We start from the raw sequence: 116,512 nt of genomic DNA, 5'->3' as shown, positions 1-116,512 counted from the left end.
AACCCCCCCCCCCCCCCCCCAAAAGCATTCTTTTGCTCGGAACGCGGCGTTGTGAATGTTATCTCGCTCGCCGCTTCCTCCTTGAAGGCCTTCTGCTGCGTTGGCATCCGAAAGGAATGAACGCCTTTAAACCTCAGCCACTTTGTTTCTTGGTGGAGCGTAATCAGGGCTTTGACTGTACGCTCTTCTGCTGCACTTGATGGGCCTGATGCGATGTAGTATCGACTGACTTCCTTTGCTGTTTTTGATTAGTTTAGTAGTACGGTGACCCCTCGCCAGTTCGCACTTTGCTACTCGCAAATTCACCTATTCTTGGATTTCTTTACTTTGGACCCTATGCTCTGTTATTCGCTTAAAAATTTGGACTTGGTCTCTAACCACTACAAATGTCTTCGCGAAATTCATTCTACAGTGCACCCTCACTTTTCAAGGGGGGCACGGACTGAGGAAAAAATTCATGGACCCCACCTTAAAATGGTCTCAAATTGCTCCTAAACCACTTCAAAATCATTTTAAGCTCATGCTACTTACTGTTAAAAATAGCTTGCGTATTATTTCCATCCATCTTCTTCCACTAATCCAGGGTCAGGTCACGTGGGCATCAGCTTTAACATGGAAGCTCAAACCTGCCATTCCCCAGCCACTTCATCCAGCTCTTTCAGGGGGATCACAGACCAGCTGGGAGACAGAGTCTCTCCATTGTGTCCTGGGTGGTCCTCTGGCCATCTTCCGGGCCTACTCGCCGGGGAGGCATTCAGAATGCAACCGAACTAGATGCCCGGGCCACCTCATCTTACACCCTACAGAGGAAACTTATTTTAACCGCTTGTATCCGCGATCTTGTTTTCCGGACGCAACCCACATCTTGTGCCCTCAAGTGAGGTTGACAACATAGATCGTCCGATGAATTAACTCACCATTTGAACTTTGTTGTTAACCAAAACAGCCGCACCTGGCAAAGCACAATTAGTCAGTCTCTCTGATGACAGAAATGTTTCCTTAATGTCAATTAGTGTCCCAGTAATTCTGCTATCGTGCTACAACTCAGGTGTCGAACTCAAGGCCCGGGGGCCAGGTCTGGACCACCACATCATTTTTTGTGGCCCGCCAAAGCAAATCATATTAATTTCCAGATCTGTATGAAAATGGCTTCAAAACTACAGGTAATCCATCAATTTGTTGTGTGTATGTAATAATATGATGAGGTGATTAAACATTTACTTGGTTTCACCGTCTTAACAGCCCTCTGAGGTAAGACGTAACTAAATACTGACCCATGACAAAAATTAGTTTGACACCCTTGGTCTATGATATTGTCAATGTTTACATCGCTACAACAATTTTACTGCGAAAATTGTTTCATTGAGTCATATCGCCACTGTACTAATTTTCGGAAAATATTTAGAAAGTAACAAAATTAAACTGTATATAGAGGTGTATCTCATTGATATGAAATATGGTGGACAACTTATTTCAGTAGTTCAATTGAAAAAGTGCTAAAAGTTCCTTATATGTAGATATAATATACTGTACACATAAATACAGTATAGGCCTACTGTAATTACATCTGAATAAAAGGTATAGAAATATGCATAAAACATAAAGGAATTAGTTGACTTCATTTCCAAGTGAGCTTTAGAAAATGAAAGCGATGTCATATTCAGCATACAGTGTCATCTAATGGACATTCTACGCTACATTTCATTGATATGTCATCATGCTCTCCATATAGTGATCCCAGCTAGAAGATCCTCCCGTAGCACCATCACAACTACTGTTACTAAAAAACAATTCACGCAAGCAATATCAAGTGGTGAATTTGGCTCGCATGAAAGCAATACTGACATCGGACAGCTGTACTGTGTGTGTGTGTGGGTGTGTGTGTGTGTGTGTGTGTGTGGGCGTATGTGTATTTGTATTCTGTTGATGTGTTTGGGTTCAATCCAGCAACATTTTGTCAAGGGAGCAGCAGCTGGAGAAACATTTCAGAATCCAGTGAGGTAGAGATTCAGTGTATTTGCAGTGAAGCGATGACACCAAATACGTAAATAAGAGTAGTGATGATTGCTGAGGTGGACGCAGTGGTGTTTTTATAGTAGGAAAGAAAAATCTACCGATAGGCAGTGGTTGGCATGTTTTTTGTTTTTGTTTGTCTCTTATTAGGGAAACATTTTTTTTTCACTGATTTTTTTTTTTCTTTTTTTTTTTTTTTACCAATACCTTTAATACGTTCCACCTGTGCTGCACAGAGGCTGACACACAAAAAAAACCCAGAAAGCTTTTAACAATCCAATAAAACCAAAAGTGATGGGAGAAAAATATTGTATTCATAGTAATTGAAACCTTAAAACATGACACTTAAGAAACAATGATGGAATTTTCATTTTTTTGTAAAATTACGTCCTGTAAATGTCTTCCTGTATGAATGCATTCAAAAATTCCTGTTTTTGTTTTTTTTTAATAATTTGGGATATAGTTGTGTTTAGAATGAACCAATCACATTTATGGGGAATGATATTTGTATGTATTTGGGGAATAACCCCAAATAAAGTTCAGCTGTTCTAATAGGCTTAACATGAGTTTGAATGTAATAGGCTATTGGCTACTGTTACGGTGAGGGAGACGTGAGTTTTTGGGTGTGTTTCCAGTCCTCTGCCCTTCAACGTGCAGCTGTGCCTGCGCCACGTCGTACTCTTGAAAGAGGCGACAAGCGCTCGGTGAGATGCTGGCGTGTTGCTGTAAACACGAGGAAGGCTTTCACTTTCAAAACATCCTGAGGAGGGAAATGGATACAGTTCTTGTCTATAGTCGTGCCCTCACCCTCATATGTCAAGTGTGCAACTGTAATAAGTTAAAAGTTCACGGCTCCCTCATCAACACGTTGGCAGAAAGATGACGGATGACTTTGAGCGTTTGAAAGATGAATGGACACAAAGCAAGAATCCCATTCATTTTGAATTCCACATAGCATTAGATAACCAGGGTAGCTCCGTCCAAGGTTAAAAGGGACATAGAGTGGTTATCAAAAATCTTCACACCCCTGATCAAATGGCACGTTTTTTGTGATAAAACAAGATATATAATTTCAAAACGTTTCCTTCATTAATGTGACCTATAAGCTATACAACGAAGTGAAAACTAAAAAAAAAAACTATAAAAGCTATATTTTCGAGACGTGTGCGGACTCACTAATTCTGAACAAAGCCATACCCAAGTTATCAGAGGGTGTGCACACTTGTGCAACCACACGTTCTCAGTTTTACTTCCCCTCTCCCTCTTTTTTCCAGTTGCACTATACAGGTTAAAGGTCATCTCAATAGAGGAATAAATTATTTAGCTTGCTTTAGTCTAATTTATTTTTGTTTGTATTGCAAAATTCTGACATTTGAAAAAGGGTGTGCAGACTTTTTATATACATTATACTGCATGTGCATATTTCCCGCGGTGTCTTAATAAATCATATACTTTACATTCCCAGTAAAAAAAAAAAACAATTTGAGGAAAAAATCTCTAAGTCAATGCCACAAACATTTCATTATTCTTGATCATGTAAATGCCCGGTGGTCTGTATTAAAGAATTCTTTAGATGCTCACTGAGCTAACATATTGCATGGGATTTTGAGCTCCTTTTAAGGCGGATTTTCTCTGTGTTCCACTTCAAGGCCGTTTGACTTGAGCTGTTCCACCGTTTGGTAACTGACTTTCGCAAATCATTCAGTTGTCCACCATCAATGCTGCTCAGTGTGGATATTGACCTTGCTCCCTTAGTTGAATCTTTTCCCGAATACCTCCGTCTGCAGTGTGTGCATTTTTCAGAATATACGCGAGTGTGTCGTGTTTCATGTCACACAGTATAAGCCCGCGCATGTTTCTTTCCCACTCTCTGTTTCGCCCTCTTTCTCCTTCACTTCTGACATCTGGACGGCTGCGAAACAGCTGCGTGTGCTGCCGTGCCCCTTGGAATTTACACACACATGGACACACTCCCTCACCTAACCCCTCATCCCTTATCTTGCCACAAAATCCCAAGCTGTCCACCACCCTGCAGCTTGTTCATAGAAAATGTAATGATGCTGTATTATATGGTGTGGATAAAGCGCTCTATATGTGTATTTACCATTTACACACTTAACATGTTCCATAACGTATATCAGGGATGGGCAACTGTTGGCCCAAGGGCCGCATGTGATTACGATGAATTTTTTAAACTAAAAATGTCTATTATTGCGAAGCAATCTTAAGTCGTAATAACAATGTTCACCACTAGATGGCAGACATTGCTCACCAGCTCCACCAACCCTACGACTGTAGTTAGGTATCACAGAAGATGAGAGAGCGTGTCCTGGCGTCTCGCCATGACTCACATTAGGTCAAGAAAACGGTGTCTTTCATTTAGGAGGCAGATTGTGTTGACCAAATTCAAACGGTTAAAACAGTTTAAACAATATGTCTAGTTTGCTTCGAGATGCCATAAGAAACTTCAGCGTAAGTTACCACTGTAACAGCGATCTCAAAAGTACACAAACACCAGCAAGAACCGTTGACAGTTCGTTTGAAGTGCATCAGGAATTGCGAAATTTGTGTCCTCCAAAAACATGGATATTCAACACTTAACTCATTCAATCCCAAAGACATATTTATACGTCTTTTCATAGTCCTGCCATTCAATCCCAGGAACTTATTTATAATTTTTTTTCAAATGATTTCACACGTTAGGCTAAAAGAGGGTCTGAAAATGCCTGATACTGAATTAATAGTGCGTATGATGGCCTGAAGAAGGACACCATGTAGAGGAGACACGTTGAGGATGAACTTAACTCCCCTATCGTGCACTATGCTATGTTATACAGTTGCGTGATTACGCCTTTTAATTTGGGAATTTAGAATGACATGCTCGACAGACAAAGTACAATAATAAATAAGATCTTTAATTGATTTTTTGGGGGAGTGAAAATGCACATATTTGGTCCTTATTTACATGGGCATTTTTTGCCATCTGGCTAGAAAGTGTGCGTTTGTATGTGGCCCTCCACTAATGCTGACGAAAAAAAATGTCAAATGCATTTCCATGCGTACGCAGTTACAGTATGCGAGTTTGGAACATTCCTCAGGCTCTGATCTTCCTCTGTCCTCCTCCTCCTCCCGCCATCTTCCTCAGGGCAGCCATTCATAATCAAGATCATTTTCGGAAGAAAAGAGGTCTGTTCGGGGTGGAGTGGACAGGGTGGTGCGGGTTAGAGGGGGAAAAGACTCATATCCTTTCATCTTGGTGTCCTTCTTCCTTACAGCTGCATTGCGGGATGATGCAATGCGACGGCCACCTGCGTAACCCCTCCTCTAGAAAGTTCCGCAGAAATCCTCTTAGAGAATTCCCGGGATCCTTAAATCACAAGACCTTTCAGTGTCTGCACTGACGTAGCTCACTGCACTGTACAAGGTGACATTCAAAGCAGTTTCCCTTGCATCTTTCTTATCAAGACATTTTTCAGGTTGGCGTGGTGGAGTTGGTGACTAGAGGTGGAGGACCCAAGTGCAGGGAAGCAGGAAGGATTTATTCCAAAATAGGTCAAACAAAATTGTAAAAATGCATGAATTTGATAAAGAAAAAAATCCCTAAATATGGTCGAACACGAGAAGCGAAATACTCAAATACGTAAAAGGGAAGTCAACCCAAACATATTTTTTTCAAGAATATGTTCTATGCAAGCCCACTAGTTGAAACAAGGCATTCCGATAAATATTGCGTTTGTAAAATAAGAGTTAATCCACCCGTTTTTAGCCATCTCCGGGGGCAGCCATTTTGTCACTTCAGTTGACTGAAAATGACATCACAACTGCTTAGGGCTCAGGTAACAACCAATCACAGCTCACCTGTTTTCTGAAGCTGAGCCGTGATCGGTCGTTATCTGAGCCCTAAGCAGTTGTGATGTCATTTTCAGTCAACCGAAGTGACAAAATGGCCGCCCCCTGAGATGGCTAAAAAGGAGGGATTTTGATGCTTAACTCATATTCCACAAACGCAATATTAATCAGAATGCCGTCTTTCAACTAGTGGGCCTGCTGGGAACATATCCTTGGAAGAAAAAAAATGTTTGTGTTGACTTCAGCTTTAAGCGACAAAATCCACCCATTTTTAGCCACCTCAGTGGGCGGCCATTTTGACACTTGCTGTCGACTGAAAACAACATCCCAGTAGCTCGGGGCTCAGGTAACAACCAATCATGACTCATCTTCAGAAAATAGGTGAGCTGTTGGGGGAAACTAATCTTACAGTAAAGTGTGTGGAGTAACAAAAGTTGACATTCCGTCTATATTTTTACCCGCACAATTCTTTTGCCACATTAAAGTGTAATAAGCAATGTGTAATTCCTTGGTGCAAAAAGTCTGCTTAATGGACTGCAGTGTCTGTTCTAACAGCCAGCAGGGCAGCGGTGATTAGACCTGTCTGCGAGCTGATTAATATTCTCCAGAGACTGGCGGCGGGGTGAGGTGAGGGAAAAAGATTATGGGATGGACAGATAATGGGGAGATAATACCCGCATGGATCACACTGTCAGAATAAGAAGAGTGCAGAGCCGGAGAGAGGAAGGAGAGCATGAGGATGAGGGCGAGGGAGGGACGCAGGTGCGAGGGAGGGCCCCCGAGGAGACACCTTTTTCATAGACTGTGGCGTTAACTTCACATTAATGATGCTCTTTTCACACAGGGGACACTTTAACGTGCTCATAAGCGCTTTTATAATTGATTTAGCTGCGAGGATGCGGAAGTTGTAAGGACAGGATGGAGAAGTTAGCAAGTGGAAAGGGTAAATGCAGCTTTGGTCTGCATTTACCTCGTCGCTAAACTGACACATTGTCAGGTTGAGAGAGAAAGAGTGATGAAAGATTGTGGAAAGTGGAGGATCGACGGTGAAGGATGAGAAAGATGGATGAAAGGGGACTGATGGAAGCGGAGGAGGGATGGATGAGGATAGGGAGAGGAAGAGGAGGAAGATAGATGATGCAGGAAGATCGTAGAACCAGGGAATGGAAGATAGATTGAGGAGCCTGGCAGACGGAGGGGAACGTTAGGACAAAAAGTACTAATGGATAATGGAAGGAGGATTAGATTCAGGAAAAGAAATGCAGTTGGATTTTATGTATGTATGTATGTATGTATGTATGTATGTATATGTATGGATATATATATATATATATATATATATATATATATATATGTGTGTGTGTGTGTGTGTGTGTGTGTGTGTGTGTGTATATATATGTATATGTGTGTGTGTATATATATGTATATATGTATATGTATATATATATGTGTATGTATGTATATATACACAGTATGTATATACCATATGTGTGTTTGTATACCATATGTATAGATATAATGTTTATAGATAGATACATTTTTAAAGATACAGAGTGTTGCATAGATAAAGTAGATAGACCAACCGATTGACTGATCCACCGATCAGAGATATATTTATTGTATAGTGTTTATTCTTTTTTGAGTACAACTGTAAATATGTGTAGATATAGTTTAGATAAATATAGATACATATTAAAAGATAGATGGATAGAGACTATACATTGACAGGAGATACTATACATAGACAGCAAACAAAATTCATTCTCACGCTTTCAACCCATGCAACCTATGTTTCTGTCAGCTTGTGTGTGTGTGTGTGTGCGCGCGTTTGTGTGTGTTTGCGTGCCCCCATTGTTCCCACTCTGGGGCTCTCCCTCCGTCACTCGTGTAAAAGTTGGAATTTGAGGCACTTCCTGTGTTTTGGTCACATTACTTAGGTAGCACTTCCTGTCAGAGAGGCTGGAAAATACTCACACAAACACACACGCAAGATTACAAATCGCACGTGCAACCAAACACACACATTTGACAAAAAACGTGTGTTTAATATAATTTCTGGATTCTTTTGTGCCAAACACATGGTACAGGAGATGGTGTTAATGTCGTGCACACTGATACAAGGACATATAGATCAGTGTTTTTCAAACTGTGTGCCACGATATATTGTCAGGTGTGCCGTGGGAAATTATCTAATTTGTGTGCCTGTGCGGTCTAGCGCCTGGCAGCGTAATCATGTCTTTACCACATTGTAGTACTCTTCCATACCAGCAGGTGGCAGCAGCAGCAGCAGGTAGCTAATTGTGTCTGTTTAGAGACAAGCGAATTAGTGATGCATGTTTATCCAAACAGGCCCATGTTTCACACTATCAGTATGGAACATTATGAAATACTTTTTTCTTTGTGTTTATTTAATTCCTATTCAAGACGTTATAATATAACGTCATTCTTCAATGTTAAAAAATGCTTCTACAAACAATATTTACTTATTTTTGTCACAATTTCACATGGTGGTATGTGATTTTTTTTTTTCAATGAAATAAATGTGCCTTGACTCAAAAAAGTTTGAAAAACACTGATATAGATGAAGTACATAGAGCGGGGAGGTAGTATAAGTGTAGGGCCGATACCGTAGAGATGAGTTAATATAGATGTAGTACCCACAGTAGGAGGTAGTTTCCATTAATGATACATAGAGAGGATGTAGTACATACATAATACACAAACGTAGATAGGTGGTAGTGTAGATGTAGTACACAAAGATATGAGGGAGTATAATACTTGTAGAAGCACGTACACATACAGTTGATAGGGGGTATAGTGTCAATGAAGTACTCCTTGATAGGTCATATATGTACAGTACAAATAGATCTAAGGTAGTATAGATGTACAGTAAATGAGGCAACATAAAAATTCCTCATGGTTTTAGATGAGACTTTAATGGGCCACTACTTGTTGCCATGGTGACACATCAGCATGACAGCACTGACGATGATGATGATGATGATGATAATAATGTAAAACAACACAGGATGTATTCATGAAGCTTTGCTGTCACTTTTAGTTAAAGAGAACAAATTGTGTTCTCTTTAAGAGGGAAGTAGATGACAATTTGCTTTCTGGTAGTGGGCTCAAGCATCAGTCCTGATTTCGGATTTTATGCACGTCTTGCTCCCTGTCAACCCGCCGTGCTCTCATCTCCTTATTTTTTCCCTGCCAAGGTCGAGACATCCATGTGGCCCACAAAGGGCCGAGTGAAATACAGTGGAGCTGACATCTGAGTGGCCCGGCGGCTTGTGACAGTGCGGAGGGTCACGCACAAATACACACACGCGGACTGACATTCTCGGAGCGTTATTCACTTGGTCACAGCAGACGCCTTTGTCAATTTGGGGGGTGCTGAGTGTTGGGGAGTGAAAGAACATTTTGACTTTCTATCTATCTCTATTTCGCTCTCTATCTCTTCAATTTGAATTAGATTAATTGTTTGGCACCCGTGAATTCGCTTATTTGCAGATTATTTTTTTCCAATTAAAAAAAATACTTTTTGAATATATTTAGATTTTTTTTTCCCCCCATTTTTTTCTCTCCATTTTCCTCCCCTCCCGTTTATCATGGAAATGTATATAGACATTTTATCAGTATTTTATCATTTTTTTCCCCTCAACGCATTTCAATGGGCGCCAATTAAACGCAGATTTTCACTATAGTCGTGAGCCAGCCCAGTCCCTATCCCCCAACAATATTGGGTGTGGACTACATATGTAGTACACATAGATAGCAGGTAGTACAGGCGAAATATACATCACTATTGGGGAGGTACTATACAGTACATTTAGTACAGGCAATATACTGCGAGCCAGTTTGGGTACTGCAATTAGACACATGGTCGTGTCCATACTATCAATATGAGGGGAAGTAGGATGGATGGAGTACAATATACATACCTGTCAACTTATACGTTTTCCCCGTATTATATACGTTTTTTTGATCATTTCACATTGTGTACGCCGTATAACAATTTTTGTACGGGGGGGAATAAAAAATGTCAAAACTCGTTTTTTGTTAGACCGATCTCCGATTTCGGCTCTAATCCGGAGCATCCGTTAGCGATCGCAACAGTAAACTTCGGTCGACTTTCACGAGCATAGCGCACTTGCCGCCAACCCCCACGTTGAGCGATTAAAAACTGTGTGAGAATCGACATAAAAATGTCCGGTCCGTTTGCCCCAACTCGAAAATGACTGTGTAAGATTATAATACGGATACTTTGTAAGATTATATACAGAAAAGTACGGGCAATTTAGAACTTTTGTAAGATTCTGCACAGGTTGACAGGTATGCATATAGTTAAGTTGCATTGATAAAGTAGATCGTAGTAGTGCACTACCATAAATGAAATGCAGATAGATACGAGGTAGTAGGATTACTACCTCCTAGGTTGGTAGTACTTGTACTGTACATTACCTCGTAGGAAGTAGTGTAGAAGCAAACATCTGTTTCTCGGAGGTGAATAAGGAAAATCTTACAAAATCTAATCTCGATGCTTTTGGCAGGCTGCAGCATCGTCATTATCTGACCGTGTGTGTGTGGGAATAAACAAGTACACCTGGCTCCTTACATAAGCTCACACCTCCGAGGCTGCGACACACCTCCACTGTCAGACTTTCCACTGCGGTGACCTCACACTCTTAATATGCTAGCTCATAAACACAAACACACAAACACACACACCCACACACACAGATGCCTGACATTCCGTGCAGCGTGTGAATTATGCACCGATCACAATAATTTTGCTGATATTACGCTATGTAGTGTATAAGTATCTGCTTTAAAATATATATATATGAATATAGAGTTACTATATTTGGTCACTACTTTGCAGATTTCTCAAATTGTCTCTCAGGGGAATTAAATTTTGGAGACTTACCACAACCTATTTAAAAAAAAAAAAATGACCACAATGTTTTGTGCGTCCACAAATATGTAAATTATTCATTACCACCCAGTCTGCCTTATTTCATGATTTCTCCATTATGGACCTTTGTATTTAGTTTGAAACTACATTTTCACTTGACATAAAATACAATGTATTGACAATATTATTACAAAATGGCCTCCGCTCTGCAGTTGAGTCAATTAGCTGTTTGAGTAAGATCAATTCTATCTAGAATTTCGGAACATCTCAACGGTCTTTAGTGCATTTTTAATGTGTTGCTTTAGTCCTTCTTCTAATCAAGTGACTGTGTGTGCACTTTAATCCGAGAGAACACTCACACACGTACAACATGGGTAAAATGGGACACGGTAAGAAGTGCGCGACTTGAGTGCAGTGCAATAAGGATTAGAGAGTGACAGATCAGGGTCATTGCAGTGCAATGAGCTCATGGCAAACACTAAAACATGACGTCGGCGTTATTCTGATTATTATGTCCCCATTAACAAAACACAACATTAGCAACGGCACCGTCAAGCAAGCGCAACACTTTCAGACCCGCCGGACATCGGGAAAAGTGTGTTTTGAGGATGTGAGCACAGGCGAGGCATGTTGCGACACCCCCAACGCATTACGCCACTTTGACATAGACAAGTATAGCCATTGGGGAAACAAACAAAACAGCGAAGCTAGTTCCCTTTTCCGCGGAGCAGCGTGATGAGAAGAGCGTGACTGGAGAGGGAATACGGGAAGGCGGCAAGAAACGTATCTGCAGCTTTTCATGAATAACAGGACGACAGAAGAGGGAATAGAAAAGGATGCTTCTTGTTTCGCTTCTGTAAATGACAATGTGGAAATGAGCTCATGCTTGGTTGCCACAGTTGATGCAAACAAACCACATCTTATAATTTTGTGGTTCCTTGCCAGTTGTTCGTTATAACTTGCCACCTTGCATAAAAAGAATGACTCGAAATAATACACCAAGTAAAAAAAAAAAAATGTCCTTTGCATGCTCAGTGCGAGCAATGTACAGTTAAAACTAGAGCCCCACCAATTAATCGGGCAACGATTGAATCGGACGTTGTAAACACTTTTTAAATCGGGCAAATTTTTCACTGAAAATGTTTGCTGATTTTTGTTTTGACACATTAACATACGGCAACATTAGACAAAGAGAATGAAATTCAAATATCACCCTCCTAAAAAAAATCTACAAAAAAATTGGTTGATTTTACTTTCTGTTGTAAAGATAAACCAATACTAAAGGACAAAGTACCGGTAATGTAAAACGGTCAAATATTGACATTCAAACATTTCCCCCCCAAATCAGATTTTTGCGGATTTTTTTTTAACACTGTACAACATAAGATATAACATAAAAACATTCAAATTCAAACATTACCCCGAAATATTGACAAAAGAATCATTTAAAAAGGTTTTGCACTTTAATGCACAACTTACACAAAACAACATAAAACAAAGATAATGCCATTCAAATATTCCCTCTCCAAAAAATTGGCAAGCATTTGTATTTTTAACGATTGTTTTTTTTTTTACACATTGCACCATAAGACAAACATAATGACATTCCCCCTCCCCCCAAACAAACATCCAAAAGTTTTTTTTGTTTTGTTTTAATTCATTTAGTAATTTGTTTTTAGAGCACGTTTGTTAGTTTGTCCATCCATTTTCTGAACGGCTAATCCACACGCGGGTCGCGGGCGGTGCTGGAGCCTATTCTAGCTGTCTTCGGGTAGTAGGTGGGGTGCACCGCGAACTGGTCACGGGCCAATTACAGGGCTTGTTAGTTTTGTATTTGTTTTTTTTGTTGTTGTAAATGATTTCTTTAACATTTGTTTTACTATTAGTTTTAGTTTTTTTTTTTTTTTTTACTTGTGGAATATTTGTAGAGTGCACGATTAAAACCAAGGTTAGTAAGCACTAAAGTAAAGTAAACTACATCTGCCAAACGACTGTTTGACTTTCCTTCTTTTATACAGACATACAGCAAAAACTAAAAAAAAAGACAAATTTAAGTAAACGCTGAAGAGCTCATGTAGTTGACAAAAATTACTTTTTGTTTGTTTTATAAACATAAGATGTAGTTTCAGTTAGCTATCATATAATAAAATCGCAGTTTTTTTAATTTTGATTTCATTTACAAAAATGTTTTAGTTTTAGTTATTTCATTAGCTTTCACATTATACAAACGCTCAACGCAACTACTTGTTCCGACAACAGCACAAGCTTCAGGTTTGAGCCAACTCAGTTTTGACCACATCTAAGGATTTGCCATCATAATTTTTAGCATTTACAGGTTTAGCATTTGCAATTGTCGGTGTCGAAAGAGGGGGAGAAAAAAATCACTCAACACCCCACAGCAAATGATAATTGATCAAGATAATCTTTTCAAGTTCGTGCCTTTGAGTTCAAGCTCAGAATTGGCCTGGTTTAGCTTCTCCTGCGAGCCAGTTTGGGATTTTGGGGCTGCCAATTTTCTATATTATTCTTCCTAACATCTTTAGTTGTTTAGTAATCTTGACTGAAAGTACATAATTGCGAGGACCAGGGGACTATTTACAAGAGCAGAAAAGTGGACAGGGCGTAAGAGGGACCCAAGTGTGACAGTTTATGATGAAAAGATTATTTGTCCATTGACATAAGCTTACACACATCGACGTCAGTAATTATGACTTCAGCCCTCTTCTAAGATAATAACAGGAAATTATGTAGCACCATTTGCAGGAAGACTGAGGACCAAACTATTGTGACAAATTTGGAACATGAGCTATTAAAAAAAAAAAAAAAAAGTGCATTGTTTTTGTTGTGTCTTTGTGTGAACTTTGGGCGGTTGTCATTGTAACGACATTTGGGTAGGTGGGACTTATCATCAAGCTACAAGCGATTTGTAGGCTGTCCAGAATCATAGGCTTGACATTTTTTTTAATTTTTTTGCGTTGGTGATCGACTTTGAAGACTCCACTCGCCTACGGGTCGGGACAGCATCGAAGCCGGTTTGCATGTGTGTGTCTGGAGACAGAGGGTTGGCCCAAGACAAAGCGTCAAGTCAGGGGTTAGATGAGGCAGAGGATGGAGACGCAACTCCCCCTCTGCAAACAACACACAGACCAAACTACCAAGACAGGCCCATACAAACACACCCTCGCCGCTTGACAACACCATTGTGGCACTGCGTGTGCGTGCGTGCGTGCGCGCGCGTGTGTGTGTGCGGTCAGCTTTCTTCAAGTGAGTGAAATGCAAAAGAGGCAAAATCCACTTCCTTATTGGGATAGATAGATAATATTAACACAGTCTGTCATCATCACAATATGAAAACTAAAATGTCCGACCGAGCGGGACCAATGGGTGGGGTGTACTGAAACTCTTGTTTCTCCTTTCACATTTCCCGTAAAAGCTAAATATTTTCTGCCTCGGAAATGCATTTTCTCCAGCCTTGGCGTGTTGTAAAAAATTAACACTGTCAAATGAGTACTGCACACTACCCAAGGCTCAAATTTATTTATTCATTTTTTTGCTTTGCGGAGCAGTTTTGCGGATCAATGACCTCATTTGTTGAGCAACTTTCTAATTTTGTGGAGCAATTATTTACAGGTTAATCCTAGGGACCTGGGCTGGTTTAGTGAAAACTCAGTCTGCTAACCCTGAAATGAGGAAAACTCTGAGAAAACCTTTGAGAGCAGACCGCACAGTGATGTTTTAGCATTTCAAGATAATTATCTTTTTGAGAGGTATCGTTTCACGTGGCAGTCCATCATCTGCATACACTGAAAAAAGTTTGTTGAATTTACTCAATTTTATTTCTTCAACGTTATTGCACGAAACATAATCATACAGATACATTTTTTTAAGTAGACGATACATTAACTTAAAAAATGAAACTGGCTCCAGATTATTTTATTTTCTGAAACCACCTTACGAAATATAATTGAGTAAATGCATATAAATGCCGATATTCATTTTTTCTTTGTTTAATCGAGTTTGACTATGTGTGTTGACCAATTTTTCAGATTTGCATAACGTTGATTTAAAAAAAAAAATTTTTTTAAATCATTATTATACATTTTTGCCAGTGTGGCCATCTTTGTTGTAGAATTCTAAAAAAAAACCGAGATATTGTATTGTATTGACTTCAAATAAAAACAAGGTGCATAGTGTTGCCAGGGTCAGTAGAATCCCTTAGAAAGTTCACTGAATATTTAAATCGATACTTACTTGAAGTCAACACTGTTTTAAATTGATTTATTATCGACCATCAGATTTTTTAAAAAAGGCCCATGCCGATATTCGTCAAAATACTGAATATCGACGCCGATAATCGGCCCGGCCGATAATCGGTCCGTCCCTAGTTTGGACTATACTGTTTTTATTTTCAAATATTATCATTTATGATACTATGATACCATTTTTAGTCACCATTTAGTGAGATAAAAGCTCAGTGGGCCGGTTGAAAAATGTTCTTTAATATTCATAATTTTCCCACCCCTGTGCTAGAGATCACCGGGATGAAAGTTCATACGGGTTCATGGGAGTTTGGTTCTTGGAAGCGACGTGTATCATACTTTCGAGTTTTTTGCGGCTAAGACAATTTATCCTTCGGGTGTGCGTCTGAGTGCGTCTTGTCAGCTGCGTGTCACACGTAGGTGGGCCGACCGCGGCGTTTACACTCGACGCCACGGTTGCGGCGCTCGCTCGGTGCTCGCCGGTGACTTGAAGCGGCGGCCGTGCCAGCAGACACACCTTCCCATTTGTTTCACAACACACCGACAGTCACACACTCTTGTCAATGGCAGCCGGCCGCTCACACACACGCACACACGCATACGCGCGCACACACCGACTGGTAGTCCAAGCCTGTCTGGCCTCTTGGCCCGCATGAACTTTGGCTCACCCTCAGCTCTTCATCACACCACACAACCTCACACCTGGATGCCGCTTGGTTGCAACAGCATGTGGCGAGGTTGTGACCTTGAGCAGAAGGGGATGCAGAGGACGACTGAAAGTGAACTTGAGTGGTGAAGAAGAAGTAGAAGAAGAAGTAAATGTATGCTAGGTTGCGTTTTTTTTTTTTTTTGATGACGGTGCTTTTGCTGTGACGGTGCAGAGGTGGTGGGGGCTGCAAAATTGTTTGGTGGGGCGGACAACATTAGGGACATTTTTCCTCGAGTTGATCTTGATGTATTGAAATCATAAAGTGTTGAAAGGGTTTTTTCATTAAAAAAAAAAGTAAAATTTTCTTTTTTGTTTTCCCTGTGTCTTTTTTTTTTTCATGTTTGTCTTTCTTGTTAGGTTTTTGTTCACACCTGTTCTCGTTAGCCCGGTTCCTTGTGTCAACCAATCAGCTCTCTCCAGGCACTCGTGTCTTGTCCAAGTGGATTTGGTTGTATCGTCAGTTTGCCAGTATTTAGTTTGTTGCTTTCTATCTGTCTTTCTCGGCTTATGGTTTCCGTTCCCTGTTTTGGTTTGGTACTTTTCAATCTTGTTTTCTGGACTTGTGTGAATTTAGTATTTGGGATTTTTCCCGAGCGTCTTGTTTTGTGTTGCATTTTATGAAACTAAAACTTTTTTTTTTTTTTTTTTTTTTAGATTATTCTCGCTACCCAGTCTTGCCTCGCTGCTTAGCTGCACTTGGGTCCTCCATATTCCACCGAATAAACCGCAAGCGCTGACAGTTTTTCTAACCCCAAGCCCTTGTGGAATTAGGCTGTACCACACTTCTCACCTAAAGTGATCTGAATTAGACACTCGGATTTTAAAGTCTTCCACCTTAAGTTCAAAGGAGGGCAAAGTTCAGGAAAACTGCTTCCCAGTTTGGCTTGAAATGATGTTCCAAAACAACCAGCTAACAAAAATGTATCTTCCTTATCATTCTTCTTGTTTGTGGTCAAGGAACAAATTGTACGAGCGGGATATTTACTTAAAAAGAAAATCCAGGGTCACATTTTAATCATCTTCCTCTTTCTCTCTTATTGTTGTTCTTCAGTGCTGGTACATCATACTGAAATTATTCATGTGCTAGGCCACATTGTAATTCTGGTTTCCTTCAGTGGTCTGTCATTCTTGTGAAACCATTTAAATTATTTAAATTAGGCCTGCAACAATTGAATACCTCAAATTATTCGATTGCAAAAAAAACCAACAAAAAAAACAAATGTCGAAGCAAAATCAACTGCAAACTCTCATTCACTGACACCCATGTCACTCACAGGCTCCACCTATTAAAGCTATTACGCACTCAAAGTTACTACATTTAAGCATGAGGATGGAAAACATGAATAGGCAAATATAATACCTGTACCTGACATTCTAATAATGGGTTTAATGTTTTTTTTCTCCGATAACTGGATTAATTCATTTAATACTCAATTCTAAAAATATTCAATAGCTGCAGCCTTAGTGCACTGTCAATGTATAATCGCCTCATCCTTTTATTGCACATACACTTGAAATTGATGAAAAACTCATTTTGAAATCAGAAGTCAAGAAAAATAATTTTCTCAGCTATTGTTCAATTTAAGTACAATGTACTTAAAAAGTGAAAAAGAAATGCATGAAATGCATTATGGATATTCAAAGTGAAGATGATTTTGCAATTCTGTTGGACTCATAAAGAAGCCGCACGTGATTTGTGTTAGCTGACCACATGTGGCTAGCCCTCGGGCCGTGAGTTGGATACACATCATTTAGTGGTTCACATAGCTGACTTGCAGCTGGCACGGAATGGATTCCTGTTCACAATCTAGAATGTTATTTTGCTGCAAAGTGCATTGTTTGCTTTATAACAGTGCAATAACACAGTAATTACAGAGTTGATTGCCACTTACGCGCCACAATTAAGGTTAAAGTGAGCTGCATTATGTTGACCTTAAGTGTGTGTTTGCGTGCGTGTGTACGTCTGGGAAAGTACGTGCTGAGTCGCGATTCCTGCGAGAGAATCTGCTGACCGTGCAGGCTGAGTGACTTTTCCTCTAATTGCTTCAAGTGAACACTGCGTATTTTGAGGCCATTTATCTCATATTTGATGCTTCATCACATACCTTCATCCGCCTCTTCCTCATTCATCAAGCGTCACACACACACGCACACACGCACATACAGAAATACTCCCCCACCTCCTCCCTCATCATCTCTCTTTCACCATATGATATTCCTCTGTTGATATGTCCGCTGCCCTGTTACCGCGACAACCAGGCATTTCTGCCGACCAGCCCCCATCCACGCGGGATTGCGCGACAGCCGGGTGCAACAGAGCCACACACCAGTGGTGGGAATTAACAAAGTAAAACTTAGTTGCTGCGCTTACCGTAAGTTGCTTTTTTCGGGTATCACTACTTTACTTGAGTATTTATGCTGACAACTTTTTACTTTTACTCCCGACATTTAAAAAGCATATATGACAAAACATCATTTTTTTGCCCCCCTTTTAACATTAACCATTAACAAAAGCGGGAAACTATTGTGGATTCGTTTTTTTTGTTGTTTTGGGTTGTTTTCTCAAAATCGATGTTAAGTATAATAGACAGTAAAATGTAATGTTTACTTTTTACTTTTGTACTTTAGTATTTTCTTATACTTAAAGCGGAAGTCAACACAAACGTTTGTTTTTTTTCAAGAATATGTTCTATACAAGCCCACTAGTTGAAACAGGGTATTCTGATAAATATTGCGTTTGTGGAATAAGTGTTAAGCCACTCGTTTTCTGGGGGCGGCCATTTTGTTACTTCTGTCGACTGAAATTGACATCACAACTGCTCACAACGACCAAACACTGCTCAGATTCATAAAACAGGTCAGCCGTGATTGGTCGTTGTGAGCAGTTGTGATGTCATTTTCAGTCGACAGAAGACAAAATGGCCGCCCCCGGAGATGGCTAAAAACAAGTGCATTTTTCTGCTTAATTCATATTCCACAAATGAAAAATTAATCAGAATGCCCCGTTTCAACTAGTGGGCCTGCTGGGAACATATTCTTTAAAAAAAAATGTTTAGGTTGACCTCTGCTTTAAGTAGAGTAGAATTTTGACATCTGTCTCGCACATAAACACACACACACATGATCTCTCACGTGGAAACACGCTAAGCTACTTGCTTACCTGCTCACAAAGACACAAATAGCATAACATCTGATGAGCTTTTTTTTTATTTTCTATGAAAAATAACATTCATTACAGTTACAGTGTGTACAACCAACAGTTCCTCTGACTTGAAACGGCAACAATAATAGTAATAACAATAATAATAATAATAATAATTACACTTGAGAACCAAAGGACTTTATTGTCCTCCTTTTTGTTTTTTTTTTAAATAAGTTAAGAAATAAAAAGTTGCTCTAAGCGTTTATACATATACTGGCTATTAACTGTCTCACAGCGTCTCTCTCTCTACAAAGCCACGTCTTTAAGAGTGCTTTTAATCTGATCATGTATGTTCGTCCATGTAGTATTTGGAGGTCCATGTTAGGTGGCAGTAGTACAATGTGAGCGGGTTAGACATCACCAAAAAGAAGCAGAAAGCTCCCTTCCCAGTGAAGCACTCGTGAGGTGCAGAACACCCATGTCCGTCCAGTGTTTAGTGTGACACAGTTTCTCTGCCATCAAGGAGTTAAGATTGCACTTTTTTTTTTTTTTTTTAAACATTTCGGCCATTGATGTCCAACCACATCTGTCCTCAATGTCCAGTGTGTATCCGGTCCCTCACTGGTAGTGTCCAGTATGTCCATGCACTGCACCCTTTGGAGCTGGTTTTCCGGTCCCCACAGCCTTTGGTTTGCTTCAACAAATCCCTTTTTGGAAAACAGAACAGTCTGTTATTATCCACTCCAAAGCAAGGTATGGTTGACCAAAAGAAAATAAATAAACTAAAATGGAAAAAAAAACAAAACGTTTGTTAATTAAATAAAATTAAAAACAAAAATGCTTTAAAAAAATGAAAACGAAACTATGTCTTATGTTTGTAAAACAAACACAAATGAAATATTCTTGCAAAAAAGTCCTGCGATTTCATTTTTGACAATATCATACAAGAACTCCCAAGTTCATTTTAAAAATATTCATTTTGGTATTGCTGCACATCACGTACAGAAGAAGGAAGGTCAAACAGTTGCTCAAGAATTGTAGCAAATACTCTAAAAATTAAAGGAGGAAGTCAACTCAAAAAATATCTTTTCAATGTGTTCTACGCAGCCCCACGAGTGTAAACGCGCTATTCTGATTAATATTGTTTTTGTGGAATATGAATTAAGCAGCAAAATTCATCCGTTTTTTTATCCATCTCAGTGGGTGACCATTTTGCCACTTGCTGTCGACTGAAAATGACATCACAGTTGCTCAGGGCTCAGGTTAGGACCAATCACGGCTCAGCTTGCCAATATCACGTGACCAAACTCAGAAAACAGGTGAGCTGTGAGCAGTTCTATGAAGTGAGTCACAGCCGCCCATCATGTTGTTGGGGTCTTGCCAGAAGCTGATATCTGACCGGCTAATAAGACCAGCACTGAAACACAACAAAGCCATGCTAGTTGATGCTTTTTTTTTGTTTGTTTGTTTTATTTCTAGCAGGGCTTTCCGAAGCATTTCTAAGAATTTGAACCACCTTCCCTCTAAGTACTTCCGGCTCACCTTGCTCAGATAAGGAAAGGAAAGCGAAACAGAGAATCTCAAGAGTCTCATAGACGTACTGCTTTGCTCACCTGCACCTCGGCTCTACATGATCATGTCTCTCATGGCCGCCTTGCTGATGCGCTTGCGGTGTTTCCTCCTGCGACGGGGGGACGCCGGCCTGAAAGGAGTCTGGCGGCTGGAGGGCGGGGCCGCCGTAGCGAGCGCTGCGGAGGACAAGGGCCACACGTTTTAGGCAGGCGGAAATGCGGTGTGTCAGAAAATCCATCGGCTAATTTTTCTTGGTCATTGAGTGGGAATCGATCCCAGGTCAGCTTTGCAAGAGTCAGCTGTATGAGCCACTGCAATACAGACAACTACAACTTAAACTTACAAGGAAAATATAACATCTGTAAGTCGAACAAGCCAGTGCTTACTTTTAAATCGCTAAATTTGATCCAAGCTGAGTAACTTGTGAATAACTACCAATAGCTTCAACTCAAAATTCAACAAAACGTTTAAGGAGGAGAAGAATCAGAAAGTCAAACAAGCTTGGACATTTTGTCAATCGACTGCAGGGAAATTGTAATCAGGTCCCTAAATGAGAATTGTTCTCACACCAGCTGCATAATTTAGCTACAGTATGTGAGCCGCTAAACAACTACAGGGCAGAACATTTGTGGTAAATTTCCTTTCCTTGGGCACGTAACTAGGGAAGTTTGGGAAATATTTTAAAATTGCTACTTCCCAAAAATCTGCTTCATAAAATCCATTCAGTATCCAGTATGGATTCAATGGTCCTGCTCCAGCAAGTGTGGTACTAGAAATGATTTGTGAATATGGAAGGTCGAAATGTAACTCAATGCATTTTCGCATAACATGTGGTTGTTTGAAGCAAGCTAACATAATGCTAACATACAATGGGGAAAGTCCATAGGCACACGGGCTAACAATTAACATCTATGATATTACTGCCGTACTGATAAGTATAGTGTGGAGTTGAATCTCAATTACAGTATTTCCAGTACACCCCCCGGTCCAGGATGAGTAGTGAAATGTGCATTGCAGGAGAAAATGTGTCAAAAACGTTTTCGTTCTTTGTAATTTGATTTAATTATAGCATTACTGCATGTGTTTATGAAGTAGGGTGCTATTTTTTTTTTCTCCATTATTCATTTTCTCCATTACTTGACTGTTTTTGTAAAACACATCCAGCACAATCTTATGTGAACTTAATTGTAACACAACCAACGTTTATGCCAATGCGTTTGAACTTCTGCCTGGCAAAAAATAAAAGCTACTTACAATCGAACTAGTGAGAACATGTGTCAGTGCATGATGATGTTCATTATATTCAACTTCATTTTAAGTACTAATGTATTCCTTAAGGAAAACCTTTTAAAGTTAAATCATCGTCATTAGTTCCATTTAAAGGGTCTCACTTTGGTTTTGGTAGTACCGCAAATCTTCTGCCCCTTTGCTGCCTTTCGCCACAATACAACGATACAATGTTACACAAATGTACTAGTGAGGTACCGGATGCACATTTGTAGCCTCAACATTTTCATCACAGCGTTTGTGTTCAAGCTCCCATCAAGGACAAACATCGCAACTTTCACAAAGGTTTTAACTACTCCCAAGGGTAACTGATGACCTTGGAGCTTGCATTAGAAAAAAAAAAAATACCAAAAAGGTGCCTGCAGCTTTGAGTTATTGAGTTCTCTTGGGGTGCGGGAAGAATAGCAGGACACATGCGGCCTTGTTCATCGCTGTGACACTTCCTGTTACTTGTTACCCATCATGCATTGTGTGCAGCAGCCAATATGGACCCACATGGAAATGCTAAACACCTTTTGTCCTGTAATTTCAATTGAACCCATTGATAATCCACTACCGGTAGTTTGGACAACAGGTAAATTTAATTTGACCTTCTCTAAACTTCTGAATGTACAACCGATCGTTTAAGTACTTCTTACACAACTTGCCGTTCTCTAAGGAAGTGAATTGCAAAAAAATCATGTCCTGGTCCAACTGGAATTGGTACTCTCAACAGTCCTCGCCATTATGCTAGTCACATTTTCACATCATTAGACCAAAACGACACCTAACAGTTGAGCAACAGTACCTTGCCATTGCTGGGGACGGAGGTGGATTCCTGATCAAGACATGCTCTATATCACAAGTCACAAACTCAAGGCCCGTGGGCCAGATCTGGCCCGCAACATCATTTTATGTGGCCCGCGAAGGCAAATCATGTGTCTTGACTTGACATGTTTCTTTCAAAGCCTCTTCACTTTCTACACTACGTACCAATATGAGATATGGGAAGCATTTGTTACTAATCCCTCCTTTAAAATAAATTGAAAAATAGTTGAACAAACTATTTACTGGTTTTTGATTTCAAAACCAGTTAGCGATCAATTTTTTGTGTGTATGTGTTGATTTAAAGCGGAAGTCAACGCAAACATTTTTTTGTCAAGAACATGTTCATGCAAGCCCACTAGTTGAAACAAGGTATTCTGATATGTATTGCGTTTGTGGAATAAGTGTTAATCCACTCGTTTTTAGCCATCTCTGGGGGCGGGCATTTTGTCTTCTGTCGACTGAAAATGACATCACAACTGCTCACAGTGACCAATCACGGCTCGGACTCAGAAAACAGATCAGCCATGATTGGTCATTGTGAGCAGTTGTGATGTCATTTTCAGTCGACAGAAGACAAAATGGCCACCCCCAGAGATGGCGAAAAACGAGTGCATTTTTCTGCTTAACTTATATTACACGAACGTAAAATTAATCAGAATGTTGTTCAGTGTTTCAACTAGTGGGCCTGCTGGGAACATATTGTTGAAAAAAATATGCTTGGGTTGACTTCCGCTTTGAGGTAATCATACATTTATACGGGCTCGCAGTCCTAACGGCCCTCCGAGGGACACCAAAACTATGATGTGGCTCACCACAAAAATGAGTTTGACACCCCTGCTCTATATGATCTGCCACCAAAAAAATATAGATATATCTTTATCTTAGATGTATCTTTATCTTATCTTTATTGGCCCAGTACCAAATTGCCCATGAAGAGGTACCAGGCCACAGACTTGTTGTTAAAGGAACCTGTGCTAAAGCTAACAATGGCTAGCTGTGTCCCTTTTCCACTGCATAATACCTATATGGCTCCTCGCGGCTCAACAAAAAATCTTGATGTAATCTTTACCTGGTTTTGGTCTTTGCTGAGGGTGATGAGGATGAAGATGAGTGGGCCGGTCTAACTCCCCCAGAACCACCTCCAGAACCTTCTGCCTCCTCTCCTCTTCTGTGAGCTGACCTCCACCATTGGCCAGTGTCAAGTTCTTAGCCTCGCCCCGATTGGCCAACTCAAAGTCCTGCCTCCCATTCCCTGTTGGTCGTTCCGCCTGCGTCCTCGCGTGTGTCGGCGTCGCCTCCATGTTGGGCTTGCCGGTCACCGAGTCTTTACGGTTGGTGGAAATGCGCAAAACAGGGGTGGGGCTTTGTTCCGATTGGGGCGACGGAGTGGTGTCTGGGTGGGAAACACCGTCCGACTGGGGGGCGTTGAGTCGATATTGCGTCCTAAGATTCCGATTGTCGGAATCTCCGTAGGTGTAGCTTTGGGATGGGAACTGCTGACGATGCAATTCACCGCCTTCCTCGCGACTGCCTTCGTGTCCGCTCCCTTGGCCAACTTGCGGTGGGTTTCCCATTCTGCCCTGTCCGGCCCATGCGTCCGACGGCCAGCCGTTGAGCGGCTGCTGCACCCTGTGCTGCGTCCAGTGCACCAGTTGCGTGTATCCCCCTTGCGGCCACTGCCTTGCCGCCGGCTCCTGCTCCTCGCTGTTGTAGAGCCGCTGGTTTCGCTTCAGGTCATCGTTGCGGTGGAGGTCGGCCTTGGAACCCAGGGGCTTGGGTGGAGCGAGGTGGGCCGCCCGCGGGAGAGGCGGTTGAGGATGGCTTGGCGTGGTAAGCGATGGCGGGTTGGGCGAGGAAGGCTGACACCTGCACACCAGGTGGTCCTCCACCGAGATGATGGCTTTGTCATAGTGGGCCTTCCTGTTGATATACTGGATCTTTATCACCTTCACAAACACAAAAACACTCTCGTGAGAACGTGTTGTGCAAGTCACATTGGCATGAAGACATTTCCAGACAAGCTAATAATGCTTGGGAAATGCGGTGGCTTCCTGCCAGTGCTCACTTATCAAGTGTCATTTTCCAACATATTTTAAAATTGACATCATGCATGCGGACGTGTTTTGTATGTTGGCAGCTGCGGACCTCTTTATTGGTGTACCACTTGCGACTGGACAGATTGTTACAAGCGTATGTCTACCCGATACTTCTTGTCTACGGTCATGCTTAATATGAAGTTTAGCGTCAGAAAAACTGTCAGCCTGGAGGTAATAAAATGTTCCCGCAGCATCTGTTCACATGCCCTATCTTGTTTGTATAATCTGAACAGAAATGAGAGTGTAAAAAATGTCAAGGGGGGCCTTTGGTGAGTTGATTCCACCTGTTTGCATTCACAATGAGCCAACGTCCACAGTATTTTTAAACAAAATATTCCCCGTTCTGAGGTCTGTCAACACCAACAGTCCATTTGACAGCGGCAGTTCTCGCCAATAAGAAGTCTGAAGAAAGTCAAAAAGTCATAAGAACATGCCAAAAGGTGAATCTTATGTATTTCGGGGCAGCAGCGCCGCCACAGACTTGAGACCCGGTGAAAAAAAAAAAAAAATCACTTTGGGCCTCACTACTTCTTTCTTCTTACCAGTAAAGAGTCTTTATAATCCTCGTCAGTGCCCTTGAGTAGCTGTTAATGTTAAATTCAATAATTTCACTCTTGAATCCAGGCCAAAAAATACCTGGTGTCCTGTCTACGTAAACAAAGTCACGGAATGTCCTCATCCGATGAGAGGCGGCACAAGTTTTACAAATAAGTGTTTATACAGAGACTGCAGCAAAGCCTAAGAATTACGTAACGTTATTTGTGTACTTCACACGTAGGACAGTGAGCATGGAAAAAGTCAGTGTGAAAGGGGCCAATGATATTACACACCAAGCCTTAGTGACTATAAGTCACAGTCATCCAGTGGTGATTGAGGGGATTTACCTGCAGGTATCTGTTGGAGGTGACGGTGGGTACGCACTGCAGCAGCCTCGTGTTGCAGCAGCCCGAACATCGCTGCACCTCCACACAGGGCGGCCACAGCATGAAGTTAGCGTTGCGGCGGTCCAACATGGACCTAGTCACCTCCATCACTTCGGTTCGAACTCTGCACGCTGCCTGCTGGGCAATCTCAGCCTCCACTAAAGTTGGCGGAGAGGAGGGGGAAATGGACACATGCGAGTGGTCAAGATGAGAAATTAGAAATGCAGCCAAGGTGAATTAGACAAAGCGGAGCCTACCGATGCTTCTGATGTGCCGGCTGTGTGTTTGGTTTGTGACAATGCTGCGATCATCTTCGTCTTCTAGGGAAGAGAAAACAAACATTTGAAACCCTTGTGTGAATAATAGCCCATATTAGACTGGCTGTAAAAGTCAGTGTGTCTCTGAAAGATGGGAGGGATGTGAAATTTAAAACCATACAGACATTTCCTGTGCTGTTATGTTAAAAACAACTGTCTGACAAGTATTTCAGAAGTCAAACCAGACTGATTATCTAAAAATTCCAGGGTTGTCCAGTTTTTATGTAAAAGGCAGGTAAATGCCAGTCCATCTGTTTGTGGTTCTGATGCGGCAATTTTTTCAAAAATGTGTGTGAGAAAGTCACAAGTCGACCCGACATTTTTAAATAGTATCAGAACATAATGGAGGCAGGAAACTGGGTACTGTGTCATTGTATAGAAAGTCCCGCCTGCGCTGGGTCCTGAGTATGAAGGCCTCTGACACAGCTATTTTGCAGGTTCTCTATGTAAAAGCAGCTCACATTTGTAACTTTTACAAGCTTGTTTTTAGCAGAAGTCATTGTTCACTACAAAAGAAATCCAATTATTTTTCTCCTCCCGTTTTAACAATTAGGCTATTTTCTACCGCAATTCGTTTCAGAGCTGTCAAGAAACTGTTGAGGGGAGATATGAGTCGTTAAATTTAGTGCGCGTGTGTGTGTGTGTGGACGCACGCTCACACATATGGCGCCATTTCATACTTTGCCCCTCGGCTTTAATTATAACCCTGGGTGTGCATAAGAGCGAGGTTATCTCGGGATATTTTTTTAGTTTTTGTTCTGTTCTTAATGAACCACTAGATGCGCTTCCAATTATTCTCAGAAGTTGTTTTCATCGTCTGCGCCATTATCTGTGTTTTGCGTGACTGAGTCCTTTATTCTTCTTTTCATTTCATTTGCCTAATTGCGTTAAAGTTGGAGCTTGTCGGCATCTTCACACGCCGGCACAGGTCAGACTTCTTTGTAGCTCACCAGACGCGACCAAGTGGCATGACAAAACTTTTTATGCACGAATTCACATGTTCCTTTCTTTATGATGCATGGAGTAAAGTAGACTTTTTTTTTTAGGGCGCCTTGATGCTGATGGGGAAACTTGGTGATGTCATATTCTTGAATGAAGCGCCTTTATACTTGTGTGTAAAGGTTATTGATACTATAGAAGCCACTGACTCGAGAGAGAAATGAGACTAAAGTTACATTTTGCCTAATAAAACCATTTGTCCTCATTTTTATGATTTGTTTTTGTGTTGATCGAGTGTAACTTCATCAATGTAACATTTGTAATGAACCATGTATGCTACGCATGAAATTGAAACATACAGAAGCAATACAGGCGTGACAAATTTGCTACCTAAACGGGCTGCACAAACGAGAAACTGCTAGTAAAAACAGTTGAACTAGTTGAAACTACTTGCCCTTGAAACAGACTACTTGACTACTTGAAACAACGCACATTACTAAATAAAGGGCAAACTACATTTCAAGGATGACAAAAACCCGATGTAATTCTGGGCCGGCAAAATTGGCTGCCTAAACAGGCTCCAGAAGGGATTTAAAAATCAAGAAAAGAAGAATAGAAATTTACAAATGTGTATTTCATGTGTATAGTCATTATATATATGTTTTTATGCATGGCCATTTGGCTGACTAAACGGGTTGCAGAAGAAATTCAACACCAAAGTGGAAACAATGCACAAGCCTAAATAAAGATTTTTGCTACGTTTGAGGGGAAAACAAACACACTGTTGTTCAGGCCTTTAAACTAGCTGCCTAAACAGGCAGCAGAAGTACTGAGACAGTTCCTGACTCTTCTTTGAACTCAAGTCACTTCTACTACTGAAATTGATGCATTTCAGCGTTTAACAGTAACCAGCACAGGGCCCAAGTGACCCAGGCCCGACTATTTGGTTGCCAAAATGGACAGCCAAACAGATGGAAAAAATACTGTATATAGCTAAATAAAGACAGAGCCCCATTTGAGGGGGAACAAACATGTTAAATCTCGATAACACCAGCAATAGTAATTCGGGCCTGACTATTTGGGTTGCCTAAACAGCAGTTAAGTTATCTTTGAACTTCATCAATTTATAGCATTTCTATATATAAGTGTATGTTTAATATGTATAGTTAAACCAAAAACAGAGTCATCGCTTGGCAGGTGGCCCAACTATTTGGCTGCCTAGGCGGGCTGCAGAAGAGATTTCAAAACATACTGTTTATGGCTAAACACAGAGTGAGCCACGTTGGAGGAGATGAAAAGGGGATGAAAGAAGTTAAACTTCATAAGTTCAGTGCTAGTAATTCAGGCCTAACTATTGATTGGCTGAACAGGCTGCGGAAGATAAAAGTTGAAACGATGCATAAGAGTGAGCCAAGTTTTGAACTGGAAAATATATTATTTCCCATAAAAGCATGATTAAACATTAATAATAAATTATTCATTATCCATGTTCCATTTCCAGACTCATTTAGGCGGCAGATAGGAACTTCGCACGACAAGTGACTCATCTTGTCCCGTTTCTATACGTACGTTCGTCTCCGTGCTCGCTGATGTGTCAGCACTTTATTTATGCATCACGCCTCCATCAAAGGATCAGCTTTTTAATAAATGCATGTGTGACTCCATTTCACTTCAGGAGGATAACGCCAATGCATTTTTCATATTGCCTGCACGCATATTTTCTTAGACTGTGGCAGTTTTGTTTTTGGCTAAACATTCATCAAGGTCACATATACTCTCGTGACGGCTGCATTCTTGCCTCTACGGGCAGCTGGGGGGGGTTACAGCTTAACGCTTGCAGTCAGTCTACTAAAAGTGTTGTTTTTTTTTTCTCCATATTACCTATTGCGTCGGCCTCGCGCTGCAGCAGTAGCTTCAGGTCGTCCACGGAGGAGACGGGAGAGTTCCTCACCAGGTCGACCAGCGACGCAGGGAGCGGATCGCCCTGCAGAGACACAAAAGATTGCACCGTTATCTAGTGTGTTTTACCAGTTTGTTTGATAATTATGTGGAGTGGCATGGGTCTATTCTTACAAAGAACATATTAGTTCAAGTTGTCTGTACACTACAAAATCTTTCAAATCTGTCAAAGTGAGGTTAATTGGCTGCCCTCAAGCGCCACCATTTGAGCATCTTAGTTCACAATGGAGTGCAGCACATTATAATTAGCTTGCAAAACTGCCTGGCCTTGTCTAGTGCGACTTTTTTATCTATTGTAGTACTGTAAAGAAAAAGCTTTTTTTTCTCTTTAGCGCCTTTACCTAAAATTATGTGAGCATATTTTATTCTATTAATATATTTTTGTTATTATTTGCTGTTTATTTGAGTCAATGTATATATAATATTTTTATTGAGATATTTATTCTTCCCATTTATTTATTCTAAATAAAGTCCACCTGTTATTTAATTAAGCTAATTCATTACATTACTATACATATGAATATATATTATATATATTTTATATGATATTATAGTATTATATTTTATATTTTATATCTTATCTCCTGAGACACCTCTCTTCTTCTCATTCTCTGGTCCAGGTTTTGTGTGTTGCACACCGTGCCACCAAACAGCCAAGGGACTAGTTGTGACTAAAGTGACTACTGCTTTATGTATTGTTTTATTTCAAATTTGTGTGTGTGTGTATGTGTGTGTCTCTCTCAGAAATAAGGGAGCAAATATGCCCTGTTGCCCCCCCCCCCCCCCCCTCGCTTCCCCCACACACACTACATGCCTTTAAATGAACCGGCACAAACTCACCCCCAATACTTGCATGAAGCAATGTACCCCACACAAACTTACATGTATAATTACTGTATGTGCCATAAAGTGAATAATGAGGATCCGATAAAGAAAAAAAAAAATGTAAGGAGATGGTTTGGTTCTCCACTGTTTGTTCAACTCTGACAATAAGGCAAGAATAAAGAGAAAGTGGTAGCAAGTCATTATGCATATGTGTTTATGTTCTTCGTGTCACCATGTCAACACATGCTCTAGTTTCACTTCCTCCTGAACAGGAAACAGTGGTGATGATTGATGTGTGCAGATTATAACTCTCTCCTCATCTGTTTGGCCGTAAACGGAGCGCTCCACTTCTAACCTTTCAACACACCTATACTGTATATTCATTTGATCTCCACTGTAGGAGCTCTATCACAAAGTTTGCCATACGATATTTCCAAATGTATTTCGGCTTTATTTTTACGCCTTTTTGCAACAATATTGAGTAACTGTTTTCAGTGTTTTTGGCCATGGCGTTCTTTGGCGCAGAGTATCGCCGCTTGTTGTGTGCGACTTAACGGCAGCCTGTTCACAACAGCTCCGGTACTTTCTTCCTTTTTTTGTTTTATACTTTTCATCCTTTTTGGCCTATGTGCAGACCTCTGGTCCTGGTATTTTATTAAGCAAGGAAATATTGGCGCTATTGGACTTTTACCATTAGTCTACCATGCTGTTTGAACACTTTGAACATTAAAACTGCACTCAAGCATCGCAACACAAAAAAAATGTACTTCAGTTAAAATGTATTGCTCATTGAGTTAAATAATTATTAAAATATTACATCTAGACGTACATATCCTCGCTGTCCTGTGAAAAACACAAACAATGTCAAATTTTTTTAAGTTTTCTTATTTTTATGCGAATGGTGTTTCTGTGTTACAGACATCGCATTAACTTGAAAAATGGGGAAAAAATTGACAAATGTTTTTCACAGGACACCGACGATATTGTACACGACACTTGAACTGTACTTAAAGTGGAAGTCAACCCAGAGATATTTTTTTCAAGAATATGTTCTATGCTATGTTCTAGTTGAAACGAGGCATTCTGATAAATACTGCCTTTATGGAATAAGAGTTAATCCACCCGTTTTTAGCCATCTCCGGGGGCGGCCATTTTGTCACTTCTGTTGACTGAAAATGACATCACAACTGCTCAGGCCTCAGGTAACAACCAATCACGGCTGACCTGTTTTCTGAAGCTGAGCCGTGATTGGTCGTTATCTGAGCCCTAAGCAGTTGTGATGTCATTTTCGGTCGACAGATGTGACAAAATGGCCGCCCCGTGAGATGCCTAAAAACGGGTGGATTTTGCTGCTTAACTCATATTCCACAAATGCAATATTAATCAGAGTGTCGTGTTTCAACTAATGGGCCTGCTGGGAACATATTCTTGAGAAATATATGTTTGGGTCGATTCCCCTTTTAAGCAGTAGTTCTTTGACATACCGCTAGAGGGAACCCACATACCACTAGTCCTAGAAAACTCCATCCATCCTTTATCCAAACCGCTTATCCTCACTGCACTTTGAAAATCATTCCGACACAATATGCGGTGAGGCGTAGTGTTACTGTTCAAACTGTGCATAATGTTACAGTGGCTTAATTAAATATATTCTCTATAGGAATAAAATCTCTTATTCGTTCTTGAGGGCTTCTGCGCTGCTGTATTTTAATGTTGATCCTTATGGTGGTGCTTGGATAGCGACCAATCACAACTCACCTGTTTTCTGAAGCTGATTGGTCGTTATCTGAGCCCTGAGTAACTGTGATGTCATTTTCAGTCGACATAAGTGACAAAATGGCCAACTCCTGAGATGGCTAAAAACGGGTGGATTTTGCTACTTAACTCATATTCCACAAACGCAATATTAATAAGAATGTTTTATTGCAACTAGTGGGCATTTATAAAAAATATTCTTTAAAAAATGTTTGCGTTGACCTTTATAATGCCTCCTGTCATGACGTAACCGGTCTACTGCACACACATGAGTAAAAAAAAAAAAATTGTTTACACAGCTGCCAGGTGGAATTCTTCAATTCAGAATTGATAAGTCACTTGTTTGTCGTGCTTTTGTGGAAATACGATAAGAGCGGTATTCAGCATGTCTTACTGGGGTTTTAGGAAGCTCATTCTCGGATGTAGAGCGTGCTGATTGTATTGTGACTCAACATGGGCTGAAGTGACATTTTTACGACATAATCGGAGCTGCAAATGAGGTTGCCGAATGTTTCACTTCACATGTCAAATGCTTGAACTCGTCGTCTCTTGTGTGAAGAATGCAGCCTATAAAGCAAAGTTGGGCAAAGTATGTCTCTGTAAAATAGTCGTTAAAATGTATGTTGTTCTTGATTTATTATCCATTAGCGCCTTAAATAATTGGTTTATTGATTTATTGTTACTAATAAAATGAGAATAAGAGGAAAATAAACAATTGTATGTATATACATTTAACATTGTTTCCATGTTTTTTTTAAATAATCGGTTAATTAATTATAATTGAATTAATAAATAATCAAATGTCAATATTTGTAAATTAAACACCTTTACACACACATTTAACATTTTTATTTACTTAATAAAATCTTGGTTAGTTCATTATATTCAAATTAATTGTAATAAAATTACAAAATTATAATGGCCCGTTACAGTATTGTTACAATTATTTTCATTATTTTTAATCTCATCTACCAATAATCTGGCCCATCAAATTTTGTTAATTCAAATGTACACATTTATCCATCCATCCATTATCTGTACCACTTCTCCTCACAAGGGTCGCAGGGCGTGCTGGAGCCTATCCCAGCTGTCTTTGGGCAGTAGGCGGGGGACACCCTGAACTGGTTGCCAGCCAATCGCAGGGCACACAGAGACAAACATCCGCACTCACAATCACACCTAGGGGCAATTTAGAGTATCCAATCAACTTACCATGCATGTTTTTGGAATGTGGGAGGAAACCGGAGTGCCCGGAGAAAACCCACGCAGGCACGGGGAGAACATGCAAACTCCACACAGGGAGGCCGGAGCCGGGATCGAACCCACGACCTCTGAACTGTGAGGCGGACGTGCTAACCAGTCGACCACCGTGCCGCCTTACATATTTATTTATCATCCAATTTTCTCATTAAATAATTGGTTAATTGATTATTTTAAATAATACAAAAGTCTAATAAACAGTTGTACATATTAGTGCAAAAAAATATTTAATCAAGTGTCTTTAATAAAGTATAATTAAGACAATTTACATTTTCCAATGTAAATGAAATTTTTTATATTTTAAATTAAAGTATTGGCTCATTAATTGTATTTAAATTATAGATAAATTATAAATATAGAATTGCTACATGAGAATGCTAAGAAAAAATACTAAGAATGTTAAATTATTTCATATATGCATTTCAAATCATTTTATTTTTATTGATTGCTCATTGCAAGCACAAAAGTCTGTGTACCCTTGCTCTAGGTGCTGTGCAATGCAGGTAAAATTAATGAAGACTATTCTTCAGTCTTCCTCTGTGATGATCAGATCAGATCTGTAAACCAATCAGAACAAAGCATTCCCAGTGGTCTGATCCTGCAGCTTCTTCACATGTTTAAGATGCGACGCCACAAAACAAAAGTCCACATTGTGTCTCTCAAAGCCCTTTTCGTACCGCCACACTGTGGAAGGAAGTTGTTGTCAGTCCGGCTGGCCGCCCCGTCTCCAACTCTTTCACATTAGCGGACACAAGCCATCATTGTTACATTTTGACACTGTCCCGTACATCCTTCCATCCGTTTTCTATATGGCTCTTCCTGCTCAGGGCCGAGGGGAAGCTGGAGTCTGGCCCTTCTGATTGACAGTACACTGGCTATATACATTCAAATGCTTTCCCTTGCTTTAAAGTGCACTTCAGACCTCTGCCAACCCAAAATCAATCAAATTCAATCACTGTCGTTTTAGTTAGGAGCAGGATTATGCAATAAAAATACAGTTAAACCGATTCCCATCAATGGAACCTATAATACTGAACCCTGAGGGGAACCAAACCTCGTGTGTACCCCTACTAGTCTAAACATGGTATTCTGATTGTGACACTTGTGTGGTGAGTGTCACATGACCAAGCCCAGAAACAGCAAATTGCCTGTGTAAGCTGTGATAACTATCATAACTATGGATTGATGATAACCCGTATTTATGATAGTTATCACAGCATACGTAATTATCATCAACCCGTATTTATGCTAGTTATCACAGCATATGCAATTATCATCAACCCGTAGTGATGCTAGTTGCTACAGCATACACGGCTATCATCAACTCGTAGTTATGCTAGTTATCAGAGCTGGGCAGTCAGACGCCCATTTTGTGGACGGTCAGATGGAGGAGGAGAACTCTTATAGAAAGGACGGTCTAAGCAAGGACGGAGGTAGGTTTTCGTCCGTCCCTCTATTCGTCCCTAACGGGGTCAAGTCTCGGTTGACGTGTTATGTTGTGTTCTTTTAAAAAGCAAGACTGTCTTGCAACACTGGAGTGCTCTTTTTCATGTGCGTTCCCTCCCTGCAGTATTGTTGTCAAAAGCATAGTCTGCTCTCTAGTGGACGCCTATTTCACTTACGAGGGAAAACAAACACTGAAAGCTATGATCCGGAAGTGGAAGACGTTTGTTCTCCTCCTAAAATAACATTGCCTTATTTTGCAATAATTATTTTCATTGCGAAATAACGCAATAAAAAGTGAAAATGTGCAACAAAACCCAATAGTATTGTGTCAGTACGCAATCTTAAATATTCTCGTGATGTCCCCTGGCTTCATCTTCTTCTCCTTTTTTGGGGGCTTGGGGGGGCGGCGGCGGGGGCTTGACCGACGGAACGTAAGGAGGGAATCGCTTTATAATGACAAGGACGGACGGGGTCGGAGGACGATAATTTTTATGAATAAGGACGGAGGGACAAGGACGGAAGGGCACCCAGGTCGCGGACGGAGGACGGACCGGCACAAAAGGGCTCAGCTGTAGTTATCACAGCATACACAGCTATCATCAACCCAGTTAACACAGCATCAACCCGTAGTTATGCTAGCTATCAGAGCATACACAGCAGCTATCATCAACCCGTAGTTATGCTAGTTTTCACACTGTGCTGCCATGTTAACAATTCACCGGAGTTCCGAATCAAAGTCAATGTCAGTCAATCAAGACACACCACTGTCTAGAAACCCATCTGCAGAAAAAAAAAATCCACCAACGGTAACAACATCTTTTCCAGGCAGTCCACTTTCTTGGAGTAGTACCACTGAAATTATGTTTCATTTGCATCCTCTCATTGATGTTTCTGCTCCAGCTAGTTTTGACCTTCTCACCTTGTCTCTGTCTGCTGCAGGGAAGGCAGCAGCCTAGGACACCTGGATGACTTTCACAAGCCACAGGCTGACCTAGTTAAGCAAACGCACGCATGCACACGCACACGCGCACGCACGCACGCACACACTCCCACGCAGCCACTTTGCTTTCCGCCCAATTTGTCCAGAAATCCTCTCACAAGCATAACATTAAAGTAGCACAGCAACACCATGCTTAAGCAGGCATGAATAAAATAGCCACTCCTGAATGAAGGGAGGCAGCAATTAAGCGGACACGGAGCTAATAATACACCTCCGGCCCTGCTAAATGAGACAGTTTGGATGCCGGGCGAAGTTACACCTCAAATATTGTCTTTATCCTTTCTGGGGGGCCTTTCCTCTGTGTTGTTTTGACTATTTCAGCGTTTATACAGTGTTGTCTACTCAAGCACACACACACTGTGCAGTGGGCCTCGCGGTACAGGAAGCCTGGAAGGCACAGAGATCTTATGGAATGTTTGTGGAGAAAGGTGAGGTGTAATGGAATGTAATTATGGGGCCAGTTGGCGGCGCTTACACACATACACACACAACACGCACACGTTTCCATCATGGAGACATCATGAATAAATATCATTGATTTAACAGTGTCGCAAAATAAATATACAGTATTAATTTTAGTTGAATAGGAGAATCTCTCACTTCAAATGTGCGGAACCTCTATTTCCACAACAGTGTCATTTTGAGCAGTTCAGTGAGCCAGAAGAGGCACAACGCCTAATGAGAATTTATTTAATTATTACGTCCATCTCTAGTATGAGTCAAAACCGCACTTGGTGAGATACAGTGGAACCATTAGGCTTATTTTGGGGAGTCTGAAAACTTTGAAAGAATTTGTTTCTGAATACATTATATAAGTTTGAAGTTGAATACTGATGTAAATGTAGAAAGTATTTAATTGAAAGAGCAAGAGTGGTTTTTTTTTTTTTTTTTTTTTGCTGTGGCTGAAACGGCAACCATAACGCGCTTGAGCCTTCGGCATGACTCGCCCCTCCCCCACTGCCTGCTGACGTAGCTGAGAGACCGGCAGTCACCTCTCCTCCATTCTATAATTTCAATCGTATGTGCAGTTAGTTAGTTAGCTAGCTAGCTAAGCCAACACACTGAAAAGTGTCTTTCCTCAATATCAATATTTGAAAAATGTCTCGGTATGGCAAGGTGTTGTTGACGCCACAGACAAGTCCACCACCTGTTCTCCGGCAGACAGCGGCCCTGTAAGTCTGTTAGCTTACAAGCTAGCTGGTGGATAACATCTCTGTCCTGATGGGATACATTCCAGCCACCATAGGCAATATGCGTATATAATACTGTATTTTCGTGACTCAAACATGTAGGGATGTGTCTGTATAAGAGACTTTTTCTGCATAAGGATTTTTTTTTGTAATCATTCACATTTGGCAGGTTTGTTAAAAGCACTCTTCATTGTGGTGTGTCACACACAAACATACATAAGACATATATGTATATATAATACAGTATTGTATCATTGTTAATGTTGTCCAAAATCAAAATAAAAGGAATTTCTCTTTGTTGGCTATTTGTGAAATTTTGTACTAGCGTGCTACATTTGCTCACATCCTATGCATCTCCTGGTGGCTGAGGCCCCCCATTCATCAAACCTAGTGACACCCCTGCTCCGATATTTTTCCTGGTATACGTTTTGTTTCCTTTTGCATCTGCAAGAAAGAAAAACTTGAAGTAGCCTAAAAAAAAACAGGAAAACTGCAGCGCTTCCTTGCTCTTGTTTTTTTTTTTTTTTTTAAGTTCGAATACCTCTCCCGTCAGTAATGACATACCACATGAATCATTCATGATTCATTATGAAACATCACATCAATTTAAAAATAACAATAAAAAAACATAATTATCAATCTGATACAGAATTGAGTTGTTGCTTTGCAGAATCTAAATGGCGTCCAGAGGCCAATGAGAAAATTAGCATATGGCAGCCATGTCCATTGTACTTTTTGACTGACCAACTGATAGAAATGACCCCAGAAAAAAAACACAACTATCAGGACTTTGAGACTTTTTTAAGTGTACATCTTTTAAAATTGATTCGCTGCTCTGTTATTTAATACAAAATGCATATTTTAAGTTTGGTGACATTATATGGTTGCCACGCAACAGCTGCAACTCGCCACTTTTTTGTTCCCCAATGTCCTTGCACCAAAGTGGGCTTAAAAATCAAATACTCTTACAAGCCTTTGCGCTTTTTCTGACACGCAACACATCCACGAGCACATATGTCCAGCAACACACGCGCAGCTGGATATGCGCGCAGATGCGAACACACACACAAAGTCGTTGAAATCCCTAGCAGATTAGTAGTTGTTCTTATGTAAAATGGATCAGCGGCCGCCAATCACCCGAACTCAACCTCAGGGGACAATAGTCAGAGGGCAACCTGTTCAAAAGTGTATGTGTGTGTATGCGTGTGTGTAAGGGGGTGTTTATGTATGTGTGATGTAAGTATTACATGTATGTAGTGCATGCTATTAGCTCAAATTGATGGATAGATGGATGGATAGATAGATAGATAGATAGATAAATCAGTCCATTTAAGGAGGCGGCCATTTTGCCACTTGTTGTCGACTGAAAATGACATCATAGGTGCTCTGGGCTCAGGCAACGATCAATCACAGCTCACCTGTTTTCTGATTTTGGTCATGTGATATCCGCAGGCTGAGTTGCTACGCGAGCCCTGAGCAACAATGATGTCATTTTCAGTTGACAGCAATTGGCAAAATGGCCGCCCCATGGATAAAAACGGGTGGATTTTTCTGCTTAATTCATATTCCACAAACACAATATTAGTCAGAGTGCTGTGTTTAGACTTGTTGGGGCACATAGAGTACTTTATTGTCAAGAACATTTTTGACTTGACATACACTTTAAGTAGATTTTTCATATATCTATCCTTTATTTTTCTATTGACTTTTTACTTTTATTTCCTATATTTGAACCTAGACAACTTTCTCCTTCCTTTTTCAAAGTAGGCTTGTTACTTTTTTTTTAACCGCCTCGGATGACAAAACAGTGTAAAAAAAAGTTAATTAAATTGGTTGAACGCTCGATTGATTGATTGATTGATTTAAAGCTCAGGTATTCAGAAATGAACTAACAGGGCATTAACAACACCGGTGCAAAAGAGTCAGGGAAACAATATAGTCCAGATTCATTACTTTATTTAACAGATTTCTTTTATGTTTTGGCCAAGAATAATAGTGAAACTATTATATGTGTAGAGATTTTTTTGTTTAGCTGTGCCAAGTTATCAAAACACGTTCTATATAATTGATAGTAAAAATCAAATTTTTACTTTTGCACTCAAGCACAATCTGTCTTACTTTTACTTACGTAGTTGCATCAGCACTACTTTTTTTTTTTTTTAAACCACACGAGTATCTGTACTTCTACTTAAGTACAGAGCACTTTTGCCCTGTGTGCTCTTACCTCAGCGCTGCCGAGCCTCAGGCGCGCCGCCGAGAGCGCGGCAAGGAGCAGCAGCGGGAGCCACGACCTCATGTTGCCGCCCAGCCAGAGGAGCCGCCAGCGACCGGCTGGGCATTGAGCAACTCGGCGTCCACTCTTACCGCCGAGCCTCGGGTTTCCCCCTTCTGCTTGGTGTGAAGGATCCCGAATACGTTGCAACCTGTCAGAGCCTCACAGTAATAATAATGATTCACACTCAGGCTAGACGTGTGAGTCTGGCCATGGTCGGGCAGGTGCGTGGAGGCTTGTGGTCCGCGGATGAGGATGATGACCCGCGAGAAGACGCCAAAATCCAAACGTGTCCAAGTGCGTCAATACGCACACATTCCACGCTAAACAACGCAAAAATCAGCGCCTCCTATTTGAAGCTGCGGTCAAAATGCTCTAGAGTCCTCTTTGAATAAAGTCCAGCATGGCCAAATATCCGTGCGTAAAAGTTGTGCGCGTCGTGCGTAAATCTCTGGAAAGTCAGCGCGGTGTCACTCCTGTTCTCGCGGCAGCTCATCCACGAGCGCGTGTGTGTATGTGTGAGGGTGTGTGCAATAACGGCGCAGACGGGTTTTTTTTTTCTCTGTATCAACGTCACGGTCACGTCCTTCTCGCTCCTGTGCGCGACTCCTCGCTGACTGCGTCTTAAAAAGCTCGGAGCGTCTTTTTAACCCGACTGCTTTCCTTGCTCAAGTTCACTGTGTCAATTCGTCAACCACGTGCAGGAAATGTAACGATGTCTTTTTCATAATAAAACCGAATGACAAGGTTTATCCAGTGTTCATGAGTGTATCCAGTGATTGCATTTATTTTGAAAGATATTATTCGGAAGTGCGTTTTTCCTCAATTTTAGCTTTACATCACTTACATTTTCCTTAAAGGTCTTTGTAAGGGCAGGGCTTATCGCTTCTTGTAGGAGTGCTCATATTTATATTTAACATTAAAACACACACACCTTTAAAAATAAGCTGCCAATGCAAGTTTGAATATAAATAGTATAAATGAGTTAATAGGGCCCACTGAAAAGGAAGGAATAAAGGCATACAAGAATAAAGTTGTGGAGGAAAAATGTGATAAATTAATGAGGATATAGATTATTTAATTATTATTTTTTGCACAGCCACACTATTACAAAATGTGAAAAAAAATCATAATCATCACTTAACTTTAGCCCTTTTTCCTCATAATCGATACCTTTTTTCCCATTCCACAACATTATGCCTTATTTCTTCTCATTTGTGGTTTGCAATGTGCAGCTCTCCATGAGAAAACAACAAGCCAAAGTGTTGCTGTGCCAAGTGAGGCGACACTAAGAGGACAAATTCTTAGTTTACCAAAGTGGCCTGAGACTATTTTCCAGGAAGTTCACTGTCTCGTTTCAGGGTCACGGCAGTGCGGGTCAGCCCAGAGGTCAAGGTTCATGGTGGATTCTTCCGCCCTGCTATTGCAGAACGGAGGAAGCAGGCCTCCCTGTGCGGCTATTCCTGGATGACACAAACATACACGAGCCGTGTGAATCAGCTGGAGTAAATGCTAAGCTTTTACCTCACTGCGCCTTTAAAACATATCAGGTTTACCCACACGCTCAGTATGGGAAAAATTCAAGCCATCTCTCTAGCATATGAGGTTCAAAGTCAGTAGCAAGTGAAAAAAATCTCTGGTAGTTTTACCTTAAAGATGTCAACCCAAACATATGTTTTTGAAGAATATGTTCTATGCAAGCCCACTAGTTGAAACAAGGCATTCTGATAAATATTGCGTTTGTGGGATAAGAGTTAATCCACTCGTTTTTAGCCATCTCTGGAGGCGGCCATTTTGTCACTTCCGTCGACTAAAAATGACATCACAACTACTCTGCGCTTAGGTAACGACCAATCACGGCTGACCTGTTTTCTGAAGCTGATCCGTGATTGGTCATTACCTGAGCCCTGAGTAGTTGTGACATAATTTTCAGTCGACGGAAGTGACAAAATGGCCGCCCCCAGAGATGGCTAAAAATGGGTGGATTTTGCTTCTTCACTGATACTACACAAAGACAATATTAATCAGAATGTCATGTTTCAACTAGTGGACCTGCTGGGAACATATTCTTGAAAAAAATTGTTCGGGTAGATTTCCTTCTTTAAAGGGCCCCCTGGAAATGGCAAAATTACCCCAAAACGGTTGCTTTGAACCAAAATGGCAGACTGCCTGTGTCCTTTTTTTGGTAAGGATATTTGATACTCTTTTTGTGGGTATAATCATGGTAGATCAACAAATTCACTGTACTTATACAATGAGTGTTTCCACTTCATACTGTTTGACGCCAAACCAATTGGTCTCAAACGCTAACAGGCTGAAACTCGTTTTCACGAGACCGGAGGCAAAGTGTGTGTGACTGAGTGAGCTAACTTCATTCAAGTAGGACCAGACAGTCAGTTGTGACATCATGAATGGTCTCAGACAAGTCCCATTTAGTTTAAAGAGGCTCATATTGGGTTTGCTTATCAGCCCTTTGAAGGCCACGTCAGGCATGCCACTCATTTTTTTTCTTATTTGATTAACTGCTTTCACCTGTGTTCCCGCTCTCTCTCACTATCTCTCTTCCTTTTCATATCATCTCATCTCCCATCACAATCTTTCTATTCTTTTTCAACCAGTGAGTGTTAATTAACTTCCCGTCCGATAGCCTGATCTAATTAGCAATTACAGCGCATGTCTTTGCTCCTCGCCTTGTCGTCGTCTCGTCTGCACAGAGGCGCTGCGAGTCCCAGTGGAGTTCAAACTCAGGTCATAGACTTAACACACCTCTGCCGCTCTTTCCGCACTATATCGGGAAACTTTGCACAGCACTTTAACACGAAAGCAGCACAGGTACATATTTGAAGGTGGTAGTTCCCAGCAAATGTTTGATTTTGATTTGGACAAATGGAAGATGGTTGTTTCTGTCACTGACAGTCAAGAGTCTCAAGACAACAAATTGAATTTCAATTCAATTCTTGCCAATACCATCTGGTTCCACAAGATTGAATAAAGTTTGTTCAACTCAAAAATAGCAAGTTGACCGTACGTTAAGTTTACACAAAGTAAGTTACACATTAAGTAAATCAGTGCATTTTTTTAAGTATTCACATATTTATACTCTTTACGACAACATAAAAAAGAAAAAAATGAATTGCCGTATGGTTTAACATTGAAAAACGACAAAAATGAGCAATCTCTAAAGAGAGTTTGTAAGTTTGTAATTTACCTATCAATTATATTTTTTATTTTAGTTGTATTTCATTTCAGAAATATCGTCTCCAATACTTTGTTGTTTTTGTAATTTTTGAAAAACACTGACACATTCCACTACACCATCAATTAGACCACAGGTGTCAAACTCAAGGTCCGGGGGGCCAGATCCGGCCCGCGACATCATTTTATGTGGCCCCGTAAAGTCAAATCATGTGTGTTGACATGACATGGTTTTTTTCAAATGATCTCAAAATATGATATTTTGCAAACATTTGTTACCAATCCCTCCTTTGAAATAAATTGAAAAATAGTTGCACAAACTATTTACTGGCTTCTGATTTCAAAACTAGTTATCCGTGAATGTATTTTGATAATATAAGGGGATCCTACATTTATATGGGTTCACAGTCGTAACGGCCCTCCGAGGGACACCGTAACTGTGAACGGCAAAAATTAGTTTGACACCCCTGAATTAGACATAGAATCACGTTGTATGTGAACTAGTGTCAATGACAGCAGAGTGAATGAAGGAGTATTGGGTCAATCTGAGGCGTATTGGAAAAAAAAGGGAAGCAGCCAGACGATGCAGTGGGCAGAGGGAAAAGAGAGGAAGGTCTGAATCACAACGTATTGTTGTGGTTTTTCCCAGCATCAATAGCAGAGGAAGTGGAACGTTGTAGCTAAATATACAAGGGGCACAATGAGGTAGCAAATGTGGAAAAGGTGTGGAACATGGATGTCAGCGCAAGTGTGACCTGTTTATAGATTGTGAGATGCATACCTGAGTGAAGTGGTAGTGTTTTGGTGGTGGAGATGATGCATGTGACCACAATTTGGGCAATAGTCCCTATGAGCTAAAAGGTCACAACATCTTACTGGTGTGTTGGGGTGTTCGAGCAAATTATTCTGGACTACAGATATGTGGCAAGCAAGTACCCAGAATTGAATTGGGGACCGCTAGATTTTACCACTGATATGACCCTTCACTGGAATGTAATTTTTCATGACAAAAGTATCAATAAAGGAAGTAGTCAGTCCAAAAAGTCAAATTGTTTGTTGGTGGATTAAGGCATTCTGGCAAAAGACTATAACTGAGAAGGGGGCACCCAGATTTGAACTGGGGACCTCTTGATCTGCAGTCAAATGCTCTACCGCTGAGCTATACCCCCTGTGCAGAGAGTGACATGATGAATGAAAATGAGTTTGAACTAGAGAACCAGGAGGTGCAGATTTGAATTGGGGATCACTAAGTTTGACATTTTTCATGACAAAAGTATCACTAAAGGAAAAAATACCTACTCCAAAAGTGAAATCTGTTTGGAATGTATTTGGGCATTGTGGCCAAAGACTTCACACTGGGAACAGAGATGGAAAATCCAGGTGCTGAAAGTAAAAACCCTGCCACAGTTTGACTTTAGCCAAAAGTGCTTCTACTCAAGCGGCAGGTAAACGAGCTCAGTTGATTAGAAGCACCTGTGGCTCAAGACACACTGTGGAAGGGTTTTTACTTTCTGGAACTGAATTTCCCATCCCTGCCATGCACACTCCGGTGAGACTAAACTAAATCAAATTCTCTATGGACAGAAGAGCACCAAAAAAAAAAAGACCGCCGTTATTCAATATCACCGTCAAAGGCTACGCCGATCAAGTGAGGCAAGGCAAACTATGGGAAGCTATTGAGCCACAGCTCATTATACCAGGTAGGATTTATTTTTATACTTGAGTTTATTTCCATACAGAAACCGGTCGTAATTGGCCCTGTCGGTTGTTCTCGCAAAAGACGTTGGGATTCCGAAAACTGTAAAGGAGCAAGTATTTAAAACGGGGCATGGGTACCTCTTGATTATCTCCATACATTAGTTGAATTTATTAATATAGGAATGTCATACTGTCAGGAGCTCATTTCTTATGGGATTCACAGGTTACCTCTAAAGATGGAGGATTACAGACAACTGAGAAGAGGCGTACAGGTTAAGAGCGTGGTGTGAGGTTCTGCCCCAGATTTTTCCAGACAAGCTTGTTTTCCTCCAACATACCCAAATGGCAAACAGGCTATAAAAGAAAAAGCCACATTGGTTCACATTGGTGTGAATGATGAACACACTTGTACACACACAGACAGACACGCACGTCAAGCCAATGCAAATAGAGATCACACACTCGCTAAGAGGAAATACACTTCCCCGATCCGGCCATCTGGGGAACTTTTTGCTGTTTTTGTGTATATAGACACAGTTGCGGTTTCGGAAAAGGCTATACAAAGATATTGAAATACGTCAGGAGGAGGGGAATGACAAACACCGGTGGCCATCTCATTCATGAATTTACAAAGCCGGGGTGTGCTTGCGTGTGTTTTTGATGTCGAATTGACTTCCATCTCTCCCGTAGCTGTCATATCCACCGTCCTCGCAGCTTCCTGTTTACACGAAACCACTTCCTCTCAAAATCGCAGAAACAAACCCGATCTCCCCGCACTCCGTCCAGATGAGTCTATAAATAATAACATGCATACGGCAGATGAATAACGGAATGCCGCTTGAGTGCCTCTGAAGCATATGTGATCAATGGCAAAGAGAAGTCGGAAGCTTCGTGATGCCCGGCTCGGGCATCCGCCTTTCTTTCATCTCTCTTCGATGCTTTTTCAAGTACACAAACCAGGTGCTAAAAGCCCTTTAATATCCCGACACACAGGTGTGTTTTAATCCCCTAAATCCGATAATAATAGCAATCCTAATCGTCAACAGAGCAGCTGGGCATACAGTGTGTGTCTACGGAAGTGATGCAAGTTTTCTTTTACCTTTTAGGTAATGTCGAGGTCCGCGCCGCAGTCGATGACTAAAATTTTAAAAATTAGGTTTGAACTGAAAGTCGAAGTCAACCCAAACATTTTTTTCAAGAATGTTTTATGCAGGCTCACTCTTTGAAACAAGGCATTCAGATAAATAATTGCATTTGTGAAATAAGAGTTAATCCACCCATTTTTAGCCATCTCCGGGGGTGGCCATTTTGTTACTTCTGTCGACTAAAAATGACATCACACATGCTCAGGGCTGACCTGTTTTCTGAAGCTGAGCCGTGATTGGTCGTTACCTGAGCCCTGAGCATTTGTGATGTCATTTTCGGTCGACAGAAATGACAAAATGGCCGCCCCCTGAGATGGCCAAAAACAGGTGGATTTTGCTGCTTGACTTACATTCCACAAAAGCAATGTTAATCAGAATACCTTGTTTCAACTTCTGGGCCAGCATAGAACATATTCCTGAAAAAAATATGTTTGGGTTGGTTTCCCTTTAACAACATAAATACAGCCAGTAAACAGATGAGATACACCCAACATGGTATGGGTTGAGCATGTTGTTTTTTTCACCAACCTACTGTAGAGTGCACTTGGCAATTAGCTGGTGCTCTGTAGCAGCTGGCTAGATTGTCCAAATATAGTAACCGCCCCGATATTTAAGCGTTCACCTGTCGCAGTCCCGCTACGTCGTAGGTTTTTCTGTTAAGCATATCACGTTTTAATATTGAGATAGGTTTACCGTGTTTTTAAAAGTGATGGGAAGACTCGACGTTTAGGCTTTAAACTGTACTGCATTAAAAAATAAACATTTTCTTATAGTCTCTCTAGATTTTTCTATATCGCGGTTTGAGTCTGGAATGAAACACCTAAGAACAAGGGAAGAGTGTAACTTGTAGGAAACGAAATCCATGCATCCATTTTCTATAGAGTTTACGCTGTATATCCCAGTTGACTTTGGGTGAAACTTTTTATTGGGGGGGGGTTGTTTTTTTATGATGGCAGCAATTTGAACCTAAAACTGCTCATTTCTTTTTCCAATTGTATTTTCCATGAGTGAAATTGCTTCCTCTGGATTTAGAACTCAACCAGTGAACTGTAATATCTGTGACTTTGATTGTGTTGCCTCCGGGGGCGTGGCCTGGTGAATAGCATATGATTTCAGCGACGTAAAGAGCCAGGTTGGGGATGTCGGCTCCGGTTCGTTAGTCACCGTGCGAGTGATTGGCCATGTGTTGTAGCCAATAGCAGCCCTTGTACGAATGTGTTATGCGTTATCTCGTTTGATAAAACAACTGCATATGTGTCCATCCATAACCACATATGAGGGTTTTACAATACATTAGCGTGAGTGCATGTGCGTGTCTGCGTGTGCACGCATGTGTGCGACACGTCTTATGTGACGTGTCAGCTCTCAGCTCAGAGACATCAGAGAGGGTGACTAATTGTGCCGTCTGTTCACCATAACACTCACTCACACTGAGATTACGCAATCCCTATCAGGATATATTCTCCATGGCCGTGTACAATTTTTATTTTTATTTTTTTGCCTGAATATCGACACGTTTCGATTACTTTGCCGTCTGATAACCCTTCATTTACCTAATCTCTGACCTCTGCTTACTCCGTCTCTACATTTTGCCATGCTCACTCAGAGTAAAAATCATAATCTGACACTTCTTGGAAAATTCCCATTTGGCTCATCATCCCTTAGCATCGATAAAATTCCATTTTCCATGACCCAACTATTTATGGCATCGATCCCTTATGAGACATTTAAATATGTTCACCTTTTATATCAGGCAAACCCCCTTTGTGCCCATTACTTCAGAATATCCCCAGACAATTCCGATCAGTAAGATTTTAAAGGTTTAACTCCACAATCTTGTTTTGCTTTTGCTTTTTTGTGACGCCGCCAAAGAAACACAGCCGTGATGGCATCTGTGAAGACACAGTACAACATTGCTTTAGCCAAAGCATTGTCCATCCGTCTAACTTGTGGGCGGAATTTCCGGAACATCCCTTGCGGTCGCAGTCAATCCCTCGTTGGCGACAGCCAAGCGGTGTCGAGAACATAATTTTCACGTCACAAGCAGACACACCGCCAAATAAAGAAAAATGTCAAATGAAAACAACACATGCACAGCGGGATGATCGGTGATGAAATAAACACAAAATGGGGCACATGAAGTGAAGGTGGAGGAAATTGTGAACATTTACAAATGTCAGTGTTAGCTTTAAAATGTAAGCGCTTATTAGAACAGCTGGACTTTATTTGTGGACAATTTAAATGGTGGTAGGCGTGTGCTGAGTCTCCTTTAACATGAATTTTAATGTAATTGGTTAATTCTGAAACACAGTCACATCCCAAGTGATTAGAGGTTTCCAATTTGGTCATGTTAATGGTGGGAAAAAAATGTGAAATGGTTTATCTTGGTCTCATTATTCATATACAAATACCTGGTATTTGAAAAATAGGATGTTGATCTTTTTATATTTAATGTATGTCAAAACAATAGGCTGATATTATCCAACTATTTTTACATAGCACATTTCACAACACCTGCAGCTGTATGGAACAAAGCATTTTACATATAATATAAAATAGCAATAATACAACAACAAAGGCAGTGAAAACAGTCAATTAAAACACAAATGAATGATACCAACATATATAATAGACACTAAAAAACAGCAGAACAGAACATTATCAAAAATATGGTAATGTATCAGGTTCAAATGTGATTAAAAGCATTGCCTGTGCAATTGATTAACATTTTATGATTACAGTCCGCTTTATTATTTCGACATTATTTCATATGGGAGGGTTATTAATGCATCATACTATCCCTTATTAATGAATTGCAGCTGATTATTTTGAATTTGAAGTGAGCGTCGGATGTTTCCCAACACATCAGTCAACAGTTTAATTCACTTGCGATGATTATTTTTTAATGAGTCATTGTGTGTGCGTGCGTGTGTGTGTGTCATGATTGTAGGATAGGGTTTTGTTCGCCTCAGTTCAGGGAGCAGCCAAACAGTGAAAATCATAACACAGGCAGCTGGACATGATGGACGAATAGGCACAGACAATATGAAGTGAAACACATGAGGCTGGTATGTGAATGGCGGTGCACCGTTTGCTTCCTATTCCGCCTCCTCTGTGAAACGCCTTCCGCCACCACCACTTCTTTGTCAAGAATGATCAAATGCTCGTTACAACAACAGATTATTTTTCTCTCTGTGTGAAGCAAAAAAAAAAAAAAAAAAAAAAAAAACAATTACCTGAATGTTATTTATTATAAAGCAGTCTTTCAGGTATTCCTAGCACAACTACCATGTCACCATCAAATCCACCAAAATTGCATCACCCAACCTATGCCACAACCTGCTTTCAACTGGTCAAAAGTTCCAAATTCCCAAACATGGTAAACTAGATGACTAGACTAGACACGAAAATGAAGATGCGACGGTTTTTACACCAAGCGCACATGCACCTGTCTAAGAAAATAGGGCCCAAGATATCGTTTCATTTGGTTATCATTTTTTAACAGCACTCTAGTTTTTGTTTCATAAACAACCTGTTTTTTGTTTTTCCATTTTGGTTTGAGTTACTTTGTTTTTGTTAACTAATAACCTTGGTCTCCACTTATATCCACTTGTATCTGCACCTGTGTGTGTTGTATGCAGTAAGTTAAAGTTTAATTGATACGAACAGCTCATTGTGTTTACGCTCTTGATGTGGGCGTGTCCATCACTACGTAGACAGCTGCCCTACTCTGCAACGGGAAAGTCTCATTAGGAATCTTTGTGACTCACATGGCGGCAGACGGAGACAAAACAACTGCATACGAACAGTAAAATGGAAAATAACCTGAGGACAGTGATCCCTCATACAGTGTGAATTCACCTATCCGAATTTTTTAAGGGGAACCTATCCTCCTATCCTACCTATCCTGATATTCGCTGAAAAACATAACTAACTTCTAAAAGACTCTAAAACAAAGAAGCCGCAAGATGTCAGCAAAACCCTGTCTTCATAGGAAAGTAGTACAGTTGGTCCAACGATGCAAGGGTGTATGTTAACGTGATTCATTACAACTGGGAGACAAGCGTTTCATAATGGGGAGGAGCTAAATTTAGCCTGGATTGTTAATGGAGAGTCTTCACCCATGTGTATGTACACTCAAAAGTGTTCGGTAATCCTTGATTCTTGGGGATATTTGGGGTGCATTTGTGTCGATATTCTTAACATAGCAACAGTCACACTAGCGGCCGAATCATTGCGACGCAATATCAGGAAGCCGACGTGTAGGAAAAGGGCGTTCTCCTTGTAAGGACACTTTCGAGCCGACTGTCTGAAATTCTGAATGCTTCTCGCGCCTGTGATGTCACTAACAAAGAATTCCCCCCTCGGTGAGACTGTGAGAGGCTTTGGTTAATTATTGACAACGTGCAATGGAGAATTTGTAACACACGTTCCAAGTCCTCATGCAGAAACTGTGTCATTTACAATGTCTGGATTTACTTTCAGTGAATCCTAGTCACACGGAGGGAACAATGCGTTGATTAGGGAATGATTACCTTTTAGTCAGTGAGTAAGTGAGCTAGACGTTTCCTGGATTAGGCAATCAAATTATTGATCTTACTTTGTTAGTTTCTGTGTTCAATTTGATAGTCATTTGATTGTTTATTCATTAGTTGTTTTGTTAAATAACTTTGTTGCCGGTTAGTCTGTTGGTCAGTCTGTTTGTGAGTTGGTTACTTAATGAGTCAGTTACTTTGGATGTTTGAACATTAGTTTGTTAGTTGGTTGGTTATTAGTTTGATTTTTTTTTTTTTTTTTTTTTTTTTTAGTCAGTTAGTGGCTTGTTTTTTTTTTGTTCAATCATTAATTAGTTGGTTTGTTAGTTATTTTGTTTGTGCATTTGTTAGCTGGTCTGTTATTTGGTTGGTTTAATTTGTTTGCATGCTCATTTAGTTAGTGAGCGACTCAGTTAGATTTAGTTTGTTCAATTGTTCATCTGTAAATTAATGTGTTAGTTACTTAATACGTTTGTTTGTTCGTTTGTACACAATTCTGAAAAATACAGTCAATGCTAATGCTAGCTCTATCACATAAGAGGTGTCCTGGGTGTCGCACTAATGTAACACACCACTACCGTAAGAGATTCGGGGTCACCATGACAACAAAAAGGTGCTCCCTATAAGAAGCCAAAGGCACCAGCAGCATTTCGAAGCTGTTATTGTAAAAGCCAATTATTGAGTGTTGTTTTTATGGTGCAACAGTGCTTCATGCAGTCAGTGTGATAACACTAAGGCAAGCCCTTTGCGACCATTGTGATCGCGCGCACGTCTCTTACCATAACACTCCCTCCCTTGCCTCCAGCGCCTCGAGTGACTCACTGCCATGACATCACCGTGGTGAGCTCACAGTCTCGCTGGATGGGGACGGGATTAAATCTGATGCTGCTGCTGCTGCTGTCACATGGGTCACCAGAGAGTTTAGGATTGACCACGAGGGGCTCAACAGATTAAGACGCGGGTCATGCTGTTGCTGCCAGTCAATTGAACTCTGCTCGTGACCCAGATTGTGTGCGTCAGTCAGTCAGTCGACAAAACAATAAATTAATATGATTTAGCAGTCTTTTATGAATTGATTTAAATATGAATTAACAGTTTATCAGGGATACGGTAATAGCGTTCCTCACTACTGGCAGTTGAACCACATGATCAATGAACCAAATAAAAAAAATTAATCAAATTGGGTGACACGTAAGCAAGTCTAATAGTTTCCCTCATGCATTTGGTAGTGCATATACCAAGTGAAAGTTACTTTCCTTGAAGATTAAAAAAAAAAGGGGATAATTTTATAACTAATGATAATTATATACTTAATAATGTATGTGTAAATTTATTAATTCATGGAAAAAATATAAGGAAAATAAATCACATTTACTTTATCAAATCAATAATAATTAGGTTATTTTATTACAAATGTATGTAATTTAATGTATTTTAATTTAAAAGTAGAATGACTTCATTTTATTTTATAAAATATATGGCATATATATTATTACAAATAGATTGTAAATGAATACAATGTTACATTACAATATATAACTCTAACTAAAAATATTATTTGTAAATGAATTAATTCATTTAAAAAGTGGTTGATTTTGATTTTATTCCTAAAATACATACTGTGCATTTATTATTAAAAGAAAATCAATAAACATGTTTAAATTACAATTAATGAACAGTCCACATTTCAGCAGTAAATCTTGGCAAATATACATGTTTTTACTTTTGTTTTACAATTGAGTAAATGATGCATGTTACATTTCCCTTTCCCATTTGCGTTTTTTTTACGTCATTTAAGATTTTTGGCAGCCATCGTGATGGGATCCTGTTTATGCACATTCCACAACTTAACAGCGGTCATACTTAGTCATCTTCCACAGAGAAAAAAACAGATTCAAGGCTGGAAAAGCCCCCCTCAGGCATTTTTCTCAGTCACTGCACTTTCTTTGTGTCGGGGGGAGTGCATCTGCTACCAAGGCAACCCTGTCAACAATTGACGAGGAGTATCCTTTATGGGAAAGCCCTAAGAATTGCATTGGGTTATCAGCAACAGTAATGTGGAATATTTGGTCTCTCATAAACATTTACCGTTTCCAAACTGAAATTCTTATTCAAATATATTACAAATGGGAGCAGTTTCACACTTCTGCATGGTCGCACTGTAAAATCGGAGGTGATAATTGTCCATGCGTGGATGCCATCACAGGTCTCGGCATCTAAATTTAAGATTCTCACCGGACATACGCCATGAAATATTCAGTCAATGTGACCTAGAAGAACAAGTGGGACAAAGCAAGCATGTTAGATCACTGAAGCTTGAGTACTGTGCTGCAACATAGCGTAAATAACAAACTAGTCCCATTTGGTTTGTTTTTTTGGAATCTTAAAGTGGAAGTCAACCCAAACATATTTTTTTACAGAATCTATTCTATGCAGGCCCACTAGTCTAAACACGGCATTCCGATTAATATTGCGTTTGTGGAATATGATAAAGCCACCTGTTTTTAGCTAGCCCAGGGGGGTGGCCATTTTGTCACTTCTCTCGACTGAAGATGAGGATTGAATTTGCTCAGGGCTCAGATAACGACCAATCATGGCTCAGTTTAAGAAAACAGGGGAAGTGACAAAATGGCCGCCCCCTGAGATGTCTAAAAGTTGGAGCATTTTGCTGCTTAACCTATATTCCACAAACACAATATTAATAAGAATGCCATATTTCAACTAGTCGGCCTGAATAGAACATATACTTGAAAAAAATATGTTTTTGGCTGACTTCGCTTTAAGATAAAGTTCAAATTGCATCAGATCATATTAAAACTGCCTCACATTATTTATCAACTCCAACATAAATAGCATTATTTTCTTTGAAATCCTCCTAAAAAGGCGTTTGAAAAATTGAATTCATCATGAAGTCATGAACAATACAATTTTGGGCACCAGTGTTGGAATACCAACCTGGGAAAGTACCTAAAAGGCGGTCTGCTTATTGGTCAAGAGAGAATGACCACGCAGTTAGCATAGCATGCATTGTTTTTCCCAAGAATTCTGATAAGAGATAGCTGGGTGCATGCGTGTACAGTATGCATGCGTGTGCGTGTGTGAGATTTTGAGTGGTGTGTATGAGAGAGAGGGAGAGATTGTGGTGTGAGAGAGAGTCTGCTTTTGTATTCATGAGAGAGAGCGTGTGTGTTGAAAGAAGAATGTGAGAGTGTTGGACAGAATGTGAGCATTAGCGTGTGTCAGGGTGTTTGTGCGTGTGTGTGTGAATGTGTGTGTTAAGAGTAGAGTTAGTGTGTGTGATGTGTGTGAGAGTGTGACACAGTCATGGAGAGATTGCGAGAGTGTGTATGAGCGTTTGTGAGAACTTATGTGCGATTCACGAGACACCTTTTTTCAAATGACGGACTGATGAGTGACCGAAGTGTGTTTCCATACGTCGTTATAATCGTCACTAACCGCATCCATCAGTCCGTCATTGAGGGACCGTCAGTCCGTCACTGGCGAATGTCCGTTCTTCTGACATTTTGGGGGTGGACGGACCAACGGACATAATTGACGGACTGACTGAATTCAGTTCATCACGAAAAATGGACTGATGAATGACGGACAGATACCCTGTCCGCTGACGGACGTCGAATGACAGACCACTAAACTGTAGTAAAATGCCCATCTTTGATAGCATGTGTGAGAGTGTGAGAAAGTGGAGGTGAAAACATAGTCCCCGCTTTCCGGCAGACATTTTGTTTCCCATTCCGTTCTCATTGTCTGTCTGTCTGTCTGTCTTTTAAACTTGATCGCCTTTGCTACTTCTGTCATTTTCCCTCTCCCTCACCTTCACACATAGGCACATACACACACACACACACACTGTTTTGATCACATTCCAACTGACTGACTTCAAGTCAGAAATGGGACCGTCTGCATGAGTGTGTACGTTTGCGCACGTTGTGTCTGGGCCAACCGCCTGGCAGATAAGCAGAGTGGGAGAGGTTGCATGTGCGCTTGGGTGTTGTCGGCGTGTGAGCAAAAAGAGAGAAGGAAATGGCACACATGAAAGAGAGCGTTAAATGCCTCCCCCCCAGGAGTGATGAGCCTGTCGGGCCTTCTCATTGTTGAGAAGCCGATGACGGAGTGCAGTCCTGTCTCTGCGTCGCCTTCTGGCTTGGGCCAGCCAGAGGAAACTGCTGCACAACGATAACAAGACGCAAGACAATGGCTTCGACAGGCATAAACACACACACAGTGTGTATAGGCTTGCACGCTTGAGCTAAAAGGGTCGGGGCTTTAAGCCGAGCTGCCAATAGTCTCCTGACCTTTTGCAATTATTTATCAAATATGCAACAATCCGGACATACCAGCCACATTTCAGAGCTTTTTCCTCCCTTTTTGGAAAGGGGAAATTGTCACACCGTCCCCTGTCTGCTGTTGTCTGCCTGTTGATTAAACTATGTTTGGGTTTATTTTGGGCTACTCAAAAGATTATTTGGTTGTAGATTTTATTGCCTGGTGGTTTGGAATTATTACTACAATTAGTAGAGCTTACAGAGGAAGTCAAATAAAAAAATGTTACAATAATGTGTTTTATGCGCCCCCACTAGCCTAAAAATTGTATTCTGTTTAATATTGTATTTGTGGAATAAGCGATCAGAATAATCCACCCATTTTAATTCCTCTCAGGGGAGGCCATTTTGCCTTGTACCGCTACTTACTGTCAACTGAAAATTGACAGTCAAGGCTCACCTGGGTTTGGTCATGTGATGTTTTCAAATTTTTATATATATATATATATATATATATATATATATATATATATATATATATATATATATAAAATTGATCTTTTTTTTTTTATCCTAACCATGCCTAATTTATTTTCTATTTTGTTGTTTTTGTTAATGGTGTAAATAAGTACTGGCATGATTGTAAATGTTCGAATAAAAATGTAGATTTATTTTATTACTCTTGTATTTTAAACAAATAAATGCATGAAACGATATACTGTACTAGTGATAGCTTGTACTAAACTGTTGATGGTAATGCATACTTATTTTTATGATACATTTTATAATTTAATAATAAATACGTTAATAATATACCGGTTATATTTTTTCCAAACACTGTTTTGTCATGTACTACTTTCTTGTATTTGCAAATAAAATAAATAAATTATTCAACCAATACATTTTATGAGTATGTAATATTGATATATTATTAAAAATATACTTATTTCTGTATTTATTTGGGAGGATTTAATTTTATTCCCTCAGGATGCCTGACAACTACTATGAGATTGACGGGCCGATGGCGCCTTCGCGTGTCCGTTAATTGAACTGCAGCTGAGCGACAGCATTCGGTTTTGTTATGATCGCAGACAAAGTGCGTCAAGTTACATTGTGACTGTCACATACCGGAAACTGTGTCATACTTTATGACATCGAGCACGTCGAATGGCCTTATCCGATTATATTAAACGATGACGTTGTGTAAACCTCACTCAACAAGATTATTGCTCGTGGATAATGTTTTTTAACGCTGCTTCGTCTGCGGGAAATAGCTACTTGATGTTTACTAGTTTTATTTTGGAGCCTTTTACCGGAAGCCACTGTCTATCTGTTTGCCTTATCTGTGCTCGAGTGCTGTCAAAATTTGTAATCTTATTCGCAACTTGGACAAGACCGCAACGCCAGTTGAAGTAAGTTAAAACACACGCTTACTTCTCATTAATTTATCACTTGAATACTAAAAATGCTCTGTTTGACTTATGTTTTTGGTTTGTTTCTTTTTGTCTCGTGTAGCTAGCTGGTAACGGAGATAGGTTTATCTAAAGAAGTCGTTAGGTCAGGTTTAAATGTTTTATTATTACACTGCTTTTAAGAGGAATGCGTCATTTTAATGGCGAACATTTTATTTATGTATACATCCTATTTATGTATCTTGTTGTCCTTAGTAATAAGGCGAATGATGTCACTGCGTCAACAGGCTAGACTTAGACTTAGATAAGTCTAGACTTGACTTTATTGATCTCTTTGGGATGACTCCCTCTGGGAAATTTGCATTTCCAGCAGCAATAAGAACAAATAGGCAAAACAAATAGGAAGAAAAAATAGTCATGTAGACAAGAAGAGCAGAAAAGAAGTAAAGAACACTTTAAAAGTTTAAAGGAGAATAAAAGATCAAAAATAAAAATAAAAATGATCAATAAATAGATTTTACACATTGAATAAAGATTGAAAGTAGTACAGAGTAGTACTACAGGAGCAAAGTTATATATTTTAGCCAAAAAGTTGTACATTTTCAAGATTATTAATGTTACTTTTAAAAAAATGTATATTTTTTCAGATCAAAAAGATAATACGAGAATACATTTTTATGTTATCAAGACAATTTTTCCTGTGATTAAAGTTAATTTGGTAATATTAAACGAATAATGTAGGATATTATGGGGAAAATGTACATTTATAAGGTTTAATTTGTAATATGAGAATATACTTCCAAAACAATTTTAAAATGTTTTAAAAAATAATTTTAGATTAAAGTCATAATATTCAAACAAGTCATATTTTGGGGATTCCAAAAAAAAGTCCATACATTTTCGAGAATAAAATCGTACATCAGTGATGTAGTATATTTTCTCAAATAACGTATATAAAGATTTTTTAGATTTAAGACATACTATTTCAAGAGTCACGTTGAACATTTTTAAGATTAAAATTATATGAGAATAAAGTTTTATTTGTGAGAAAAATTATTTTGCGATTGCATTCATATTACCAGTATTTTTAGCTGAAAGTTTGTATATCCAGACTTTCCAGATTTTTTTTTGGAGAAAAATATATTCTCAAGAACAAAGTCGTAATATTACAAGAGTTACGTTGAAATTATACGACTGTATTCTTGTAAAATTACGACTTTAATCTTATGTCATTGTTTTTTTCTTTTCAGGTTACAGTACCTCCAACACTCCTTTGAGCACAGTTAGATTTTTACAGTTATTTTCTTTTTCAAACACAGATGCTTCAGCTGCTCTGCATGACTCATTCCTCCGGCTCTTTAGCCCAAGTTAACCACAAATTGAAAAATGTTTGCCAGCCACTTGTGGTTTGGTCAAGGCATGGCTAACCCATTCATGTTTTTCCATTCCTCCCTGCAGCCCTTCAGTGCCTGCCTGATTTTATTTCATATCCATTGTGGTGCTGTTAAGAGCCAAAAAGATGAGAATTGTGTCAATGTCCCAATATTTATGGACATGTATACAAGATGAGTCAATTTTACATGTCACCTTTAAATTGTTTCTATCAAAGTAAAATATATTAGCAATGGCTCTCAGAGCCCATCCATCCATTATCTAAACCTCTTATCCTCACATGGATCCATTCATGTTGTATGTTGAACCTTAGACCTCATCTAAATTTAGAGGTCAAATGTATGAAACGTCTCAAACAATCCTACTAAATGCTCTTGAAAGCGAGGCTTATTCTGGACAGTATTTCACAGGAGGTACCGGATAAGTTTCATTTAAAGGAGATGACCTTGAATTCATTAAAAGGGGTGTTGGAGGTACAAAGAAAGAATTGCTGAGCTAAGCTCCACTCGAAATGCCATTTTCAAGTATGAAAGAGGATTTGAGGGAATTATAGCCTGCTGCCCCGCTACTCTGTGCCCTTAACACACTTGAAGTGTTCTTGTTGTGACTTGTCATTCTTTGCGTTGTAATGTAATCCTCCACCCTCTAATGCAACGATCGTGACTTGTTAAGTTGGTCTTTCACTCAGACTTCCTGTCCCAATTTTTTGGGTGCACGTATGCCACCGCAACTTCCTTTCGTCACATCTGCTGCTGCTCATTTCTGACATCAAGTCATTTCCTTGCTCTCTTAACTTTCTATATAGGGCCCATTTACATGAATAGGTGAAACAATTGAAAACTATTGGAGCACGAAACAAATGGCAAGATTGGGTCATATATTGTGGTAATCTACAATGGAATACAGATCATAATTTAAAGGGTCAGCTTTTGTAATCAGCCTATTTCTCTAAATCTGTGAATATCTCCACCCATGACTTGGAAGTTTAGCTGGGTGAAAATATCTTTTCCAAGCAACGTCCGGATCACGATGTCTGAAACGCTATCAAAAGATAAGCAGTGCTGCATTGAATATTGCAGTCACTAATTTACATGAGATAGAACCCTCAAAACAGGATAAATTTCAGGATGCCTAAATTAGGGCCCAAACCATTTAGTGAATAAACAAAAAGGCAAATGTATGTCTCCTTTAAAAATCCTATTAACGTAGATGTCTTTAATTTTCTCCTGATACTGCAAAAAAGTAAAAAATAACTGAATGAATATGACATCTTTTAATCAAAGTGATTTTATTCTAAATGATCTAGAGTGAGACATTGTCCTTGTAGATATGAATTTGTAGTTTTTTTATGGGTTCACTATTGTGTTACTATTGCCATACTGTAGCATCATTAAAGAGGAAGTCAAAAATGTTCTTAAAAGTATGTTTATGCGGCCCCACCAGTCTACACACAGTATTCTGATTAATATTGCATTTGTGGAATATACATTAACCAGCAAAATCCACCTGTTTTTATTCATCTCAGGTTGTGGCCATTTTGCCACTTGTTGTTCGCTGAAAATGACATCCCTGGTGTAAATTTGTGCAAAATCGCATTACACCAACTGCACCACCACTTAGACCTGCTTTTAGCTGGTCTAAGGTCCAGTCTACTTTCTGTCACCAAATTGTGAGGTGGGCGTGTAATAGGTCCACAGGGCACAGCGAGAGGTATGCCAAATTCCCAAACACAGTAAACTAAGGCTTGCCCTGGCACGAAAATGATACCACTGTGTTCCTAACGCGTCTGCCTCATAGGTGTGTTTTCCATCATTTAAAACCTCCATTTCGTCTTTCTGCCAGTCATGTCTCGTAGGAGCTGTCGCCTGGCGTCCACAGGCTACTACAACTCGGATGATGAATCCGACTCGAGTACTGTGACCAACATTTCATACCGAGAGAACCCCGTCAAGTGAGTTAACAATGGTGCAAAATCTTCCGTAAAACTGTATTCTTTTTTCAATTATGTTTGTTTTCTTGATGCTTGATTTGTTTTTCTTCAGGGTTTTCAAGAAGAAAGTGGGGACCCGTAAGGCCGCCTCTCGTGCCTCCACCAGCTCGAGCAGTTTACAGTCGCCTTTCACCAGAGCTCAGGTCACCAAAGGTCAGTGTTTATAATTAACATAGTCTGCTTTTATATAATTTAGCTAATACAGAAACATCTAAAGTAGAGAAATTAGACATTTTCATGGTACAAGAATCCAAACTGCTGTTTTCCATGATGTCAACCACAGCAAAATATATGATAATTAAAGCAAGGATGGCACTTAGGACCATTCTGGTCCTTGATGCAGCCCAACAAGCATTTTATATTATCAACAATGCTGTGATATTTGCTGCAATAATTAACAGTTTTTTAAAATGAAAATGAATTTACTAACATTTTTATTCACTTACTGCATTATATATGTTAATTGTTTGATTGCGAATAATAACATACACAATTCCTAAATGACCAGTTTTAGATATTTCTTGTCATACAATTGGTTAAATAATTAGAAGGATTTCAAAATGATATAAATGAGAATTCATTGTTATATTTAATATCAGCAATTTTTTTATACAACTTTTTTTTAATCCCATCTTTGAATTACCTGTCCTATCTGTTTTTTAAATATGGCCCACAAGCAAAAAAAATCCTTATGTAAAAGATGAACTCCACAAGTACCTATTGTGGAGAAAACCCACACAGGCATAGTGAGAACATCCACGCAGGAAGACCAGAGGCCAGATTTGAACGCACAACCTCTAAACTGTGAGGCAATTATGCTAACCGCTCGGCGACTTATTTCATTTCCATTGCTTCCTTTCGGGAAAACCAGATTGTGTTCAACTTTAAAAGTAAGAAATGTCATTGATCCCATATCCCAGTTTAAAATGTCTTCCTCTAAGACCGCAGACCTTCCCTAAGCACACAAACGGACCTGACCATGGGGAGTGTGTCCTACGCCACCCCAAGAGCCACCCCCAGGCCTGCCCTTATCGCGGCGGCGTCGACCACACACCAGACCGCCACTCACTCCCCACCGCCCCCTCCAGAGAGGATCCGCAGCTCGGGCCAGGCTGTCGTCTACCTCCGATCGGAACACAAGGAGCAGGATAAGAACTGTGTAGACAGCTCGGGCTACTCCTCCTTTGAGGGCACCAACCTGAAACCTCCAACACCTACCACCACCACCAAGTCCAGTGCCAGCACCAGCAAAGTCAAAAGTAACAGCGTGGCTCCCAGTGTCGGATACAGACACAGAATCAACAGCACCCTCTGTGGCGTGAAGGGTTGGTACATGTTTGTTTGCTACGTGTGCTCTGCATTTAACTAAACTGTCGAATAACACACTTCTTGTGTTGTTTTTGTTTTTTGGCAGACTCACTATCAACACTGACTGCAAAGATAAACCATCTGACCACTTTTGGTACGAAATGTGTGCTTGTGTGTCCCTAAGCATTTTAATGTGCACATTACTGATCTGAACTTTCTGAAGTATTTGATACTTGACACTAAGTATGGATTAATCTGACTTTTAATTCATCTATTAATACTACCACTATCATGTCACGATTATAGAAATCATCATTACTATATAAAAATGCAATTAAACAGCCCACACTGTTCCACAACACTGCAAAATGAAGGCAATAGCCTATTGGGAATTATTAAAAACATTTTCATGGAACAAAGGCAGTATTAGAATTTCAATTCAGAGCTTGGCACTTGACTCTTTTTTTCCAGTCCGTTCTCCGTCCGTGACCTGGGTACCCTTCTGTACTCGTCCCTCCATCCTTATCCATAAAAATTATTGTCCTCCAACCGCGTCCGTCCTCGTCCTTTTAAAGCGCTTCCGTCCTTATATTCCGTCGGTCCGCCCTCCGCCACCGCCACCCCAAAAATGAAAGCAAAATAAGGCAATGTTATTTTAGGAGAACGAACATCCCCTCGTCAGTGAAGTGGGCGTCCACTAGAGGGCAGATATGCCTATGAGAACAATACTGCAGGGAGTGAACGCGCACAAAAAAGAGCACTCCAGTGTTGTGCAGGTTTAGCAGGGCAGTCTTGCTTTTTAAAAGAATCCAAAACAACATGTCAGCCGGGACTTGACAGTTAACTTTTTGCGGTTTCACTGTATTGCATATTTTTTAAATCATACATATCTAATTTTATACTGGGGACTCAATCATTTTCTTAAATGGGCCATTACTGAGGACTCATTTAGCATTAAGCATGAACCAGGAGGATAGAGTGCATATCCCAAATTTGGGATCATTTCACACTGAAAAAGACAAAAGAGTGTGATGTGTCTAGTGCAAAGCAGAAATTCCTTACACAACTGCACATCAAAGGTAAACATAATTCCTAATCGAATATAGCCTACCACGGCTAGTTAAAATGAATTGTAATCTGTCCACAGGTGGTCAAGTTTGGACACAGCCGCTGGTGCAGCTTCAGTCGCTCTACCGAACAAACGGTAACAAAACCAGCACCTTCACGCCACTCAACACGCAGATTGGATAGCCAGTTTACAGCCAGCCAACACTCAATTCGCTGACACTCGTGTCACGCAACAGTCCAGGCCCCGCCTTTAAAGCCTTGCTCTTTCAAAATCACAGAGAAGAACATGAGGATGGTGAACCCAAATGCAATAGAATAACTGCCCCTCACCTCGCATGCATGTTTTACTGGTATTACACATGAAGCTTTAAAACATATATATTTATATATAAATAATCAAAATAAATATATCATTGCTACTTGGTAGATTTTGCTCTATGGATAAACATGGGACTACTTTAAATCTAGGTCAGTGCTTTTGTTTAGGCCAGCACTGAAGGCCTCGACCACCCTCCAATGACTGAACCAGATGTCTCACAACTGGGAGAGTCCAACCTGCTTTGAAAATTTTCATCCAAATTCACCTTGCTTGCTCAAAGTAGTCAGTGCAATATATAAGATATGGACAAAAAATCACACCCAAGAATGGAGGCTAAAGCCCCCCACACTTTGCTAATGGAAGTATGGAACTAAAAAGTGCATTCACCACAAATTTGAAAGCATACAATTGTCCAAACTGACTTGGTAAAATGAAGAATTAAGATTCAGCGTGGCACAGTTTGCTTTAGCCCAATCCACAACTGTATAAGTGCGTGTGGAAACTGTCCTAAATCAACTTGTCTTCTTGTCGTGCAGCTAATAGATCCTTCACCAGTGCCCAAGTAAAGAAGACTTGCATTGTTCTCATCCTCCTCTTTCTTGTGGTGGCCTGTAAGTGACGCACAATCTCTTAAAATACACATTAGCCGGGTTTACATGGAGCAATGTATTCCGATTAGAAAGGTGATCCATATAAACACCCCAATCGGAATAAAAAGGCAGAATCCGAATGGAATTTCAATCGGATTCACAGGGGCGGGATATTCTTTGGCCAATCCGAACGAGCATCATGTAAAGAGGTCAATCGGAATAGCCAAGCTGCGCATACCCTGTCTTGACATAAATGCGTAGTGACGTCGTCGTATACGCATTTTTAAATGGCAGCGTCTAACCGGAGTTTGTCTGCGACGCGAGAACTTGTTTTCAAGTACTGGTAACTTGTTTTTATCAAGATGCTGCTTTAATAAAAGTGTTAAAACAATCACAAATACTGTGATGATAAATAGATGAATGAACACCATCTTGATCGGTTACGTGACGTTTACGTCGATCTCTGCGAAGTCACACGGCTGATCTGATTAAAAGGGTGGAGCAAGTAAATCGCCGATCGAAATAGATTACGTCACATGTAAACAGGTGACCGGAGGTCTTCATTTGGAATGAATTCAATCCGAATAACAAGTATCCATGTAAACCCGGCTAACGCCCAAATTTTCTTTACAATATTATGTTCTATTCGCCTTCACTAGTCCAAACATGGCATTCTAATGACTGAAAATGTCCTCACAGTTGCCCAGGGGGCAATCACGGCTCATCTGTTTTCCGAAGTTTTCGGATTGGTCGTTGTCTGAGCCCTGAGCAGTTGTGATGTCATTTTCAGTCGACAGCAAGTGGCAAAAGGACCGCCCCTTGAGACAATCAACAAAAACTGGTTGATTTTACGGCTTAACAAATATTCCACAAATGTAATATTAACCAGAATGCTGTGTTTAGACTAATGGTGCTGCTTAGAACATCTTCTTGTAAATATTTTCTTTTCTCTTTAATAACCAGTACTTGTTGTTATATTTACTTTAATAACCAGTACTTGTTGTTATATTTACTTTAGCCAAACCTGTTTGCTCGTCCTACTCTTCTCAGGTGTGTGGTTCGTCCCCTCCTTGCTGCCCCCTTTCTCCACCCTCATGGACTTCATAAACGCCCAGTCGCAGACCAGCAACCTCGTGCAGCACCCCGTTCTACCAACCGTTGTACTTTCTCCACCCAACAACGCGCAATACACAACAGCAACGGTACGCTTTTCTCTATCTTACGACTGTGGGATGTTTCTAATATTCTAACAGCCTAAGAAGGTTCAACACTTTTTGAGCCATTATTTTGACCCAGCATATTGGGTGAAGATTGCATTTGCACGGGCTGAAGACCTACAATAAATACGGTCACAGTTTAGGACAGGTCCTCTGTGGTTGAAGTAAATTGACTGGAACATTCTTTGCAAGCATTGCTGTTTCTTTTAAGATGTTGCTACTGTAAATTTAGCCACAGCTATACTGATGATAACCTGGCAACACATTTCTTAGTACTCCCCAGTATGGATAGTTTTTACCTCTTGTTAGATCAAAATCTTGATCCAATGTGCTGAGTCAAATCCTCAACCCAAAGCACTGGGTATAGATAAAACAACATTGGCTCAGTCACTTTTGGGTTAGCTATTTCAACCAATAGAAATTACTTTGACACAGCAGTTTTAAGAGTTCACAGGGGTGGATGATGAAATCTATGTCACACGCACCCTGCGGTCATGTGAATGCCGAAAGCATGAATCGGCCTTTAGGGGGTATCCAATAATCTGGCATTAAGGCATTTGTAAAGGAGAATTAGGGTCAAATTAGGCCGGATTATCCGTATGTGTGTACCCTGTAACCAGTAGTTATCAATTCCATTCTAACTCATAATTAAACATTTTTTGGGGTTCTTATTCCACCCCGCAGGACTCTGTCACACTGCCTGCTGATATCGAAGCTAAGGTGCAGAATCTCCGGGTAAGACGCATATGCTTGTTTGAAAAAAAAATAAAATAAAAACAATATATAACATTTAGTGAAGGATGACTGGAATGATTTTTGTGCTTTTGCAGGAGGCTCTGCAGCAGGAGCAGGAGCTTATCAACAAGGTAAAAATATAACTTTGCACGAGGTTCTACTTCTGTTAGATAAATTAGAACGCACAATTGTGGTATGGTTGCGATTGGCTGGCGGCCGGTTCAGGGCGTGTGCGGCTGTCAGGTGGAATTGGTTCCAACTCATCCGCGACCTTGGTAGAACAAGTGCAGTAGATTCCGAGACAACAGAAACGACAACCTTAAGATTGAATTTTGCTAACATTTGCACATTTTTCATTCACTGAGCAGTTATGGATGCAGTGGATATAAAAAGTCTACACAACCCTATTCAAATGCCAGAATTGATAATAATAAAAGAAATGAACCCCAGAAATGATTTCACAAAATTTTCCCCTAATGTAGCCTATATGCGGTACAACTCAATTGAATTTTCTTTCTTTTTCAGAGAGTTGGTCAAAATAAGCAAATGAGAAAATGTGGTTACGCAAGTGTGCGCACTCTTATACCTGGCATGTCTGAGTTCAGAATTAACCAATCACATTCAGACTCATTTTAAACAGCAATCAGTACACACCTGCCACCATGTAAATTGCCTCTGGTCAACCCCTGATAAGATGTTCTAGTAGGATTTTCCTGGCATCTTTGTTTTGCTTTTGAGCAGAACACTGCTATTTGGAACGAGGGCCTTAGTCAAGGTGTCAAGAATTTTGAACAGTTGCAAATAGCAAACGTTGTTGGCACAAGAAATGTCAGCAAAAGCCCATCAGAACACCTTCATTTTAAATGGGATTAATCAGAAGCACTTTAAAACAGTTTTTCATTTTTTTTAACGTTTTTAAATGTGATTGGTTAATTTCGCCATGCAACCATATTATTTCAATAATGTATTTTTAATTCCTGAAAAGATTCTTTTTTTATTCTCAATTGAGTCGTACAGGTTCAAGGTCACATTATTGGTGTAAAAAGTTTTTAAATGATTTCACTTGGCTTTTTTTTTTTTTTTTTAAATAACACAAAAAGCTTACATTTGAGCAGGGGTGTGGCGACATCTTAGATGCACTGTAAAGTGAGTTTCCCCCATCGCGTTCGGTTGAATAATTTCTCTTATTTTCCCCTGATTCAGATGAAGGAGCAATTCGAGGAGAACATGCAGAGTATGCGGGACTATCTGAAGTTGGTGGAGTCCAATACTGCGCGGAATCTGGACCACGAGGTCACCGTACTGGGCAAGAAGATGGACGATCAGAGGCAGGATTTTCAGCTCCTCTCAGGTCTCAACAGCAGAATGAAAGCGTTGGAGACCCAGATTGCCGAGGTAGTGGATGTGTTAAGGAACAAGTGCAAATGTTTCTTGCGTACCATGTTTAACACAAACAACATTCTGATTGCAGTTGTCTAAGGAGTTTCTGTCCATCCAATCACAACCTCCTGCACTACCTTGTCCTGACATCTCCGCCCCAAAACAGCTCACGCCAGAGCTCCAGCAGGCCATGGAGAAGTGGCTCACTGACCACATCCAGGTAGGGGGCCGGCCAAACCACTTTGTGTTAAGGCCCTGATAGAAGGTCCAAACCGAGGTCGTGAAGCGTCGTGGCGTCTGAATGCTCCGTCTGTTTGGTGTAGTGGCCACCGTCGTACTGTCGTAACCCGTCTGTAAGCGTCTTGGGGGCGGTTACGCATGTTGAATCGGCGTCGCCAGTCGTGACATTTGGTCACACTGATTGGCTGTTAGCTAGCAAATTAGCGCTCGGAGCACCAACGGGAAGTGACAAATGCGGAAAAACTGTGAGCACGCCTCCGCTGCCTTAATCTTCTTACAAGTACAAGAGCGAGGGTTGACAATGTAAGTATTTCACAATACCGTGTCAAGAACATCACGGTTTACTTCGCTTGGGAGTTCATCGTGAGCGAAGAAAAGAGCTGAATGCATCGTTTACGTTTTTATAATCCGCCCCCGGCCAACAGCTTTCCGGTTGGATTTCTCTAACCGTGAGAAATGGTGACTACCGCCGCCGATGGTATGGAAGGGTATTACATCTTATGCATGCGCAGAAGGTACTTTAATGGTCAGCGTCGCTGTCTGTCATTGCGCCGTATTCCTCCAGCGTGACGTGCCGACAGCCGGCCGGATGCCACAGGGGGTAAGCGTCTGTCACTGTTGGCCAGCGTCTTTTTTGGTGTATCAGGGCCTTTAGACTCTTGTAGACCTCTCACTTGTTTGGATTTCAGATCAATGTTCCCCATTAGAAAATAATGAAAACAAATCCGTTCACATACTATAAACGTTTATTAGCTGTATAAGTAACGTAACAGACAGCTTTAACTTCAATAAACAAGTGGAAAAAGGTTAACTAGACTACATAAAATAGGGGTGTCCGAAGTACGGCCTCGGGGCCATTTGCAGCCAACTGTCTGTTTTTTTTCCCCCCCATTTTGGAATCAATGTCACAAAAAGCCAAAGATAAATAAATGTAATCGTCTCAGGTCTCGTTTGCTCATCACACAGGCGAAGAATGCAGAAAGCCTGCAGGACACAGGAATCTCCTCAGCATGCACACAGCCTTTCGCTAACAAGATGGCTGACTTTGCGCTGGAGACTCAGGGTAGGACACTTTACACCATGCACCTCATTCTGGACCTTAAAAGGAAAGGCAACACAAGCATATTTTTTTCAAGAATATGTTCTATGCAGGCCCACTAGTTGAAATATTGCACTTGTGGAATAAAAGTTAATCCACCCGTTTTTAGCCATCTCTGGGGGCAGCTCAGCGTCAGAAAACAGGTAAGCCGTGATTGGTCGTTACCTCAGCCCTGAATAGTTGTGATGTCATTTTCAGTCGACAAAATGCCCCCCCCCCCCCTTGAGATGGCTAAAAAGGGGTGGGGTTTGCTGCTTAACTCGTATTCCACAAACGCAATATTAATCAGAATGTCGTGTTTCAACTAGTGGTCCTGCTGGGAACATATTCTTGAGCAAGAGTTGATTTCCCCTTCAAACGCTTGCATGAATGATATGTTAAATATTTTTCAGAATTTATATCTTATGAGCAATTTGGCATGTCTGCTTGCATCTATTTATATTCCTATCTTATCGATCATTGATCCATCTACAGCCAGTGTTGCCACAGTTACCTTGAAAAAGTAAATTAGTTACTGAACTACGTACTTGACTTTAAAAGTAACTTAGTCAAGTTACTGATTACTTGATTTTAAAAGTAACTACGTTAGTTGACAAGTTACTTTATGTGCATGTGGTGTTTAAGAATTTTTGTATTTTTCTTTATTTAAACTCAAAATAAATAGAACCTTTTTTGACTTAATGGCACCCCAACTTGATAATAAATGCTAAGTGGTTTTCTGTGAGCGGACTTTCATCATTAACTGCACTAAAATAATGAATCACTGTCCAAAGCACCTATAGCTATCTGTCCATCCCATGTCACCAGTTGTATTTTATGGGCCACCTTTTTATATGTGGTGTATATGTGTCTAATGTTCAGGTGCCAGCGTGATCAGCACTCGCTGTTCTGAAACGTATCGCACCCGCTCAGCCTGTCTGAGCCTGTTTGCATTCCCCTTGTGGTACCCGGCAGAGAGCCCCCGCACTGTCATTCAGGTAACCATCTTCCCCTCCTCGTCTTATTTTTTTAGTCTGAGGGTATCCTCCAACCTTCGTCACTCCCCCCTCAGGGCGAGCCATTGCTGCTTCCAGGCAAATGCTGGGCCTTTCACGGTGCCCACGGGACTCTTGTCATCGCCCTGTCCCACCCCATAAGGATAACCCATGTGACGCTGGACCACGTGCCGCGTCATAACACCCCCACCGGCCGAATTGACTCTGCGCCTAAGGACTTTGAGGTCTATGTAAGTCACCCAAAACGTTGCCGTTTTACTCCATTGCCACTAGTTTACCAAGATACTAAGTGACATTTGGCTGATGTTTTGCAGTGAGTCGTGAACAAATATTATTGAACAAATCGTGAACAAAATCGTGAACAAATCAATTATTAATAATGCCAAATAGCATCTATTATTCGGGTGCTATAACCCTTTATGAAATGTATTGAACACAAAACGATGCAGCAACACATGTGGACAGCTAAGTAAACAGCAGTCACAGTCATGTATTCTTTATCCTCTGCAACAAACGACTAACATTTGTTTTGTATGGATGAGCTGAGAGAAGTCAAGTCATTTTTTTATATACTGTAGCCCTATACTGTAGACTCACAAATGAGTCTCAAAGCGTTTCACAAACCCACAGTTGACAAATATTAAAGACATCCCCTGATCCAAACCCACAGGAGGGACGAATTAAAAAATTGTTTTTAAAAAAACTGGTCCAAAAAAAGATGTCGCAATGAATACTAAATCCATCTGTCTTATACTGCCACCAGGTGGCCAAGGCAGGCACACAAAAAAAAGCAGCATGATGGTCATTCAGTTGATGAGCTGTGATGTAAATATGCAATCCTTTTTCATTCTATTCATCTTTTTTTTTTTTTTTTTTTTAAGTACACAAATTGAAGTTGCATTACACGGCACCACTTTACTCTTCCATGTGTTTCAAAAACACTGAACCTCACTAATGGACACATTAGTGCTTGTTTTCTCCTATAGTGTAATGCCTACTGACTGACCAAACTGAAGCAGATTTTTTTTTTTCAAATTGAAAATGGCAATCTGCTACATTGCGATGTTACGATAATCTGCGACAGGGGGTTCACTGTGCTATACTGCACTTCATTTTGATGGGGATTGCTTTACTGTTCTAAACTCTCGAAGTGAACTATGCCTGTGTCTTTTTTTGTTTGCCTTCCCCCCTCAGGGGTTGAAGTACGAGGCAGAAGAAGGAACGCTGCTGGGAACATTCACATACAATGAGGACGGCGAACCCACACAGACGTTTGAGCTGCCCGTGAGTTTCAACGCCACACATCTTAAAGTTTTTACCTACATGCTCGCTCAGTAAAGCACATCAAGAAAGCAAATCATGCCTTCACCATTGATGACCGTGTTTTTCGTGTTATAACTGCCCAAAGGAAATTCAAAAGGTAAAATTCAAAACCATTCCCTTACAATGACATCACCCCTGTTCTCTTGCCTGACACAGCCCAGCGACGTGATCTACCGCGTGGTGGAGCTGCGCGTCCTCAGCAATTGGGGTCACATGGAGTACACGTGCCTCTACCGCTTCCGAGTGCACGGTGCTTTGGCAATGGCGACATGATGACGGCTCGGCGCCCCACCCGCTGGATTAGGTGGTGAGTTCCACCACTAAAAGCCGCACTGACACTTCAGATATTGTTGCTGTCCTATGCGAAGTGTGAAATATGTCAATACCACCTTAAGCATAGCAAAACTGGTTCTCAGGCTCAGTTTAGTCCCCTTTTATATTGTTGAAGCATGTAAATAATAAGTCAAAATTACAGACACCCATCAAAAACTTCATTTTGTCCCTGGTACTTATATTATACTTGAATACTTTTTTTTTTTTTTTTTTAATCCTAGCATCATGTTGATCCATGAAGCCTGTCCTTTGACCTCGTAAAAAGCACTTGAATTTTCTGTGAACACATTCAGGAAAGATGAAAATTTATTTTGTGTGAGAGAGAATATATTTGAGCAAACTTTATGCCTTGTCACAGTATTGTGGCATACATATTTAAAATGATGCACAAGATGTAGCATTAGGGGCAAAAAAGAGAAAAATTATGAATGAAAACTGAAAAGAAAAAATACTGAAGGTAGTTGTAAGAATAAAGTAGTAATATAATGAGAATAAAGTCACACCAAAATTGTACTAAAACATTTTAATACATTTTTAAAAAAAGATTAAGAAATTTAAAAAAAGGTTTTTTGTGTGGGGAAAAAGTACAGAATAATCCATGAAAACTCACATTTTTTATTTTTTTGCTAAATTGTGCATTTTTTGTCATTATTACACATTTATTCTCATCACATTCTGATCTGTTGGGAGTAAAATAATTAGTTTTACCCATGAGGTTTTGAGTTTGGTCTCTTAAAGATAATTTTTTTTAAATATTATTCTTAAAAAAATAAATAAACACCACAAAAAAAAAAATCCAAAATAATTTGCACACTTTGCACAGCCAAATTCAAATACCGTTACCATATTAGTTGTAGGTCTTTGGCGTATCGTTCAACATTTGTATTTTACAGGAAAAGAATCGTTTTCAAGGAGCAAGGAGACCTATTCGAACAATCTTTTTTTTTTCCACATTAATTCCAAGATTTTCCTCAAGTAAAAAAAATGCTTAATTTTCCCAAAATTACGTTGTTTTATTGCACTATTACGAGCCTATCCCAGCAGACTTGAGTGAGAGGACTGGTCGCCAATCACATAGGTTTTATTATTGTTGATTTAAAAAATGAAAAATAATTGTAAAAACGTATCTTCACATTTGGTCAATTTAACATTTTTTCACAAATCCATACTATTGGTCATTCACCATATGGGTCTGTTATTTATTTTTAAATAACACCTTTATTCTTATTATATAACATTTTTCTCATAATTGTTTCACTGTATTCTCATTTTTTAATTATGTTTTCAGTGTGGTCTTTGCAGAACACCTACTTTGTAATATTGAAAATGACCCACGAGGTTGTAAAATTTCCTAAAAAAAAAAAAAAAAAAGTTTGTTTGATTCATGTTTATCTATTTATCAAAATGACACCTTTCTGCGTGAAATCCGCATGTTTTCTCATGAAGTGTACAGCATGTTAAGCCTGCTCGAAATGAATTTTGTTGCAGCTATATGAAATGATTCCACACTGTTCTTAAAGAACATGTAGAACAAGGCAGTCCTACTTTGGATCATGAAAAAGCTTCTGTGTCATTTTCATGCAGTTTGAAAAGTCGTGTGTTTGCGTGACGATAAAGTTTGTTTGGGAAAAGTTCATGATACAAAATGTTTTAAATATTTTTTTTGACTGAAATTTATGTCCTATTTGGTGAGCTATTTATATCAATGCTTGAATATTGTGAATATTGTATTTAAACTACTTAATACAAAGATGCTCTTATTCACTCCCTTGAATGTATGGATTAATAAAATGTCTCTGTTAACTGCTTAATGTGTTTTGCTGTCATATTTTACATTATATATACTCAAAAATATAAATGCAACACTTGTTTATGCTCCCGTTTTTTATGAGATAAACTCAAATGTCTACAACTTTTTCTACACACACAATATCACCATTTCGCTCAAATATTGTTGGAAAAAGTTTTCAACCTTTGAGTTCATCTCATAAAAAAATGGAAGCAGAAATAAGTGTTGAGTATATATTTTTGTTATTTTTTTTGCATATATATACATGTGTGTGTGTGTATATATATATATATATATATATATATATATATATATTTGTATATTTAAATATGTGTATATGCGTATATATGATGTGCTAGTGTCATGCTTGTTGCAGCTAGCCAGCTTTTCGCTATGAAACAATTTTCAACAATTATGCATCAAATACCGTACAAAAAAAATGCCCATAGCGGCAAGCTAGCTGCTGATGCTAATGTTAGCGATGGACTCCCCTTTTTGAGGTTTCGCAGAACATACTTCACTACTGAAACACTACTCTGCGTAAAATTTAAAACATGCCCGAAGAGGCCAGCCACCTAGCTGCTAATGCATATATTAGCCCTCGACTCCGCTTTTGTTGTTCCGCTACACATAATTCACTTTACCACTGAAACATTACTTGGCAAGTTGGCAAAAAATACAAAATATGCCTGTCTCGGCTAGCCAGGGACTTCCCTTTTGACTTTACACTGCACACATTCGTTTTACCACTGAAATGCTACTCTTGACTTTTTTTTCACTTTAGTGTCATCTACTGGATCAGGTGTGACACTGCATATTTTATGCACCCCAATCATCACTTTTAACCCTAATTGCCTAACTGTTGTTTTTTTTAATTCCCAGCAGGCTTTTTAAAGATTGAGCATGCTGGTAAGACGTTGCGTTAGATTTCTCAGCTTGCGTCACCTGTTTGCGCCAAACAGCCAGGGGCACAAAGACCCAGGATTAGCTCCAGTTGCCAACACACACGGACAGACTATGCAAAGGTAACGTCAAGGTAACTGAGAGAGTCTGACCACACCCCTTTTTACTCCTGTGCTGATGATCTGTCTGACCACACCCCTTTTTACTTCTGTGCTGATGATCTGCAGAGTAAGTTCTAGTTTACAATACAGCATTTGAATAGAGGCTTCTGCAACCACCGTTAAGGTAAGAACTACAGTTTTTGTGTGTCCATTTTCACATGTGTGTCCTCTGTGAAAATTTAATTTCCTTTTTTCGAAGCATCCTCTTAGCTTGGTCCACTACTGTGAACGCTTAAACTCTAAAACCATATGACATTATACTCTTTGGGCAGCATTTTGTAAGACTTTTTTTTTCCTCATTAAAAGAAAATGATTTGCATTTTTCCTTTATGTAAAATGAAGATTTCTTTCTCGGAAAATTGGGACTTTTGATTTTTGGGGGAGGATTTAAATTAATAAAATTGCACATTTTTTCTTAATACGTAAAATCATATGAAAATGTTGTAAATGTATACAATTTGTTCTGATATCCTGAAGCTTTCTCATCACAAATTCTTCATGGAACTGCATCTTTCTTTGTGAAGTAATGACTTCACTCACATGAAATTGCATATTTTTTTCCCTTGATATTATACACTTTTACTTTCTTTTGCAACTTTTTTGTGATTTGTGTGACTCACTTCCAGTAAATTGGAAGCCCAGCAAAATAGCGAAGGTCTAATGCCAACTTAAGTGATGTAGTGTTGTGTAAATTAAAAAATTATAGATTTTCTTTTTTTCTCTGCTAATTTCGGAGATGTGAGTACAGTGCCTGACAGCGACTATATTCTCATACAATTTCAACTTTGTCGTCACTTATTTTAGGAAAATTACTAATATTAGAATATTTTTTTAATTTCCAATTCAGAAACTTTAAACCCTTTTTTTCTTAAATATTCTCATTTGTTTCAACCCTATGTGAGAAAGTGAATGCTAAACTTTCTTTTTCTCCCCTTCATCCCATCAGCTTCCATCCACTCCAAGATGAACTCAAGCGTCGCATTCAGCCCACCCCTGTGGTACCAGTACCAAATGTGCGCCGTGGCCCCTTACGGCTTCGTCTTTTACTACGGCGTCAAGGTGTTCAACCTGGTGGTGGGCGCCCCCTGCAACGGCCTGGTCATTTGGCAGATCGCCGCCAAGAAGAGTGACTCGTGCACCTCGGACGTGTTCATCCTCAACCTGGCCATCCTGGATGCGTATTTCTGCCTCATGATGCCCACCGAGCTGCTCAACTCCCTGCTGCTGGACGACGCGCGCATCTGGTACCTGCAGAGGTTCTCGTATGGCGTCAAGGACGCGGGGGTGCTCTTTTTGGTGAGTCCGACGTCGCAATACGGGATTTGAAGTTTTTTTTAGATACTTCAAAGAGCAAGCACAATTCTACATTCTATTTAATGACATTATTACTGTAGGTTTTAGTGGTGGCAGGGTATAAGAAAAAAGATATTCTTTGCTAAACTGTACCCTCAGTTTACTTAACTGTACTAACGTTTTTGTCAACTTTTGTCATCAACGATAGTAAACAGGAGGGGTGCGGACAGAAGATTTTTAAACTTTAAACCCATCAATCACGGGTGGATAACCTCTCATAGTTTTTGGTGTCCCCCTCAAGTGGATGTCTGGGGCCCCCGTCCTGTTAATCCCACCCTTTGAATTCCCCTGCTCCAATAAAAGACTATTTGATACGTATCTCGATTTTGATGCGATTCAAGAATGGTACATTTTCAAATATAATCATTTCTTCCAGTTCGGTTCAATCAAAATTGATATTCTGATTCAAATCAATTTGGTTCTCCTACTTCCAAACTTTTTCATTTGAGCGCCGCTTACAAAAAAATGGAAGGATGCAAGGGCCGCTTTGAAATTCTTTGTAATTTATTTTAAAACACTGAAATCAATCAAATAATGTTTTTTTTATATTTTGTAATTTTGAAAAACTGCTACATAAACAGCTTTATGTTGCGATAAGGCAAATAATTGAAGACTTTCAAAATTTGGGGGTTTAACCCACTATACCTGATCCACCCATGCACTGAACGGCGACCAAATCCCCTTTCGACATTCAGAACCAAAACAATAGCAAACAGTAGTAAGATGACTCTTTTTAAATCAGCCACTTGAGGATCATTTATGTCCATAAATCAGACCTTGACACAGAGCATAAAGTGGAAGAAACAGTTTTTGCTTTTGAATTATCTTCAGTCACCACAGTATTTTGAAGAGAGATTGTGTTAATTTAGTCGTACGTGGTTTATTTGTATCTTTCCATATCTAGAATAATAGAACAGCTCTACAGTATATAAACCAATTTATTCGTAGTAGTGAAACCTATTTTTTCAACACCCTCCCTTCTCACTACCCAGCGGCATCCTTTTTTTTTTTTCTTTTTTTTTTTTTTTAATTTAACCAGCCTAATTGAGCCTTGTTAAACGTCATTTTTACGCTATGCCGCAGGCTGTTGTAAAATAGATGATGGGCCGCAAATGGCCCCTGAACCATAGTTTGGACACCACTGCCCTAAAATCTACATATTATTGATTTGATTCCTCTCTTGTAGGTGTGCGTCTGTGTGGATCGTCACATGGCGGTGGTGCACCCCATGCTGTTCGCCAGCATCCGGGACAACAAAATCCGCACGGGCATCTCGGTAGGGGCGTGGGCCGTGATCACGGTGTACGCCCTGGCTAAGTGCATCCTAGGCTCCATGAGCGTCAATGGCGTATTCAGCGGCGTGGTGCTCTTTGCCTTGGCAGTCATGGTACTGTGCAACATTTCCGTCATCTGGGTGCTGCGGCGCTCCGTGGCCGGGAAGGAGGTCATGCACCCTGCCAAGAAGAAGGCCCTCAAAATGGTACTCATCGTCCTGGCCATCATCGTGGTCAACTACCTGCCGCCCGTGCTCATGCCATTCGCGCCTTACTACTCCCTTGTGGAGTTCCGCTGCCAGATTCGTATCAGCGTGTACTCCATCATGGACCTAAGCTGTAGCGTGGAGCCGCTCCTCTACGTCACCAAGATGGAGTGCGTGGGAGGTCGGGGCTGCGGGTGCTGCGTCGCAAGTACGCCGCACCGCGTTGACGTCTGACATTGCTTTCTACTTATTCTACACTTCTTAAATAAGTCAACCCCAAAATGTTATTTACGGTAATATGTTGTATGCGCTCCCCCACTAGTCTAAACACGGCATTATTACAATTGTGTTTGTGGAATGACTTAAGCAAAAATCACCCGTTTTTATCCATCTCGGGGGCGGCCATTTTGTCACTTTCTGTCGATGAAAATGACATCACAGTTGCTCAGGTAACAACCAATCACAACTCACCTGTTTTCGGAAGCTGAACCGTGATTGGTTGTTTTCAGTCGACAGCGAGTGACAAAATGGCCGCCCCCTTAGATGTATGACGCACTAAATTAATAATTTTCATGTAACAACACCGACTAGGGCCATTTGTGGCCGTAGTTTGGCTACAATGCGAAGTTTGATTGAATAAACTGAAATCACCAACAAAGTTGTGAAAATGTCTTTTAATGACAACCTCAATATAACAGTTCTACTTACTGTGTGTGAATGTGGCGCTTTGGGCACCATATGGTGTAGATAAAGCACTATATAGTAAGTGCACCCCATTTACTTTAAGGCCATTTTGGCGTACATCTCCTCCAAACTCTCCAAGGATGCTCCGGGTCCGTCCTCTGAGGTGACGTAACCGGGATACGAGAGTACGCATTGCTGATGCACCGACCGCAAGCTGAAATTTCCTTCCCGGGCAGACGGCAGCTGCAGCAGCGGGATCAACTTGGCGTGGGCATAATCTATCTCGAAGCCCTCGAAGATGAGCCCAACGCCCCATGCCCCCAACCCCTTCTCCAGGAGATGAGACACCTTGCGGGCGGCCAGCACCAGCCCCTCGTAGTCGCTCTCGCCCAGCCCGAATATGTCGGAGGACAGAGGACGACGCGGCACAAGCACGGTGAAGCCGGGCGAGTTGGGGAACGGCGTGAGGAAAGACACGTGGCCTTCGTCCTCCCACACTCGCCACTGCGGTTCCTCGCCCCGGACAATGCGCGAGAATAGACCGGGGTGAGATTGGTCGTCGCCCAGGAATGTTAGATTGGGTGGTGCGTCCGGGTTGGGGAGTTTGGAGCGGACCCTGGCCAGGATTTGGTTCAGGCGGGCATCGCTCCACCGAGGCGCCGTCTTGGAGGTGCAGTACCCTGGATCGTGGGAGTGCTGCTCCTCATCTCCTGCCTGGTGAGGGCACCACTCTGCATCTAGACCGTGCAGCGGGAGGACACGTATCTGGAAGATTAAAGTAACATACCGTGACATTCATTACTACACCTTTTTCCATTATTACATCTGCCAGGGAGGATGTGGTTCAAGAGTCCTAAATAAATTCCTGGGATTGAATGGCTGGACTGTGAAAAGACAAATATGTCTTTGGGATTGAATGAGTTAACCAGCTACAAATTTTGAAATATTATTTCAAAATGTTTATGATGGTGACAGTTGAGTTTGCATGACTTATAATGAGGAAGTGTAACTCCACCAACTTGGAGGACGCTTGACGAATGTCCAGAAATTATTCACAACATTAAAAAATGGTTTCCAGTTAAATACAATGGTTAATGAGGCGCTCACCTGAGCGGGCCTGTCTACATGGGGTCTGGTGACCAGGGCGCACCGGTGCACCTGGAGCTTTTCGCACAGCAGCTTTGCCACCGCCCTGGCCCCCAGCATCCAGGACAAATACTCTGCCTCCTCCAGGTGAAAGATGCTGCCCGCCATCGTTCCGGGCACACGGCGCTCCAGGATCACAGAGCCGGGCGTCCATGGCCGAGGGTGAAGGTAGGCCACTAGGCGCTCCGACTCCCAAACAACATGGCGGGGGGGACTGGTGGACATTCTGTGGAATCATGAGTGAGGACAGGGCGTTTAGCCATTTTTGGGGGGCAACTAAGATAAAAAGATATGTTCCACAATTGACTTTAATCTACATGGTAATGTTCTAAATGCATTGACATCCCTCCCCCCCAAAAAAATGAAAATTACGTCCTTAGAGTAAAGCCGGCATTTTATTTTTTTAAATAGTATTTTTCAAGTGTTAGAACTTTTAATTTTTCTGATGAAGTTTTAATTTGACGCCCTAATTTTGAAAAAGGATGAAAAGTCAACACACCTCTGTTCAAATGCCATGCTTTTATGATAATGACATTAGATCAAAACAAATCATTTCACTTCAGAATTTCAAAACTAATTTTAATTGAAAAATATATATACTTTTTGCATTTCTTTAGAAGCTAAGTAAAAACAAGCATTACTGGGGTAAATTCACATTTCACCAATCAGATTCAACTCATATTTAATGGAAGACAGCAGACATCTGTCACACATACACAGTACCATGCATGCAGCGCAATGCGAACAGGGAAAACATCTCCTGGCTAATATAGAGGACGTATATGATTTAATACATGTATTTTGTTATTAACAATGAATAGATGGAGGCGCCGGTGCGTCATGAGTCAGGTACAGTGGTCGCGTGATATGCGACCAGGAGCAAGTAGTTAGCCGGCTGTCCAAGTCGCCAAACTAACTACTGACTCAGAGCCCCTCTGGTGGTAGGGTATGATTTAAAAAAAAATGTTTCTATTGTTTACTAATCTGTTCCAACAGTTTAGTAGTAATCTGTACCCAGTTTTGTTCGTCGAAAAGAATCAAAGAATACACACAGAAAAGAAAAGGTAGCATGACAGCATGTTGAATTGTTGTCAGCTGGCACCAGGGGCTGCGTACCAAACATAGTTGACTAACCAAACCTACCTTGTAATGAAAAACTTCGCAAACTGCATGCAGGAAGAAAAAAAAGATAAAAGACTCAAACCGACCTGTTTTGCGTAACTTCGGGTTCGTGGCGGAGCGTCTCGTAAAAGACACAAAGAGCACAATCACGCGACAGCAGAGCCACTTTAGTCACAAATGAGAAGTGAAACTAGCACATTTAATCTGAAAAGTGACCCAAAAAAAAAAAAAAGATCTACTCCGCTCAGAACCTCACGCCCCTACACTGGGGTTAAGTAGGGCTAGTATCGTAACTCCCTGAGGCAGACAGAGAAGAGAGGAACGTGACGTACAAGAATGCGGCGTTCTCATACCCTCGGAAATTAAAATATCTTTTTGCTAAGGGGGGGTGGGCGCAATAAAAACACACCCTGAACTGCCATTTCAACTTGAGTTATCAAACAAAACCTTTTAACTCCCAACGTCAGCTTTCAAGACACCCGTACTACGCATAAATTCCAGGTAAAACGTACCGTTATCTTTTATGTATACAGTATACGATTTCGAGTGTCCTCAAATCCACCATGTCGGTAAACCAAATTTGTTCCCGGTGTGTTTTGATGATTGATTGATTAATACGACATAAATGATGGGTTAAAAAATATGATAAATATTAAGCAGCGCACCTGTATTTTTGAAAAAAATGAAAAAGTCCAATGATCTTGCGAACTGTTGTGAATGTGTGCTCTTTTTTATTTTTTTATTAACCATTTTTATAATTGGCAGAGTATTCAATTTTACAATTCAATAACATTGTCAGTAAAACCTTTGTCAATATAAAAATGACCAATGCTATGAATGTGTGGCCATACAAAACGCTTTACTGTCTGTGACGTTTTCAATGCGTGTAACGTCACTACAGTTCACACTTTAATCCAGTAGTTTGCAGATTTTGCAGTATCCATTTGATTTATCTTACACATGGCTAATTTTGAGCCATTATCCATAATTGTTAGTCCTAAATTTGTGGCGTAAGAACAAATGAGCTCCCAAAAAAATAATGGCATTACAATCAATTCATTTAATTAAAAAAGGGATAGTCTTCCGGTCACTTTAGTCAAATAAAACCATTTATGTTTTATATGCTGTAAAACTGAAGCTGTTCCTTTGCCACATTTTAATAGTTTGGTGCATAAATAGACACGTGACTGTTGTGCAGTGTCATATTTTTCTATAAATTGAGTAGAAATTGTGTGATGAGCCAAAAGGTCAAAGAAGGGAAGTTTAAGAAGGACCTGCAATTTTTAATACATCATCACAGCATATACCGTAATGGCAGTCTTAAAATGTCGTGCAGATCGGGTTGTAATGCTTTTTGAATGATTTAGAAATTGATCATGTATTCAAATAAAAACAATGAAGCTAGTAATATTATTCTTAGATTATTTTAAAAAGATAATATAGAAATTATTGAACATTTTTATTTTTAAAAGTTGTACCATTCATTAAAATCCCAATACTATTTAAAATATGGTAGTAGTAATGATAATAATACTAATAAGAATAATTACTCTCATGGGATCAACACAAAATGATACTAAATTGTATTTATTGCAGTAAGTCATCCCGTGCAGTAGGTGTCTCTACTGAACTCGTACATAGCCGAATCCGCATCCGCTTCCGGTTCTGACGTGACGTCCTCCATGGTGTCATTGGAGCTTCTCTGAGGTTGTTGAACAATATCAGATAAATAAACGATCATGTCTGGCTACACTCCGGATGAGAAGCTCCGAGTGGAGCAGCTCACCAAACTCCGAAGGCAGTGGCTGAAGGACCAGGAACTCAGCCCGAGGGAGCCCGTCGTACAGGCGAAACCACCCGGCGCCGTCGCAAAGTTCTGGGCAGGTTTTCTGGAGCCCAAAAGCCTGTGGAGGCTTTACGTGAGTGATGCTGCTACTAACTAGCAGCGATGATAACACACACTGAGCGTTCACAGTCAGATATTTGTGCATTTTTGTTACAAATAGGAATACAGAGGGGATATGTTAACTAGTGGAACAGAATGTTAACAATCGCCAGATTTGAGTTTGCTATAAACAGTACAATTTATTTTTATTGACATGTACTTAAGATGTTTCTCTTTACAGACATACAAAGCCTACAAAGGGAGTGTTTTCACATTAACACGCTTGTTGATTCCTGCTTGGGTTGCCCACTACTACGTGAAATACCATGTTGCTGTAAGTTAGCTACTTTTCAACATCACACATAACATACAGTACAGTACATTTTTCTATCTGTACTGAACCCATAGGAGGAGAGGGGATTTGAGTAGTAAAGTGGTACCTCGAGGTTTAAGTTGGGAGTTGTAGGGGATGGACGCTAATTTCCATCCATTATCGATACCGCTTATCCTCACAAGGGTCGTGGGGCGTGCTGGAGCCTATCCCAACTGTCTTTGGGCAGTAGGCGGGGGACACCCTGAATTGGTTGCCAGCCAATCGCAGGGCACACAAAGACAAACGTCTGCACTCACAATCACACCTAGGGGCAATTTAGACAGTCCAATCAACTTACCATGCATGTTTTTGGAATGTGGGAGGAAACCGGAGTACCCGGAGAAAACCCACACAAGCAACAAGCACGGGGAGAACATGCAAACTCCACACAGGGAGGCCGGAGCCAGGATCGAACCCACGACCTCTGAACTGTGAGGCGGATGTGCTAACCAGTCGACCACCTTGCCGCGGACGCGAATTTCATTCTACAATAATTCCTTAAAAGGATATCAAAATTATTGCGTCAAGCAGCTCTTTTTTTGCATTCCCAGTTGAGGTTTTACTCTAAAACTAAACATGAATCTAAGAGAATTATGTTTTTTAACAAACCCACAAAACTCACAAAAGCCCGCTAGCTTATTGTTGTCACGCAATGCGAAAAGCAATAGATGTGCTAACGAAACTAGCGTCAGTGACTACATTTACATGCAGCCAATGAACCTTTTAAAACCCCAATATTGGCAGTGTTCTGTTTTTTTTAGAGCCGTAAATAAAATTGTATTGTACTGTACTGTATTGTATGTATTGTAATGTTAATGGCCATTGAAGAATGAAATTGTGATGCGCTGACTGTTTAATTCTTTACATTATATTTATGATATTTCTGCATGTTTTTATGAAGTAAGATGCTATTTTCTTTTGTAAGTCATTGCACCACTGTAGTGAATAACCTCTTCTAACTACTTTTTGTGTTATCGTCCCTCACAGAAAAGACCATATGGCATTGTGGAATTGAAACCTAGGCTTTTCCCAGTAAGTATCACCAATTCATTTCCACACTCTACATTTACCTTGAACAAATAGTTTTTATTCTGTTTCACCTTCACTGGTAGATTGTTGGCAGAGCTCGGCATTCCGTCTATGTGATGGAATGGTCCGTCTATCTGCCCATGACGGACGCTCAATTTGTAGGCGATAAACGTGAAACTTAAAAAAAATCGGTCGGACTAAGCAGAGTTGGAAGCCCATTTAGCAAGCGAGAAGATTTTCCCTATTACGAAACTGAGATGGCCGGACTAAATGTGTCTCCTTTAAATGCGGCGAGGCTTCCGAGGCCTTGAAAAGTACATAAAGGTCCTAAAGGTGTCTCCTTTAAATGCGGCGAAACTTCCGAGGTCCTTAAAGGTGCTAAAAGGAGAAGCATTTAGTCCGTCCGCGCCAAGGTTTCTGTAACAATAGTTTGTTATATTGAGTTGTTGTTGCTTGGGGGACAGATTTGAGTGAGCGAACAGGCGAGAGGAAGTGACGTTTTCCCTATGTTACGAAACTGAGACGGCCGGACGGTCGCACGAGTGGTAGTTTGTCTAAGTTGATAAGTCAGAAATGCTAACCGAAGCCCGTTTAAAATCATAGGTGGACCGGCCTATAGGTGATTACTATTTTTTCCGGCCGGACAAAAAGGTGGATATATGAACAGCGGAAGGGTACCCCAGCTGTAGGTGATAGGTGATAAAAAGACCGCAAATTTTGGGAAAAATGCCCAGATTTGGTTGTTGGTCAAATTGACCTGTTTATGAATCCAGAGGAAAATAATTCAGGATTGAATTCCTTCTTCTGGCTTTGTTTTTTTTTCCCTTCAAAAATAGCATTTCCATTGTGTTATGTTGTGTTAAAAGGTAGCTAAACCTTTTTTTTTTTTTTTTTTGCAAGAATACGCGTATGTGCCAGTGCTACACAAAACATGATATTCTGCTTAATGGAGCATTAGTGGAATAAGTATTAAACAATATTTCATCAGTCTTCTGAAATCACCCTCTGCTGCCGACTGAAATGAAAATCACAATTACACTGTTGCTTCGGCTATATGCGGAATGTTGTGATCAAACCTGGAAAACAGGTTAGAAGACTCCCATGTGTATGCTGTGATAGCTAGCATAACCACAGATTGATGCCATGATGAGTTTGTACAACATGATAGCAAGTTTGAGTTTTGTTTATGCCAAAGTCTCAATTGTGAAATATAGGTCACTGACTCATTCTGTTATGCTAGGTCACAAATGAGTACATTTAATGATGCTGTCCTATGTAAGGCACCTCTTGATGGAGTTAAATATGTGTGTATTCCTTTGTTTTGTGTTTAGGGTGACACTATTCTGGAGACAGGCCAAGTTGTTCCTGAACTCCCTGAGAGCCACGGCCATCATTGACCAATTGAATTACAAAACTGTCTGTTTGTAAAAACTGTGAATATGCCAATTAAAATATTATAAGTCACAATGTCTGTGAGTCTCTTTGTAAATGTTATGTAACATAGTCAGGCATTTGTGTTGCATTTTGATGTTATTTGCAATTCAGCTCCATCCATCCATTTTCTGTACAGCTTGTCCTTATTAGGCAAGGCAAATGTATTTATAAAGCACATTTCATATACAAGGCAAACTCAATGTGCTTCACACATCCAAAAGCACAAACACCTAAAAGCATTTACAAACAGAACAGCTGAAAACATTCAAAAGCAAATCAAAGAGAATAAAAGTAGCTTATTAGAATTACGCAAAGAATTTACATTGACAGCATTTAAAGACTGACTCCAGGTGTTTCCTAACAGCAGACTTTTTTTATTTTTACAGAAAACATGTTAATTCATTCATAATCTCATTAGGGTCTTGGGTGATCTGGAGCCTATGCCAGCTAATTTTGGGCAAGAGGCGGGCTACACTCTGGGCTTGTCACCAATCGCAGGGCCCATAAAAACTAACAATTTAGCATTCATGCTTGCATTCACACCTATGGACAATTTAGAGTTCAATGAACCTAATGGAATGTGAGAGGTAGCTGGAGAACATGGGAACATTTTACGAACACAGGGAGAATCAAAGGTAGAATCTCACCACAGTGAGGCAGACATGCTAACCACTAAAATGGTGCTGTCAATTACAACATTTGATATTTCTCATACGGGTGTAACAAGAAAGGACAGTACTATGCAGTACTGAACCAGATCATTGATTGTTCATCAAAGATCAACATATATGTACGACACTTGTAAGAATAATTACTAATATTTATATATAACATTTTGATAGTATTTAATGTACAGAGGTGCACCTCTGCCCATGAGCACTACTAGTAACAACCGATTTAAGTTTTGGGATAAAGTGTTCTTGTCAGCGTAGTTTTAATGCAACGTGTTTTTCCTGTTACCTGAGTAGTTTTGTTAAGAAGAAATTCTACTTTAACTGTATTTTTATCAATATAATAGGCATACAGCAATTTCTGCCCAGTGAGTCTATGGTGCTGTTTCACGAGTGTAAAAAACACAATCCTGACATTTTTTGTGTCTGAATTTGCCTTCATTTGTTATTTTATAATGATATTGTCCAGCAACATATGACTGCATGCATCCTGTTTTATACAAAGCATTTCTATTTGACGTCCATGCTTATTGAAAGAAAATACATTAATCACAGGTGTAAATACTTAATATTGCACAAGTCTTTATTCAAAGGACCAATTTTTACTTTTAATTGAGTCGTAAGTAACTACACTTGAGCACATTTTTTGTCACTTAAGCCAAATGTTATTTTATTTTCTTAAACCGGAAGTGAAGGTCGGAAATTGACTACAGATTACGAAAGACAGACAACGCTGTACCGTTGAAGGAATGACGTCATTTAGGCACGCTTTGCGTCTTGGCTAGAGTGTTGTTGGAATTTCTCAAATGTCGCTACAAGTGTGATTGTGAGAGACGGGGAAGGCGAATTCGTCTCTAAACTACCCGGGCTATTAAAAAGCGGAGGTAAATATGTTTTATTTTATGTCAAACCTAACTATTCGATGGCAGCTAGCCGACCTAGCTCGTTAGCATTAGCAGTAACCTAGCTCAACTAGATAGGTGGTCGACTAGCTACTATCTAGTTTAAACCACAAAACAATCTCGTCTCTTGATATTATTGAGGTAATACACATATGCCTTAAATATATACTTTGAGGTAATGTTATGTGTCTAGCTATTAACCAATATAATTTAACTTGTGAGGTGTACATTACAAGCAGTAGGAAAGGGAGCACCCGGTTAGTGCTAGCCACGTAAAAATGAGTAATGTATACATGTCACAACATTTGTTCGTTGCAAAAGCAATATAGTTTTGATAAAGGTGTTGGCTCTAACAGTGATTCAAGAATAGTCTGGAATAAAGTGTCATGTGAGGCACAGTTCCTCATAGGTGGGTTTGCTTCATAACATGAAAAACATTTCTCCATGTCTGATATTGTCATGTTACAAAACTGCTTATGTAATGTTGGATAAGCACTATTTTGTTTTCTCTGCCTTGTTTCTGAATGTTGTTAGCTGTTGTGTTTGTAATGCTTTTAGGTCTTCTGTCTTTGCTTGTTTGAAGCACTAAAACTGCCCTGCCCTGCCTTGCCTTGACTTTACTTTGCCTCACAGGTTAATTGAATGTTCACAGTCTATCGTGTGTGCATACAAACTGGTGTGTGGTGACTTATATAGTGGCGGAGATGTGCATGAAAAAAAAAAAAATATATATATATATATATATATTCCCCATACACTTGTTAAAGCACACTCACAGTACAGCAAGTGAGATGGACACTACCTGAAACCATTGGCAACACATTCCATATACATTTAAAATACATTGGCAATACATGTGTGAATCATACCGGTACATGGTTTTGTTCCAGACCATGTCTGCAATCAAGCTTGCCCTGCAGCAGAACCAGAAGAGGGACAGGAGGAAAACCCCGGAAGCCAAGTCTGCCGAAGTGTCTCCGGACTCAAAGTGTCCCATCTGCTTGGACGTCTTTAACAACATTGCCTACCTGGACATCTGCCTGCACAAGTTCTGTTTTCGCTGCATCCACGAATGGTCCAAGAACAAGGCCGAATGCCCATTATGCAAGCAGCCGTTTAATTCCATTTATCACAGTATAAAATCGGAGCAAGACTTTAAACAGTATGATCTGAAGCCTGTGACGAATGGATCTTTTGGCATGTTTGGCGGTGTGCGGTTTAGGTACCGCACCACTCTTACCGGGGTGCAGCGGCAGCGCTGGGGAAGGACTTCTCCCCCTCCGGACAACGGCGTCATATTTGAATCGACGGCCAATCCTCCCCAGCAGCAGCAAACCCGTTACATCCGGCGCATGATGATGAGGATGGCGGCCAAAAGGCGAGCAGCGAGCGAAGGCCGTACGTTGCACAATGTCAGAGAGCTAGAAATGGTCAACTTCCGGCGAGAACTTTACAGACAGGGGTTGAGGGTCCGCACTGTGCGTGACGGTGGACGTTCCCGGGACACCTCGGCCGAGTTCTATCGCAAAAACCCCGCCTGCTTGCACAGACTCATTCCTTGGCTAAAAAGGGAGCTTGTGGTGCTGTATGGTGCGCATGGCTCCCTGGTTAACATTGTCCAGCACATCATCATGTCACGCATAACCCGTGTGGACATGGAAGACAGAGCCATCCAGGAAGAGCTCTGGCCTTTTCTGCAGGGGCGAACCGAGCATTTTCTCCACGAATTCATCAGCTTCGCAAAGTCTCCGTTCAACATGGATGCCTACGACCAACACGCCACGTACGAGGGCTCGTCCCACTCCTCCAATTCAGACATCAGCTCCAACTCATCCGTCATAGCAATTTCTGAGGATGAGGACGTGGATTTGGAGCCCCCCAGGACCCCCGGTTATGCCACGTCTAATCTGAGCCGCTCTCTGTGGGATGACGAGACGCCGGGGCCATCGTATTCCACCACGGCGGAGCAAAGTCGAACAGGAATGGAATCCATTCATGACTCTGACTCGGACAGCAGCTTAGAGGAGGAAGCGCAAGAAATCCTAACTTCACCACCGCACCAAGGAAATATAACGCATATTAAAGTCGACGAGTGTTTATCTTCGGAGAGTGACGACTGTGTCATTGTAGGTTTTATTAAGCCGAGAACTGAAAGAACTCCCGAGCTGGTGCAGCTCTCCTCTGATGAGTACTGGACCGACGATGCTAAAGAAATACCACCCCTGCCGCAGCACATTCGCTTTGACAGCGACAGTCGGTCAGCCTCGCCGATGAGCGAGTCGATCGACACAGACCGCCGCCATCATCTTGATACCAAAGAAAGACTCTGTACTCTGAAATCGAAAGTATGTAAGGCATCGAGCGAGACCGAGAAAAAAGACAGAGACGGTTGCGAGCGATCCAGCCGTAAACGCGGCTCAAAGGACAGAAAGCACAAGAGAAAAAGGTCAAGTACTGAGCGCCGACGCCACAGCCGTAGCCCGGTTAACCGTCACATCAGAGAGAGAGACTATTACTGCTCCAACCGCAAAGATGGGAAATGCGATACTAAATACAAAAGGAAAGAGAGCGACTTCAACCATCAAGCTAGCCGAAAGCATTCCGACCGACACTATCGCTCCAGGAGTCGTAGCAGGGAACCGAGGCGGCGAGAGAGGCGGAAGTCCAGGTCCAGGTCCAGGTCCAGGACTTGCTCAACCTCGCCATCGATGAGACGATCTCACCACGAAAAGCCCGGTGGCAAGAGGAAATACAAAACCCGACATCTTGAGAGCCCCTTGTCCCCCAAAGACGACACCCCCGCAACCGAAGCGAAACCCACAGACGGGAAGGAGGAGAGGAGTCCGAGTGTCCGCAGCAAACATCACAAAAAGAAGAAGAAGAAACACAAGAAGAAGAGCCGACGGCACAGGAGCACAGAGAAACTTTCGCCGACTCCAATCACCATTGAGAGTGACAGCGATCATGCTGATGACACATGGGCCGAAACCTCCAGCAAGGACCCATCCCCCGTCAATGACGCAGCAGATGAGCCAAGTGACTCTACTTGTCGCTTCAGCTTATAGCTCCAAGTTACAATTACCCCTCATGTCCTCCCCCCTGCAGTATTTTAAATTGTGTAGTAGTCACTAGCCAGTATGGGATGCTGGCTGGGTTGGCTTCATCAGACACAAATAAGCTGCTTGACTTCCTCATCATTATTCAGAACTGGGCATTACGTCTATGTGACGGACCGATCCGGCTATCCGTCACTGACGAACGGCCGTTTTGCTGGCGGTTTGACGATTGACCTGAAACATTTTAAAATAGATGGACTTAGCATAGTCGGAAGCCCCTTTATTTTTAAGTCCGTCATTTGTCTGTAGTCCGTCATTATCCGTCTATTTTTCGCGACGGGGCTTCGATGGTGGTGGCGAGCGTGGCGAGGAACAATAATGAGTTGTAGTTGCCTGGGGGACAGATTTGAGTGATGGACCAGGCTATGAACAGGCTTCCACGGCACACTCTTTCTGTTCAAATAGCGGCCGAGTGAAAGTTTAGTCGGAATCGCAGATGGGAGCTCGTTTAAAATTACAGGCGGACCCGCCTAGGGCTACTAATATACCCCCCGGCCCTCCCGGAAAAAAAGGCGGACTACGGAAGGGTACCCACGCTGCAGTCAGATGACGAATAACAGGGGCTACATTTTTTGTAAAATGCCCAGCTCTGACATGTACCCCGAAGCAGATATATTACAGGGAGTCCTCGAGTTAAGACAAAGTTCCGTTCCTACAGGGGCTACGAGCTGCTGATGACAAGTTCAAAGACTGCAGTGTCTGCTAGATATTTTGGAACACGCCTACGGGTCTTGGGTTTAATATGAAGTTCCGTTGGAGAAGTTCTGTTTCTGCAACGTAACTAGAATTTTTACATCAGTGCGCGCTATAGTCTAAATACACTCTAACGGCATAGTAAATTCATAGTTACATTAAATATTTGTATGGAAAACACTTCTAGGCCCTTAATAAAGTATATAACATTTAAATAAAAAATGTTATTACAGCAGTAACTGTCTTCTTACCTCTTGACCCTTGTAAATCGAGGACCCCTTGTATTTGCAATGCCACTATGAACACCAAAAAATGTTGGGTCACTGATGGTGTAGTGGTACACACGGCTGAGTTGTGTGCAGGCAGCGTGGGCTTGGTTTCCGCTCAGTGACTGTGTCTGTGTGTATGCCCTGCGACTGGCTGGCGACCAGTTCGGGGTGTAGTCTGCCTTTTGCCCATTGTAAGCTGGGATAGGCTCCAGCACCTCCCCGTGACCCTGTACAGGATAAGCGGTTTGGAAGATGACACATGACGCAATTTCATTCAATCATTTAAAAATGTTTAATTTCTAAAGTGTTCTCAGGGATTGGTTTTGTAAAGGCATGTCCACCGCACATCATGATCTCTGTCTGTTGCTTATAGATCACGAAGAGTATTTCTATTAAAGTTATTTTCTACATTTCGATGTTTCTCAATGACGCCTCTGGGAGAATTTTGTCCAGTGTCCAGATCCAAAGCAAACACACACCCATTAAGATTTTGATATATAGCATAATCTTTTGCAATAAGTATACATTATTAGTCATATTTATTTACACATTGAAATGGAATATGGTTTAAAAGGTTTAACATCATCGATAAGGAAGATTGAGATGAGTTTGTTGTAGTTTCCCAGTTTAGGGCATAAAATAGAACAGGAGACTGACCAAAAGAAGTGTGAACTTTAGAAATGATGAGGTTAATAAACATTTGTGGAATGGAGCGTGTGGGTGGTGGTATACATGGTGAGCAGAGAGCGGCAAAATTGGCAGAGGTCTTGCCAAGCAACTTAATAGATAAACATGGGCCAGTGAGTTTGTTTGTGAAATGAGCCATTTAACCAGGTAGTACGGTTCAGAGGTGTATGTCTGTAGCCTCCAATTTCCCTGCATGCGCTTTAGAAAATGTATGGACCGGTGAAGTACCGCCAGTTGTGTCTACCCGGAACATCCGTATTTACCGCCGTGTTTTTATTTTGAAGGGCGCGTGTAACCAGGAAGAGAAATGTCTGGTCTTTTTCCATCCACGTGAAGTACTGCAGAAGCGGCAACTTGCTCGCCTCGCAATTTGCTCTCATATTCTCAATAAAAAGAAGTCACGCCATGTCTTCTTCGGCACCCATTAAGGTAATATATATATATGGATATGAATAAAACGTTATTTAATTTCTCCATGTGTGAGTAGCCGCCGGGTGCATAAATGTGCTAACAGAGTAGTAGGCAGCATAGCTAAACATGAGGCTGAAGGTAACATTGTCAGCTGGGACAAGCTCACGTTTTGGTGTCATTTTGCAAAGCCGTGGTTTTAATAAACTGTAAGACCAATAAGACGCGTCATTGTTAGCACTCACGCAAGGACGCTTCTGCTTCGACACTATTGCCTCGTTAGATTTTCAAAGTAAAAGTACATCAAGTATGCTTGCTAAGCGTCAGAACTGGGTATGTGACAAACTCACAATCTTCTGTTTACTGTTTTTCTTTTTCTTTTTTTAACCTCGTAGATTGGAATAATCGGCGGTTCGGGTCTGGACGATCCTGATATACTGGAGGGAAGAACCGAACGTTATGTTGACACACCTTATGGAAAGGTTCGTTGTGTGTTTGACATTCTAATTTGTACCCTAAACTCATATTTTTCTGTTTTTCTTTTCGTTTACTCTGTCAAATTTGTTTTGTTGACAGCCATCAGATGCCTTGATATTGGGGAAAATAAAAAATGTTGAATGTGTCCTCCTGGCAAGGTAAGGACCATCAGTTTGATTGAACAGTATCTACTGTACTTAATGTTCCTCGCGGGACGAATGAAGTAGCCAATAGCCATCCATCTACGTATTTGTTTATCTAGTTTAGATTAATTAAAATGTAGTAGCACCATCTAGTGACTTTCACTGCAACTTTACGCCCTACCCACCACCTCATCTATAACTACGGTGGAGTTAAAAAAAAAATCATTGTGCCCCGTGTTGGAGTACAGTGGCGTAGTAGCCCCAAATGATATTTACAAAAAACAATCAAACAAAAAAAAAACAAGTCATATTTTATTTCCAACGTATATTTACATGGCATGGACATATTTGTTTTTCTTTTCACAGTCCAGCCATTGAATCGAAGGAACGTATTTAGATTTTTTTCAAAATGTTTCAAACATTAGGGTAAAACCTGGTCTGAAAATGTCTGGCGGTGAATGAGTTAGTCACTTTTACATTATGCAGTTTGAAAATAACCATTGTGCTTGAAGAAAAAAAAAATCCTTAAGTAATGATTCACATAAAATGCATCCTACATAAGATTTTGGTTTTTTTGTTTGTTTGTTTTTACCTAAAGAAACATTTAAAAACAAGCAGTTCTTAAGGATTACATGCAAATGTGTTGTAAAGTCAAAATACAAAAAAACTGTACAAAGGCAATATTAGGCACTGATTCTTTTATGTGCTTTTATGGTAGCATAACACACTTGGAGAATTGCTCCTATAAATAAAACATGGTACAAATTGATTTTTAACGTCTTAACTGATTTTTAAAATACTCTGAGAGCACATGATGATGTGTGCCCATCCCCAAGAAGAACAACGTACCACGCCACATACTTGGATGGGCGATATAAATACATTTATGATTTTTCTTTTCACTAAAGTCAGATCTTAGATTTGAGCTGTTTTCCTCTTTGCTTATAGTAAAAAGCAAATGGAAATGATGTGAATTAAAATAAGTATTTCTTTTGTCGGGGCGGCACGGTGGTCGACTGGTTAGCACGTGCGCCTCACAATTCAGAGGTCGTGGGTTCGCTCCAGGCTCTGGCCTCCCTGTGTGGAGTTTGCATGTTCTCCCCGTGCCTGCGTGGGTTTTCTCCGGGTACTCCGGTTTCCTCCCACATTCCAAAAATATGCCTGGTAAGTTGATTGGACTCTCTAAATTGCCCCTATGTGTTATTGTGAGTGCGGTTGTTTGTTTGTCTCTGTGTGCCCTGTGATTGGGTGGCAACCAATTCAGGGTGTCCTCCTCCCACTGCCCGAAGACAGCTGGGATAGGCTCCAGCGCGCCCGCGACCCTTGTGAGGATAATGGATGGCTGGATTTCTTTTGTCCTCCCCGAATTTGCATAATTTCTCTTGAAACCAAACAAGAATTGAAACAGTTTTTTCTCACCCACATCAAAAAAAAAAAAAAAAAAAAAAAAAAAAAAGTAGCCGTTTGTCATTGCATTTACTGTATACCATTCTGAATGCTTTTTGGTCTCTTCAGGCATGGAAGACAACACACCATCATGCCATCTAACGTCAACTACCAGGCCAACATCTGGGCGCTGAGGGAGGAGGGCTGCACACATCTACTGGTCACCACAGCGTGTGGATCGTTGCGAGAGGAGATCCAGCCTGGTGACATAGTCATCATAGATCAATTCATCGACCGGTAAGATGGTAGAAAGTGGGTCCAAATTTGCATGTTAAATGAATACTTAAAGAGAAACTCAAAGAAAAAAGTATTTTATAATGTTTCATATTGATACTTACTGAGTCTGAAACATGGGCCTGTTTGGATAAACATGCCTCACTAATTCGCTTGTCTCTAAACAAAGACAATTAGCTACCTGCGCTGCTGCTGCCACCTGCTGGTATGGAAGAGTATTATAATGTGGTAAAGACATGATTAGGCTGCCAGGCGCTGGACCGCACAAGCACACATATTAGATCATTTCCCAAGGCACACCTGACAATATCTCACACCAGTGAGCCGTGGCACAGAGTTTGAAAAACACTGCCATAAGTGTGAACTGAACCAAAACCAAAGGCACATTAGGGGATTTGGGGCATAACCGGGCGGTGTTATGTTGTGCGCTGATATCGACTTTTTCACAACTGTAATTTCTGATAGTTTAATTCATTTAAAAAGAGAAATAGGGAGAAACAATAAATAAAGCAATATGAGTGGTTGTAATTACTGCACGGGAGGTTCGTAATAATTGAAACCCGTTCCCACACATCTCGGTGACATGATTCAACTTACCACGCGATAAGTGTCTGGGTGGTGCTGAATGGAACTCGTCATCCTTGTTACTTAATGTTTTTGCAAAGCAATTATTTGTTTCCAATCCACTTGACCTCCGTTGGCGGAACTGTCATCACATCTGCCGGATGCTTTGTCAGTGTCAACAGTGAACATTTGAAAGAAAATGTGAAAAATGTGACATTCCACCTAAGGCGAGATGACGAATGCCAGGAACTTTACTACGGCGATATTTCTTGAAACGTTTGGGAACGTTTCCTCCTGCTCATCTCACGTTTCTCGTATGACTTGTGAGAAGTTCAGCAGTTGCATTTATTTTTTACAGACTTGCCAGCGCATTGAGCTTCTTTTTTTACTTTGATTATTTTTTTTACTAATCTGCTGTGGGTTCGATTTATTTTATTTTATTTATTTATTTATTTTTTAATTTAAAGATTTCCTTTTGAGCTTGTGTAACCATGCAAAACACATTTTATACCCCAGTCATTGTGGGACAGCATCCAACTGCTTTTTGCGAACAAGTTAGACCCCCCTGGAAGAAACTCAGTAATTGAGTCTCGAGTCACCACTGCAGGCAGAAAGACTTTCCTTCCAGAATTAAAAGAAATTACAGGTATATTGCTGCACTTCTTATTAGCTGGCTCCACAAAGTCAGTCAGAAATTACTCTAGTTAGTATCTACTTTGATCATCTTGCACAGATATGTACCACACAAGTACAAAATAAGTACACTTGTGCTTATTTTGTGTGGCTCCACCCGCCCTATTTTAACACTGGTCTTTTTTTTTTTTAAACTGTGTCACTTGGCATTTGTCACCCATTCTTACGTAAATGCGGTTCCCCTGGATGTATGAAATTCTTTAATATTGTTGTCCGTATTCACAAGGATCAAAACGAGCATAATAGTTTAAGTGTGTGCAATTAGTTATGTTACGTTTTAAATTTCTAAGAAGTTCCAAATAATTCTCTAACCCCTCTCTATATTATAGGATATCATTAATTGACTTATCATTTATTTCAGTAGTTCAGTTTTTAAAAAGTATATATACTGGGCGCTAGACGAACATTTTTAAAATATTTTTTTTAAAGCTAGGATCACAATGGCCCCTATTGTGAAATGTTAGGGGCACAAGTAAAAAAAAAATTTTTTAAATTGGCTAACCTTCAGAAAAGAGGTGAGCCGTGATTGGTTGTTACCTGAGCAACTGTGATTTCATTTTCAGTCGACAGCAAGTGACAAAATGGCCGCCCTTTGAGATGGCTTAAAGCGGGTGGATTTTGCTGCTTAACTCATATTCCACAAACCCAATATTAAGCAGAATGCCATGTTTTAGACTAGTGGAAGCGTATAGAACATATTATTGTAAAGAACATTTTTGGGTTGACTACCACTTTAAATAGCCACGGAGCGGAACAAAAACGTACACTTGCAGCGAAAAATCTCCGTACGTTTCCGCAAACAACCCAGGTTAAATTTAGCTCCTCCCTGGCTTTTAGAACCACCAAGAGATCTCAGACGCTTTACGATGGCCGGCCGACCAGTCCTCCAGGTGTGTGTCACATTCCCATGGCTGAGCCTTTCTGCAACAGGACCAGAGAGGTGAGCATCCAAACGCAACCTAGTGCTTAACAATTAATCGGATTCAAATGGGCATCGCCTTGTAGTAGAAGGCAATTTTCAAATCGCAAAAGCTACAATTTTTTGGGGGGAGGGGGAGTCTTCATTTTGGTTGGTAAACTTTATTTATACACATATACTCTAGTAAGTTCCCTATTTATTTATTTATCTATTTATATAGCATCTTGATAAATTCAGTGCTTGAGAAGTTCAATCCACGTTTCTAGTGGTCGAACAAAAACGTTTTGAACCGGAAAATAGTTTTTGCCAATGAATCGAACTGAATAGAATATTTCCACTTTGGAATATATGGAGATATGTATTAAATAATCTTTTATTGAAGAGATATATCTTAGAAGAAAATGGCACATTAACAGTACTGACAATTTCATTCAAATGTATGCAAAATGAAAAAAAGTCACTGCATCATACACTCTTGAACTGAGCCGTGCTATATCGAATCCAACCGGAATCCCCCTGGGTCGAACTCAGTCGAATTTTCCCACTTTCATATCAACCGTCCTTGAATGGTTTCTGTCAGGTTCACACCAAGTGAGACATTAGTAAACAATGCACACAATGAGGAGAGAAGACACTCGACAACAAGTGTGTGTTTGTGTGTGTGTGTGAGCCATTAGCATACATACGTGGAAGCAAAGCACATCAAGCGAGTTGGGCGTGGATTTGGAAAAAGCTAAAGCTAAACCCACAAGCTAATAAAGCTAACAGGCCTTGTCCACAAGAATCCAACACATGAATAATAAGATACATTATTATTCGTACATTCCCCCCTGTTTTTATATAATATAAAGCTAAACCTACAAAGCTAACAATCTTAATTGTGACAAATCCAACACATGAATAATAAAACAGATTATTATTCTTACAGTTTCGCACCCCACATTTTGATAACCGTATCGAATCGTCTTTTGTGGAGAGATGCGTACCCCTAATGCTTAGATATCATTGTTTGATGAAACTCAAAAAGTGGATGTGAGAAAGGCACAGATTTGTTTGCGTTATTGTTGTAATCTGTTTTACTCACTTATGTTTATGTCACACTTTTTTGGTAGAATTTTGTGTAGTTGCATTAGCGAACGCTTGAAAGAATTCAAATCAAAGTGCTTAGTAAGTTAACAACTGTACCATAATTATGTAGATAAACTGTCTTTCATAGTAATTCAAAGTTCATTTGCCCTTTCTTTTTTGCGTGGACCTGACCTATAAAACCACCAAAACATTTCTGAATAATATGACATTCTTTATTGTAATCCAGAATAATTGATTCCTTCTCTTGGTTAAAAAAATACCTGGGAAAAGGACCTCCCAAAAAATAGTCGCAATATTGAGTGGGGGGGGGGAATCGCAATTGTATTATTTCTCCAAATTGTTCATCCCTACTACTTACTCACAGTTGCTGGTGGAGGTGGCACGCGCTCTTGGCGTCAAGTGCCACGTGAGGGGCACCATGCTGAGCATCGAGGGTCCCCGCTTCTCATCGCGGGCAGAGAGCCTGATGTTCCGCCAGTGGGGCGCCGACGTCATCAACATGACCACGGTGCCCGAGGTAGTCCTCGCCAAGGAGGCGGGTTTGTGCTACGCCAGCATCGCCATGGCGACCGACTATGACTGCTGGAAGGAGCACGAGGAGGCGGTGAGTCGATGTTTTTATGGCTTTTTATTTTCTCGTGAGAGGCGTGCCGTTGGTTGACTTGGCGGCTCCAGGCGTCATAGTTCTTACTTTTACTTTTCTTTTTGTAAAAAGTTGTTATGCCTGTTACATTAGTTATGGACAGTTGCAAGTCGAGGAAATTATTCAAACTGCCTGACTGACGCCCACGTTGACCCCTGCCTTGTTTTTTCTCCTCCGAGGAAAAAGGTTTAATCTTACAAAGGTTTGTAAAATGTTTTTCAATAATTGCGTTTTTCAAGTTAAGTAGTCATAATGTTACAAGGAAAAAGTAAAAAAAAAAAAAAAATCAGGAAACTGGAATAATCAAACTCAAATCATATTTTTCCCAAACAAAAAAGTCATAATCCCAAAAGAAAAAGTCAAATTTTTTTCAAGATATAAATTTGGAATAAAAATTGCATTTCTTTAAAGATTTTTTTTTTTTTTCAAAAAGTTTGTGGAATAATTTTCCAAGAAAAACTAATCATCTTAAAGCGTCAAATCTTTTTGAGATAAAAAGTTGCAATATTACTGACTGACTGTACACCAGAACCTCTGAGGTCCATTTCTTCAAATTAAGAAAAACATTACCGGTACTATTGGAAATAGTGGATTTTGAAATTGTGTGTTTTATAACAATATAAGATAATGATAATAATAAGGATACGACTTACAAACTATATAAAGCCAGAAATTTTGTGAGTTGGGGGAATTATGTGCTTCAAAGACAAAAGCTTGCTGTTTTGATTTGAAATGTATCTTTTGCGATGCCAGCCCTAAAACAAAATGACCTGAAGTGAATTGATGAGCTTCAATTAGAGGAAAATACCGTAGTGCTTTGCTGTCATCATGTGGCATCTTCGCGCTAAGGACCGATGTTGAATTGTGAGTTGAGAGCTTTCACTTTGACAAAAAATGTTTCCTTGCCACAATCTTGTGGCATCTCTAAACAATTCAGAACTTTGGGGGGGGACGATGTATGAATTACTTGCACATTTTTGCTATTCGCCGCTCGGTATCCTCAGCGAATACCGAGGGAACACTGTTTCCATCCAATGCCGCGACCTCAATTCACCCTTGACCGCTTTTGTTTGTGTCGCACACTCAATGGCTTGCCTTCGTGCTATTTGCCAGGATGAAGACAGTGAAGCTCATGAGTCATTGTGAGTCAACCTCCTCTGGCGGGGCTCACACCGGAGGCTGGCAGCTGAGCAGACCGAGGGTGTGTGTGGGAGGGGGGTGGGGGGGTTGCTTCCAGGGCATGGGGGTGTGTCAGGAGGTAGTTGTGAAGCCGGTGGCGGGCGGAAGGATGTGGCGAGCGCTCTGTAACAGGACAGGAAAGAGGTCAGTCAGCGGCAGGAACTTCGGAAGCGGAGTCGGGTTGGATCGATGAAGTTCGCCCACGCGCGGTCCAGCCGCTGCGTTATCGCCGACCCGCTGCTCACTCTGAAGCCACCGGTGCGAGCGCGCCTCCGTGGCAATCATCACACCATAAATCTAATCACTCTCACTCTGTTTATGCTCTCGCGCCGCAGGAAGTTCAACGTAATGATACTCAAAACAACAGCGCCGGAACTGACACATTTGTCACATGTCAAATCGTATTTATAAATCTCTCAAATCATGTTATTCAGACACCTGGGAATTATTACATGTAATAGGAAATGGCATCATACTGTATGTCCGACTTTGAAAAGTGGCGTGACATTTGTCCTCCCGCTCTGCAGGTCTGCGTGGACAACGTGATGAAGACCATGAAGGAGAACGCCAACAAAGCCAGCAGCATCCTGCTGACCGCCATACCTCAGATCAGCCAGATGGACTGGAGCCAGACCATAACTTCCTTGAAAGTAAGGTGCCGGCGTGAAGAATAATCACATTTATTTCTTTTAGCGGGTTGGGGGGCAGTGCTTGTTGTTAGCCACTAGATGCTTGAATCAATCAAGGGCTGCAACAATCAATCAAATAACTTGAATGATTGCATTACAAACAAGGGTCAAAGTCTATACTCTGCCTGGAAGCTTCACAGGAATCATTTTTGCGGCATGGAATACCTCTCGGTAGGGCAATTTTGGCTTCTCGCGATCACGAAAACATTAGAATCAAAGAAAAACGATTAATGTGCCGAATGGCGCAGTGTGACCAAAGTTATTTTGCCCTCCCTAAGCGTGCTTTAAGTTGTTTAATGACACCACAATTAGAGATGACTGTAAGACTAAACACAACAAAAAGAATTACGTACACACATTGCATAACTAAATAAAAGACATTTTGTTTCAGCAACATTGCCAGTGCTAATACAAAAGTCAATGTAAAATCCCTTTGATGGGCTAGTGTAAAATTAGAATTGAGTTCCAGGACTGCTATTGCTTCAAATAACGAATATTCACACACAACGCTGTAGTAATGCATACAGACAGCCAGTAATATAGCAATAGTCAAAAGCATGTATGGCTGGCGTCAGGCACAATCCTTGTAGCTTCAAAATCCTCACTTTTCAGGGGACGCCAAAAAGCGGCATGTTTGGTCAACCGTTAACATTGCATTGTCAAAAAGAGCAAGCCATTCGCAACACTTTAGATTGGTCAATCATTTGTAAAAAATGACACCCACACGTGGGGATTGACCAATAATATAGAGTTGTGAAAAAAATAGGAAATTCACCAAATTGTAACATAGAGGGTTTCAGCCCGACGACAGTGATAGTCTTCCTAATATGTGAAAAAATAAGTTATACTAATCAATCACGACTTTCTTCTTCTCTTTTTATCTTCATATAAGCATGTATCTCCATGCATGCGCGGCCCCACTTGCCCCAAAGTGGCCAAGGCGCGCACAGCAGAAACGGACAGTATTTATTGTTTTTTTTGATAGTATATAATTATTATTTTACTTTTATACTAGTTTATTTTCTTTCTGTTCTTGCATGTTACATTTGAAGATACGTTTTGGTAGTTGAATACTAACTTGTAAACTCACTGAATAATCGTTTCTATTAATTGTGATTTCAGTATCAAGAAAAAAATAATTGTGATTATTATGTTTTTCACAATTGCCCAGGCCTGCCTGTCACTATATGCAGTTTAGATCTATACAATGCAAATTACAACACTGTTAACCATATTGTGAAAAAAATGTGAATTATTATCTTTTTAAAGGCTTGATTTATGCATTGAATCTAATGCTTGATGCCCAATGACATAATGCCATAATACAGCATGATAAATACTCCACTTTGACTTTTTATCACTTTTTTTTTTTTAGCCGCAGTGACATTTTTTTTTATAACAATGTTTTACATATATTCCGCCGGTGTATAAATGCACACATGATGATGATGTTGATGATACTGAGGATAAAGAATGATTTGTTTGCTCTGCTGCAGGCGATGGCCCAGTCGGCAGTAATGTTGCCCAAACATTGAACCCCCCCCACCCAAAAAGGAAAGGATGCTCGGCTCAGCTGTGGGTTTGTAACCAATGACTGAAAATAAAAACCAAGCATGTCATCTTAAGTGATTTGAATTTAGTTCCTGGAACAGTTTGTGGTTTCATATCTCCATAAGTAAGGACTTCTCACACGCCCAGATTCTAATTTCCACTAGACATTATTTTTGTATGCTTTATATTTGTATGCTGTAGACATTTAATGTGATTTTATATGGACTTGCTTTTCATGGACATTGACATCCATTTATGTTCCCTTTACATAAAAAAAAACCTCATCAATCTGTTCACCAAAGCACACTGTATCAAGGATACACACATATGCAATTTACCTGTATACATTAAAGTAACCACATGAGTTATGGTTAATGTTGAAAGGTGCTCTCTCTCTCTCTCTCTCTAACATGTTATTATTATCATTAGTGACATGGAAGACATTTTTGACAAAAGACAAGTAAAAATATTGCCAAGCAATAACTAATCCCAATAAGTGATTTCCCAAACAAGTATTTTTTTAGTAGGCCTATTTCAACGAATGTCGACTATCATTTTGTGTGTGTCACTTTTAATTTGATTTCTTTTTTTTTCCTTGAGTGGCTCTGTCTAACCAACTATTGCCGTATGACAGTACAACAACAGGCTACATTTTTAATCTAATGCTGTGATTGGCAGTTGGCACCATGATTCACTTTCAGTTGTCTTTCCTGCTTGTCATTTGTATGTGAGCACATCAAACTATTCACTCACATGCTAAAAGGGAGTCATTAAATGGGAATGTTGAACAGGTTCGAAAGTCACTTTTATTTCTTACATGATGATTCAATATAATACACACACACACACACACACACTCTCACACGATTGATAGCTCAAAAAGCCACTTTGTGAGGCACAAAAGATTAGTCCAAATGAAAATCAAAAGGTGTTTGGAAGGTGGTATAATTTGTGCAAAAAGTGCTGTTTATTCCCTCCCGTATTAACTCTCCATTATGCCACCATTTTTCTTCCTTACACACCAACTTTAATGAAAAACGGTCTTCTTGTTTTCAATGGCAAAATAAAAAACGTGTCAGAAATTTAATGGTTGAGACAGTCTGTTAAAGTGCATCATCTTCATGTCAATTATAGCCTACAGTTATGTTAGTAAAATAAGTAAATTTGGTTATTTCGCAGTGATTCAAGTAAAGTCCAAACAAGGCTAATAAATAACATTTAAAATGGTTAAAATTACAATGATATTACCAACCTCTTTCCTAACCATAATCCGGATTTCGTTGCAAAAAGCCAAAGAAGTGTCCTTAACGCCAGACATTAAATAAATTCAGTGTCGGGACATCCAGTCTCTTAAAAAAAAGTCATTCACAGAGACTCCAGGAAGGCCACGACGTCGGCGTGGCCGTGTCTCCGGGCCACATCCACAGGCCGACAGTTGGCGTTATCTTTGGCCTGCGGAGAGGCGGCGAAGCGGACCAGAAGCTGCGCGGTGTCGCCGAAGCCGGTCCGGGCTGCGTCGTGCAGCGGCGTGCTCCCGGTGCGCGCGTCGGCCACGTTCGGGTCGCCGCCCCCCGCCAGCAGCAGTTGGGCCACCGGCGTGCTGCCCATCATCATAACCTTTGCAAGTGAAAAGAAAAATGTGTGCTTAATAAAGGTTACATATTTTTATTGGTCCTTTTCATTCAAAGGGAATGGTCAGTTTGAGAGGTTTAAGCACTTTTGTGAATTTTTCCTTAACCCCACAAAATAATTATTTAGAACAACAACATTTCATTTAAGTGTTTGTAATGTCAAATATGTTATCAAGAAACTGGCTGTACATTATCTTTTATTTCATCCATAAAATGTTGGATTTGTTTACTTTCGTAAAAACTAAACTGGTCGATAAGAATGAAGAGGGGTGCTACGTTTGCTTTGTAGAGCCGAAATAGGCTTCACATCATGTGTTTTGTTTTATTATCAATTCTTACTTCTATTTCATAATTTATTTCTTTTTTGTGAAAAGTGCACAGGTTGAAGAAAAAGATGAGGAGGGCTGCCTCCGTCCATCCTGACCTGCAACGCGGTGTAACCCAGCCGGTTGGCCGCGTTGACGTCCGCCCCTGCCCGGAGGAGTCGCTCCACCTCGGCCGTGTTCCCCGTGGCAGCCGCAGATGTCAGCTCATCCTCCAGTGTGCCCATCGTCGTCGTGGTGGTCCCCTGCACAACCGGCTCCCCAGGTTGACCGGTACTCCGCGATAGTGGGCAAAATATCTTGACAATCCAAGTGTTTGTTGTTTATGTTTTAACTCGCTTCTTGGTGCCGGTATGTAAAATTGAGCAGCTGTCAGTGTGAGGCGACATAGATACAGTAATGTGTCCGGGCTTGTCTTTCTGCGCTTTGAATGGGTGATGTCATCGCACTGCTTGCTGCTATGTTGCGCATGCGCATTCGCTTTGTTTTGCTTCCGGCTGACAGCCGCGTGACAGAGCAAACCTCTCAGACAAAATGCCATCAAGTCAGTACTATATGCTTTCGATTCCGATTGTAAATAAAACCAGCCATACAAATGCGATTGCAATCACAGTTCATTGCATGCGGTAAGCGGTTTTATTCGTTTCACCGTGTCACGTGAGTTGTCGTGTAACAGGGGTCCGTAGACTTAATCGACCCAGTTGGAGAATTACGGCGCCCAATATGCACATATACACAAACAACAAAAAGAGTAACATTAAGGAAGAATGAAAGGATTGTGAATGTATAACAAAGGATATGGATATAAGGATAGGATATGTTGCATGTATTGCAAGTAAATGTCTCACTCATTTTGTACATGCACTTTTCCATCCATCCGTTTTTTTAAATTATATATTTTTTAAAAAAAGTTTGAGCGGTATTCCGTAAACATAATATTAATCAAAATGCTGTATTTAGACTACACTGAAAACATTTGTCAAGTGGTTGCAACAACTAAAATCATCTGTGTCCAGAATCCAGATACTATATTTTAAAGTACATGTATAGTCTTCTTAAAAAAAATCTCTCTGGATTGAGATGATTTTATTTCGTGCAACCACTTGACAAAATAAAAGTAAATGATGCACAGCATTTTTTTTCTGGGTAGTGGGGCCGCAGAGAATTGTAAAGAACATTTTTGACTTGACTTCCCATTTACCACTGATTATTGTTCCATGGCTAAAATCAAATACACGTATCATTTCATTCCCTCCTGGATGATGTATAAAGTCAGAAAGACTTTTTACAACTCTGCAAAGTCATAATGCAGCCATCACTTATCACACCAAATTGGTTGGTTGTAAACTAAACGGACGAATTAACCTCATTTACGAGGTAATCTAGCAGGAATGTGCACACGCGTGTGATTTAATAGGTCAGCACTTTGCCCCGATTGGCATTATGCGCCAAAGGGCAGCATTGACAGGCGGGGACTTAATCCTGGATTTAACGTGGACTTCGGCATCAGCCTTCAATGGAAGGCCAAAATGCAACACGTAAGAACAATAACACTCGGTTTGATGGTTGTACGTAACCCCTAAGGTTTTGATTTTTGTCAGTAGATTCCAATAGGTGAAATGTACAATGCTCTAGTGGACAGAAAGCACCTTCTCAATAGAGGACTTGATGAAATGGTTGAAATTCTTGTGTGCCCCCATGTTATGTGAAGACAATGACGTCTGTGTGGAAGACAATAGTCTATACAAGTGGAGGCCCAAAGGTTTTACAGTTTGCACGTGGTCAAGGAGAGCCACAGCCGCTGATGCACTTTCAGCTGTTTATTGAACGGGATCAACAGTCAAACACAAACGTACAAAATGAGGACACTGGCAAGGAGACGCTATCGGCCACAACTCACACCCTTGACGCTCACACATATACACTATAACCGGCCAAGTTGGGCCAACCCGACTCTAGCTAAAGGCACACGCTCAACACACGAACACTACATTACAGCTCGGACCTGACCGATTATTTGGCGAGCAAATTGAATCATCCGACATTAGCGTATTCAAAAATCGGCCGAGGTTTTTTTTTTTTGTTTCCTTTTTTCTCGACGTATTACAAAGATCATCTTCCCCAAAAATCAGGGGGTTTTTTTCTGTTGTAAAGTTAAATAAATATTATAGGACTGTAAAGATGTAAGAATGTTCTGCCTGCAATTCATATATTTATTGTGTTAAGGGACCAAAAAAAAAGTAATTTTATCCATCCATCACCCACACCGCTTATCCTGTACAGGGTCGCGCTGGAGCCTATCCCAGCTGACTATGGGCGAAAGGCGAACTACACCCTGAACTGGTCGCCAGCCAGTTGCAGGGCACACACTCAGACACAGTCACTGAGTGGGAACCGATCCCACGCTGCCCGCACACAACTCAGGCGAGTGTACCACTACACCATCAGCGACCCACAAGTTATTTTAGTCATTATATATATATATATTTTTTTTATTAATTGGTTGATTGTTTTTCAGAATTTTATTTGGTTATCTGAATTTTGTTGTTGTTGTTAAACTTTATAAAATCAGTTTATACCTTTACATTATCTTATGTCTACAGATTACATTACAGAAACCGTGGTGATTTTTTTTTTTAGGTGCTTTTGTAAGCAGCTAATGCTCGAAAAATGTGACTGAATTTTGCCGGATTGTGAAGTGAAAATATAGTCGGACTGTCTTCATGGGCAGTCGCTGCATCACAAGCCTCTCTTTCTGGCATCGGTTGTCATGCTAACCAAAAACATACATTTTAGGCATGCAGGGCCACCACCTCAAAACAGTTGAATTTTGTCATATGATGTTATGTGAAAGTATCAGTTGTGTACAGTAAACCCCTCTCCATTGCTCCCTCTGCATGTTTAATAGCATTTACAGCACATTTGTAAGGTTTAAAAACATTTTAAAAATAATACAAATGCATTTAAAACATCGAGAGAGAGCAAGAGCAATGGATAAGACAATAGCGTACCTGTTTTTACTCTTCTTTCAAATTTACAGTGTCAAACATAATAGTGTGCAGTCATCTAGTGGCTGAGAGGGTAAATACACTCAAAATAAATGAGAAGCAGAAGAAAATACTTAGAACCAACCGTATTAAAGCGCAAAATAGTGTGATCGTAAACCTGGAACTCGCATTGGAGTTGGGGTGTTTACTGTATTGGGTGCTGTACTCCGTATGTGCGCGCGCATGTGTTTGAGTGTGTGTCGAATACCGTCCATGTATCTGAGGTCATGTGAGCAGACCTGTGTGGAATGCAAACTTGTCTCGAGGCTTTACAGCCCGCAGCCACGGAGGTTGAGCGTGGGTGGAGGTGCGCTTGTCTGGAAGTCCCCTCTTTGAATGTTTGTTTGTGAGGTGTGTATGTGTGTTTTTTTTCAACATTTTCAATATTCGGTTTGTGTGAGTCAACAGTATGATGGAGTCGTTAATGTGACATTCCATGCTGTGCAAATATTACAAAATGCTTTAGTTTGTAACTTCTCTTTTTTTTCCCCACAATGTCAAATTTTATTTTCGTAATATTTGGACATTTTCTTAGAATGTATTCAAATAAAAAACATTTTTTTAATAATAATACAAATATTTCTGTAATCATATGACTTATGTTTCCAAAATATTATATTATTAATTATGATTTAAGTGGTAATATTCTTAGTTTATTTTAATATTTACAAATGTTTTCTTTCATTGTAAGCACTGCTTCATTTGTTTAATGTTGCAACCTTTTCCCTGAATATCAAGAGTAGTTGTAGTAGTGGAATCATGATATTATTGATTTGCTATTTGGAAATTCTCATTTTACGAATTAACATTTTTTCTTACATCATAACGTTAGTTTCATAAAATTACATTTTTAATCTTTCAATATTTTCATCTAAATCTCATAATTGGATTCTCTCTCATAGTATCACCCGATTGACTTGAAATGAAGATACTTGTGACATAATACTTGGACTTTAATTCTGTAATTCAATTACTTATTTCAACTACAACAAAAATATGACTTTATTACTTGAACCTTTTGCCCCCCCAAAACCCCCATCCTCATAAAAGTTATTTTGACTTTTGCAATATTTTGACATTCCTCTCATATTTGAAACTTTTTATTGTGGACCTAATATGAAACATTATAAGCATTGTGAATCATTCTTCCTTTGTATCTTAAATTTTTTTTTTTTTTAATTCTTGTTTCCTCATCACAAATTCTTGTAAATTTCATGAAATTAGCTTTTTATTCTTGCAGCGTTGACAGTTTTCATTATTATGACTTGATTCTCATAATTTTATATGACAAATAAGTACATGTAGTGTATATAGAGTAGCGGAATGTGCATATATGCAACGTGTGTGTCTTTATGTGTGTGTTAAATATACCTTGACCAGAGTATAGCGCTCATTGGCATCCATGGGCGCCGCTCCCTTGTATCAGCAGAGCTTCTGTCCCACTCACCCACTGGCCTGTCACACACATCTGCCACATGTTATTTGTGTCCCATCGCACTCCAGCGACAATTACTAAACGGGTTCTTGTGCTGCTCCCAAGTTGCACAACAACACAGTTCCTCCTCTTGGGACACTTTTGAGCCTTTTTGACCGACTGATGCACCCTCACTGTTTTCATACTGGGACTTAGGTTAAATATGATTGAGTGCCGGATTCTTTGTTTTGGACAAAGAGAGTTGAAGCCACTGTACTAAGACTTTTAGAGTTAAGACTGTTATTTTGTTGTCATACATTAGCATCGAAAGCTGTGTTAACATTGGCCTAGCATTATATAGGTCGAGTTGACCATGAGACATGGGCGGTGGTCAGTGGTCTTTTTTTTTTTTTTTTTTTTCATTGAATTTGCATTGATTTGACTTGCAGAGCTGTGTGAGTGTGTGTTCACAAATGAGTGTGGCGTGAGTGTGTGAGGTTGCTAGTGTGTGTGTGAGAGAGTGGTTGTGAGTGCTTATGAGTGTGATGATGTGTGCGAGTGAGAGAGTGAGAGAGTGAGTCAGAGCATGTATGCATGTGCGAATGCATGTGAGTGTGTGCGATTGTGTGTGTACTGTGTATGAGAATGCGCGCGTGTGTGTCGGAAGGACACAAGACGGCAGATTACTTGGATCCGGCTGCAGGCAGAGAGCAAAAACGTGGGCGTGAGGGAAGAAGGCTCTCTCTTCCTCGTAATAAATGTCAGAATGGCTGCCACCCACTCAGCCGGTGACCACGTCTGTCACGTCTCCGTACGATTGAACTCCACGCGCAAAAATGGAGCCACAAGTGTTTGCATTGGCTCACTTCGCACACGTGTTAGCATCAATCATATTTCAGCTGATGAGTGAATCAGATAAAAACATACAATGGAGCTGATGTTTTTTTTTTTTTCCCCCCTTCAGAGCGAAACTGCAATAAAAGACATCTTTACATTTCTCCTCTGCGCCTGGTTGATGATTAACCGGCGGTGACATCATCCCGTCATTACCGGCGGCGTCTCGACATGCGCCCACGCAGTTTAAACAGGTGGCTTTGAAAGGGATTACAACGTAAATGAAAAAAGTCACGGGGGGTGGAAATGTTTGACTTACTGAACAGCAGATGAGGAGCAACCTTCATTTGTACATACTTGGAAAAATATAAACAATGGTGGCAGTATATTACAGTTGACGTAAAAAAAAGACAACAGGGGTTGTCGAGTTTTTCAAGACACGAAAAAGCCTGATGCAAAATTTTGAGTTGAAGTTTCCTGTAAAACTAAACGGTGTATTTAACCAAACCACATAACTTTGTTATGACTAAATTCTACTGGCTATTAATGCTATCAAACAATGCAAAACACCATAGACGGGCTAGCAAAACTAGCATGAATATTGCTGTAATTATAACTTTTCAAACAACTTATATTTGAATACAAGTAACATCAAAATGTGCAAATGGTGCATGCAGCAATATTCACAGGCATATATTCTTTATCCACTGGGGAAAAACTACTAATATTACTGCAGCTTAGTTAAAAACACCTTCCTCTGTTTTTCATCATTAAATCTATGTGTAGTATTTCTATATTTATTAGACTGTCCCCTGATGGCCAAGGTGCACACGTTTTATCAGCATTTATTTTGGAAGAATTTTGGCAGGTTTCAGTGGGCGTAAATTATACGTGGGTGTCCACTGTGTCAGTAAAAAGCTTAGGGAAGCACATGTTGACCCTCTTTGAAGAACTGTTTACTATCTGTCAAAATGCATGCCACGCTCTCAAGGAGGACAGAATAGAATATGTTATGACAGGTTGGTATCGGGTGGCGTAGTATCGGATCAGTTTCATGAGTCAGAGTACGATCGCGGACGCACAGTATCGGCCCCTACTTAAGACATGACCAAAAAGTCATGGAATTTTGTATAAATTCATATCTATGATCCACAACAAATATGAAAATCATAAATATCGCCCTTAATAATTTACACAGGCATCTATCTGTTGCAAACTTTAAACTTCTCCCTTATTGTCCAACAACAGGCTTGAGGATGTCATGTTTGTGGCTTCATTACATCCTAGTGGCTTTTCCCCTCAATGGGTTCCGGCCCAAAGTTAGTCACGTCCGCTCTCGGAGGCGCGTGGGAGGAGGTGAAAGAAGAAGAAAAAAAATAATAAAAATTCACATCACATGAAGTTTTTATAGCAGAAGAATAAAATCTGTTAGAGAGAGGAGGAGGATAATTATTACTATTGTTATAATTATTTTTATTATTATTATTGTGCTTGTCGTTTGGAGTACTGTGGAACTGCACTGCATCACATTGAAAGGCATTTTCAGTCTACTAAAACATTACTTATTGCCGTGTATAATTATTTCGAGTTTTTAATGCATTTATTTGCCACCACTGGGGACAGTCCAGCTTGAAATGCTTTAATTGGGGCGTTTTCAATTTCATGGAATTTTACCATCTAATTTTTTGTCAAAACTGTTATTTTTAAAATTTGCGGATAATAAAAATAATGGTATTCTAACACAAGAAAAAGCGCTTCAACATTCTGGTGTATTAACCAGAGAAGAAACAATTAACAATGATGTTGGTGGCATCAACCTTATGCTGCTGGTCTAATAGGTTTGGTAAACAATGTACATGTATAATACAAAGTCCTACAAGTCAACATGTACAAGTCCCAGCGGCCTTATTGGTGCAATGGATATGGGCCGTTTTTTTAAAAAAATTTTTTAATAAATGTATTTAATACATTTGTTTGCATTTTTTTTTAAAAACATATATTTTTGTAAGAAAAACAAGTTATTATTATTTAGAAAAAAGTCCTTGATGCTGTATCCAGTTCATATAAAAAGTCTACATACCCATGTTCAAACACCAGATATTTTTTACTCACCTTCAGAGATGTTAATGATGAAAAAAAAACAACACCATTGAAATGGCTTTTCTTGGTTTCACTTTTATATCACAACAAAATGGCATTTGAACAGGGGTGTATAGACTTTTTATATCCACTGTATTTTTTAAAAAGTTGAATATTTTAATGAAACTATCTATCTATCTGTCTGTCTGTCTGTCTGTCTGTCTGTCTGTCTGTCTGTCTGTCTGTCTGTCTGTCTGTCTGTCTGTCTGTCTGTCTGTCTATCTATCTATCTATCTATCTATCTATCTATCTATCTATCTATCTATCTATCTATCTATCTATCTATCCCTCTCTTTCTCTCTCTCCCTCTCTCTCTCTCTCTCTCTCTCTCTCTCTCTCTCTCTCTCTCTATATATATATATATATATATATAGTAAGGGTTAGGGTTCATGACTTTTTTAAGCATATTTTATAAAAATTATGAATGATAATGTAGTCTTTATATGAACATTGGCACTTGCAGGCAAATGCATATGCACACATGTACTGTATGTCTACAATCAAATATAAAATGGGAAAAAAATAACTACCTTCCAGTATATTCCGTTCTTATCTTAATTATCTTATCATAAACACCACACCACGAAAAGGAAACATGGTAAAACAACTAGATCAACCAATGCACCAATAAAGCAAGTATGACTTTTATATAACGTCATAATGATTACTTTATACTCTGGTTGGACTTTGGACACACTACAGTTAGCATGTGAAATGGAACTGTTTTGCCTGTAGGGGGCACTGCATGAACGCCTCATTCATTCAACTGCTCAGTCTTGCAGCCCATCAGTGTGCACGTTATTGGAAGCTTCCATTTTAAACTACTTGATATATTTAGCATCACTGCTCTAATTAGAACGATAACAACAACAAGCGCAAAGGGGAGGGGCTGGTAGCGTGTGGAGGTCAGCTGTTGAGGAGTTGAAGGTGGCAGGTTGGGTGGTGTTGATGGAGGGATCAGTCATTTAGCCCAAAACACACTACACACGCACGCACGCACACGCACGCGCACACACGCACACGCACGCGCACACAACCGCCATCCCTTCAGGCAATATGAGACGTCAGGGGAAACTGGAGGAGGGGGAATGGCGCAGTCACTGGCCCATGTAATGGAACCATAGAGGTACACACGCACGGACACACACACTTGGGGTTAATGTATGCGAATGTGCTGAGCATTTTGATTTGGGGGGTACTCGGGCTATTTTCCCAAATAGTACATTCAGGTTTTTAAAGCAGAATCTCCAAAATCTAATGTCCCATCAGTCAATTTGGAGTTCAACGAGAATTTTCTGGGGAAAATGTGCTCAAAAGTCAACCAAAACTGCTCAAAGTATTCAAGGAAGTTTTACTTCATTTGGTCATTTATTTTTTATTGGTTTGTTTTTCCGCCATATACATTAAGATGATTATTAGATTCTCACTGTTTAGGAAAATAAAAAATAAAAATTCTCGATAGTTAAAAAAAAAATCTACCTTTTTTTTCTCTTTTTTTGATGCTCACGGAGCTACATTTGTGCAGTTCATTCTACAGCTTCTGTTATTTTTGCGCATTTACAGGTGCCATAGTCTACACACCCCAGTTCAAATGCCAGAGTTTTGTGATGTCACAATTGAGATCAAGATAAAGCCTTTCAAAATTGTAATGACCTATAATATGTACAACGCAATTGAATTTGTTCCCTAATCTTTACCTTCCTGACGTAAAATGACATGTTAAAGGCAGTCAAACGCCGTCATTTCAAAGTGCCTCTGGTTAACCCCGAATACAGTTAAGCTGTAAGCTGTTCTAACAGCTTTTTTTTTTTTTTTGCACAAGGCTGAAGATTTTGTGCTAACACAGACTTCTAATTGGAACTGTTATTCCCTCCATCTTGTTCAAGGCCCTAGTTCCAGTTAAAGGAAAAACAACCCCTGACCACGATGCTCATGCCAGTGCCATACTTCATTGTTGGTATGGTGTTCTTTTCATGATGAGCGGTGTTATTTTTGCACCAAACATACCTTTGGAATCATGGTGAAAAAGTTCAACCTTGGTTTGGTTGCATAAGGCTTCAATGTTGCCACCCTACCCTAAAACCAGTTTGAAGAAGACTGCTGAATAGTCATAAACAGACGGTAATTGCCATAAATTCCTGCTCCTTCTTAATGTTGCTGTCAGCCTCCTCTTGGCAGCCTCGCTGACCAGTCTTTCATTCAATTTTGAAGGAACTTTCAGTTGTTGGTAATGTCGCTGTTTTTTTTATTCACTTGATGTTGACCGTCTTCACTGTGTTCCATTTAATTCCTTGGAAATTATTTTGTTCCTTTCTCCTGACTCAGATTTTTGTACAATAAGATCCTTTTGCTGTTGTGAAAGTGATATGCGACTACAAACATGTCCGAAAAAGCCTACTAGAGCTACTAGCTTTATTTTGGGGTTGGTCAGAGACACTTTAAATGATGTCAAGATGTGTCCTGACTCCCATTTACTGTAACACGATTTTGAATGTGAATGGGTCATTCTTAACAGGCTTAGGGTGTGCACACTTGTACAACCACATTATCTCAGTTAATTTGTCCTTCCCCTTTTGAAACAGTTTATGATTTTTCCAATTGAGTTGTACAGGTTATTGGTCACCGCGATTGGCTGGCAACCAATTCAAGGTGTCCCCCGCCTACTGCCCGAAGACTGCTGGGATAGGCTCCAGCACTCCCCGCGACCCTTGTGAGGATAAGCGGTATAGATAATGGATGGATGGAGGTTATTGGTCAAATTAATAGTGGGAAAAGTTGACATGATTTATCCTGGTCTCATATTTTGATATCACAAAACCTCATTTGCAAAGGGGTGTGTAGACTTTTATAATCTACTTTAATTGTCTTACCGAAGTTGACATTACTGATTATACTACGTATGCGAGGAGGATGTGCAAAAACGTGTTGGCCTTGTAAAGCAGGATGATAATTTGTTTGTTTGCAAGTGAGAAATAACATTAATGGCTTCCTGTCATGTGATCAAGGTGTCTCCAAGAGGTCCCAACACCTGTCATCAGGAAGGGGAAGGAAGCCTCCTCCTCTCATTAGGGCCTGGGGAATTACCATCAACATGAGTTTACAACCCCCCTGTCTGTTAGTCTGTGTGTGGCACATAACACAATCTAATGACACAGAATACAATAACTGCATTGAAAAACAGGCCTTTACAAAGATGAAGGCTCGGATTTCTGAATGCGTTGTATGGTCCTTTAGAAAAAACTAAATTGACTTTAAAAAATAGATGAGATCTACTCTAATGTCATTTTGAGGATATTTATTATGCAGCTCTCTAAGATCAAAATAAAACGCGGGTGGAAGTGGAGGTGAATTCTAAACTGGTGATTATAACGTTTAGATACTATGAAAACATTTAAAATAAAATTTAGAATGTATTCATTGCTAACAGCGGGGTTGGCAGCACAGAAAGAGGCTCTAATCCAGCAATGTCCAAAGTCCGGCCCGGGAGCCAAATGCGGCCTGTGTTCAAATTTCTACCAGCCCGCAGTCTCTGGCATAAAACAAATAATATGTGGCCTGTCAGCACTGTTGACCACAAATATATGTACAAAAAAGGTATTTTATATTTCACCAAAAGATGGCAGCAGACCTGTGGCTGCCCTCTCATGTGCTTTCGGACAGGCGCACTGCCTTTCCGAACACAGCACTCTCCAAGTCGTGTTAGGTGTCAGAGTGAACACCTTCCTGCATGAACTTTTGTGTGGGCCTTTCTAGACCATTTCTAAAATTGAGAAGAAAAAGAATGAGGGCCGTCACTTGAGGACTAGTGAAAATTGACATTTTTTTCCCTACTGAAATACAAAACAATTGTGTCTGCCGAGTTCACTGAGAGTCTGTGGCTGTTTTCAAGAAATTCAATATAGAGATATAGAGATATACCAGATGAAACATGCAAAGTACAACAAGGTAACTGGTAACAAATCGCGTGAAAAATTTAAGCAACTTGAAGCTGAATGGTCAACCACCACTCATTATCACCTCACCAAATCTGGCCCTCTATGCAAAATGTTTGGACACCACTGGTCTAGTCCAGTTTTTTTTTTCAAACTGTGCCACGGCACACTGGTGTGCTACGAGATATTGTCAGGTATGCTGTGGGAAATTATCTAATTTGTGTGCCTGTGCGGTCTAACGCCTGGCATCGTAATCATGTCTTTACTACATTGTAGTATTCTTCCATACCGGCAGGTGGCAGCAGCAGCAGGTAGCCAATTGTCTTTGTTTAGAGACAAGAGAATTAGTGACGCATGTTTATCCAAACAGGCCCATGTTTCACAAAGTATCAATATGAAACATTATAAAGTACTTTTTTCTTTGTGTTTATTTAATTCCTATTGAAGACGTTATAATATAACGTCATTCTTCAATGTTAAAATAATGATTATATAAACAATATAACGCTTATCTTGTTAAAATAAGCATTTTTTTCCCACAATTTCAGCTGCTAGTGTGCCACGGGATTTTTTTCAATGAAATAAATGTGCCTTGACTCAGTGATGGGCACCGCTCTAGTCCATCAGATTTCAAATGAATCCTCTCGTGGCAAGCCCTCGACGACATCAGCCTTTCTCCATCCATTCCATTGGTTGGTCAGAGTAAAACTTGCTACAGCCAACTTTGACGAGCAAAGCATAGTCTGACGTGAGCTGCACACATTGATACTTAAAGTCATCTGCATCTCTGGTGAGTATGATGTTTTTATTTTTGTTATTAGAGGGATACTGATCATGAGCTGTCCCAGATGATGTGCATGTTATTGCGTTTTGGTATAAAACAGAGGGTTTGTATGATTGCGATCCATTAGATGCTGTGTGTCTTGTGGGAGACATTGTGGTCGTCTACGACAACGCATTTCCCTGTTATTTTTCCTCAGGCAGAATGTTTGGTGCCGAAAAGCCCTCACTTGGGTGACGGCGCATGACGACAAACGTGTCACGATCCGACGGCGCGCGTGACAAATGTGCTGTTTTGGAAACAAACGATTCGTCTCCGGGATGCGCGGCTATATTTCATGAATCATTATTAGCGCCCCATTTGATGCCCTCCCATCACGCGCCCCAGCGTGTGTGACCCCTCGCCACTAGATGGCACTGCGCTCGCAGCCATGTCAGCACCCCCAGCCCCTCCACCCCACCCTCGCTCACCTCCCCCCTCGGCACACACTAACCTTATTCCCTATCTATCTAATTACACATTAGAGCTGTAATATGCCATTCCACATCCATGGGTCTCAGATGAATGGTTTCTTCCCCCTCCGTCGCTCTTCTCATCTGCCGCCTTCCAGCCTTCCTCTTTTACCTCCTTCAACCCCTCCCTCCATCTTGTTCCGGCCAGCTTCCCTCAATTACTGTCACAGGCGGCCCACAACATTGCATCGGGGGGGGGGGGGGCACCGTGTGGAAGGGGTGAAGCCGAAGGGTGAGAGACGCATTTGATGAGAGGAGGAGACAGCCGCTGACATCGCATGAGTGTGTATTTACAGGTGCGTTGTGTGGACGCCGACAGTTTTTGTGAGAAAAACTACTAAACTTGTTTTTTTTTTTTTTCTATCAAAAGTTATACCAGCCTATTTTAAATCCCCTTTACAGGGTCGGGGGTGAACTGGAGCCTGTCCCAAACTCCCTGGACTGGTCGCAAGTCCATAGACAAAAAAAAAGCATTCACCTTCCCACCTATGGACAAATTAGAGTCCTCAATGGACCCCCACAAGAATGTGGAGAACATGCAAACTCCACACAAAGATATTTGAAATTACTACGTGTTGTCCAGATCTAAGATCAATTTGTGTGAAAACAACAATTACAATAAGTTTGAGAGAAAGTCCCTAAAATATGCATGTCAGATCACATTTTCCAGATTCACGTTTTGCAAAAGGCTCCAGCTCACCCGTAACTCGGAACAGGATAAGCACTGTCACATTGATTCTTACAGCCCTCCTTCTTTTGGAATACCCGTCGCAGGAAAAGCTGCAAAAAGCCAAAGAAAAAGCAAGACACAGATTAGCCGGCCCAACTGAGGTTTCGTGAAGTGAAGTGTGCCTTTGTCAAATGACAAAGTCCTGCGCAATCTTAGACGCTTTGATTTTTCTTCCCTGAAAATATTTCTCAAATTCACACTTCAAGGTTGTGTAAGTTTATTATTCACATTAAATTTGCAAGTGGAACACTGTTCTGTATTATAAAATACTGTACATCACATGCAGGGCAAATGAAAAGTAACTAGGCATTCAAAATTGGTTATAAAGGCCATATTACTTTTACAAATGTTTTGAAACCAAGTATATGTGTTCTTTATTGCATGGGAAAATGAAAGTAAAGATAAAAAGACGAAAGATAAGAAAAGGAAAGTACGCTACTAGCATAGCAAAATCCCAAATCAAGTGACTGGCCATCTGGAATATGAGAAATAAGAAATCCTCTGAAACCTATTCACAGAAATAACAGTATGACTTTGGTGGCATCTTGTGGCACATTGCTGCAAAGGAAGTATGTTGAAGTGAATTGAGGAACTTCATTTAGACAAAAGTGGGGATTTGTTGCCATCTTGTGGTATCTGGCTGCCAAAGAACAATGTTGTAGTGAATTGAGGAACTTCATTTAGACAAAAGTGGTGATTTGCTGCCATCTTGTGGCATCCCGCTGCCAAAGAACAATGTTGTAGTGATTTGAGGAACTTCATTTGGACAAAAGTGGTGATTTGCTCCCATCTTGTAGCATCTCGCTGCCAAGGAACTATGTTGAAGTGAATTGGGGAGCTTCGTGGCATCTATAAGCACAAAAATGTCTTTTGGGGGATTCAATTATTCACAATTAATCCCTTTTTGCAGTAGGATTCGGTCCTTATCCACCGTGTGTGCGCGTGTGCGTGTGGTCAGGTCAGGTCACAGCGATTCTCCCATCTGTCAGATATCTTCATTACGAGCTCGCAGGCTGGCGTGCTTCATTAAGAAGCCCTTTCACGCCTCCCACGCCTGCAAAATACTTCACACATAAAATCCCTAATTTCCTGTCTGGCTGAGTGTAATTGAATCATTTGACAGGAGGAAGATAAGAATCATTCATTCTCTGAGGTGTCCTCGCCAGGCCATCGTTTTTATTATGTGTGCGTGTACGCTTGACGTGATGTTCGCAATATTGCAAATGCATGATATTTAGGTTTTTTTTTTGTTTTTGTTTTTTTTTTGTTTTTTTTTATTTACAGCTGGTATCCCAGCAGCAGCAGCAGGTGCTTGTTGTGTGCAGAGGGACCTTAATAAACGCGCCGCACGCCACCTGCAGCTGCACATGCATGAAGACAAGACAAGGTGGTAATTAGCGACGTAGCACGCGCAGCATTTGGCTGCGAGAAACAGAATGGATTCAGGGACGGCATAACCTCCAAAGTTGAACGCAATCCGTTCGGCGTCGCCGCTGGATTTTCCAAGGCATTTTTTCCTCATAGGACGTGATGTAATGCGAATGAATTTGTTCCAGGCTCAAACCATAATATGCACGCCAACATTCTTAAATGTCATCATAAATGTAAAGTTAAAGTTAGAAGTTAACCACTGTGTGATTAAATTAAAATACAGTAAAATGACTCCCACTTCAAAGGCACATTGGTGTGTGAGCATTAGTGGCACTTATTATTTCTTTTATTATAGTATTGCTGCTATTCACTCGGGCACGAATAAGTACAAATGATCTTGACTTAAATGCTGCCCCAGCTTTGTCGGGCAAAGCTTAATAGTGGTGGTCCACTGAAATACATTTCCTGCATGACGGGAAAGACAAAAGTCCCCAAAAATAAAGAAAGCTTCATATCAACCATGTGAGTTGCGCAATGGACAAGTAGTGCCCATCAAACTCTACAAATATAAGTGCATGAATGATCCAAATTACTCGTTACGCTCATGTCTTTATACCTTCATAATAACGGTAAAGACACGACACTTTCACAAATTCATTCACAGAAAAAAAAACCGACATCGAAATGTCTACTTCCGATTGTGTGAATGCAAAATGGCTGCCACACTTCAGCTCACAGATCCCTCTGTTGTGCTGCAACAATGTGATGATGATGATTCCTCCGGTGGCATGAACAAGTAGGTGAACTGAAAATGGAACTAAACAATTGAAATCTTCAGACACTGAAAGGCATTTGTGTTAGTTTTTGTTGAAAAGGCATGATAAACAATAGGAGAAAAATTCCAAATATACAAAAATGTAATTAGCAGCTTCAGAAAACTTGATGCAGATCATGGACACATAACAGTATAAATATTTTCACTATAACTTAAAAAAATAATAATTAATTTTACAACTGCCAATAATTCCAATACTTATATCAGTAAAATTAATTGATTTTCAAAATGACAATTAGTGTAATATGTCTATACCGTTACTGGTCAAATTAAACGAAAATGACCCATATAATATACTGCCCCCTGGTGGCCAACGCACTCAAACCTGAAGGAGCCATGAAATTATGATACTCAAACAATTTGATTCTTTACATGTTATTAAATTATTATATTAGTTTATATTTTTATAAAGTACAATAATGTAGTGTGCTATTATCCT

At 40.4% G+C, this 116,512-nt stretch overlaps 8 protein-coding genes and 1 non-coding gene across 14 annotated transcripts; 5 read left to right on the top strand and 4 right to left on the bottom strand.

Moving 5' to 3' along the window:
* Positions 1-18,932: 18,932 nt before the first annotated feature.
* On the bottom strand, positions 18,933-39,192 carry pdgfba (platelet derived growth factor subunit Ba). Of its 2 annotated transcripts, none has more exons than XM_086034582.1 (7): positions 38,491-39,192; positions 28,713-28,815; positions 25,833-25,892; positions 25,537-25,733; positions 23,626-24,502; positions 20,504-20,638; positions 18,933-19,597 (listed from the first exon to the last, which is right to left on the bottom strand). In XM_086034582.1, exons 1-6 carry the CDS (start codon positions 38,560-38,562, stop codon positions 20,517-20,519), a joined length of 1,431 nt encoding a protein of 476 aa, XP_085890708.1. In that variant the 5' UTR covers positions 38,563-39,192; the 3' UTR covers positions 18,933-19,597; positions 20,504-20,516. The 2 variants fall into 2 exon arrangements, with proteins under 2 accessions (XP_085890708.1, XP_085890707.1); XM_086034581.1 differs by having other exon boundaries at positions 25,833-25,895; positions 38,491-39,191.
* Positions 39,193-42,830: 3,638 nt separating this feature from the next.
* trnac-gca (transfer RNA cysteine (anticodon GCA)) lies at positions 42,831-42,902 on the bottom strand. Its single transcript has one exon. It is a non-coding gene; the product is annotated as a tRNA-Cys (tRNA).
* Positions 42,903-43,239: 337 nt separating this feature from the next.
* On the top strand, positions 43,240-70,603 carry LOC147146107 (uncharacterized). 3 transcript variants are annotated; one of them, XM_086034651.1, is made up of 18 exons: positions 54,776-54,803; positions 56,054-57,905; positions 58,038-58,146; positions 58,238-58,338; positions 59,127-59,510; positions 59,600-59,647; positions 60,641-60,697; positions 61,417-61,491; positions 62,521-62,672; positions 63,372-63,422; positions 63,518-63,553; positions 64,626-64,817; positions 64,894-65,022; positions 66,009-66,105; positions 67,003-67,118; positions 67,193-67,366; positions 68,331-68,420; positions 68,616-70,603. In XM_086034651.1, the coding sequence occupies exons 3-18, from the start codon at positions 58,040-58,042 to the stop codon at positions 68,730-68,732; spliced, it is 1,926 nt and encodes a 641-aa protein (XP_085890777.1). In that variant the 5' UTR covers positions 54,776-54,803; positions 56,054-57,905; positions 58,038-58,039; the 3' UTR covers positions 68,733-70,603. The 3 variants fall into 3 exon arrangements, with proteins under 3 accessions (XP_085890774.1, XP_085890776.1, XP_085890777.1); XM_086034648.1 differs by lacking the exons at positions 54,776-54,803; positions 56,054-57,905 and adding an exon at positions 43,240-43,433; XM_086034650.1 differs by lacking the exon at positions 56,054-57,905 and having other exon boundaries at positions 54,640-54,803.
* A 984-nt stretch (positions 70,604-71,587) lies between these two features.
* LOC147146106 (P2Y purinoceptor 1) lies at positions 71,588-74,850 on the top strand. 2 transcript variants are annotated; one of them, XM_086034111.1, is made up of 4 exons: positions 71,588-71,606; positions 71,712-71,769; positions 72,592-72,941; positions 74,185-74,850. In XM_086034111.1, the coding sequence occupies exons 3-4, from the start codon at positions 72,609-72,611 to the stop codon at positions 74,710-74,712; spliced, it is 861 nt and encodes a 286-aa protein (XP_085890237.1). In that variant the 5' UTR covers positions 71,588-71,606; positions 71,712-71,769; positions 72,592-72,608; the 3' UTR covers positions 74,713-74,850. The 2 variants fall into 2 exon arrangements, with proteins under 2 accessions (XP_085890237.1, XP_085890236.1); XM_086034110.1 differs by lacking the exon at positions 71,588-71,606 and having other exon boundaries at positions 71,738-72,941.
* Positions 74,851-75,137: 287 nt separating this feature from the next.
* On the bottom strand, positions 75,138-77,775 carry LOC147146105 (uncharacterized). 2 transcript variants are annotated; one of them, XM_086034361.1, is made up of 3 exons: positions 77,452-77,775; positions 76,270-76,534; positions 75,138-75,927 (listed from the first exon to the last, which is right to left on the bottom strand). In XM_086034361.1, the coding sequence occupies exons 1-3, from the start codon at positions 77,478-77,480 to the stop codon at positions 75,256-75,258; spliced, it is 966 nt and encodes a 321-aa protein (XP_085890487.1). In that variant the 5' UTR covers positions 77,481-77,775; the 3' UTR covers positions 75,138-75,255. The 2 variants fall into 2 exon arrangements, with proteins under 2 accessions (XP_085890487.1, XP_085890489.1); XM_086034363.1 differs by having other exon boundaries at positions 77,517-77,771.
* Positions 77,755-82,184, top strand: ndufb6 (NADH:ubiquinone oxidoreductase subunit B). Its single transcript, XM_086034364.1, has 5 exons — positions 77,755-77,931; positions 79,027-79,349; positions 79,557-79,649; positions 80,676-80,720; positions 82,049-82,184. The coding sequence occupies exons 2-5, from the start codon at positions 79,170-79,172 to the stop codon at positions 82,112-82,114; spliced, it is 384 nt and encodes a 127-aa protein (XP_085890490.1). The 5' UTR covers positions 77,755-77,931; positions 79,027-79,169; the 3' UTR covers positions 82,115-82,184.
* A 1,378-nt stretch (positions 82,185-83,562) lies between these two features.
* On the top strand, positions 83,563-88,228 carry toporsa (topoisomerase I binding, arginine/serine-rich a). The gene is made up of 2 exons (XM_086033500.1): positions 83,563-83,706; positions 84,615-88,228. The coding sequence occupies exon 2, from the start codon at positions 84,618-84,620 to the stop codon at positions 86,787-86,789; it is 2,172 nt and encodes a 723-aa protein (XP_085889626.1). The 5' UTR covers positions 83,563-83,706; positions 84,615-84,617; the 3' UTR covers positions 86,790-88,228.
* On the top strand, positions 83,566-99,316 carry mtap (methylthioadenosine phosphorylase). Its single transcript, XM_086033501.1, has 9 exons — positions 83,566-83,706; positions 88,774-88,918; positions 89,293-89,379; positions 89,474-89,532; positions 91,033-91,200; positions 93,292-93,394; positions 94,827-95,066; positions 96,812-96,934; positions 98,470-99,316. The coding sequence occupies exons 2-9, from the start codon at positions 88,895-88,897 to the stop codon at positions 98,506-98,508; spliced, it is 843 nt and encodes a 280-aa protein (XP_085889627.1). The 5' UTR covers positions 83,566-83,706; positions 88,774-88,894; the 3' UTR covers positions 98,509-99,316.
* Positions 99,313-100,909, bottom strand: cdkn2a/b (cyclin-dependent kinase inhibitor 2A/B (p15, inhibits CDK4)). Its single transcript, XM_086033502.1, has 2 exons — positions 100,580-100,909; positions 99,313-100,141 (listed from the first exon to the last, which is right to left on the bottom strand). Exons 1-2 carry the CDS (start codon positions 100,703-100,705, stop codon positions 99,890-99,892), a joined length of 378 nt encoding a protein of 125 aa, XP_085889628.1. The 5' UTR covers positions 100,706-100,909; the 3' UTR covers positions 99,313-99,889.
* Between the last annotated feature and the right edge of the window lie 15,603 nt (positions 100,910-116,512).

The sequence above is a fragment of the Filicampus tigris genome, chromosome 6 (genome assembly GCF_054856515.1).
Source record: "Filicampus tigris isolate MCC_2025a chromosome 6, RoL_Ftig_1.0, whole genome shotgun sequence".
Lineage (NCBI taxonomy): Eukaryota > Metazoa > Chordata > Actinopteri > Syngnathiformes > Syngnathidae > Filicampus > Filicampus tigris.
The sequence above is the reverse complement of the archived record's forward strand: the minus strand, read 5'-3'. Positions and strand labels throughout refer to the sequence as shown.

Bases quoted from the DNA above. Each gene is read 5' to 3' on its own strand.
- pdgfba (XM_086034581.1), bottom strand. From the start codon at position 38,562: ATGAGGTCGTGGCTCCCGCTGCTGCTCCTTGCCGCGCTCTCGGCGGCG. The intron at 25,896-28,712 runs GTAATATGGAGA...TCTCTTCCCTAG, and splicing joins GCGCGAGGCCGACGCAATAG to AAGACGAAGATGATCGCAGC. The intron at 20,639-23,625 runs GTAAAGATTACA...TGTCCTCCGCAG, and splicing joins TCAGCAAAGACCAAAACCAG to CGCTCGCTACGGCGGCCCCG.
- LOC147146106 (XM_086034110.1), top strand. From the start codon at position 72,555: ATGCTAAACTTTCTTTTTCTCCCCTTCATCCCATCAGCTTCCATCCAC. The intron at 72,942-74,184 runs GTGAGTCCGACG...CCTCTCTTGTAG, and splicing joins ACGCGGGGGTGCTCTTTTTG to GTGTGCGTCTGTGTGGATCG.
- mtap (XM_086033501.1), top strand. From the start codon at position 88,895: ATGTCTTCTTCGGCACCCATTAAG. The intron at 91,201-93,291 runs GTAAGATGGTAG...CCTGGCTTTTAG, and splicing joins ATAGATCAATTCATCGACCG to AACCACCAAGAGATCTCAGA. The intron at 96,935-98,469 runs GTAAGGTGCCGG...GCTCTGCTGCAG, and splicing joins AGACCATAACTTCCTTGAAA to GCGATGGCCCAGTCGGCAGT.
- LOC147146105 (XM_086034361.1), bottom strand. From the start codon at position 77,480: ATGCAGTTTGCGAAGTTTTTCATTACAAG. The intron at 76,535-77,451 runs GTAGGTTTGGTT...ATGATTCCACAG, and splicing joins GCGAAGTTTTTCATTACAAG to AATGTCCACCAGTCCCCCCC. The intron at 75,928-76,269 runs GTGAGCGCCTCA...TTAATCTTCCAG, and splicing joins ATGTAGACAGGCCCGCTCAG to ATACGTGTCCTCCCGCTGCA.
- toporsa (XM_086033500.1), top strand. From the start codon at position 84,618: ATGTCTGCAATCAAGCTTGCCCTGCAGCAGAACCAGAAGAGGGACAGG.
- LOC147146107 (XM_086034648.1), top strand. From the start codon at position 43,310: ATGGACAGAAGAGCACCAAAAAAAAAAAGACCGCCGTTATTCAATATC. The intron at 63,554-64,625 runs GTAAAAATATAA...CCCCTGATTCAG, and splicing joins AGCAGGAGCTTATCAACAAG to ATGAAGGAGCAATTCGAGGA. The intron at 68,421-68,615 runs GTGAGTTTCAAC...TGCCTGACACAG, and splicing joins CACAGACGTTTGAGCTGCCC to CCCAGCGACGTGATCTACCG.
- cdkn2a/b (XM_086033502.1), bottom strand. From the start codon at position 100,705: ATGGGCACACTGGAGGATGAGCTGACATCTGCGGCTGCCACGGGGAAC. The intron at 100,142-100,579 runs GTCAGGATGGAC...TCACTTGCAAAG, and splicing joins TGGGTTACACCGCGTTGCAG to GTTATGATGATGGGCAGCAC.
- ndufb6 (XM_086034364.1), top strand. From the start codon at position 79,170: ATGTCTGGCTACACTCCGGATGAGAAGCTCCGAGTGGAGCAGCTCACC. The intron at 79,650-80,675 runs GTAAGTTAGCTA...CGTCCCTCACAG, and splicing joins ACGTGAAATACCATGTTGCT to AAAAGACCATATGGCATTGT. The intron at 80,721-82,048 runs GTAAGTATCACC...TTTTGTGTTTAG, and splicing joins TGAAACCTAGGCTTTTCCCA to GGTGACACTATTCTGGAGAC.